The 116645-nt window shown below is 40.1% G+C and overlaps 2 protein-coding genes, 1 non-coding gene and 2 pseudogenes across 6 annotated transcripts in view; 1 reads left to right on the top strand and 4 right to left on the bottom strand.

Moving 5' to 3' along the window:
* Positions 1–7047: 7047 nt before the first annotated feature.
* Positions 7048–85341, bottom strand: LOC101001645 (tropomodulin-3). Of its 2 annotated transcripts, XM_017960622.3 has the most exons (11): positions 85140–85330; positions 67883–67978; positions 53344–53543; positions 47023–47179; positions 30662–30784; positions 29242–29331; positions 22564–22694; positions 19674–19781; positions 16210–16353; positions 14500–14644; positions 7048–8285 (listed from the first exon to the last, which is right to left on the bottom strand). In XM_017960622.3, the coding sequence occupies exons 3-11, from the start codon at positions 53467–53469 to the stop codon at positions 8251–8253; spliced, it is 1059 nt and encodes a 352-aa protein (XP_017816111.1). In that variant the 5' UTR covers positions 53470–53543; positions 67883–67978; positions 85140–85330; the 3' UTR covers positions 7048–8250. The 2 variants fall into 2 exon arrangements, with proteins under 2 accessions (XP_017816111.1, XP_003900992.1); XM_003900943.5 differs by lacking the exon at positions 67883–67978 and having other exon boundaries at positions 85140–85341.
* LOC116275992 lies at positions 9751–9852 on the bottom strand. Its single transcript, XR_004185458.1, has one exon. It is a non-coding gene; the product is annotated as a U6 spliceosomal RNA (small nuclear RNA).
* LOC108586627 lies at positions 27812–29168 on the bottom strand (annotated as a pseudogene). The gene has a single exon (XR_002523057.2). The product of XR_002523057.2 is annotated as a ribosomal RNA processing protein 36 homolog pseudogene (transcript).
* Positions 54224–57140, top strand: LOC103885825 (annotated as a pseudogene).
* A 10491-nt stretch (positions 85342–95832) lies between the features above and the next one.
* LOC116275841 (tropomodulin-2) overlaps positions 95833–116645 on the bottom strand; it is a 64966-nt gene continuing 44153 nt past the window's right edge. For both annotated transcript variants that reach the window (XM_031668679.1, XM_031668680.1), the window contains exons 8-10: positions 114059–114202; positions 105630–105774; positions 95833–103777 (exon numbers count right to left, since the gene is read on the bottom strand). In XM_031668679.1, the coding sequence (XP_031524539.1) occupies positions 103743–103777; positions 105630–105774; positions 114059–114202 (324 nt within the window). In that variant the 3' untranslated portion in view covers positions 95833–103742. The remainder of the gene's footprint in view (positions 103778–105629; positions 105775–114058; positions 114203–116645) is intronic.

Here is a 116645-nt window from a genome sequence, read left to right as displayed (position 1 = left end):
ATGGGCACTCGCCACTGCACCTAGCTGATTTTTGTATTTTTAGTAGAGAGGGGGTTTTGCCATGTTGGCCAGGCCGGTCTTGAACTCCTGACCTCAGGTGATCAGCCCGCCTTGGCCTCCCAAAGTGTTGGGATTACAGGCGTGAGCCTCTACGCCCAGCCTTTTTTTTTTTTTTTTGAGACGGAGTCTTGCTCTGTCACGCAGACTGGAGTGCAGTGGTGCGATTTTGGCTCACTGCAACCTTCACCTCCTGGGTTCAAGCTATTCTCCTGCCTCAACCTCTTGAGTAGCTGGGACTACAGGCATGTGCCACCATGCCTGGCTAATTTTTGTATTTTTAGTAGAGACGGGGTTTCACTATGTTGGCCAGGCTGGTCTTGAACTCCTCACCTCAGGTGATCCACCTGCCTCGGCCTCCCAAAGTGCTGGGATTACAGGTGTGAGCCACTGCACTTGTCCGACCCTGCTCTTTCATATTTGTCAACTCAATTCAATTTTATGAACAGACAGGGCCTAGTACTGATGATATTAGGTTGAACCTTATGAAATTACTATTTTTATGAGTAAAAGTGTTCAACTATTATAACTAATTTTACATGATTCATAGACTGAGTGGCTTAAATAACAGAAATTTATTGCTCACGTTCCTAGAGGCTGGGAAGTCCGAGATCATGGTTTGGTTCCTGATGAGGGTTCCCTTCCTGGCTTGCAGGCAGCTGCTGTTTTGCTGTATCTTCACGTGATGGAGAGAGTCTCCTGTCTCTTTGTATAAGAATACAAATGCCATCATAAGGGGACCAACCTTGTGACCCTATCTAGCCTTAATTACCTTCCAAAGGCCCCATCGGCAAATACCATCACATTGGGGGTTAGGGCTTCAACATGTGAATTTGGGGTGGGGGGCAGGTGTGGATACAAATATTCAGTCCATAACAGGTAGGACTGAATAACTCAGGGAAATTGATAAACTTGTTCTTGAAGAAGGATGTAAGGAATGAATTTTAGAACTTAGGAATGAAAGGGATTACATGCTTTTTCAAAAAGTCCAAGTTTACAGAATATTTGAAAAACTTTATTGAAACGATTTATCCCAGTATATATTGGTTAAGTTCTAAATGCTTCTAGTACAGTCTTCAAAAGAAACTTCACTGTGCTGTTATGAATTTGGATAATATTTTGTATTACTTAAATATCAGTGTTAAAATTCATTGCTTTTATACGTATAAAAATGGAAAAATAAGGCAATTACAATGTTGGATATTTTAGCATTAGAAAAAAATGTAAATACCTGATTTCATTTGACAATGAATGATACTCAAGTGATTGTTACAAAGGTAATTTTCAAGCTTTTAAATGTAACTAAAACCAAATATAATAATTCATCCAAAAAACACATTTGAAATTATAAAAATTTTTATGTTATACATGTATATACATTTGAAAAAACAATTCTTAAATGGATTGATCTAAAAATTTAAAACCACTAAATCAAAAGCTTATCTTTCTGAGTACAGGTGAAATTTAAACTTCTAAAAACTGCTATATACACCTATCAAGAAGCACCAATAATTCATTCTTAAACCTTACTCTCTGAATGCATAGACTATAATATTTGAAACATTTTAGGCCAATTAATTGCTTTGCATCAATTAAGACATACTGAGTGTAGAAAAGGGAGTAAAACTTCATATATGTAGACTCTAAGAGGTGTCTGATTGTCTTAAGAATGTAATAACTTGGGCTGGGCACGGTGGCTCACACCTGTAATGCCAGCACTTTGGGAGGCTGAGGTGGGTGGATTAAGAGGTCAGGAGTTCGAGACCAGCCTGGCCACGATGGTGAAACTCCATCTCTACTGAAAATACAAAAATTAGCTGGGCATGGTGGTGGGCGCCTGTAGTCCCAGCTACCCAGGAGGCTGAGGCAGGAGAATCGCTTGAACCAAGGAAGCGGAGGTTGCAGTGATCCGAGATTGCACCACTGCACTCCAGCCTGGGCGACAAGAGTAAAACTCCATCTTAAAAAAAAAAAAAAGAATGTAATAACTTGTTACAGCTATATTAACAAAACACTGCTGGTGGTGTTTCTTAATACATATATTTTTTGGAGATGGAGTCTCACTCTGTCACCCAGGCTGGAGTGCAATGGTGCAATCTCGGCTCACTGCAACCTCCACCTCCCGGGTTCAAGTGATTCTTCTGCCTCAGGCTCCCTAGTAGCTGGAATTACAGGTGCACACCACCATGCCCAACTAATTTTTTGTATTTTTAGTAGAGATGGGGTTTCGCCACGTTGGCCAGGCTGGTCTTGAACTCCTGACCTCAAGTGATCCTCCCACCTCGGCCTCCAAAGTGCTGGGATTACAGGTGTGAGCAACTGCACCCGGCCATTACAATCTATTTTTATCTAGCCTTTAGAGCAGGTGTCCTAAGTGAAAGACAAAAACAACAACAAAAAAACTGCTGGGTTTTTTTTTTTTTTTTTGGAGACAGAGTCTCACTCTATTACCCAGGCTGGAATGCCGTCACATGATCAAAGCTCACTGCAGCTTCAACCTCCCAGGCTCAAGCAGTTCTCCCACTTTAGACTCCTAAGTAGCTGGCAGTACAGGTGTCTGGCTAATTTTTAAATTTTTTGTAAAGATGAGGTCTTGCTATGTTATCCAGGATGGTCTCAAACTCCTGGGCTCAAGTAATCCTCCCTGCTTGGTCTCCCAAAGTACTAGGAGTACAGCTCTTTTTTTTTTTTTTCCTTGAGATAGAGTTTCACTCCCATTGCCCAGGCTGGAGTGCAGCGGCATGATCTCATCTTATTGCAACCTCCACCTCCCAGGCTCAAGCACTTCTGCCGCCTCAGTCTTCTAAGTAGATGTGACTACAGGCATGCACCACCACACCCAGATAATTTTTGTACTTTTTGTAGAGATGGGGTTTTGCCATGTTACCCAGGTTGGTCTCAAACTCCTGAGCTCAAGTGATCCGTCGGCCTCGGCTTTCCAAAGTGCTAGGATTACAGGCATAAGACAGTGCTTGGCCAAAATTCTTCATGTGTTAATGAAGGCTTTCCAAAATACTTAGTTATGGCTTACAATAGTTTACTTAGCCATGTCTTTTTTTCTAGGTTGACCTTTCTGAACAATCAGACTGCAAGACAGGGCTTAAAATTAATAAAATATATTATGTTTTATTATAAAATTTCTAATTCATTCATTTTTTATAGGGAAGAACTTATAGAACTGAATTATAGTGGAGAAAAATCAATACAGGTTGAGTATCCCTTATCCAAAATGCTGGGACCATAAGTGTTTCAGATTTCAAATTATTTTGGATTTTGAAATACAGGGCATTACACCAGTTCAGCATCCCTAATCTGAAAATCTGAAATTCTAAATGCTCCAATAAGCATTTCCTTTGAGCACTATGTTAGTACTCAAACAGTTTTCAATTAGGGATGTTCAATCTGTAGATCTAAGAAAGAATGACCAAATTAAAATATAAGCATAAAGGCCGGGCACGGGTGGCTCACGAGGCCTGTAGATCCCAGCACCATCCTGGCTAACACAGTGAAACCCCGTCTCTACTAAAAAAAATACAAAAAACTAGCCGGGTGTGGTGGTGGGTGCCTGTAGTCCCAGCTACTCGGGAGGCTGAGGCAGGAGAATGGCGTAAACCCGGGAGGCGGAGCTTCCAGTGGGCTGAGATTCGGCCGCTGCACTCCAGCCTGGGCGACAGAGCAAGACTCCATCTCAAAAAAAAAAAAAAAAAAAAAGAGTAAGTCTGGGTGTGGTGGCTCAAGCCTGTAATCCCAGCACTTTGGGAGGCTGAGGTGGGCGGATAACCTGAGGTCAGTTTGAGACCAGCCCCACCAACATGGTGAAACCCCGTCTCTACTAAAAATACAAAAAATTATCCAGGCGTGGTGACGGACGCCTGTAATCCCAGCTACTTGGGAGGCTGAGGCAGGAGAATCACTTGAACCTGGGAGGTGGAAGTTGCAGTGAGCTGAGATTGCACCACTGCACTCCAGCCTGGGCAACAGAGTGAGACTCAGTCTCAAAAAAGAATATAGAAGTCTTTGCCTCTGAGTACTATTTTCTCAATTTAAAAATAATGAGTGAAGAGTTTCTTTGCTTTGTTGGTAAGCAAGTCTTAGGGCAAGAAATATCCAGAAACATTAATGATCAGTGAAGGAAAGGGTAATTTTACAGATACTTAGACCCCAAGAACTCACGGCCCTTAACTGAGAGCAGCAACCCGAGTTGTCTCTAGTGCATCCATATGTTTGCTTCTCTTGGGTGCCATGGGTCAATACATTCGAAGTGCAGTAGCACTGTAGAATGAGTGAAGTTGGGCAGTACTAAACTTGCAAAGAATGGAAGTGACTAAGGACTCCAGAGAAAGCATGATCCTTGCATCTGCTGAGAGGTTAACAACGGTTCCTGGTTTTATAGGGAAAAAGTGAGGCAACCCTGGGAACACAGACCCTAAATAAGATTTTATAAAACTCCATAAAGGCTGTCATCTTATTTTAAAGACAGCAAAAGTTAGATATAATGTACAACATGATATGAGTAACATTTTATCAAAACTTTTTTTTTTTTTTGAGATGGAGTTTCACTCCTGTTGCCCAGGCTGGAGTGCAATGGTGTGACCTTGGCTCACCGCAACCTCCGCCTTCCAGGTTCAAGGAATTCTCCTGCCTCAGCCTCCCGAGTAGCTGAGATAACAGGCGTGTGCCACCACGCCTGGCTAATTTTGTATTTTTAGTAGAGACAGGGTTTCTCCATGTTGGTCAAGCTGGTCTCGAACTCCCGACCTCAGGTGATCCGCCCGCCTCGGCCTCCCAAAGTCTAGGATTACAGGCATGAGCCACCGCGCCCAGCCCCAAACATTTTTAAAAATAATTCTTATTATGTCATGGAATCCTCTTTTTAAATGAAAACACAACGGATACTTGGTCAACTGGAAAACAATTTATAAAGGTCTATTTACATGTAACTTCTCCAGAGTGCATCTCTTATACAAAGCAAGGATGTGGGTTATTTCATTCAAATAACATGAAGTCGCAATTAAATGACCAAACTAACTCTCCTCGAAGTCTCTAACCATCTGCTAATTTATTTAATACAAAAATGCTTATTTGGTCTTTTAATGACAGGCAACCTTTGAAAGTGTATTTCACCTATTCTTGAGACTTCTACTAGGCTTTAGCTATAAGAATATAGCACCAAAATCCATTTTAATAGTATTAATATTTGCCACTAATATTGAGTTTTTAATACATACAATTTCATGTAGGAATATTGGGAAAATTCAGACAAATATGAGTATAACATTTTATAAAATGGGTAATAAAAAGCTTTTTTAAAAATAGCAATTTAAAAACACAAAGAATATTCTTTTACAGAACCAGATAAGCTGGTTAGACTACAAAACCTAAGGTCTCAGAAAACCTTTGGCTTAAAAATTAAGATTACTGCAAAACCCTAATCTATTTATTATAAAATTTTAGAGCAATTTAGAAATACTGAAAGTTACTAAGAGGTGCCAGATTTTTAAAGATTGAAGTAAACACGATTTTTCTCCCTTATGCTTTTGGAAAGATTTTCTATATTCAATTGGATGAATGTTCATATTTAATGTTACTTATGAAGAAATACTTTTTTTCAGTTATACAATGAACTATTATAATGCAGAATTGAAATGGTACAAGCAAAATACTCAACTTCATGCTTCGATAAACAATAAAGGAAAAAGATATTACCCATAGGTATGAGGCAAAATTATAGGTAGAGTCCCACTTACCTATATTAAAAAAAAAACCAAAAAACTTAAGGGATGAAGGGGGTACTAGTTATCAACTGATTGACTTACAGGACAATGCAAACGAGGATGCCTGACTGAAAGTCTAGGTGACCAATTCTTTCTGGTAGCCTGAGATGCCTGCTCCATGCCTGACTCTCAATCTTGCTGGAACTGTGCAGTCTCTACAAAACCAAATACAATCAAAAAGCTGCATATGGGCGCGGGGAGGGGAAGAGGGGTGAAGAAGAGAGGGAGGGAGAGAAATAGGGAAACAGAGAAAGTCGGAAGGGAGAGGGATGGAGGAAGGGAGGCAACAAAGCAAGCAGGTGAGCCTTGCTAACTTAGAAAAATATCAGTGGCCTTTAACTGACAGGGAATAGTGCAAGTTAATCTTTGGCCCCTATAAAACACTGGATACTGATATAACAAAACAAAACAAGACAAAACCAAAAAAAGAAACCAAAACAAAACAAAACAAAAAAACCAAAGACACATACCACAGTTCTTATGAGGGAAGCTTAGTCTATTAAGAAGGCTTATTAGCAGAGCACACAAGAAGCTGCCTTGCTTGTTAGATAAACTGTCCAGCCCAAGCCAAAGTAGCAGACGTATTGCAATTCAATTTCAAAAAGTTTTTTTTTTTTTTTTTTTTTTTGAGACAGAGTCTTGTTCTGTTGCCCAGACAGCAGTGCAGTGGTACGATCTCGGCTCACTCCAACCTCTATCTCCCAGGTTCAAGTGATTCTCCTGCCTCAGCCTCCCGAGTAGCTGGGATTACAGGTGTGTACGACCACACCCAGCTAATTTTTTGATTTTTAGTAGAGACAGGGTTTCACCATGTTGGCCAGGCTGGTCTTGAACTCCTGACCTTAACTGATCCACCCACTTTGGCTTCCCAAAGTGCTGGGATTCCAGGCATGAGCCACTGCGCCCAGCCCAAAAAGGTAAAAAAAAAATTAATAATGATTAGCTACCTTGCCTCCCTCAGAAATGAGATTTTTTCCCTTCAGAAACATCTCTGTAAATGATACAGCCAGGCCTGAATTTTGAGGCCAGGGTTACCTCAGGTTCCATTCCTCCCTGTTTTCTGCAGCTGTAAATGCCTCTGCCATCTCCTGCTCCAGGGGCTGCCCTGAGACAGAACATGAACACAAGTCCAGATCCTCTTCCCACCAGCATCAGCTCTGCAGTCTCCAATCAGTCTCCCAATCACAGTACTCTAGTTCAATTGTTCACTTTAATACTTTGAGCAAGAAAGACTGCTTTTATTATAGAAATGACTTTTATAAATATGGACAAAAGTATAAGATGAAAGGAAGCATATACTAAAAATTAGATTTATGAAGAATAGCAGTTTTCCTTCTTGGCTGGAAGATCTGTAGCAGTGATTAAATACTGTATGCAACTCTGCACTGCAAATAGGAACTTCTTGATACTGTGTAACACCAAGTAATTTACATACATGCTAGCTTCCAGTTGACTTACAGTAACCATTAGTTTAAACAACTGTTTTGCAAGTGCCTCATACTGGAACTCTATCATATTTATTCTCTTTGATTTCATTGTTTAACAGTTTTCTTTTTTCTCTTACCCTAAATAATTAAGAGTTGGCTGTATACCTTTTTTTTGGGGGGGGGGGGCGGTGAAAACAGCTTTTATTTTTTACTATTAGCTTTCACAAAAATTTAATAATGCTCACTTTATTAAAATGAAACACTGGAATGAACTTAGACCTCACTATACTTTTAAACAAAGTATGTAACCTAGCAAAGCTGATGACTTTGTTTTAAGAAAACCTGGGTGTTGCTGTGTCTCATCAGACAAGTGCAGTAACCTGGAATGCACAGATGACCACCTCTCTCCCTGGAGACCTGCTTTAGCTCCAACACAGATGACCAGATTTTGAGTCAACTGTTTTAAAATTCTGGCATTTTGTTCTCTTCATAGAGAAAAATCACACCCTTGCAAAGTTCATGTATTTAAAAAATTTTTTTTAAATTTAGAAAAGTCTCCAGGTCATGGAGTGAAGAAAATACTGAAGTGTTTTATGTCTAAATGAAGCAATAACAATTCTGATACCAGCAATATCCCTTTTGATTTAAAAAAGATTGGTCCTCACAATGTTCAAATTATTCTACACAAATGACCTGTGAAATTTTTTACAATTGTATTTTTTTGCTCAAGAGTCATCATAAATCATTTGATTAAACTAAATTAAAATTGATTTCAGCAGAAAGTAGAAATGTTTCAGAATATAAAATATCACATTACTGATTTTACAATTTGAAACTGATAACAACTTAAACTATAAAAAAAAAAAATGCATATCACTAAAAAAATTTTTCCAGTCTTTTCCCTTCTACCCAGGAAAATTTTACATCTGGTGTCACCAACATGAACCTTTGGTGATCTTCTGAAGTCTTCCAAAGATTACACCTTGGCAGACTTACGGGTGATCTCCTTCAACTCGTCTCTTGCGCACTATGAGAAAAATAAAAGAAACTATGTTAGAAATCCCTATTAGTTTTTACAATGGTAACTTGCTTATAACAAGCAAGTTTCTGCGTAAGTTATAAGTTCTACAAAATTGAAACGTCCATTTCCAGTTCACATGACCATTAATTAAAAAAAACAAAAACAAAAACCAAACCTACTTCCCATCATTCACCACTGTCATTTACTTGTTGAGAACCGACGGGCTTCAAAACAAGAACTACATGCCCTAAGCTCAATGACTCATAGCTGTGCTTACATAGCAGCAGCACTAGAAATCTAAATGGTCAGCAATCATCTACAAGTCATTTGTTTTTATTTTTAACTTTGTAATTTATTTTATTAATAAAATAGAGATTAGGTCTCACTATTTTGCCCAGGCTGGTCTCAGACTCCTGGGTTCAAGTATCTGCCCGCCTCAGCATCCCAAAGTGCTGGGATTACAGGTGTGAGCCACTGCGCCTAGCCCAAGTCATTTGTTTATTGAAAAAGTACATACTCAGGTTTAAAAAAACAGCTAGTAAATTAGTGTGTTAAATTTTGAAGTGACATTTGGGCAGCTGGGGTTAGAACATATTAAAAGTAGCTATTTGCATGCTCTCCTGATTAGACACTACAATGTATTTCCTTAGGCTGTAAAAGAATATACCAAAAACATTTTTGTCATTTTTATAGGTAAGTGATTTGCTACTGCTTTCTGAATTTTCCTTCTCTTGCTTCCTGTAAAATAAACCAGTTCAGGGTCTGATAAAACAACAAATGCAAAGTAATGAAAATCTCAGACCCTGGTAATATGGCGCGGTCACTTCTGACTACCATAAACTTTGGCTGCCTAAGTGGCCAACTTGCTCAGCTTATGCAGCAAAGAACGGTACATGTATGTATCTGAGACTACCAGCCTCTTCCTGGACTGGTGATGCCAAACTACTCAGGAGTGTTCTCTAGTAGCAGAACAAGGTCTTCAACTTCAAATCTTGCTACCTGCACTCTCACCTATCAGCCACTAGACAGCATTCACTGACTGCCACCAATTCAGGACTCTCAGCACTGTGGCCAGCTCCTAGAGAGGACAAAAACCACAGGTTCCAGAGTTGGTGACAAATAGAGTGAATCATGGCTCTGTCACTTCTGTAGTATGTATTTTGGCCTAAATTGGCTGTTTGACAGAGGAACTAGAAGCCAACAGGTGTACCTGGTGTCCTGGCCAGGCCATAGACACTCCACTCTTGTGCTACTCTGACTGCTGGCTTCTGTTTGTCAGCCTTTAATAGATAAGACCACACGTTCAGATGACGTATATAAAATCTTGTTCAGCCATAGGCTGGATGCTCGCTTGAAAATAAAACCAGAAGGACTAAAGTATCAGGTTCCCACAAACATTTTTATACTTATCTAATTAAGTTTGCCCGACTCTAAGTTTATTTTATTTATTTATTTTTTGCCAGAACTCAATAAAAATAGGGATTGCTTCATGAATGTGTGTGTCATCCTTGCAAGGGGCCATGCTCATCTTCTCTGTATCATTCCAATTTTAGTGTATGTGCTGTCAAAGCAAGCAACTGACTCTAATTTTAATCCATGCTAACAAGGACAAGTTTCATGTGTTCACTGAAGTATTAAAAAAAAATTAAATGGAGACTTGAGCTCTCAAATATCAAATCATGTATATAGATCTCTGAAAAATATAGGAATGTCTGAAAGGCAAACTTCAGATAATTCTTTAGGGTAGAACATTTCAAAGAAAATTTTGAATTGCAGCAGGGTTTGGATGTTATTGGCATATCACTTCAGATGCTAAAATGCATGCTATAAAAAAGGACAGAGTGCAGCAAACAAAAAAGGTCTACAAAATGGAATATGTAGTTAGCTAGTGCAAAGATAGTAATGTGAGACTCAAAAGTAAATAGAATATTGCATGTATACCATAGAACCTCTTTGCTGTTACAGCTGTGACACTTCTTAGCTGGAGAGATGGAGAGTAGGTAGAATTATTTCAATGAATAGCTGAGACTAAGAAAACAATGAGAGAGGGAACGATGTTATCAAAATCAGAACTCAAAGATCTGATAAAGCCCCCTCTACAAGGTGAAAAAGAACTATATGCCCAGGAGATTCTGCACAAGTTTCAAGTATTGTTCTTTGATTATCTCTTTTGTGTTAGCACATATCAGGCTGCTGAGACCAGTATGTCAGAAAACATGGTCTTCAGACTTTCCATCTTTATCTTCTAGGCAGAGGTCAGAGTATACAGCTGAAAAAAAGTTAAGCTGAGCGGAAGAATGAGAAACTGCTGCCACTGTGTGTACAACAGAGGACAGTGGGGCAACGGGCCATTTCTGCCTCCTCTTTCTCACCTGGTGCTCACCTGTTACCTTCCAGCAATTCCTCAGCTCATCCTCTAGATGGCAGGCTTATAAATGTTGCCCTGTTAACAATTTTTTGGATCTGGTCCAATTTCTTTCCAAAACACACTCCACTGATAAAAGTTGTCAATACGTCATCATTAGTTAATTGTGAATGTCCTAACTAACCTCATTTTCTAACTCTAAAAGAGCAATAAGGGCAGTTTTTTTTTTTTAAGTATCTTAATCATGTATTCAGTGTTCTCTAATGGCTCTCAAACGCTTCCTGCATAAAATCCAAATAAATCCAAGTTCTTTAACCATGTAATTTTAGTGTATTCTACCAACACTGCCTCTTAAATCTGCTGATATCACATTTTTTTTTTTTTTTTTTTTTTAAGACAAAAGTCTCACCCTGTCGTCCAGGCTGGAGTGCAGTGGTGCAATCTCGGCTCACTGCAACCTCTGCCTCCTGGATTCAAGCAATTCTCATGCCTCAGCCCCCTGAGTAGCTAGGATTACAGGCACCTGCCACCACACCTGGCTAATTTTTTATTTTTAGTTTCACCACATTGGCCAGGGTGGTCTCAAACTCCTGACCTCAGGTGATCTACCCATCTGGGTCTCTCAAAGTGCTTGGATTACAGGCGTGAGCCACCGCACCCAGCCTTGATCTGCTGATATCACTTTGTAAATACTAGCTTTAAACAACAAGTACTTATTGGAAGTTTATTCTGGAGCCAGCCTCATGATAGTCAGTTCTTAAAATCCACAGGCTGTCATCAGCACATAAATAACTTGCTTGCTCTCAAATTTGAACTTTTATCTATAATTGCCCTGTCCAGGAATGTGTTTATTGTCATTTCATGCCTGAGACCCACGTCTGAAAATGTAGTTTGGATCAGAATGAAACAGTGTAAGTGGGAGTCTACAGAGTTCCCAGCACAAAGCTGCTTGCTTTCTCTCGATTCTGCTTTGGGTCAGAACACAGCTTCTTCAACATGGCCTTCAATTCCTCTATAACACCCCACTGTGCACAGCTATTCAATTGCTCAGTGCCAACATAAAGCAGTCTAGGAAGTGGTTTTCATTTGCCCCCCCATCTTGCATTTGCCCAAATCTCCCTCACTCTAACACTGGACATTTCTTTTCTTACAGAAATGCAGGCAAAGTGCCTACCAAAACAGGCTTCACAAAAAAGCACAACTGCGGAAGCCTTGCAAAGGTCAGCACCCCTGCCATGACATTTATGGGCATTCACTGTACTGCCCCTGGAGGGCCAGTTGCTGGAATCACCTGCCTCCTGGAGGGAGGTAAGTAACAGAGCTGGTTGGGGCTTGTTAAGTTGGTTTCCAAGGAGAGGAAAAATGGAGGATACTTCTGGCTTAGTTTATGGCCATTTAGGTACCAGAAAATTGTAACTTTGAGAGAGTTCAAATTCTACCACTTATTTATTCACTTAATCCAGTTTTCTTAAGTACCTATTGTGTGTCAGGCATGGTTTTAAGAGAGTTGGGATTCAATAGTTGGACATGGCCCTGCCAACAACATAGTCCCTGCCCTCAAAAAGCATATAGTCTTTGGAAATAAGACTATTACATATAATTAATTTTCTGAGTAAAAGGCAATTTAAAAAATAGGACAAATGCTGCGTTAAGTAGAAGACATATGGGGCACACCTGCTTAAGATGTGTAACAATGATGAACTCAGAAACTCAAATATCCACTCAACACTGGAGAAACAAGCCAGGGTTTCTGAGTGTGAAATGACTTCAACCCAAATCCCATCACAGACTAAATCAGAACCTCTAAGGAAATTCGCTCTGTCACTTTTCTGTAGTGTGTTTTTTGGCAAGTCAGTTAACTTCTTTGAGCCTCAACTTATCCTGCATAACAGGAGAACAACAGTATCAGTACCTCGTGGCTGTGTAGTGCACTAATGAGAACATAGTAAACATTCAACAGAGCACTTGGCTTCACTATCCATCAAAGTAGGGTTATGTGATGGTCGTGAGGCCCTGGTCAACCAACTTTTTGGGGTGAAGAAAGTCATTTTAAGCCAATAATGTATGTGTTTTTAAACCTCTCCAATTATTTATGAAGTCCAGCTAGAACTTTATGAAGTTCTCTTAAAACATTGCTCTAAGAAGCAAAATTAAATGCCTGAAGGAAAAAATAGAAGCTAACTAGTGAACCAATACTAAAACAATTAGCATGACTTTGCAAACTACATTTGGAATCAACAATACACCAAAACACACCAATTTTCTATTTTCAAAAGCAAGCAGCTAACATCTCCTCTGGGAAACCATAGTGATACAAAGGACAGAAAGAGTTTGAGCTAATATTTTCCACAGTGATCTGGAATAAAGAAATGAAGTGCTATTTTTTTCCTGCTCCAGAAACTTTTACAGAATGCAAACTCAAATATGGCTGAAGCTTAAGAGAATGGCAACACTTTGAAATGTCACTCCTTTTGAGAAGTCTTGTTTTACTTCTTTTCTAAAAGGCATCTTTAAAAATACTTCAATGGCAAACATCCTAGTTTAAAAGAATCAACTTTTGGAAACATGTAGAAATAAAATTCTAAGCACCATATTCTTTAATTCAGCCTTGGCTGGAAAGTCTATTTCAAACAGAAGCCACAAGCCTCAAGCAATTAAATAGGAACCACAGGAGAATGAGAGATTACTGACCTAGATGTATGCAGTGAGAAGAGAGTTCCACAACAGTCCTGTTAGAAAGATGAGCAAACACCTACATACCAGACTGTAAAACCTGGGTGAGGGCCCAGGTGCGGTGGCTCACGCCTGTAATCCTAGCACTTTGGGAGGCCAAGGTGGGCGGATGGTGAGGTCAAGAGATCGAGACCATCCTGGCCAACACAGTGAAACCCCATCTCTACTAAAAATACAAAAACTGGCTGGGCATAGTGGCTCACGCCTGTAATTCCAGCACTTTGGGAGGCCGAGGTGGGTGAATCACAAGGTCAGGAGATCGAGACCATCCTGGTTAACATGATTAACCCCGTCTCTACCAAAAATACAAAAAAAAATGAGCTGGGCGTGGTGGCAGGCGCCTGTAGTCCCAGCTACTTGGGAGGCTAAGGCAGGAGAATGGCGTGAACCCGGGAGGTGGAGCTTGCAGTGAGCCGAGATCATGCCACTGCACTCCAGCCTGAGCAACTGAGCAAGATTCTGTCTCAAAAAAAAACCAAAAAAAAAAACAAAAAACAAAAAAAAAACACCCAAAAATTAGCTGGGCATGGTGGTGCACACCTGTAGTCTCAGCTACTTGGGAGGCTGAGGGAGGAGAACCACTTGAACCCCAGAGGCGGAGGTTGCAGTGAGCCGAGATGGCACCACTGCACTCCAGCCTGGCAACAGAGTGAGGCTCCGTCTCACAACAACAACGACAAAAAACCTGGGTGAGAAATATAATTATTCTCTATTTTATATATTTCTATATTCCATATTCTATCATATAAAACTGAATTTCTACCGGGTCTATTTGATTAAAAGGGCAAAAAACTTTCCTTTAATGTTGAAATCTTTGTTTCAATAGTTCCAAGGACTGATTTGTAACTGAGAACAAATTGTTTGTTGTAGAAAACTGGTTACTTACAACTACGAAATATGCTTGTCACAGGAAGCTGACTTTACCCATTGACCCAATCATCACAACACCCTCTCTTTAATTGAACTAGAATTCAATCGGTATAAAAAGGACCATGTAGATTTTAGAAACAAAGGCCAAATAACTTCTTTGTTAGAATTTATTCTTAAGAGGGAAAGAAGTTTCCTCAATACATTAGCTTATGATAGAACCCAGAAACTCGATCGATACTGTCTATGTCTTACCTAAGTCATTGTTTTTTGTTATAGCATTAGCTGCCCTGGTTCGTGGTCCCTGCTGTGTAAACTGATATCCAAATTTAAGGATATTTGTATTTTCCTCAAGCATCTTGGCCATTTCCAATTCTACAGCTGTCCCCAACTGCTGCCTCTGGAATAATTAGAAAAAAAAGAACAATATTAATAAACTAGATCAAAATACTTTTCTAGGTATATTAAGACATTCAGGCACATGCTGATTCTTTGATCTCTTTAAAAAATGTTCCCAATTCCTACAACATATACATAGTTCAGTAGTTCCAAGGACTGATTTGTAACTGAGAACAAACTGCTTGTTGTAGAAAACTGGTCACTTAAAGCTACAAAATGTTTGTCACAGGAAGCTGATTTCACCCACTGACCCCATCATCACCACAGCCTCACTGGAACTTTACACGCACACACACAAAATAAACTTTTTAAAGTTCAGTAATATGATCATACAGACATCAAAAAAGTGTGAATTACTACAATGAGATATACTTCATACCCACTAGGATAAGTATAATAAAAAAGATAGATAATAACAAGTGTTGGCAAGAATGTGGAAAAATGAGGACATTGCTGGGAGGAATGTAAAATAGTACAGCTACTGTGGAAAACTGTTTGGCTGCTGCTCAAAAAGTTAAACATAGAGTTACCATGTGACCCAGCAATTACAATCCTAGCTATATAGAGAAATGAAAATCTATGTCCATGTAAGAGTTTGTAATGAATGTTCATAGCAGTATTATTTCCAGTGGCCCATATGTGGACACACCCCAAATGGAATAGAATATTATTCAGTCATAAAAGAATGAGGTACTGATGTATGCTACAATACAGATGAACCTCCAGAACGTTATGCTAGGTGAAACAAGCCAGTCACAAAAAGATCACATATTGTTTGATACCCCAGATACAAGCTGTCCAGAATAGGCAAATCCTAAGAAACAGAAAGTGGATGAGTGATTGCCAGAGCCTGGTGAGAGGGGTGAATGGGGAGCGACTGCTAAAGGGTATGGGGTTTCTTTGTGGGGTAATGAAAATGTTCTGGAATTAGTGGTAATGGCTGTAAAACTCCACAAATATACTAAAAACCATTTAACTGTATATTTTTAAAAAGTGAATTTTACTGTATGTAATTATATCTCAATAAAAAATTAAAAACATGGATTAAGAAGCACTGGGTTAAATTTTAAGACATAATCCTCTTTTCTACCTTCATAGTTTACAAAAGTTGTTTGAAGGACTGAAGGAGACATTTACCAAATATTTTTTCAAATAACTGGAGTTATTTTTTCAAATAAAAAAATTAATAGCTAATCTGGATGGAAACATTGCTAACATGTATCTCTCTGCCTCTTACTTACAAAGACCCTACAATGTGGACCTTGCCAGCACAGAGCTGAAAAATTGGAAGGTGGACTAGGTCACAGGTAAAAGTCCTCTCAGTTCAAACTAGATAGCCATCTAAATTCTCTTAAAATGATCTAGGGAGAGTATACACCTTTACATTGTATACACTGTTATATACACTAATATTCTAGATACCCCAAATGTCCGCTCTCCATTCAGCCCAGAATCTTTCAACAGGGATCCCTGACAGCCCACCTCCCATCCCCATCCTGAGTCGCCAAGCCCTACATAGCAGTGTGGGCTGTAGCTTCCTCGACGTTATTGTTGTAGAACATTGACCTGATTGTCAATCTTGAGCTCTGCCAGGGTTTCATTATCTCTTAACGCATCAATCAGTGCCAGAATCCCAACTCCTGTGATAAAGTTGGACTCCACATTTAAGCTCTTCAAAGTTTTGTTCACTTTCAGCATTTCTGCAAAAGCCTAGAAATTAAAGAAAATATTAAGAGATGAAAATTTGATATAGTACCTACTACATATTGTACATGTCATAAACAAATATATTAATTAACATAACTGCCTTAATGTTTGTCATTAGTTGTTTCAGTTTGACACAGTAGCCCATAGCTCTCACAGGTACAGTTGTCCCTCAGTATTCATTGGGGATTCGTTCCAGGACCACCTGCAGATACCAACATCTTCAGATGCTCAACTGCCTTATATAAAATGGCATAGTATTTGCATACAACCTGCACACATCCTCCTTTATACTTTTCATTATCTCTAGGTTACTTAATATACCTAATACAATGCCTACACATCATTTCATTTTTGTGGATTCAACACAGTATCTGGCATACAGCAAATTCAGATTTTGCTTTTAGAAATCCATAGAATTTTTTTTCCCAAATATTTTTGATCTGAAGTTGGTTGAACCCATGGATGACTGTATCTACTTTTCTTTTTTTTTTTTTTTTTTTTTTTTTGAGGCAGGGTCTTGCCCTGTCACCCAGGCTGGAGTGCAGTGGCACGATCACAGCTCACTGCAACCTCTGCCTCCTGGGCTCAACTGATCCTCCCACGTCTGCCTCCTGAGTAGCTGAGACTACAGTTGTGCACCACCATGCCCGGCTAATTTTTGTATTTTTTTGTAGAGATGGGGTTTCACCATGTTGCCCAGGCTGGTCTCAAACTCCTGGGTTCAAGCAATCCACCCACCTCGACTTCCCAAAGTGCTGGGATTACAGTTGTGAGCTACTGCACCTGGCCTGTACCTATTTTTCATATGCACCCTGTCATAATCTTTAGATTTTTTGGTCACGTGTAATTCCCTGTTGGTGACATTCTCTACTCCTCATTCCCTACTTCATGCTTCTTTCTTCTGTCTCTCTCACTCTTTCAGTTTCTGTGTCAGACCAACTTCATCAATGTCCCTGGAACATCTTTTCTTATTTGGGTCTTGCCATAGCTGGACCATGTGAAGCCAAAATGAGGGTAAATTATGTACTAATTTCCAAGGCAGGGGCCAAAAAAGTGGTCAAGGCAGAAGGCCAGAAAAGAACACAGATAACCAGAACCAGAAGAGCACAAAGGCCATTGAGAAGAAGGGGCTAATGACGTATTAAATTCCTCAAGTAATGGTATGTCTTCAATCTGCTTCTGTTTCACTTCTCATAGGATACGGCACAGTATTAGACATTTGACTCAGTGCTTAATAAATACCATATTGATTAATTAACAGAAGCCTACAAGTGAAAAAAGAAAGAGGAGGGAGACTGGGAAGGAAAGAGAAAGAGACAGAGAGGTAGGAGAGAGAAGAAGGGAAGGAAGGAGGGGAAGGAAAGAGAAAGAAAAAAGAACGATCATGAGTTTATATAAAACAGCCCCGTAGGGGGATTAAAAGCAAGCTTAAACTACAGAAAATATGGGTAAGACCAAGCTTAAAGTTAAAGGAAAGGCAATAAGGGGTAGAGATACTACAAAAAACTGTGGCTGATACCTACATACTTGTCCTTTCTATTAGCAACAACTAGCTATGTGAGCTGGAACAAATCCCTTATCCATACATTTATTCAAATATTACTGATGGTCTATTATTTGATTAGCACTGTTCTAGAGATTCAGAAATAAAACATATTGGTCCTTGCCTGGCAGAATGTTCCTTCTAGTTGGGGAGGGACGCAGATAATAAAAGTAAGCAAAGTGCAATGTTAGAAGGTAAAAAGAAAAAAGGCACAATAGGGTAGAGGGGGAGTACTGGGGGTGGAAGTGGGGTTGGTATTTTATATAGCATGGTCAGGAAAAGCCTCACCTAGAAGGTGACTTTTGAGCAAAGAGTCAAAGTGATAAGGTGAAGTTATGTGGATTATTTTAGGAAGAAAGTTCAAAGCAGAAGGAACAAAGGTACGGGCCCTGATTTGGGAGTCAACATGCCATGTTGAAGAAGGCTGTATGGCTAGAGTAGAATGAAAGAAAGGGCAAGTAAAGGAGATGAGATTGACTTATGTGAAGCCTTATAAGGCCACTGAAAGATTTTGATTTTTACTCTTAATGAGATGGGAAGCTGCTAGAGGGTTCTCCGAATAGGAATGAGATAATTTAACTTAAGTTTAAAAGAATCACTCTTAGTGCTATGTAAAGAATTGATTTTGGGGTAGGTAAAATAGATGAAGGTAACTCAATTAGGAGGCTGTTGCAACAATCCAGGTGGGAAAAGATGGTGGCTTGGGTCTAGGTGGTAGTTGTGAAAATGGTGAGAAGTGGTTGGATTCTGAAATATTTTGAAGATAGGGCTAAAGGTATGTTTAAGGTTGCAAGAAAGGGATGTCAAGAATTATTCCATTATAATTTTTTTTTTGCCTGAGCAATTAAAGATTGAAATTGCATTTAGTAAGATAGAAAAGAGCAGAGAAAAGCAGGCACAGGATGGAAGTCAGGAGTTTGGTTAAGGACTTACATGTAAGATGTAAATTAGACATCCAAGTAAAGCTGCTGAGGAGGTAGCTGAACATGAATACAGAATTCCGGAGAGAGATACAAACTGTAGATAACAACACCGGGAGGCATCAGCAAGTATATGGAGATAATATATATATTTCTGAGATTACCCAGGAAGTCAATATAGACTGAGAAAAGAAGGACCAAGTTCTGGGCCGTTCCAATATTTAGAAGTTGAAGAGATGTGGAGAAACCAGTTCAGGGCTTTGAGAAGGACTGTCCACTGAGGTAAGGGGAGCCCTCAATGGAGTGAGTGATATTCTCAAAGCCAAGTGAAACAAAAGGTTTATACCATGATCAAGTGGGATTTATCTCAGGAATGAAAGGTTGGTTCAACATATAAAAGTCAATCAATATACCATATTGACAGAATAAAGGACAAAAACCATATGATCATCTCAAGAGACACAGCAAAAGCATTTAACAAAAATCCACCACTAAGGATCCATAAATGGAATCCTCTGAAGATGTTAAAATAATGTGGTAGATCCCTAAGTATTGATACAACAAAACTTTAAAGATAAAACGTAGAGTAAAAAATCAAGTTGCAGAACAGCATACACTATATGATTCCATTTATGTTTTAAAAAATTCATAGGAAGGAGGGGGAAGCTGGGAGGGGGAAAAATTCATAGGAAGGAAATACAGGAAAAAATAAACACAAAAAGGTGGTAAGTAATATACTGCCTCATAGTGAGCTAAAAGATTAACTATAAAATAAAGGGGTAAATCTCGTTCATAAAAATCACCACTGTAACACACCCTGGGTATGTCATAATTTTGATATTCTCAAGTAGCTTACTTACAGTAGCAACAGGGTCATTGCTCCGGGTGGCTGCAAGACTGAAACATTTCACATGTGTGTTGGTTTCCAAAGCCTTTGCAAAATCTTTTAGGGTTGGAATTGGGATATTCTTGAAAGACAATAATATAAAACATCATTACATTTCAATTTTCATTATATTTAGTTTCCATTAATCAAATTTTTTTTTTTTGCTTTAAAATTCAGAAGTTACACAAACTCGTAAGAATTAGTCTACAAATGAAAACAAATAATGCAGTTTTCTCCACATTTATCTGACTTATTTATGATGGAGCATTTGCATAAACTACTGACTCAGAGCAGTGCACATAACACCATTTCTCTAGCACTTAGATTTAAAAAAATTCTCACTATTCTCACCTTTCATTATTCTTTGTATGTATGTATGTATTTATTTATTTATTTTGAGACGGAGTTTCACTCTTGTTGCCCAGGCTGGAGTGCAATGGCGCAATCTCAGCTCACTGCAACCTCCATCTCCGGGGTTTAAGCAATTCTCCCGCCTCAGCCTCCCAAGTAGCTGAGATTACAGGCATGCGCCACCAGGTCTGGCTAATTTTGTATTTTTAGTAGAGATGGGGTTTCATTATGCTAGTCAGGCTGGTCCCGAACTCCTGACCTTGGGTGATCCACACTCCTTGGCCTCCCAGTGTGCTGGGATCACAGGCGTGAGTCACCGCTCCCGGCCTTCATTATTCTTTTTATATGAAAATAAAAGTGGATTTACTTTTCTACAAGGAGAGAGATGAAGGAGCCCATCTCTGATGGAGTATGATTCCTGAGGCAGACAGACTGTTCTCAGTCACTTAGTTTAAGCTACAAAGTACTAAGAGAGATTAACCCTACACTACTTGAAGGAGAGAAAATAAAGTATCGAAGATGCTGGTTTTTCTCAGTAGTATCTGAGACTTCAATTCCCCTTAGCCTGGTTATTTTCAGATCATTACTGTTTATTTAGAGAAAGGGATACACAGGGACCAAATTAAAAAAATTAAAATAGGCCGGGTGCAGTGGCTCACACCTGTAATCCCAGCACATAGGGAGGCCAGGGTGGTCAAATCACTTGAGGTCAGGAGTTCAAAACCAGCCTGGCCAACGATGAAACCCCATCTCTACTAAAAATACAAAAATTAGCCAGGTGTGATGGTGGGTGCCTGTAATCCCAGGTATTCAGAAGGCTGAGACACAAGAATCGCTTGAACGTGGGGCGGGGCAGAGGGTGCAGTGAGTCAAGATTGCAGCCTGGGCAACAGAGCGAGACTCTGTCTCAAAAAAAACAAAAAAACAAACAAACAGGCCGGGCGCGGTGGCTCAAGCCTGTAATCCCAGCACTTTGGGAGGCTGAGACGGGCGGATCACGAGGTCAGGAGATCGAGACCATCCTGGCTAACACGGTGAAACCCCGTCTCCACTAAAAACTACAAAAAAACTAGTGGGGCGACGTGGCAGGCGCCTGTAGTCCCAGCTACTCGGGAGGCTGAGGCAGGAGAATGGCGTAAACCCGGTAGGCGGAGCTTGCCATGAGCTGAGATTCAGCCACTGCACTCCAGCCTGGGCGGCAAAGCGAGACTCCGTCTCAAAAAACAAACAAACAAACAAACAAAAAAGTGAGTAATCAATTATGAATATAAGCTTTCTCTGAGGCTTTCCTTCCTCCACTCACAGGAAGGATTACTCCCTAGAGGAGCACAGAGGCTTTCTTCCCTAGGCTCGTGATTTCCAGATGCTCTCCTCCCCTTGTCCCCCAGTTCAAAAAAATCAAGTTTTAAAATAAGGAATTTATAATGAAGCTTTTACACAATGGCTAATATCTAGATAATCTGAGTTTACTCTTCGGTGATTAATTACCCCTATGCCCTCCTAATTTCTTCTTTCCTTACTCCAGGGAACAGTTGCATTGTTTAAAACTCAAAGTAAGATCCCAGAAAGCCTATTCCTAGGTGATTACTCAAGAGAATTTAAAGCATGTTCACACAAAAACCTGTGTGTGAAAGTATATCGTGGCTGTATTAATAACCATCCCAAACTGGAAGGAACCCATATGTCTACCAACTGATGAACAGATAAACAAACTGCAGCGTATCTGACACACTCACCAGGAATGAATCTCAAATGCATTATGCTAAGAAGTCACACCCCAAAGGCTACATACTATAGGATTCCATTTATATGACATTCTGGAGAAGGCAAAATGATAGGGAAAGAAAATAGGTCAGTGGTTGTCAGGGGCTAGAGCTGGGGGGCAGAGAATGACTACAAAGGGGTATGAGAGAACTTTTGCAGTGACAGATACATTCTACATCTTGAGTGTAATGGTGGTTGTACAAAATTGTATGCACCTGTCAAAATTCATAGACCTGTACATTAAAAGGGAGATTTTTACCATATTTAAATTTTACCTCAAAAAAAACCAGGTTTTATTTTTTAAGATGGGGCGGTGGCAGGTCTCACTACGTTGCCCAGGCTGGTCTCAAACTTTTGGGTTCAGGCCATCCTCCAGCCTCAGTCTCCCAGATAGCTGGGATAACAAGTATGCACCACCATACCTAGCTAAGGAACCAAATTTTACAAAAGCAAGACCCAAGAGGCTAAATGTTCTTAGAAGCGGTATTTAGAAAACCCGAGAGATTTATTCTGACAGTTTGTAGGGTTTACATTTTTAGATGATAAATTTCTCAAAAAGCAAGTGAGAAAATACTATACCATAACACTTCAGTATCTAAAATATGAAGAAACCTGTGTCAGCATACTGGTAAGAGCAAAAACTTTACCTTAAAGTAGAAAGAATTAGACTATTTTATCAACTGCCCAGCTCTCATCCTAGGTTCAGCCGACTCAAAGCAATACAAAACCACTCTGACTAGCACACTTACCTTTATATTATTCAAATTAACTTCAACAAGATAAGCATCATTTTCTTTAATTCTCTTCAAACTCTCTTCTACGTTGGTTGGATTTGGTGGCTCATCAAATACTGGAAGAATCTTTTCACCTTTGACCACATCTGCAGTGATAAATGAAAAGAGCAGCAGTTGATACTTTTTTTTTTTGAGATGGAGTCTCGCACTTTCACCCAGGCTGGAGTGCAGTGGCACGATCTCGGCTCACTGCAAGCTCCGCCTCCCGGGTTCACGCTATTCTCCTGTCTCAGCCTCCCGAGTAGCTGGGACTACAGGCGCCCACTACCACGCCCAGATAATTTTTTTTTTTTTTTTTTTTTTGAGACGGAGTCTCGCTCTGTCGCCCAGGCTGGAGTGCAGTGGCGCGATCTCGGCTCACTACAAGCTCCGCCTTCCGGGTTCACGCCATTCTCCTGCCTCAGCCTGCCTGGTAGCTGGGACTACAGGCGCCCGACACCACACCCCGCTAATTTTTTGTATTTTTAGTACAGATGGGGTTTCACATTGTTAGCCAGGATGGTCTCGATTTCCTGACCTCGTGATCCGCCCGCCTTGGCCTCCCAAAGTGCTGGGATTACACGCGTGAGACACCGCGCCCGGCCCCGGATAATTTTTTGTATTTTTAGTGGGTTTCACCATGTTGGCCAGCATGGTCTCAATCTCCTGACCTCCTGATCCGCCCGCCTCAGCCTCCCAAAGTGGCGTGGGCCACCGCGCCCGGCCTGGAGTTGATACTATTACAGTGGATGCAGATATTCACTTGGTAACATCTCTTTCTCTCTCTCTCATACACACATATTTATTCAAGGGGACAGATTTAAAAGTTTCAGCCCCACAATTCCGAAAAGATCCTTTATGTGTTGACACATATTTATTTATTTTTTTTAAATGGTTTTTTTTTTTGGTTTTTTTTTTGAGATGGAGTCTCACTCTGTTGCCCAGGCTAGACTGCAGTGGCGTGATCTTGGCTCACTGCAACCTCCTCCTGCCACGTTCAACTGACTCTCCTGCCTCAGCCTCCCGAGTACCTGGGACTACAGGTGTGTGCCACCATGCCTGGCTAATTTTTGTATTTTTAGTAGAGATGGGTTTCATCATGTTGGCCAGGGTGGTCTCGAACTTCTGGCCTCAAGTGACCTGCCTGCCTTGGCCTCCCAAAGTGCTGGGATTACAGGCGTGAGCCACTGCGCCTGGCCTTGACACACATTTAAGGCATCCAAATAAAATTTTACTGAATATAAATACCAAACATATTCAATATTTAATTTATTTGCCATGTATCAGTCTTCAAAAATGAATATTTTCATTGTCTTAGTATATTACAAGATATTTTTACCACTCAAATATATTTGATAGCACAAGTTGATGATGCCATTTGTTTTTAGCAATATTTAAGATAAAGTACTAGTATGATAAAATCTAGCATCTCATCATTTCTCTGAGATTTAACTGATAATTGGCATAAAGGCAGTAAGAATCACAGACTTAAAGAAATATAGCCTAAATGAGAAGAATAAGGTGATGGGAGGGCACATTACCTCTTCCTCCCATGGGGAGTACTCTGCAGTGGGAGAGTAGGGAGAACTTTCTGTGAGCAAGAAGGAATAGGAAGGAGGGTGGGAATAAGGAGCAGAGAGGGAGAGGAGGTAAAGGTACACGGAAGAGCTACTGAGACAGAGTCTCCAAAATTTACTGCCCTCCCTCACTCTCACTCCCTAATCTTTACCTCAGCTACCCACACGATAGGAATATGATGCTTCAGATGTGAACAACAGAGGCCCTGAAATCCTTGAGCCCTTTCAAGAGATCACTGTGCTCTGCTGCCTGTGTGTGGGGGTCCATGAACAACTATAACAGGTAAACTTTTATGGATACATTTTCTGGGGAAAGCATTACTTTTTTGTGGTCATTCAAGTCAAAGACCACAAAAGGCTCACAAACTAGTGAATGACCACAAAAGAGTAAGAGCAATTGACATGGAAAGACTGACCGGGTTCAAAATGGACTACTATCTGGCTTTTTTCCTTCCTGCCTTCCTCTAGATTTTAGAAGCAAAACTCATCTTGAGACAGGGTGCACTGATTATCCAATAAATTCCATTAAGGATATCTTGTTACTTTCAAATATCACACACACACACAAAGCATCTTGAAGAGATCAACTTAGATAAAGGTTTGAAAATTACTTTCCTGAGGTAGGGTGAAAAATCTGAATATATTTAGTCTGGAGAAGTACATATTAAAAGAAGTTATGCTAGCTGTTTTCAGATTTATCCTGTAGAAGCTGAGAAGAGACAAATTTAGTGCTGTTCTGAAAGGCTGGGTTAGAACAAGTATAGATTGCCAAGAAGCAGAACTTGGTTCAAGACAAGGAAAAGCTTCCTAATGGAGCTCTGCTCAACAACAGAGAGTGGGCTCCCTCTCACTTGAGTTCAGCAAGGTAGTCTTCAAGACAGCTAGGGAAGAACTTCCTCATTGAATGGAAAATTGAGTAGTTCTAATTTTATAAAACCACAGGATGTGTGGAATGGGGAAAGAAATCTCGAGAGTCTTGCACCTTAATGAAATAATGAATCCAGTCAATGGGATGCAGGAATTATTAAGCAAAAGGTTCATGGGAAACTTAAAAAGGATGGATCAGGCTGCCTACATTTGAACCCTGTGATCAATCTCATTCCCCCAAAGAGGAAGGATTAGATTTGATAAGCTAAGTTCTTAATATGATTCAATCACCACCCATGAAGCATTCTTGCCAAAAGGGAACTGCACCTGCACCTCATCAAGCCGCTAGAACTAAAAGTTTATGGAAACACAGGTGATAGAAAAACATAAAATGATACCATAAGGTTGAAATCAGCCAAATCCAGAATGTGGAAAATTCTATGAAAAATAACCCAGTTTCTTAAAAAATAAATGGCATGAAAAAAAAGAAAAAAGAAAAAAAAAAAAAAAGGAAAGAGGTTGGGGAGGAGAACTGTTAAGAAATTAAGGGAGACTAAAAAGACAAACAACCAAATGCAGTGTGTAACCTTTTTTGAGTCAATAATGAAATGACATTTTGGAGAGAATAGAGGAAATCTGGACACAGACTGGGTATTACATGATATGAAGAAAATACTGTAAATTTTAAACTTTGATGATGGCATCATGATTACATTAAAAGAAAAGCCTTTATTTGTGAGACACACATATGGAAATATTTATAGGTGATGTAATACAAATGAACAGGGTTTGCTTTAAAATACTTCAGGAAAAAAAGTAGAAGGGCTAGGGAGGGAGACAGAAGATAAATAAAACAAGGCTGGCAAATGTTAAAAAACAGCTGAAGCTGGGTAATAATATATTATTCTCTCTTCTTTTATGTATGTTTGAACACTTCTACAATAAAAACTGAAAAATGAGAAGCGGGATGGTCAAATTGCAAAACATCGTAAAAAGGAATGTTATACACATGTCTGAATGAGGTAGATGTATACATATTGACTAGAAAACATGGTCCACTGCTAAGTGATACACTATATAACACGGGTTAAAATCCTTACCACTGACTTTGTGTAAAATATTGAGGTTACTTAATTATTTTAAAATCTCAGCTTTCTCACATGCAAATTAAAGATAATAATATCTATTTCATAGAACTGTTTTGAGGGCTGAGAGTACTCCACGTCCAAGAGCTGTGCATGCAACATGGCCCACAGTAAGCATTCAAAAACATTTAGTTGGCCAGGGATTGTTGGCTCACGCCTGTAATCCCAGCACTTTGGGAGGCTGAGGTGGGCAGATCGCCAGAGGTCAGGAGTTTGAGACCAGCCTGGCCAACATGGCAAAACCCCGTCTCTACTAAAAATACAAAAAAAAAAAAAAAAAAGTTAACAAAACATGGTGGCGAATTCCTACTGAAAAATTAAGTTGCAATAAATACTTACAGTATAATCTTTTTTTGTAAAAAACAAGAGACTATGTATAACATGTATACATTAGTACAAACAGTGAAAAGTCTGGTAGGGTATATACAAAACAGGGTGCTGTTTGGGTAAGCAGAGGGCATGACAGCTGCAGACAGAGACACTTTTACTTCTTCCCATAAATACTTATGTATTGTTTAAATGCGCTACAAAGGCATGTATCACCTTGCTAATTTAAGAACACCCTATACATGAATTTTTTATCTGTTTTTTGAGATAGGGTCTTGCTCTATTGCCCAGGCTTGAGTGCAGTAGTGTGATCACGGCTCACTGAAGGCTCAATCTCCTGGGCTCAAGCCATCCTCCCCTCAGTCTCCCAAGTAGCTGAGACTAGAGACATGTGCCACCATGCCCAGCTAATTTTTAAAATTTTGTAGAGATGGAGGTCTACATTTCCAAAGCTGGTCTTGAAGTCTTGGACTCAAGCGATCCTCCTGCCTCAGCCTCAGAAAATGAAATTACAGGCATGATCCACCACACCTGGCCCCTATAAGTGAATTTCTGAAAAGCTTTGCTTTAGGCTATATAATACTTCACAGCAGACTGAAAGGTTTAGGGGTTGAATAGTTTTGTGGTATCGCCTGAATCTGATTTTATAATGTAATTTCTTTGTTTAAGTATTATTATCTATTTCTTGAAAATTAGTAGTAGTGATAATAAAATGTCAACAAAACCAAGTTTGACTAGCTTTTTTTTTCTTTAAACATGACATTTTTTATTTTTTATTTTATATTTCTCACATTTTAATTTTTGCCAGTTTGATCCTGTTGCCCTTTGTTCCTAATGACTCTTGCTCATGGTGGTTTCTTTCCTTGTGTGCTTTAACTGTAAGCTCATATTCCTTGAAATTTTAACTGAAAGAATTCCTTGAGGCCTGGGTTTAAAGAACAATCCTCAAGAAAGGATTACATTTGCTTCTGCCAGGTCCCTGGAGACACTATCTACTTGAGACTTTTTTTTTGGGGGGGGGGGGTTTCACTTTTTTTGCCCAGGCTGGAGTGTAGTGGCACGATCTTGGCTCGCTGCAACCTCCGCCTCCCAGGTTCAAGTGATTCTCCTGCCTCAGCCTCCGGAGTAGCTGGGATTACAGGCACATACCACCAGGGAGGCTGAGGCACAACAATCACCTGAACCTGGGAGGCGGAGGCTGCAGTAAGCCAAGACTGCACCACTGCACTCCAGCCTGGGTGACAGAGCAGACTCTGTTTCGGGGGGGAAAAAACACACACACAAAAAGGCCACAAAAAAACAATAAAAAGATGAGTAAAGAGAATGTTTATGAAGTGGCTCCTACATAATGTCCCAGCCCTGGGAGTCATGAACAGACTCCATGGTCTTCATTGACCCCTCTTCTTCGGTATCAGAATCCCTGGTTTAAGGCAAGGATGAGAAAAGAACACAAGGACACAATGAACCAGATCCAAGCTGAGGCTGTGTGGCATGACAGAAGGCTGAACTATTCTTCTTGTGTAGCCCTAGGGATAGTCCAAGAGCCCTCTAGTCTTCTCTGAGGCAATGAGATTCAAGGGCAGCTATGATCCTTGCCCTTGAATGGAAACCAGCCGTGGCCAAATCTGTCCTCACAGATTCATGTCTCCCTGGGGCAGTGGCAGAGCAGAGGATAGTTCCTTCTTACTCTTTGCTCAAAGGGAGATGCCTCCTGTCCTTGCCTGCATTTCGTCGCCTCTTTCGACTCAAGAAGTTCTCCAATTTCTTGCTGCGTTTCAGCTCCTTGAACTTCTCAGCTAGTGCCAACTGGCGCTGCTCAGATTTCTTCAGGAAGTATGGCCGATGGCCCTGCTGGGCCTGAGCCCGACGTTCTTGCTTCAGGGCCAGGTGCAGCTCCTGCTGTTGCTTTCGCTCCTGCTGTGCCATTTCTTGCTGCTCCATTCGCTGAAGCAGTTGCTGCAGTTTCTCATGCTCCTTTCCTGAACGGTGCTTCTTCAACTGTTTTTTCACAAGCTCTTTCTCTTTTGCTCGGATGTCATTCAAGAATTGATATGTTTTGTCAAACACCTCAGGATTATATTCCCCTGACAGATCATCAAAGCGAGGGTCCCGGGCTACCTTTTTACTGATGGGAACAACCTGACGTAAAAATGGTACTCGGATCTTGGCTGACATTTCCAGAGGCCTGTGCTTATCTGCAACACATGCATTTTGGATAGGTGGTCTAGAACCTTGTTTCTTAGGGCTGTTTCCAGCTACCAATTGTTTGTACGTCTTAGTCCCCACTTGGCTCTGCAATTCCAACAGTTCCTCAAATGACATGTTAGATGTGCCCCTCAATAGGTCGCGGGCCGCGGCCCCAGGCTCCAGGCCCTCGCCGTCCTCCTCGCGGTCCCGGGCCCCGCGGGGATGTCGAGCCCCGGCGCCGGCCCCGGTGCGGCGGTTAGCTCCCGGCATCAGCGTGGAGTAGCGCTCGGAAGACCTTGACTAGCTTTTATACTGTTTAGTTATTATTTAGTGAGGTAGAGTGGTTCTTACTACATTTGCTGACCCATTAAGCACAAAATATTTAATACTCTATTTTCAATGTCTTTCTTGGTTAATACCACCAAATTGAAATATCAGGTTTCAAGTACATATATATAACATCTAGTATGTGAATACTTAAGCTGACACAAGGCGAAAACAAAATATATTTAATAAACGATTAGAATTCACAAAGCATTTTAAGTACTCACCTGAAAAATGTTCTTGGTCAACACCATTACTACTTCCCATCATATTACAGAACTGTGTATTCGTTATCAAATTGTGCATCCCAAGAATTGCTATATAGAAAAAGAAAGTTTTTATTGTTTTAAACATGAAGAGTTTTACAACTAAAAATTTCTATCAATAATTTTAATATTCTCTGGACCTTTTCCTATAAATTATAGATCACACACACACAGAAGAACAAAATGATTAAAAATCACCTACAATCTCATTCTCATCAATACTTATTATTTTTCCCCACATTTCTAAATTTACATTTCCCCGCATTTCCAAAATCAGAGTTGGAGGCAGCCTAATCCTGAACGTAAATCTATGCTTAGCTCCATCTGGTGGCTGAGAGAGAAAATGGAAAGGATCTATTTTTGCCGTTAATTTCACAAGGTTTCTAGGAACATCATGTGACAAAAAGCAGATTTTCAACTTTTAACCTTCATATTTTAATGTATGTTAATCTCATGTCATTAATTTGCATTTGGACTCCAGTTAAGAGTAAAATACTAAAGTATTAGGTTCTTGTATGTAAGAATATGAGCACCCTTCAAATATGACAGGAGGAAAAATAAATTTGGTTTTAGTTTTTGATGCCCTTGTGTACAAATAAGGCAGAAGTCAGAGGATGTCCTTGGCTCATTCCACTCTGATGAATGTACTATTTACAGATCTGTCAGTCCTCAGTCCCTCAACACAAAGACTCCTGCTCTGGCTGTGGCATCACACCTTGACCTGTCCCTTTCCAAGGTCCTTCCCAAAGGACCATCAGTGCTACATTCAAACTTTATAGTTCTTGGGGTTATTTGGTATGAAGAACTCCCCATGCATCACACTTTTCTATCTAGGAAAGTAGGTCGTACATGGGTACGGAGGGGAAGATACTGGTCTAGATAAGAAATTGGCAATAATGAAAATAATAGAGAGGTTTGGAGTGTTTCATATACACTTCAGAAAAGTTGGGAAGGTGGTGAGTATAGCTCAGAACTGACTGCTTCAATCTACTTTCTAGTTACTCATCTCTCAGTCTTCTGATAAAGTAGGTCAGCAGTTGACCCTGAAGACTCTTTTTCAGTGTTCAGATGGGACAGCTTCTAGCTGAGCACCAGCTGATGAAAGATTTTTAGAAAGACTTTCAAATATGACAACATGGGAAAAGGTGTCGAACAACACAATACATTCTCTTAACATAAACATTTCACTATTGAGAGTATTTAGAGAAATGAAACTCTTTATGTCAGCTTTATCGTGTAAAATATAAAGCCAAATATGTGGTTACTGATTCAACAGCACTTGCTAGGTAAAGAAAACATCTGTATCATGTATATAGGTATGTGCTGGTATTTCCCACTCCACCCCACGTTTATTCACAAATTAAATTGTTTTAGGTGATACCTGCGAGGTCACACAATTCTGTATCAGAAGCACTTGTCAAAGCTTCTTCTAATTCTGGATCAAGAGACACTTTTTCTTCTGTAAAAGTCTGTACAGGTTTTTGTTTGGGGATAAATATTTTCCCTGTAAAATAAAGCACTTTGTTAATTCCACTATTACTGCTATTAACTCATTACCATTTTATCCTTGTAACCAAAGTATGTATAATTGAACCTGAAGGAAAAGATTAACATTAACAGTAATTTTGTTTTATCTCTGACATAGATTTTTAAGTTTCCAGTGTAATATTTTGGCTGTAAAAGTTGGAAAGAAAAGGTCAACTGAGAAACTTTTCATCTGTGGAAATAAAAATGGGCTCTTTTTAGAGTAATTGCGAGTTGCTTTACAAATAATCAATCAATAAATGAAGGAATAAACAAAAAAACCTATAAAACTTTAAAGAGATTGAAAAAAAAAACCCCCCAAAAAACCAGATTCCAATTTCCTTTTTTTTGAGATGGAGTCTCACTCTGTCACCCAGGCTGGAGTGTTGTGGCGTGATCTTGGCTCACTGCAACCTCTGCCTCCTGGGTTCAAGTCATTCTCCTGCCTCAGCCTCCTGAGTAGCTGGGACTACAGGCGTGCACCACCACACCCAGCTAATTTTTGTATTTTTAGTAAAGACGGGGTTTTGCCATGTTGGCCAGGCTGGTCTTGAACTCCTGACCTGAGGTGATCCACCCGCCTTGGCCTCCCAAAGTGCTAGGATTACAGGTGTGAGCCACCGCGCCCGGCCCCAATTTCTTATTATTAAGCAACAAACTGTTACTGTCACATGGGGGATGGCAGAGACAATTATGATTCTAGAAATTCAAATTCTGATTGCAAATAAATTTCTACGTCCTGAGTGGCACTCTGAAATTTTTAGTCATTATTCCTCCAAGCCTCAATGTACATGAACAAGAAACTAGTTACTTTAGAAACCTAAAGACTTTATCATATGAAAATCATGTTTATGACCATATGTTCTATGCAAGATTGAAAATACGAAGGGAATGGAAAAATGCTAATAATTATAACTGCAGCACTAGCTGACCAAACAAGATGTACTCACACAACTTGGGTTACTAAGCTTGCATAGAACAGAATACCCAATTAAAGTTGGTTTAAACTGGTGCTTCAAAAGCTCTGATGTTCATGTTAGTCACCAGGGATCTTACTAAAGTACAGATGCTGATGCAGCAGGTCTGAGTAGGGCCTGAGATTCTGCATTTCTAACCAGACTTCCAGATGATGCTGATCCACAGACCACTCTTAAAGCAATAAGGGTTCAAACAACATGAAGTTTTATTATCTCACTTAATAAGCCCACAGGAAGGTGGTTCTAGGGTTGGTTTAGTAGCTCACTGTTGACATCAAGGATCCAGGTTCCTTTGTTTTTCTCTTTGGCTATTGTGTGGAGGCCTTTGTTCTTAGGCCTTCACAGTCTCAAGATGACCTTTGTAGCACCAAGTATTATGTCCCCACACAATAAAGCCAGAACAGGAAGGAGTTCTTTTTCAATTGCCAACTTTTTTTAAGGCTAGTCAAGTGAAGCAGCGGGAGTAGAAATGGAACAAATAAATCTGTAACTGGTTGTGATCAATTAGCTGTAACCACCACTGCACTTGGACCACCCTCAACTGCCAACTTTTACAAGAAATCCTGCACTGCAGATTTTTCCTTTGGTCTATGCCCCAGCTGCAAGGGTGGCTAGGAAAGCAAGCATCTGTGAATGGTTGTTAAATGGGCAACTATAGTGTCTGTCCCAAACTGAAACCAACTAAAGTACTTTTATATTCCCTCAATTCCCTGAACATTTCACCATAGCTACACTTAGACATTGTGCAATGTGTTTGTCTTTTGCATGCTTTTCAAGGGGATGCTGTATGTTCTGTTCATCCCTGCATCCTTGCCTAGAACACAATAGGCAATCCAATTTGCTGAATAAACAATTTGGTGATCACCTTCAGTCCAATGATCCCATTTTATAAAGTATAATTTAAATACATGGGCTCAAAGTCACACAGCAGAGCTAATACTAGAACACAGGTTGTCAAACTCTTAAGGCCAGGGCTTCAGTGCTTTTTCCAATTAACTGGCGGCTTACAAACTTGATTTTTTTAGCAACAGACTTTCCCCCCGCAAACAAATGCCCACCTATATGGTGGTATGTATAACTGATCTTAGTACCAAATTTTGGAATTCTGATGACTGGATAATCTTTTATTATTGGTTCACAGGTAAAGAGAAATCCAAATCATTAGGTCCTGATAATTCCATACTTTTCATAGTGGTTGAGATTACAACTAAAGTGACATACATTTCAGGGGGGCATAATTTTAATTGCCATTTCAGGATAATTACATTTTCCTTAGCTCAATCTACCAGTATTTTCAACTGTGTATGGCAGTAGTTCTAAATGTTATATGCACAGTGGCTTCACTGTGAGAGCTTTAAAAAATTCTCATGTCCAAGCCCCACTCCAGAGATGCTGGTTTAGTTAATCTTGTATGCTGCATGGGCAGCTGAATTTTTTAAAGCTCTCTAGGGATTTTGATGCATAGCAGCCAAGGTTGAGAGCAACTGGATTATGGTATTCACTGACTAAACAAAACTACTCAAGCTACTTGCCACAAAAAATGATCAGTATGTGAGGTAATATGTATGTCAAATTTAATTTAGCTATCCCACAATGTGTACATGTAAAAAAAGTTATACACCATAAACAACACAATTTTTACTTGCTAATTAAAAAAAAAACTACACAAACTATCAAATAGCTGCCCATGTCTTATTTGAGGGACTGATGGAATCTAAAGCACTATAAAAATCTAAGATGCTTATTTTTTATAATCCTTATACACATTCCTTAAGAGGCATTATTCGTATCTAATTTCCCCCATACATAAATTTTTGCTAATGCTTACAAATACAAAATGAATCTCGGCAGAAAAATCAGTAAGGCAAAACAAAACTCCCAACGACCTAGAAAAATTTTTCTGTCATACAGAATTTTGCTCGATTTCATAGAGTTCTGACATAGCTTGGCACCTCTTCTGGCACTCCTCTTTGGCACTTTGGGAGGTCAAGGTGGGTGGATCACCTCAGGTCAGGAGTTTAAGACCAGCCTGGCCAACATGGCAAAACCCCGTCTCCACTAAAAATACAAAAATTAGCCTAGTGTGGTGGTGCACGCCTGTAGTCCCAGCTACTCAGGAGACTGAGGCAGGAGAATCACTTGAACCCAGGAGGCAGAGGGTGCAGTGAGCCGAGATCACGCCACGACACTCCAGCCTGGGTGACAGAGTAAGACTCCATCTCAAAAAAAGGAAATTGGATTCTGGTTTTTTTTTTTTTTTTTTTTTAAATCTCTTTACATAATTTTTGCTATAGAGCGATTTAGCTTGTACAATATTGTTTTTTAAAATACAAAAAGTAATTACTTCATACTTTCTTCTAGGTTAGTTGAACACTAATACACTGTAATAAGTTATCTTTTAATGCATATATATGAAGTTTAGTTATAGAAAAGTAGAAGTAAAGAAATTAATTTTGTAAGAAAGGATAAACTAGGAAGGACCTAAGTTAGTATTATGAATACAAAACCTAAGGGGCTCTCAGCAAATTAATTTACAGATTTATACAATCTCTTTCAAAATCTCAGTTGGTTTTTTTTTATAGAAAGTGACAAACTGATCCTAAAATTCATATGGAAACCCAGAATAGCCAAGAACACAGTTGTAAGTAAGACTTAAACTTCCCAGTGTCAAAATTTAATGCAAAGCTACTATAATCAAAACGGTGTTGGTGCACTAGGAAAGACATTTAGATCAACAGAATATAACCAAAAATCCAGAAATAAACCCTTATACTTATGGTTGATTTTCTACAGGAATACCAAAACAATTCAATGGAGAAAGAACAGTGTTTCAACAAATGGTACTAAGACAACTGCACAGTCACATGCAAAGTTTTTTGTTTTTGTTTTTTTTCTTTTGAGAGAGTCTCTCACTTGGTCACCCAGGTTGGAGCGCAGTGGTGCAATCTCAGTCCAATGCAACCTCCGCCTCCTGGGTTCAAGCGATTCTCATACCTCAGCCTCCCAAGTAGCTGGGACTACTAGTAGATGGGGTTTTGCCATGTTGGTCTTGGTCAGGCAGGTCTTAAACTCCTGACCTCAAATGATCCACCTGCCTCGGTCTCCCAAAGTGCTGGGATTACAGATGTGAGCCACCACTCTTGGCCTCATATGCAAAGTTGAATCCTTACCTCACACCATACTCAAAATAGATTATAAACCTAAATGGGACGGACATGGTGGCTCACGCCTATAATCCCAGCACTTTGGGAGGCAGAGGCGGGCGGATAACCTGAGGTTAGGAGATCGAGACCAGCCTGGCCAACAAGGTGACACCCCGCCTCTACTAAAAATACAAAAACTAGCCACGTGTGGTAGCACACGCCTGTAATCCCAGCTACTCAGGAGGCTGAGGCAGGAGAATCGCCTGAACTTGGGAGGCGGAGGTTGCAGTGAGCCGAGATCGTGCCATTCTACTCCAGCCTGGGCGACAGAGCAAGACTCCGACTCAAAATAAATAAGTAAAATAAAAACAAAAACCTAAAGGTAAGGGCTAAACTATAAAACTCTTAGGAAAAAAGATAAGATTATATCTCCTTGGCAGGCTGAGGCAGGCGGATCACCTAAGGTCAGGAGTTGAAGACCAGACTGACCAACATGGAGAAACTCCATCTCTGCTAGAAATACAAAAGAATTAGCTGGGCATGGTGGCGCATGCCTATAATACTAGCTACTCAGGAGGCTGAGGCAGGAGAATCGCTTGAACCCAGGGGGCAGAGGTTGCGGTGAGCAAAGATAGTGCCACTGCACTCCAGCCTGGGCAACAAGAGCGAAACTCTGTTTCAAAAAAAAAAAATTTATATCTCCGTGACCTTGAGTTAGGCAATGGTTTTTAGATATGACACCCAAAGTATAAGTAACAAAAGAAACATAGATAAATTGTACTACATCAAAATTAAAAACTTTTATGGGGCAAATTATACCATCAAGAAAGTGAAAAGACAATCTGCTGAATAGGAGAAACATTTTTTGAACCATGTATCTGGCAAGAAATTTTTATCCAGAATATATAAGGAATGCTTGCCAATCAACAATAAAAGGACAACCCAGTTTAAAAGTAAGCGAGGATTTGAAGAGACATTTCTACAAAGAATATGTACAGCTGGGCATGGTGGTGCACATTTGTAATCTCAGCTACTCGGTCGGTTGAGGTAGGAGGATTGTTGAGCCCAGAAGTTCGAGTCCAGCCTGGGATGCATAGCAAGACCCCATTTCCAAAAAGCAAACAAATATACAGTAGTCTAACAGTACATGAAAAAATACTCAGTATCATTGGTTATTAGGGAAATGCAAATCAAAACCACAATGTGATATTACTTCACACCCACTAAGATGGCTATAATAAAACAAACAAGTATTGAAGCATGTGGAGAAATTTCAACCCTGGTACATTACTGGTGAGAAGGTAAAATACTGCAGCCACTTTGGAAAACAGTTTGGCAGCTTCTCAATTTGTTAAAAAATCGTTACCTTATGATCCAGCAATTCTATTCCTAGGCACATACCCAAGAAAAATAAAGACATATGTTTATACAACAACTTGTATAAAAATGTTCATAGCAGCATATTCACAAAGCTAAAAAGTGGCAACAACCTGTATGTCCATTAACTGAGAAACAGATAAACAAAATGTGGTATCCATACAATAAAATATTACTCAGCCATAAAAAAGAATGAAGTACTGACACACACTGTAATAAGATGAAACTCCAAAACCTTATGCTAAGTGAAAGACGCCACAAATACATATTGTATGATTCTGTTTATAGCCGGGCGTGGTGGCTCACGCCTGTAATCCCAGCACTTTGGGAGGCAGAGGCAGGCAGATCACGAGGTCAGGAGATCGAGACCATGCTGGTTAACACAGTGAAACCCCATCTCTACTAAAAATACAGGCACCTGTAGTCCCAGCTACTCTGGAGGCTGAGGCAGGAGAATGGCGTCACCCTGGGAGATGGAGCTTGCAGTGAGTTGAGATCACATCACTGCGCTCCAGCCTGGGCGACAGAGCGAGACTCTGTCTCAAAAAAATAAATACATAAACAATGATTAGATCAGATTAAAAAACTCTCGGATAAGTATGAAATGATACATTCCCCGCCACCAAGTTAAACAAAACAAAAATAAAGCTGACCCTTAGTTGCTAAGAGTGTTAAAACAGTTTAGTAATGTTTTTGCAACTACAATACAGCAGCTAAGGAAATGGAAGACACTGAGATAAGAATTCATATAATAGTAACTTAAATGTATGGCATTTATCCAAACCCATGTTTGTGCCAAGAAAAAAAAAGAAAAAGAAATATCCTGTGCCAAGATCCTTGTTATTGTCACAAAATCAGTGAGAAATACTGTGATCCATGTTAGCAATTCCATTGCCAGGACCTTTCTTTACTAGTCTTCATCTCTTTTGCTCTGATAGCAAGTTACAGCTGCAACAAATGTTAAGAATTATCTTAGTCATAGCTCCCACCCTTGTTGAGTATATAAAAAATATAGTAACAAGAAACAGAGATGGCTCTTGGTTACTTCATTCCTACAGAGTTGAAAGGCCCTAGCTAACTTTACTGTTTGTTTATAAACTGCCTTGTTCCAGAAAAGACTGAAGGACCCTATGCCACTATAATCTCCAGGAGGCTTTGCGATATATTGTTTGACAAGCAGCACACAAACCTCAAACCAATCAAACTAAAGGATGAGGGGACAGAGCCTAGAAAGACGTTTTTGTTTTGATACAGTGACACACACCACACCTGCTTGATGCTGCAATATGGTCACCAATAAATGCTTAGTCAACAAATGTTTAGTGAGTGAGTTTGTGTATACTAGACAATTAACTAGAAAGACACCACAAGGAAAACAAAACAAGAGATCCTTCACTTTGGGGAGCTAATACTCTAACAGGGAAATAGAATAGCAACTGAATCCTAATCTGGAGGATCTTATGTCAAGATGGGGTAATAAGGACAGAATTTACCTACATGCCTGAAACAACTAAAATGGATAAAATATATGAAATAAGTTTTACACACACACACACACACACTTTTAAAGAGATGGGTCTTGTTATGTCGGCCAGGTTGGTCTTGAACTCTTTGGCCTCAAGCAATCCTCCTGCTTCAGCCTCCCAAAGGGCTAGGATTACAGGCATGAGGCACCATACCTGGCCAGAAACAACAGTTTTCAAGACACTGGCCATCAGGCAACAAAGGACAGTGATACCTATGAAATGGGGAAAAAAGAGGTGAGCCCTATGATTACCTAGCTTATTGCCTGGAGAAAGGTTCCAGGCTGCAGATCAGCGAGCAGAAATTCAGGAAGAGCCTGGTGAACTCTGAGCTGAGGAGACACAGCTGAGGTCCAGAAAAACCAAGGCAGCCAGTGTTTGAAGGATAGGGAACCAGAGAGGAGGGAGCTGCACACAGAGGGAGCCCAGGAGTTGTGCAGAGGGTTGCACTGAGTGTTCAGCAGAGCACCAATTGGTACGTGTATGTGAGGAGCTACCTTGAGCCAAGGAAGAAAAAAAAAAATCTGAAAGCTTAGAGGTAATAATGCCCGTGTTCATGCAGAGCTGGGAAAAGAACCTGTTCCTACCAGCCAGACTGGAAAAGCTGACAATTAACAAGGCTCATAATTGGGTAGGGAACTCAGAAGGGTCTTGCCTCAGTATTGGGGAAACAATTAGTCCTAGACTGAACACTGCTCTAGTCTCACCTAACAAATCTTAAAAGCAAGACTCTAAGGAATCAAACTGTTTCCAAGTAACTTAATTGCATCCCAGAATGAAACTCAAGAATATATATAGGGATATCAATACATCCAGCACCGGAAAGTTAATGTTTGATACCCAACAAACAATTACAAACATGCAAAGAAACGGGAAAATCTGATCTAGAAGAAGAAGAAAAAAAATCGGTCTATCAAAATTGACTTAATGATAGATGATAAAATTGGCAAGTTAAGGACATTAAAAGTTACTGTAATTATATTACATATGTTCAAAAAGTGAAGTAAAGGCATGAAAGATTTTTTAATTTTTTTTGAGACAGAGTCTCACTCTTTTGCCCAGGGTGGAGTGCAGTGGCATGAGCATGGATCACTGCAGCACTAAACTCCTGGGCTCAAGCCATCCTCCCACCTCAGCCTCCAGAGTAACTGGAACTACAGGCGCACACCAACACATCCAGCTAATTTATTTTCATTTTTAGTAGAGACAAGGTCTCACTGTGTTGCCCAAGCTGGTCTGAACTCCTGACCTCAAGTGATCCTCCCGCAGTGCTGGAATTACAGGTGTGAGCCATCATGCCTGGCCGAAAGATTTTTTGTTTTTTAAAAGTGCTGGGTGCAGTGTCTCACATGCGTAATCCCAGCTACTCAGGAGGCTGAGGTGGGTGGGAGGATTGTGTGAGGCCAAGCATTTGAGAACAACATAGCAAGACCCACCTCTAAAACGAATTTCAAAAATTAGCCAGATATGGTAGCACATGCCTGTAGTCCCAACTACTTAGGAGGGTGAGGCAGGAGGATTGCTTGAACCCAAGAGTTTGAGGCTGCAGTGAGCTGTGATCACGCCACTGCACTCCAGGCTGGAGTACAAACAACAACAACAACAACAATAACAACAAAGAACAGATAGGACAAACAGAAAAGATATACCATGCCAACTAATCAAAAGAAAGAAAGATAGGCTCTAGTAACATCAGGCAAAGTAGGTTTTATAGCAAAGAATATTACCAGAGACAAAGGTCATTTCATAACAACAAAAAGGACAATTCATCAAGGGGATATAACAATCCTAAAAACAAATAAACAAAGCCTCATAGTACAAGATTCTGAAACGATCAAAAGCAGTATTTTAGCCTGGGCATGGTGGCTCACATCTGTAATCCCAGCACTTTGGGAGGCTGAGGTGGACAGATCACGAGGTCAGGAGACCGAGACCATCCTGGCTAACATGGTGAAACCCTGTCTCTCCTAAAAATAGAAAAAAAATTAGCCGGGCGTGGTTGTGAGCGTCTGTAGTCCTAGCTACTCAGGAGGCTGAGGCAGGAGAATGTTGTGAACCCGGGAGGTGGAGCTTGCAGTGAGCCAAGATAGTGCCACTGCACTCCAGCCCGGGCAAGACTCTGTCTCAAAATAAATAAATAAATAAAAAGCAGTACTTTATGGTATGTAAATCATATGAAGAAATATTGGAGGAAAGGAACTATCCAGAGTGGGTGTAGTTATCCAGGAAAGGTTCCCCATAAAACCGGGTGTTAACATGAGTAACAAGCCATCCATCTGGCTAACTCCTTACCCTAAAGGAGTTAACAGTGAATCATTCAAATGATATTGCATGACCCGTCTGAAAAGGAGATGCCAGCATCTGCATGACTAATGTAAATAGCCCATTTCAAACATCAGCTTCAGTGCCTGGGAAGACCACTTTTCAGGTCTACAAGGGACGTTTAGGATTCATAAAATATGATTACAAAAATAAGAGCCAGTTTTTATCTTTGGACTTAGCGGAAACCAATTGCCCAGTGGTGGTTATGTAATCCTGTAGATGTAGGCAGGTTTGTAACCATGATCTTTCTGGTTTACTAAGGGATCACATCTGTCTTTCCTCCAAAGAAATCACATATTCAGAAAGGTGAGAAAGAGTAGGTTTTCTGGAAAGCTAACATAACTGTGAATAAATAACTTGGACAGTATATGGGAAGTCCTTAGTTTAAGGCAACTGGGTGAAATTTACCTTTAGAAGAGCAGGGAGGGGCATGTGGAATTCTTGGGAAAGAACACAAGGGCGTTCCATTCTCGGGATAGGAAAAGAGAAAACAACCACCAAAAGGCATAAACGGCTGTACCCCAAGGCCCAGCAGGAAGAAAAGGAGTGTGGTGCAAGGAAGGGAGGAGCCCACAGCGGGTGAGTCAGCAGCTCAAACAGAATTAGAATGCACATCTCTGTATGGGATATAAGGTGCAGCCATGGCTCTGGTCCATCCGTGAAGTAACACAGGGAAAAAAAAAATCTTAGTCTAGGTAAGGGTGGAGCATGATACTAGCAACAGAGAGGAGGAGTCCCCAGCAAAACAAAACAAAATGACAGGCAGTAAAAAAATACTGAAGACTGGGACACAGTATTTCTGTAAGTGATAAATTCATGGCAAGGTTCTATGCCTCATCTATCTTTGAGACAGAATACACATGCTACGTAAAAATATCATGGGAACTAATAATCAGCACTGAGAATTTTCACCATTCTCTGAATGAGAACAAGCTGGATGAATACTCTCTTTCACCCTTGTGCTGGCCTATGTCTCAGTTATATACTTTGCAAAATTTTAAGGAGGAAGAGGTAAAAAGCTACATGTACCTTTCCAACATTTTAACATGATATTTTTAAGCAAAAGGAACATATATTGAAAATATGGACCAGGACGCAGTAGCTCACACCTGTAATCCCAGCAATTTGGGGGCTGAGGCAGATGGAAGTGCTTGAGCCCAAGAGTTCGAGACCAGCCTGGGCAACATGGCGAAACCCTGTCTCTATTTTTTTTTATTAAAAGAAAAAGGAAATATGTTATTAATTTTGTTAATTTTTTTTTTTTTTTTGAGATGGAGATTCACTTTTGTCGCCCAGGCTGGAGTGCAGTGGTACGATCTTAGCTCACTGCAACCTCTGCCTCCTGGGTTCAAGCGATTCTCCTGCCTCAGCCTCCCAAGTAGCTGGGATTACAGGCATACGCCACCGTGTCCAGCTAATTTTTGTATTTTTAGTAGGGACAGGGTTTCCCCATGTTGGCCAGGCTGGTCTTGAACTCCTGACCTCAGATGATCCACCTGCCTTGGCCTCCCAAAGTGCTGGGATTACAGGCATGAGCCACCACACCCAGCTGTTTTAATTTTTTTTAACAGACAGTAAGAAGAGGTAGATTGTTTTAATTTTCTTAAACATTCAGTTTCTCAACATTTTGAACATAGTAGACTCATAAGAAAGACATTTCCATTCATCTTTGTCAAGATTATTTGATATCATGATACCATTCCTACCGAGCTTATTAGATTTAGGCGAATTTAACATGTGTATATTGTGGGTTCTATGGTAAATAATGCACTTAAAAACAATCCGTGACACACCTTTTGTCAGCTTACCTTTACTAGCTAATGTCTTTTTGCTGTTAATAAAACTATAGTATTAAACGTAAAACATTCACCAGTATAGGACAAAATATTCCCCCAAATGCATGTAAGACATAAGGCCTTGAGCTTCACTTAATTAGGATTACTTTCTTCTTCTCATATATTGACATATGCTTTCAATTCTGTAAAACATATAAACAATCATTTCACAAATCATGAGGTGAAATTATTAATGGTTTTACATATAATAACTCTTAAGTGTCCTTAGTCTATCAGGCTTCTAAAAAACATTTTTTAGCAATCTAGAAAATAAAATTTGGCATGGATATATACTTTTTTATTGGTCAAAAGGAAAAACCCTACCATGTGCAATTTTTAGTTTTATAAGGATTCCCTCCTGTCCTGGGCAGTTATGTCTAATTTTGGCTCCAGAAACAGAGTGTGCCTTTAAGTGAAAAAATAACAAGTATAATTAATTGTGAGTCTCAGAATATGAGAAAATAGTCTAATGACTAGGTAAGTAATCCTTTTAGTGGTTCCCAAGTTTTTGCTCTTAAAAAAGCAGTCGGCCAGGTGCAGTGGCTCATGCCTGTAATCTCAGCACTTTGGGAGGCTAAGGCAGCAGATCGCCTGAGGTCAGGAGTTCGAGAGCAGCCTGACCAACATGGCGAAACTCCGTCTCTACTAAAAATATAAAAATTAGCCAGGCGTGGTGGCAGGCCACTGCACTCCAGCCTCGGTGACAGAGTGAGATTCCATCTCCAAAAAAAAAAATTAGGCAGTCATCTGATAGACCCTTTAAAATAATTAATTTATAAGTTTGGCATATAACTTGGAAAGAGTTCAAGGAACTGAATGACACTGCTATAACATTCCCTGGTCAGAAGGCTAATATTGCCATTAGGTACTGCACCCTGAGGCCAGTCATGTTTGAATGAAAAAATCATTTAGAGAACAAGAGAACATCTTATGGATTCTAACTAATCTAAATGTACCAAGAAAGTAAAATGCCTTTGTTTCTCAATAGAGGTAGGTTTGCAAACTTTTATGAAGAACGAGGAAGACCTCTATTGTAGGGGAAAGCATCCTCAATCTGAAAGTCCATCTCCACTAAAATAAGCTATTAAGTAAAAAATCTGAGACTCAACCCAGGTGTTCAGGGCAGAGTCATAGGAGAGGCATCTTTAAAAAACAAGCTTCTGGATTTTTGGAGCTACAGAGGAGATTAACATTTAGCTTGATGGGAAGTATTCTAATAAGACACAGATGAATTACTCTGAGGACCTTCTGGAATGTTATCAGGATCTTGGAGATTAGATGAAGAGAAAGGATGGCATATTCGTGACTAAGGAAAACTAAGGCTAACTGCTTTAAAGATGAGAGTCTAGGGTGGATTTCAGAACACTAGAGGTGGCTTTTTGCTATATTTCAAAGCAGAGCTTTACAGCCAAAGTTGCTTGATTATTGAAGAGGAATCTGCCCTCCTTCAGGTCCGTGGTACTGTGACATGGCTTATAAGGCTTGATTCTACCACATCTGATAGTATGTGTTTCCATCTGATAGATTGATGAAACTCACAAATTCACCCCATGGTTGTTCTGGACCACTCCTCCATGACAGAATGAAAATCTCTTGTTTGGTAATCATCTCCCATATGATCCTTTACAGTGATTTCAGTGTACCCATTAACAAATTTGGTCCTCAGCTGGGTGTGGTGGCATGTGCCTGTAGTCCTAGCTACTCTAGAGGCTAAGACGGAAGGATTGCTTGAGCCCAGGAGTCCCAAGTTGCAGTGCCACTACATTCCAGCCTGGGCAACAAGAGAGTGAGTCCTGATCTCTAAAAACCAAACCAAAACAAATTTGGTCCTCACAAAAACTGTATGACATAGGCATGCCAGATGCCCGGAATGTATGTTTCCATCAATATAAAGTTCAAAACAAGCAGAACTAATCATTTTATTAGACACTATGTTGGTTATTACTTTTCAGAAGACAAAAGGGAAAAGTGACTGGGAAGGAGCATGATAGGGCCTTCAGTGGGTGCTGATGTTATCTTTTTTTTTTTTTTTGAGACAGGGTCTCGGCTCTGTCGCCCAGGCTGGAGTGCAGTAGAGCAATCTTGGCTCACTGCAACCTCTGCCTCCGGGGTTCAAGCGGTTCCACTACCTCAGCCTCCCAAGTAGCTGGGACTATAGGCACGTGCCACCACGTTCGGCTATTTTGTATTTTTAGTAGAGACGGGGTTTCACCATGTTGGCCAGGCTGGTCTCGAGCTCCTGACCTCAAGAGATCCGCCCGCCTCGGCCTCCCAAAGTGCTGGGATTACAGGCGTGAGCCACCGCATTTGGCTGCTGATGTTATCTTTACCTGAGTGTTTAGATAAACCATGGTGTTTATTTTATAATTCACTGAGCTACATACAGATGATCTGTGCATTTTCTCTACGTAACAAAAAGTTCATTATTTTAAAAAAAAGCTATCATTTTAATCACTGCATCAGAACTACCCATAAACAATATTTAATAGACATATGTAGCTAAAAGATGCAGTAAAAATACTGAATGTACTATAAAGAGAAACCACTGATTGTGAATGTAAAATTACTTGTTCAACTACTTCCATTTATTCTTACCCATCTAAAACCTAAAGTAAGAAGTAAAAATTTAAAAAGATACATAGGAGGACAAAGATATTCTACAATAGTTGAGGATACAGCACTTTTTCCTAATGTCACCCATATTCCTCACCTCTATCCTTTTCCCCCTCTTGTATTTTCTTATTTTCCATAATTCTTCTCTACTTTCTTTCCTATTTCCTCTAATCCTCCAAGGTATTTTCCTAGGTAACTGGAGATTATGAAACAAGGGCATATTAGGAAGCTTCCTGGGTTAGCCTGGGACAAATGCAGCTTTCTTTCAGGTCTCTTATTTTTTCTCCTTGTCCTCAAATTCCATAGTTTTTTTCTGACATCTCTTTTTCTCACATCTCTCCCTTTGTTTCTACCTCCATTCCTTTCCAAATTATACCCCCAGAGTCCACCTAAAACACACAGAATAGAAGGTGATCAACCAGTATTTTTTCCCATAAAATTATGTTCTCCAATTTAAGCAGGATTAAAGCCATAAACACTGACATCTGTATGGCTGTACAGAGAAAATATAACCAGTAGTTTTCTTGGACAAATAAAAAGGAAGGGATGCCTCTGCCTGTCTTTATGATTCTCCACATTTCAAAATTCTGCATTGGTTTTGAACTCTTTTTCTGGCCCCAAACACCTGAGGGACAGGACATTCCCACCTGTAACAGTGGTGTGATGGTTAGTTTTATGTGTCAATTTCGCTGGGTTGTGGTGCTTAGATATTTTCTCAAACATTCTTCTAAAAGTTTTCATGAAGGTTTTTTTTGTTTGTTTGTTTTTGTTGTTTTGGATGAGATTAAAATTTAAATCAGTGGACTCTAAGTAAAGCCAATTAACCTCCATAATGTGGCTGGGCCTCGTTTAATCAGTTGAAAGCCTTAAAAGAACAAAGATTCATATCCCCAAAGTAAGAAGAAATTCTGCCACTAGACTGCCTTTCGACAAGAACAGTAAATCCTCCCTGCGTCTCCAGCCTGCTAGATTTTGAATTTTAAAAGCCTCCTTAAAATAAACTTTTCTCTCCCCTCACATCCCATTGGTTCTGTCTGTCTGGAGAACCCTAACTCAAGTAACAAAGATAGTGATCCTTAACAAGAGATGAAGGGGAGGAGGACTCTAAAGAAAAAGCACAGGGGCTGAGGTGATGGATAATTTTGGAAAAGTCAAGTGCTGAGTTTACGGCTTACCTACTATTACCATTCACTAGCCTTCCTCTACTATAGAAGCTGGAGTGCTAAAATGAACTTTCTTGCTTCCCTTGCAGCTAAGGGGTAGTCATGTGACACAGTTCTGGCCAAAATTATTGAGAAGGGCCTCTTTCTCAAATAAAAAGCCCAAGTACCATTCTTCCTGCCCAGACTAGAAAGAATTCAGACATAAAAACGGTGCCTGCAAGAGCTGATATGCAGCTCTGCCACTGCTGTCACCATTCCCCAGTATTCTATACACAATATTCCAAATAAGAGTGAATGTAGAATTTGCGTTTTTAGGTTAACCTATATTCTAACCTGTTTGGAAAGCTGAAAAACTTATCCTGTTTCATTTAAGTATATATATAGAACTTTTAAGAACACAGCTGTGGCCAGGAGCAGTGGCTCACGCCTGTAATCCCAGCACTTTAGGAGGCTAAGGTGGGTGGATTACTTGAGGTCAGGAGTTCGAGACCAGCCTGGCCAACATGGTGAAACCCCATGTCTACTAAAAATACAAAAATTAGCCAGACGTGGTGGCGCGCACCTGTAATCCCAGCTACTCAGGAGGCTGAGGCAGGAGAATCGCTTGAACCCGGGAGGTGGAGGTTGCAGTGAGGTGAGATGACACAACTGCACTTCAGCCTGGGTGACAGAGCAAGACTCTGTCAAAAAAAAAATCAAAAAAAAAAAAAAGCCACAGCTGTACTTAAGCTCCACTGAGGATACATAAGCACAAACACTTAAATGAGGGAGACTTGGACTAGAAAAATTTCCTAAAAGTACTGACTACGAAGCATTAGCAATCATAACCATGAATTAATAAGGATGGCTATAGAACAGCTTTTAAAAAGGGTCTTTGAAAATATGGCATGAATTGTTTTATGGCATTCCACTTTAAAGAATGCAGTTAGAATAGATGCCTTAACATCATTTGTACTCTGTAATCTACCACTGGATTTAAAAGTTTCCTTCAATACACTTTTAGATCTGTTACAGTAGAGAATTAAAGAATGTTATACAAAATCATTGTGTAATAAAACTTCACTAACATCATTAAGAAGAAACTTATTGGCCAAGTTGATGAAAAATGTAAATAAAGTGTCTAAACTAATAAATATTTAAGTCAACAGTATCCTATATTTAAGGCTACCAATGATGTACCTCTAAAAATATGATTTTCTCCATACCCACCTATAAAAAGAAAAATCAAGTGTTACCACATAATAACTTCAAAATTCTGGGCTTACCTTTTTTTTCTCCAGTGTAGGGCACATAGTCTTCCCTGTCTTTATGCTCCAATGCTTCCTTCTCCAGATATGAAAGGAGATGCTCTCTATCAAATGGCCCTGTGGCGGACTTTGATGTCTGGTTCTTCTGCCGGAACCCTGCAGGCAGAAGGGCATTCTGCCAGAGAGAATGAATCAGCCAGTATGACCAAAAAGAATGCTAATGCTATATGCTTCCGAAGATTACCCATATAAAAAAGAATTACAGACCGGAATGTGATACAGGCACTAAACACTTCATTGCAGGATTTTAGGACAGCAATATACAACTGCTCCAAACATGAAACTTCTTTTTTATTAGGTAGAATTCACTTACATTATTATTAAAATAGGCACATACATTAGTACAGTTTCTTTTCTTTTTGGAGACAGAGTCTCCTTCTATCCCCAAAGCTGGAGTGCAGCGGCACAATCTTGGCTCACTGCAACCTCCGCCTCCTGGGTTCAAGCCATTCTCATGCCTCAGACTCCCAAGTAGCTGGGATTATAGGCGCCTGCCACCACACCTGGCTAATTTTTGCATTTTTGGTAGAGATAGGGTTTTGTCATGTTGGCCAGGCTATTCTACAACTCCTGACCTCAGATGATCTGCCCTCCTCAGCCTCCCGAAGTATTGGGATTACAGGCATGAGCCACCGCGCCCGGCATATGTTTTCTAATAGAACATTTTCTTCAGAGAGGATTCTACTAGCAGGAAACAATCTTTAGTTTTTAAGTGTTCTGGGATACTAATAAAAAGGTTTTATTAACCACATACCGCATCTTCTCACTTACCTAAGTGGGAACTAAATGATGAGAACACACAGACATATAGAGCACACACACTGGAGCATAGAGGAGGGAGGGTGGGAGGAGGTAGAGGATCAGGAAAAATAACTAACAGGTATTAGGATACCTGGGTGATGAAATAATCTGTACAACAAACCCCCATGACACAAGTTTACCTACGTAACGAACCTGCACATGTATGTCTGAACTTAAAATAAAAGTTTTTTTAAAAAGTTTTATTAATCCTTAATTGCTCAGTGTATATGTACAGAGAATAATTCTATTACAAGAGTGTTAAATGACTCCGTACATGATATTCCTTCATGACTTCCATTTCATTGTACAGACTTTTTCATGATTAAAACATGTATACCACACAGTAGAATATCAGATTGTTTACTTCAGTTTAAACACAATGTGAGATGTTCCACTTATGTGTGTATGCATACATATATACATGAGCACTAGGATGTACTTGCAACAATCACTATCATTGTTTCACATGCCCCAAGGGACCCCTGAAATACTCATAGCAAGAGCTATGTTCCTGGGTTTCCACATGGGTAAAGCTTTTGAGTGCATGGACTGACTTAGAGTTGAGGGAGGTGGAGTAGAAGGTGATAGATTAAAGTTTTCTCCTGTAGTCCCTTAATTTTCACTAAGCGCAGTAAACACAAGGGCTGACTAGACAAAGAGAGCACCGTCCTTTTGCTTGTCAAAAGCCAAAGAGGTGATACTGCCTTGTCTCCTATTTCTGGGTATATCTTTGCTTTGAAACTGGGAGGCAGCCAGAGAAATCACACAGAAGGGCCAGCCCTCTTTTGCAAAACCTCCCAATTGAATTTCATGGGTGGTATAAGACAATTTTTCATTATAAAGGGTAATCTTATAAGGGTAATGTTAATAGAAAATATTCAATTTGTAACTAGGAAATACAGCACTTCAACTGTGGTCATTTGTTGAGATACATAATAATTTTCATAAAATTCACCTGTGTTACCCTTTATGTAATGGTACCTACTACACAGAAAGCTGAACTATAAAGATGAAACACACAGGACGTCCATTCCTAACTCTGTACCAAGTATATTTCTGTAATACAAAATTGTTTATGGAACCATAAAAAAGAAACATAAGATTTCTACCTTTAGACTTAGAAATCAAGAGAGGAACTACACATGAAGAATCCATTTCCAATTGACCTGCAAACCCTACTCTTTTACTTCCTGAAGAACTCATTCATCTTTTTCCCATCTCCAACATTATTACTTTGGTCCAAACTATGATCCAAGCTTGCTGAGACTGTTACACTAGCTTCCCAACTGTATCAGTTGCCTGATATTTTTTATCCTTCACCACCAGCCCCTCAGTCTGTCACCCTAGGCTCATCTCATACATCCTCTCCATTCCAGTCACACTGGACTTTTTTTTCTCTCTTGTACTTGCTACATACTTCCTTCTACCACCAGGCCTCTATGTGTGTGGTCTCCCTTCCCTGGAATGCTCTGCCTATCCCTTTTTGCAACTCATTTTTCAGATTGTAGCTCCATTCCCCCAGGGAAGCTTTTCTTAACCTCTCATCACAAGCTCTTACAGTGTGTAGCATTTACCATTCTTTTAATATGGTATGATTATTTGATTAATGTCAAACTGCTCCTATTCCTACCAGCCTGCGTCATGAGGGCAAATACCACATTTGTTTTGCTCATTCTTGTATTCCTAAGCCTAGCATAGTACCTGAAATCTACAAGTTGTCCCCAAATATTTACTGAATAAAGTAAATGGTAGAATGCTTTTAAAGATTCTCATTAAGGCAAATTAATAAAAAGTTACTTTACTTCTCCATCAATAATAAAAAGTTACTTTACTTCTCCATCAATAATGCATAGATGTATATATTGCTATTTCATGGCGGTGGTAATGGAAGTTGCACTACTCTACCTGCCTGCTCAAGCCCATGCGACACACAGTCCTAAATATGATAGCTGAAATCCTGGCTCCTTAGAAAGCCTTTTTTTCTTTCTTTCTTTTTTTTGGAGGGGAGACAGGGTCTTGCTCTATTGCTCAGGCTGGAGTGCAGTGATGTGATCATAGCTTGCTGAAACCTTGAACTCCTGGGCTCAAGCAATCTTCCTGCCTAGGCCTCTGGAGTAACTGGAACTACAGGTGTGCACCACCATGCCCCCAGCTAATTTTTATAATTTTTTGTAGAGGCAAGGTCTTGCTATGTTGTCCAGGATGGTCTGGAACTCCTGCTCTTAAGCTAATCTCCCTTCTAGGATTACAGGTATGAGCCACTATACCTGGCCAAAAACAGTCTAACCACAAACTAAATGACAGCTAGCTGGTTTTAGAGGCTATAAACTCATGAACCAAGCTTCATTAGAAATATACTCTAATCAAGTAAGCTAATAGATCATAATTACTTTTCAGATAAAAATTTTCTTTAATATGATTGTCACTAAAAATGACATGTTTCTCTCTTGTAGTGCAATTTTGCTGTAAAATATATTCCCAGCCTTCGGGGGTGGGGCAGGGGAAAGCTTTTGCTAGGCTGGCTGTCTTCTGGGGATAGATTTTTTTTTTTTTTTTTTGGCAAAAATGCAGTGAGTTAGCAAACACGTACACTGAATACAGCAGAAGGACAGTAAAACAGTCCTCCAAAATATAAGGTACCACACATACCTTCAACCTACTTCCTGAGACTTTGTAAGTTACAGTGGTGTTCCGCTGCTACTATCCTTGACCTCTTTCTTACCTGGTTCTTTACCAGAATGCTTTCCAAAAACATGTCACCCAACAAACAGATGCTGTCATAAACATCATTGTTCTCCTAGTCTCAACTAACAGTATTGAGGTTAGGGGAGTTATGACTGGGGTTGGGGGGTTTGCAAAAGACATTTAGAGGCTAATCAAGCCTCCCCACACAAGAAGCAGGCCATGGATTTACAAATGAAAAATAAGCCATCAGATTTCAGACTGATACCATAGTGCATGAGTTGGGAGGAGACTCAGTGTGGTTTAACAGAAAGACTGCTAGACCGCCAGGTATCAATGAGGCAGTGAGGGACCTAGTCCCAGCTCTTTGCCTAATTGTAATAACTGATGTAATTTCTGTTTTCCATCTGTAAAACAGAGGGCATGAACTAGATCAATGTTTCTGAACCAGTAGTGTTTTTGTCCCCTATGGGACATTTGGCAATGTCTGGAGACATTTTTGGTTGTCAGCTCAGGGGGAGGAGTATTAATCACGGTTTTCAGTCTGGGTAACATAACGAGACCTTGCCTCTACAAAAAATTTTACAAAGAAATTAGCTGGGTATAGTGGTGCTTGCCTGTAGTCCTAGCGACATAGGAGGCTGAGGTGGGAGGATCGCTTGAGCCAGAAGTTCAAGGCTGCAGTGAGCTATCATTGCACCACTTCACTCTTGCCTGAGGAACAGAGTGACAACTGGGCTCTAAAAAAAGTCATGTTTTTTATTTTCTGAGTTTTCTGATGCTTTGACATCTTGGGGCCCTGCTAATCCTGGAGATCACTCCTTCCAGGGCTAGCTAGAGAGCACTACTCCCTACCAACCTCACCCTGAGCACACCTTTCATATGCAAACCAACCAATTCTCCTAACCACCTCTTTTTTATCTAATTCTCACTTACCAAGCCAGTATTTCCCCTCCCCCTAAATCACCCAGAGCCAGATATTGGACAACTAGAGACTACTTACATAGCCCTGAGCCTGTTAAAATTATTCAAACTATCTAGTCCTAAACTTGTTAAAATTTGCCTATCCTGACTCACCCATTCATTCCTATTGAACCACAATAAAGGCTCTTGGCCATGCTTGTTCCTTGATCCTTTTGCCGCCTGACCAACCTGGGTGCTTCCCCATGTGCCTCTGTGTGGCATGGTGTGCCTCCTGCTCTTGGAACTGTAAGTAGTAAACCCTTCTTTCAAGGCAGTAGTTTCAGTGTCTGTCATCCATTACCAAACCTGATTAAAACAACATCCTAGGAATATTTTAAAACAGGAGGAGTGTGCTACTGGCCAGGGATGTTGTTAAACATCCCTCCAATGCACAGGACAGCCCCCCTACAACAAATTATGCAACCTCAAAAGTAAATAGTGTCAAGATTGAGAAACCTGGACTAGGGACTAGATAAAGGCTTATGCTTTTTCCAGTTCTTTTATTTATTTATTTATAAATTTATTTATTTATTTATTTATTTATTTATTTATTTATTTATTTATTTTTGAGATAGTCTTGCTCTGTCACCCAAGCTGGAGTGCAGTGGTGCAATTTTGGCTCACTGCAACCTCCACCTCTCTGGTTCAAGCAATTCTCATGCCTCCGCTTCCCAAGTAGCCTGGGATAGCCTGAAACTACATGCATGCACCACCACGCCCAGCTAATTTTTGTATATTTAGCAGAGACGGGGTTCACTATGTTGGCCAGGCCGGTCTCGAACTCCTGGCCTCAAGTGATCCACTCACCTCGGCCTCCCAAAGTGCTGCGATTATAGGTGTGAGCACTCGTCCACTTTTTCCAGTTCTAAAACCATTTGATTCAAATAGGTCTAATAGATTGAACTGCCTATAGAAGATATTGCTGTGATGTGATAAAAACAGCACTGTTATCCTGAGTAATCCCCCTCCAATTAGGTGTACTGGGAACTTTTCCTTATAATAGTAATTATGGTTAAGGGACTTGATCTATGGTATAGACACATCATCCAGTAACAAGAACAATGTTATAAAATGAACTCCATCTCAGTCCTTAGAGGATACTTAAAATCAACATCTTGGCATAAAGAAATGTGGTAAAGAAAAGAAGCCTAGCAAACAACCATTACCTTCAGGACCTTCAGGTTCTTACCTCACTGCCCCTCCCCCGACATATCAGGGAATAACAATTCAAGGGTCATGGGTGTCTATCTAAGCCTTGTGTAATTTATAAGACAAACAACATCCACCTTGCAAGTTAAAGCTTACATACATATATTCAGGTCTGCTCCACAGTGGACTGCTGTATTGTCAAGAAATTACTTAGATCTATTCTTCCAATGACTGGAAACTTAATCGATTGGGTCAGCATCTTTCAGAAAAGGAACAATTAGATTTAGGGTCATGAAGAATCTTTTAGAGGCATCCTACACTGGAGCCACCTGGCATACAAACTCGGAAGAGACAGAGGTTGGCGTGTATCAAAAAGGTAATCATCTGCTGCATTGTACTAAAAATATCCCTGCCTGCACAGAGGAGAAAAATTTCTTAGAGGAGGAAGAAATTTCAGGAGATGTTTGAAAATAAGGATACTGGAGTAGTTTAGGACAGTCATGTTAGTAAACATATGGAGGCAGAAGTGGGGAACTGGAGAGGAAGCCAAAAGCAAATTGATTTGGAATAAAGAGGAGGGGGTAGAAGGTGCCAGAGAAAAGTCATGAAAAAGCTCAAAGGCAGCTACTGAGTTTCAAAGAATTTGAAAAGTTATTTCATTTCTCTTCATCAGCTAGCACCTACCTCTGGGTCAAGATCATCCAAAACAGTTTCCAGTTGTTTCAGTTCTGTTTCTGACAGATTCCCAAGGAGCTCATCTTCATCAAGGTCTTTGTACTTTTCTAAGTCCTTACGGAATGGCAGTGCCATGATTTACAGTGTAGCAAGTCACTTAATTTTTGCTGTTCAGTACAGTCAGAAGTGATCTCTACTTTTTCTTAAAGCTATGGAGAGAAGAAACAAAAACATTTTAAATAGTGAGTCATCTCCACCTACTTCGATCTAATTCTTAGGTTAAGTGAAATGTAATTTCCATATGTCATATATTCTTTGATCATATATCACATGCTATTCTTCTTTATGAATCATTCAATGTCCTTTGCCTTGTGTTGAAAAAAAAAACCAGGAAAAAAGAGGGAAAAGATAAAACAAAATTCAAATCCATTAAGGCAGTCACTTGACAGAATTTAGAATTTCTAATAATTAAATTTTAGGGGGAAAGAAATTATGTGCCAAAATAAAAGTTTTTCCATCAATGGTTTTCAAATTATTTTACCAGAGTACTTTGCTTCAGCACAATGTGTTTAAGGCACATTTGTTTTACTATATATTATTCAGGAGCACAATATGACTCAATATTAATATGGGGGGATATCAATACATTCCACATGACAGGAGTGGTCTCTTGCCACTAGGAAAAATTTTCTTTTGAAAAGATGCATTTGAAAATATTTTTCTGAGGTGTTTTTAAAGGAAAAAATATAGCATTCTGAAGATGTTTGAGTAAAATACTCAAAATCATGCTGGGATATGTCACCCACTGATTGACAAGGTTGGTCGGAGGGTCTGACTATGGGAAGGGACCATCATCGTTTCCTTATTGTGTGATCTCTCCTGGACAGCTATGAGGTTAATCAACAAGCAGGTTAATAGAAGCTCTAGAGACACAGAAGTTGGCATATATCAAAGAGCTAATCATCTGTTGATTTGGCAGGATTGTTCTATAGGAAAGGCGAAAAACCAAGGATTTCTCTATATTCCAGTCATATGTATGAACCATCTGTCTCATAAAATATACCTAGTACTGGGCCAGATGCAGTGGCTCACATCTGTAATCCCAGAACGTTGGGAGGCTGGGGCAGGTGAATCGCTTGAGCTCAGGAGTTTAAGAGCAGCCTCAGCAACATGGTGAAAAATATGAAACATCAGCCAGGTGTGGTGGTATACACCTGTGGTCCCAGCTACTCAAGAGGCTGTGATGGGAGGATGGCTTCAGCCCAGGAGACAGAGGTTGCAGTGAGCCGAGATCATGCCATTAGACTCTAGCCTGGGTGACATAGCAAGACCTTGTCTCAAAAAAAAAAAAAAAAAAAAAGTACTTACTACCTATGGAAATACACTTTAGACTTAGTGATTTGGTTTTTTCTTGACTGCAAAATGCTCAGTACTTCAGTTTGACATATTTACTACTCCTTCCCTCAAGTTTTCTCAACTTAATATTTTAGTATGTTTTTCCTGCCAAACCAGTAACATTTTAAGGCTCCTTTGATGTGTTTCCATCTCCCATGAATGGAACTGTTCAAAGTGTTTAGAAAGGCAGGCTCACCGCAAGAGTCTGACAGCAACTTGACTAGCAACCACCTTAGGTCCAACAACAAGCAAATGGGGGAGCTTCCTGCATGTGTTTGTGGTTAAGAACCTCCCCATGGGGTTGTAGAGTTTGGACCTCATTGTAGAGATAATTCAGGAACACAAAGATCAGCTCCCCAAATTGCAACAGCTGGAGCACATTGGACTGTTCAGTCATGCAGAGATTAAGGCTATCATTAAGAAGGCTTCTGATCTAGAGTAGAGAATCCAGGGAAGAGCCCTTTTCAAGGACGACTTTACCAATTATGTTCAATATGAAATTAATCCTTTGGAACAGATCCAGAGAAGAACATGCATTGGATATTCATTTAGAAAGGATGAGATTGAGAATTCTGTTGTACACGGGGTACAAGGTGTTTTCCGATGTGCCTCAGCAAAGAGGAAAGATGATATTCAACTTTGGCTCTCCTATGTAGTTTTTTGTTTGTTTTTTGAGGCGGAGTCTTGCTCCGTTGCCTAGGCTGGAGTGCAGTGGCATGACGTCGATTCACTGCAACCTCTGCCTCCCAGGTTCAAGCAATTCTCCTGTCTCAGTCTCCCGAGTGGCTGGGACTACAGGTGCCCGCCACCATGCCCGGCTAATTTTTGTATTTTTAGTAGTGATGGGGCTTCACCTTGTTGGTCAGGCTGGTCTCAAACTCCTGACCTCAGGTGATCCACCCGCCTCGGCCTCCCAAAGTGCTGGGATTATAGGCGTGAGCCGCCGCGCCCGGCCTCCTATGTAGTTTTTTGTAAGAAATGGGCTACTAAAACTCAACTTAGCAAGGTATTTTCTGCCATGTTGGCCATTCATTCCAACAAGCCAGCTTTGTGGATTATGGCAGCCAAATGGGAAATGGAAGACTGATTGTCTTCAGAAAGCACAAGGCAACTATTTCTTTGGGCACTGCACTTTCATCCAGAGGGCCCTAAACTTTATCAAGACTATTTTAGAATGAGGCTGATGCATGCTGAAAAACTGAGGAAGGAAAAGCAAGAATTTGAAAAAGCCAACATGGATGTGGAGAATCCTGATTATTCTGAAGAAATCCTTAAGGGCGAGTTGGCACGGATCATCTACGAAAATTCTGTAAGCATAATTTGAGGTGCAGAATTTCATGTGTCACTGCTTTCAACTGCACGGCGATTTGACTTTGCCAAAGGTCTACAAAAAGAAATTTATGATGACCCTCAGGCTCTACACACAGATGATCTTCTCACTTGGGATTATGCGGCAAGATGAGAATTAGAGATCGAGCCACAGACGGGAGAAGAGCAGCCTACAACGAAGTAAGACAAAGCAGAGGAGGGCCAGAAGGAGGAGAGATGTTGCGCCGTATATGAAGAGGCAGTGAAGACTCTGCCAACGGAGGCCATGTGGAAGTGTTACATCACCTTTTGCTTGGAAAGATTTACTAAGAAGACAAATAGTGGGTTCCTCAGAGGGAAGAGGTTGGAAAGAACCATGACTGCATTCAGAAAGGCACAAGAACAAGCTTCTGCCAGAATTCCAATATAAGCAGTTAACTTGAGTTGTTGCTGTGCCATAACTTCCTGAGGGAAGCTCTGGAGGTGGCAGTAGCTGGGACTGAATTATTTAGAGACTCTGGGACAATGTGGCAGATGAATGTGCATGTGGTGATCGACTCAAAGAGCCCTGACATAGCCATGCTTTTTGAAGAAGACTCTGTGCACCTGGAACCCCAGGTTTGTCTGCCATTGCAGACTTCTTGACAGAGTGGAGTGAAGATGCCAAAAGCCAAGAAGACACTGAGGCAATCTTTAAGAAAGTTCTCTTAGCTGTCACAGGTGCCAACTCAGTAACCCTGAAGGGTAAGTACCTGGATTGGGCTTATCAACATGGTGGCTACAAAAAAGCCAGAGCTGTGTATACAAGTTTACAGGACAGTCATCCATTTTCAGTTGACTTTTTCAGGAAAATGATTCAGTTTGAAAAGAAGCAACAATCCTGCAAGATGGTGAACATAAGAGAATATTATGAGAGGGCTTTGAGAGAGTTTGGATCTGTAGATTCTCATCTTTAGATGGATTATATCAAGGAACCACTGAACCACCCCCTTGGTAGACCTGAGAACTGCAGACAGATCTACTGGCGAGCAATGAAAATGTTGCAGGGAGAGTCAGCAGAGGCGTCTGTAGCTAAACATGCTATGGAGACTGGCTGTTTGTGAAGAGGAAGAATACAGCCAGCTTTGTGAAACAGTATTGCAAGCCCTGTGGGCAAATATGTATTATGAGTCCATTTTTGTAATTTGTTCAGAGATGGCAGACAAGATGGCTGTCTGATTTCAAGACACATCTTAATTTTATGTTAACTTGTTAATTTTTTAAAAAATTAAAAACTTTAATTTTTTGATTGAAAAAACTAATCATGATTGAAGACAGGGTCGTGTCCTGGCTGGTCTTGACCTCCTGGATTCAAGTGACCCTCCTGCCTCAGACTCCCGAGTAGCTAGAATTATAGGCACAGGACACCATGCTCATGATGCACTAATCTCTAATTCCAGGAAAGAGAACTACTGATTTAATGTTGAGATGTTGAGGTCAGATCTACCATAGGTCCTAAATGTTTTCCAGAATACATGGAAAGCATACGACTGGGTTTTACCTATCCCAGTTCAAGCATGAGTATCTCTAGCTAGGAGTCAGTTAAAATGAAGGAGAAAGTACAGTTTTGTTGGTTTATTCTCATTATAAAAGATACATTTATGCATTTGTTCTGGAAAATATGGAGGAAATAGAATAGTGTGTCAAAAAAATTTAAAAATCCTGTAATCATAGGAAAAAAAAAAACCAAGCAAATTAACAGAATTTGTTTATGCAGATATTACATTGCAGGCAACTTGTGTAACTGCCCAAGACAGGTCTGGTTTACACCTGTTTTATTGGCACCTCTTCTGGTTTACTGATTATCTTGAAATTTTTTTCTTTTTTTCTTTTTTTTTAGCAAATTATTATCATTGTCATTACTGTTTGTTAAGCCTCCATTTTGTACTTCCAACTTTAAGATAGCAAGCTTGGCCAGGCACAGTGGCTCACGCCTGTAATCCCAATACTTTGGGAGGCTGAGGTAGGAGGATCACTTGAGCCCAGGAGTTTGAAACTAGCCTGGGCAACATAGTGAGACCTCATCTCTATGCAAACTTTAAAAAAATAGCTGGGCATGGGGGCACACACCTGGATTCCTAGCTACTTGGGAGGGTGAGGTAGGAGGATTGCTTGAGCCCAGGGGTTTGAGGCTGCAGTGAGCTATAGTTGCATCACTGCACTCCAGCCTGGGCAACAAGGTGAGACCCTCTCTCTAAAAATAAATAAATAAATAAATAAGCAAGCTTACAAGTATATTTACAGTGTATTTTCTCCATTAAAAAGAATACAGTCTGCAGAGAAGATTCAATGGAAGATATCGGCACTTTCCAATATAATAGCCATAAAATGTAATTTTGAAGAAGGTAAACTTTTTAAGGGACAAAAATAAAAAATAAGACCACTCAAAAAATTTTTCCCTTTATAAAAATACCAATGACATAGTATTTCAGACAGATAAGGGTAAGAAACTGATAAAAGTATATAAATATGTACCAAGAATAATTTAGTTCATGCTATTTTTTAAATGTTTGAATAATTACTATTTTAAAAGTTTTTAATGTGCTTTAATATATTTTTGAAAATTTCAGTATATAAGCCAATTTTCTCAATGAATATTTTAAAATAGACATAGATATAAGTTTAATTATTTTATGCATCCCTAACTTTACTTTTTTTTTTTTTTTGAGACGGAGTCTCGCTCTGTCGCCCAGGCTGAAGTGCAGTAGTCGGATCTCAGCTCACTGCAAGCTCCGCCTCCCGGGTTCACGCCATTCTCCTGCCTCAGCCTCCCGAGTAGCTGGGACTACAGGCACCCACCACCTCGCCCAGCTAGTTTTTTGTATTTTTTAGTAGAGACGGGGTTTCACCGTGTTAGCCAGGATGGTCTCGATCTCCTGACCTCGTGATCCACCCATCTCGGCCTCCCAAAGTGCTGGGATTACAGGCTTGAGCCACCGCACCCGGCCCCTAACTTTACTTTCAAGAATGTCCTAGTATGGGTCATACATTCAATGGTCATTCTAACAGGGCACTCTAACAGGCAATATGATAGGAATGAGGTATCAGGAGCAAAGGCAAGCAATGCTGTATGCCACCCAGGTTCTGTAAAGTTGGAACATGACATTCTACATTCCACGGAGAGACTAAATAGCTTACTCCAATACATTGCTTCTCCTAATCCCAAAGTAAAATCTACTACACAAAGCTTGTTTACAATATTGCTTAAAGAATAAAATGAACACCCTGCCCAGCATAAAAAAGAAAACATTACTAATACCCTCATGTTCATTTCTCTAGTTGCATCTCCCCCTCCAAAAGCAGCCACTCTACCAGATTTTGAATTAATCATTCTCTTGCTTTCCTTCAGAGTTTTGCCTTATTTGTACATATCCTCAAGTTTTAGATCTGCCCCTTTTCTTGCATGTTATGTAAACAGACTCGCAGAGTATGCACCCTTCTGTGACTTGCTTTTTTCATTTAATGTTGTTCATTGTTTTGAGTTGATGCTTAGAGCTATACTACTTTCTTTTCATTTCTATAGAGTATTCTATTGTATAAATGAACATTTAAGTTGCTTATAGTCTCTCCCCTCTATTTCTTTGCTATAAACAATCTTGTTACCTAGTTCCTGGTACACATGTGTGAGAGTTTCTCTGACGTTCACATCTAGGAATGGAATTGCTGGGAAAAGGGTATGCTTATACTCAACTTGATTAGGTAATGCCAAACTACTTTCAAAGTGATTGCATGAATTAATGTTCCCAGCAGATTCGGCACATGACAATTCACATTGCTCCTCATCCTTGCTCATTGTTGGTATTATCAGAGTATTTATTTTTGGCCATTCTGGTGGTATTTCACTGTGGTTTTAATTTGTATTTTGCTGAATTATGAGAAGGTTGAGCATCTTTTCATATGTTCATTGGCCAATGTGTTCCTTATTGTGTGAAGAATCTTTTGCCCATTAAAAAAAAATGCCCTTAATATATTCTTTGTTGGTTATATGTAACAAATCTCTTCCTTTTTTTTTTCTTTTTCCAAGTCTTATCAAGTTTATCATGGCATATCCTAGGGGAAAACGTTTCTAAGTGTTTCTCATTTTAAAAAAGTTTACTTCTTTAGCTAGGTTTTCCTTTCCAAAGCAGTGGAAAATGAATTTCCTTCAGATTCAGATTATAGAATTTTGCCATGAGGCAAGAACTTCTGGGTAATACACCAAAGTTCAAAGTTTCAGTTCTGCTTCAATAAAAAGCAAATAACTGTTGCTCATCCTATCTAATGATGCTCAAAACTTATCACTTTTTGTTTGGTTTGTTTTTGTTTTTTAAGACAAGGTCTCATTCTGTTACCCAGGCTGGAGTACAGTGGTGCAATCACGGCTCACTGCAGCCTCTGCCTCCTGGGCTCAAGCTATCTTCCCACCTCAGCCTACCAGGTAGCTGGGACTGCAGGCATGTGCCACCACACCCAACTAATTTTTGTATTTTTTGTAGAGATAGTGTTTTATCATGTTGCCCAGGCTGGTCTTAAACTCCTAGAATCAAGTGATCTGCCTGCCTCAGCCTCCTAAAGTGCTGGGATTACAGGTGTGAGCTACCCACTGCACCTGGCCACTACTAGCATTCTTTCCTCAGATGTTCCCATTCTCAGATTCTCTTAACTTGATTTTACCTTCCCTCTCAACTCTCATCCTTGATTGAGGAATATGTGTATTCTGACAACATTCCAAGTGCCAGCAGGAGCTCAGAAACTGCTTAGGAAGGGAAGTTCTGGAAGGAGTGCTTTGCTTTTCTTTCTGTCCTGGGATGACATGTCTCTCTTGTTTGTCTTTTGACATCTGTCTTCTAGAAGAGGAACAAATTCTGAGTGATGAAGAGGTGAAACCAGTGTGCTAGAAAAGTACTTTAAATCTACACTTTGTCTACAGAAACTTTTAATCTCTAAGCTAATGTATACTGTATTTCATATAAAAGTAAAAAAACAATTTATATTGCACAAGAATATGGGAATTGGTTTTCAAAGCATAACATTCTCATGATCATTTAAGAAAAACAAAACTTTTTGTAAATAAGCAAGTTCTGCCAGCTAAGTTAGGCAAAGCTTAAGAATTTTTAATCTGGAATTCTGGTATGTTCAGACTATTTTTCTTCTTAACTCACTTTTTACAGCAGTGTTTCTCCTGCTTTTGACGGCATCATAATCTCCTGGTGGGCTTGTTAAAACACAGATTCCTGGGCCCGCCCCCAGCGTTTCTTGATTGGGTAGGTCTGGGGTGGGCAGATAATGTGCATTTCTAATAAGCTCCCAGGTGGTGCTGATGCTGCTGGTCAGGAACTACACCTTGAGATGTACTGCTCTAGAGGTACTCCCCTCATCAGTTCTGACAACTACATCTCATACTGTGTGGCAGAGTATATTTTGTTTAACTCAAAATTCTTCGAAGGCTGAAGAACTTTGTTTAAATATTCCACAAAGTCTATGGGTGCTGTTGCTTTTCTTCTTTCCACTCACCCACTGCTTCACTGAACTTCAGCTAGTGGAGGCTATACTTAAGGACATCAAGAAACTCCTGGAATATTTTCAGCCAAAAGTCTTCATCCATTTACCATCTTCCTTTTCATTTATCACTTATTTCTAGAATCCCTGTTTTTCACACTGGACTTCCAGGACCATGCTAATTTTTTAATGGAATCTCAGCAATCTCATTTTGCTAAGAGTTTTAAATTTTAGCTTTCTATAAGAATAATTTCTAAAAATTAATAGCCATATTCTAGATCCTTTGGATCACTTAAAAAGAAGCAATGTTGTAGAATTTCAGTTGCCACATTTACATTTATATTTATCATTGCACCAGCACCTGGTAGAACTGCTTTAATTGTTTTGATTGTCAGTTAACACTAGGGGCCCGACAGCTTTTTTCCTTTAAAAGGGATCTATATATAAGTTTGAGAAGCAATGTTCTACTCTATTCAACCAATCTCCACTTATTTTCTTCAAGCTTTATATTTGTATAGGGAGTAAGGTGTCAACATTGACTATATTTTTAAAAATATGGAATCATATGATTCAGAGAGATACTCTATGAGTTGTTAACCTCCATTTCACCACCATTTCCATAGGGCGGGCTCAGAGTTTTCAGATTCTTATCTGTTCTCTCTTTAATGTATACATGTGATCATATTGTTCTCTGGTCCAAAAGCCTTATATAATTCATATTACCCACAACAGGGTTAGGCAAACTACAGCGGGCCAAATTCGGCCTGCTGCCTGTCTTTGTAAATGTTTTATTTGGACACATTCACGTTCATTCATTTCTGTACTACCTATGGCTGCTTTTGTGCTACAATGGCAGAGTTGAGTAATTGCAACAGAGACCCAATGGCTTGCAAAGCTAAAATATTTACTATTTGGCCCTTTACAGAAAAAGTTTGCCCATCCCTGACCTACAAGAGAAAGTCCAATCTTCTCAGCATAAGATACACAGTTCAGAAGCTGGTCCTGACTAGCTAGCTTTCCTATATTATCTCGGGCTGCTCCCCATCACATAGCCTATACTCCAAACAGGCCACAAACTTTAGGCCTCTCTATTCCTTTGCTTATTATGTTCCCTCTCTCTAGAAAAAATGCATTCATTCCCATCTACCTCTATCCTCAACTGAACCTCACATATTCTTCAAGACCTGGCTGAAAATGTCGTATCTTCCCTGAAAATTTCCCTGGTCTCCATTCTCACATACAGGCAAAATTAATGATTTCTTTAAGGATGTTGGCATTATCTTTTTTTTTTTTTTTTTTTAAGAGACAGAGACTTGCTCTGTCAGGCCAGAGTGCAGTGGCGCAGCCTCAAACTCTTAGGTTCAAGTGATCCCTCCTCCTCAGCCTCCTGAGTAGGTAGGACTATACGCATAAGACATCATGCCCAAACTGTTGTTGCTATTATCTTTCTATATACATCCATTAAAACCACAGGTTGTATTGTACATTGGTAACTTCAAAACTTAAGGGTGTAACTGAAAATACTGACATAAAATGATAAGAGGGTTTCCTAGAAAATCAGATAGAACAAATTACTATAAAATGACAGTACCATAACTAAAGAAAGTCCAGGTGCAGTGGCTCACACCTGTAATCCCAGCACTTCGGGAAGCCAAGTCGCGAGGATTGCTTAAGTCCAGGAGTTTGAGACGAGCCTGGGCAACATATTGAGACCCCCAATCTCTACAAAAAATAAAAAATTAGCCAGGCTTGATGGCTCACGTCTGTAGGCCCAGCTAGTAGGAGGCTGAGGTGGGAGGATCACTTGAACCCAAGAGGTCCAGGCTGCAGTTAGCCATGATTGCACCACTGCACTCCAGCCTGGGTGACAGAGTGAGACTCTGTCTTAAAAATAAATAAACAATAAAGAGGGCAATATTTCATCATCCAGTTATTTCCTCTTATTCTTCTCAATGTTCAAGATATCTTCTAATTAAAATTTGGCTATTCATGTAACTTTCCTCACTAGATATTAATAAACTGATATTTTGGCTCATGTATAAGTCTTTTATGACTATGGTTGCTACGGGCCAGTTTTTAAGAGATTAGACACCTACCAGTTGACTGAAATTGTGTCTCGGTAAAGATAAAGCTGTGGGCCATCACCTGAAATCCTATCCAGAGCTACTCCATAAAGATACCCCTCAAACTTACTTCAAACCAACATATGATACTGATTGGAGTTAAGTCTTACACCTGTTTCTCTCACTAGACACTAAAGTTCTTGAAGGGCAGAGGCTCTCTCCCAGATCTCATTCCTCACTGGATTGCCATCGCGAGGTACAGTACCTGGTAGTACACAGCTAACACAAATTTGATATACTTGAATCATACATCAATCTCTGCTTTCCCCTCTTTGGTAGTTCCCTCTTTCTCCTCCAGCCATGTAATGTCCTCTTGCTCCCAAACTCTAATCCCCTTATCACAACTAAAGGGGGACTGAAAAAGAGTTTTTGACACTTGTGTTGATCCTTTGTAGCCCCTTCTTCACCTTTTCTTCCCTATCAACTCATCTGAGCATAGGATTCAGAGTTCTCTGCTATCTAATCTCCCCCAGTTGAAAACGAAACAAAAATATCTGATCGTCAGTCATCTGATCTCTGAAATTAAATGAAAATCTGATTTTTTTTAGGTAACCAAATGAGTTTGGTTAGGAGATACCAGGCCTGAGGTTAACTCCACTTCAGGTGCTGGAGGCCTTCTCTTCAATTGCGCTAGGCTTAAGACTGTGTTATGTTGTCTTTTCCCCATTGGCTTCTCCTAGGATTCCTGGGTGCTGAATCTCCACAACCCACCAGATCAGAGAATTTTTTTGCTCTCAAGATTCCCAGATGAATATTTGTTTTTCAATATACTTACTGTTCTTTTGACATATATTTTTGAACATTTCCTACGCCATGAATTATTTGTTCTAGACAACAGGCATAAGCAGTATACAAGACAGACAAGTTCCCTGCCCTATTTTAAAGGTGGCATACAGACAAAAACCAATGAATAAAGGAAGAAGGTAATATGAGACAGCAATAAGTACTATAAGGAAGAAAACTTAAAGCAATGGAGGTGGGGAGGATCAGGAAGGCTAACTTAAGTGGCTCAGAAAGACTGTTCTGAAAGATGACTTTTGAGCTAGGACCTAAGGTCTCTAAGAAGCTCTCTCAGCCTAGGACTATGCTAATAGCTGCAATCTAGGTGAGAAATGATGGCAGCTTTGCCTAGAGTTGTGGCTGTGGAGATGGAGAGAAGTAGATAAACGTGGTATGTTTTGGAAACACAGCGGTTGGCTGTAGGGGATAAACACATGAGAGGCTCAAAGGATGACTTCTAGGTCCATTTCAGTTAGTATTTAATAATATTTCTTATTCCACACCTATTTTTTTTTCCTGAGGAGCTGAACATTGTCCTATGCCACCTATATTTCTAAGCCTGCTTTAAAGAGTTTCTTGGTTGATATTTTCATCATAGTCTGTTTTGAGATCCACATTGTGAATGGTCCTAATATAACAGTTTATGAACAAACCCATAATAATGATAATCAACTAACTAAACAAAATCAATCAATCAGAAGTTACTAAATAAAACATTTGCTGGCTGTCCTTAAACATACAGTCTAAACCAAAGAACATGTCTTTTTGTTAATGCCATTTCTGGTATCATTTTTTGCAAAAGATTGAGTCTAAAAAGTAAAACAAGCAAATAACTTGTCATGCCTTAAAAAAAATTTTTACACAATTGCTGCTTCTTATTTTCTTTCCAAAATCTTCAATGCTTACTGGTCAAACTGCTGAAGAAGAATCATGAATCTGACACCCAGGAACCATAGTGATGTTTCCGTTACTCTGAGTTCCCTGACCGTCTTTCTTCTAGCAGTCCAGTCCTCAGCTTACCTCAGCTGAACACACAGTTATCACCCCCCAACAGTCCTTATCCTTACCAATAAGCATGCCCCTCCATAACTCTCAACATCTTTGACCCTGTCTCTCTGGAACTCCTCTGGCAAAACTCCACATCTGATTAAAACTAACTCTTCTGGCTGGGTGCGGTGGCTCACGCCTGTAATCCCAGCACTTTGGGAGGCCGAGGTTGGCAAATTACGAGGTCACGAGTTCAAGACCAGCTTTACCAACATGGTGAAACCCCTGTCTCTCCTATAAATACAAAAATTAGCTGAGCATGGTGACACATGCCTATAACTCCAGCTAAGGAGGCTGAGGCAGGAGAATCACTTGAACCCAGGAGGCGGAGGTTACAATGAGCCGAGATCGCACCATTGCACTCCAGCCTGGGCGACAGAGCCATACTCCATCTCAAACAAACAAACAAACAACCTAACTCTTCCTACTTCTCACCAGCACCAGGGTGGCAGATGAAGCTGGAGAAAAAACACAGGAACTGACTGGCTACATTTAAAATGTATCACCACTAATGTCAAAGAATACTGCCTAATAATTCTAATATTCTAGTATTTCAAATCCTAGTCCAGTCGCTCTCCTACTCTCTTAGATGACTTTTTTCTACTTCTTTCTTCTCAAACCTTCAATACTGCCTACCCCTCACTCTCTGATGACCTTACCTTAATATTTCACTAAGAATACAGAAGCAATCATAAAATAACATCTGAGTTCCCATCATATCTACAAACCCACCACACCTGTACCTACACACTCTACCTTCCCTCTTGCTGTTATGGATAAACTGTCCAGTCTCTTACCCAAGGCCAATCTGCCTCTTGGAACCAGATCCCATCCCTGCTCATTTATACAAGGGTTCCAGTATACATTTATACAAGAGCACAACTATCCAGTACTTGTGCTCTTTTTCTACTGGACCATGCCCATTAGCACACAGACTGTAATACATACCTCAAATAAAAAACATACAAACTCTCCTTCTACTTCACATCCCTCTCCAGACACTACCCTACTTCTTGGCTCCGCTTTACAGCCAAACTTAAAAGAATTGTCTATATTTGGTACCTCGAGTCCTCTCCCTCTTATTGTCTCAAATATTCTCCCATCTGACTTTCATCCCCACCACTCACTCCACCCAAAGTGATCTTGCCAGCACAGTGCTAAATCCAATTGTCAATTTTTAGTCCTCATCTTTTTCTCTTTTTGGAGACAGAGTCTCGTTCTGTCACCTAGGCTGACATGCAGTGGTGTGATCTCGGCTCACTGCAACCTCTGCCTCCTGAGTTCAAGCGATTTTCCTTCTTGAGCCTCCTGAGTAGCTGGGATTACAGGTGTGAGCCACCATGTCTGGCTAATTTTTTTTGTATTTTTAGTAGAGATAGTAGTCTTTACCATCTCCACAGATTCCTTCCACTCTGGTCCAAGCCATCATCTCCTTCTATCTGGGCTATTGCAATAGCCTTCCAACTTCTGAAAGCAGCTTATCGGGAACATACGCCAACAAACACTCCACTGAGTGCCAGTCAATCATTGTCATACTTCTACAGATTATGTTAACCTGCTATGGCCTCAGAAAGTTTGCCAATCCCTGAATTCCGCAATTCCCCAAAATAAGAAATTGGCCTGCTCTACTTAGAGAAACTGTCTAGCCAGCACTGCTCTCCCTTATTACAGTAAGCATTAAATTCAGCTTTGCCTTTGCTTCAGATATTGACTGGCAGTCTTATCGTTTCATGCTGAAGAAAACTTTTGGTCATTATATATGTTTACTTTTAAACAAAACTATTTCAGTGTTGACACATATTAGATAATAGTAGTTAGGATCAAAATATTCCCTTTGGATGAATATCCATGTAATCTTTTGAAGTACATACGGTTCACTAGCCAACAATTTCCCAAGTATCTGCTCCAATTTACCTCAATTAGAAAAATTCAAATTGACATTCCCTTTTCTTTTTTGTTTGGACATGGTTCAAAATTAATCTGGAAATAATGCAACAATAAGTTATCTCTGGCTGGAGATTTTAACATTCAAAACATCAAAATACTCTTCTATTTAATGTTAAGGTTGAGTTTCATCTCTGCTGGTTTAAGGAACATTCTCTTTGATAGAGAAGGCTGAGGTAAAGACAGTCATCTATGTATTCTTGGGATTGTTGAGGCTGAGTATGAATATCTGTCAGAGACAATGTGGCAGATTCCTCAAAGGCAAGGGAGTTTCAAGACCTCATAAGGTCATATCCTTTTTATAAGCTTATAATTATAAATAACACTAATTATAAACAAAGAATATATTCAGTGACTGTCTTAGCCCATTTGGGCTGCTATAACAAAATACCACAAATTGGGCAGCTTGTAAACCACAGCAATTTATTTCTCACAATTTCCAGAGGCTGAGAAGTCCAAGAAGACGCCAGCAGATTCAGTCAGGTGCGAGCCCACTTTCTGATTCACAGATGGAGCCTTCCAGCTGTGTCCTGAAATGATGGAAATGCAAGGTAGCTCTCTAGGGCCTCTTTTATAAAGGCACGAATCCCACTCATGAGGGCTCTATCCTCACAACCTACTCACCTCTCAAAGGCCCCACCTCCTAATACCATCATATTGGTGATTAGGTTTCAGCATATGAATTTTAGGAAGGTACAGACATTCAAACTGTAGCAGTGCCCACCACGCTCAAAGCACTGTATTGGCAAACATATTTACCTTCTAAAAAAAAATGCCCATTTTATTGTAGTTGTATATAATGTATATTACTTTGATAGTAAATGGAGGAGGATAGAGATGGGGTCTTGCTTTGCCCAGAATGGTCTCTCGGCTTCAAGTGATCCTCCTGCTTCAGACCCTCAAAGTGCTGGAATTATAAGCGTGAGCCACCATTCCTGGCTAAGACTTTTTTTAAAGAAAATACACTGGATGCTAAATTTATCCTTTTGTTCGGTTCACTGACTCTTCTATACAGTGAAGCCTAAAAGACAGTATTTTAATGATTTTTGTGGCGTTTTGGGGATGCTATCGCTTGTTGTCTCAGATATTAGCACAGCTCAGTGAGATAGCTGCTTTGCACACAGTCGTTTGAAAAAAATAGTGGTTGATTATTCTGTGTAAAAGTCCCACGGAAAATAATCAACCTAAGTATGGGATAAACTATGTAGCCCTGTTTTTCCTGCCATTGCTACTAATGCCATCTTACATTTTAAAAAATGAAATCTATAGATCGCAGAGAAAACAGTTAGAAATCTGAAGGCAGTGCAGAAAAATTTGTTAGGGCTAGAATAAGGGAGATGTAATTAGACACAGGTCACGGAGGACTACCTTAAAGTAGAAAGTAGCCAGATCAGTTCTGTGATTACTACAAGAAAATACTTAACAGGTTATTCATATCACCTTTTTCAAAAACAATCTTTCAACAAGACCCTGCTGAGAGACTTTGTGGCTCTCTTGTAGGTGCCCCACTTCCTTTTCTGATGAATAGTAGCAAACCAGCTCCCAGTCCTATCCCACCTCCCCTTTTTCTTCTTAGTGGAGCTGCAGCATCAGAGACACAGGGCAAGGTCAAAGAGGAACCAAACCCACTCTGTGCATACCAAACATGGATGCCAAAAGAGCCACACCCTTAGCATATCCAGTTTCTCGGCACCAAATGTTTTTCAGTTTTTAATTTTTTGGTTTGTTTGTTTAATAGACTGGGTAGACTGGGAAATGTTTTTTCCCAGTTGTTGCAAACTCAAAATATCTTTAAAAAGAAATGACATCATACGAACAAGTCTCTGACAGTAATAAGGTTACAGAGGCTGGTTAACTGAAAAAGAGACTTCTACCAGTCCTACTGTGAACAAAACTAAATATGATATGAAGTGGCTTACAGGGAAAGATTTATCAGAGCTCAGCCATCAATCAAAATGCTGAATCCATGCCAAGTGCATAATGGTGAGATTAATCTGAGGGTTTTCTTTCTCTCCCCCAAAGGGAAGTATCACCATGACTCATTCTTCCTCTTGCAAGAATTTTCTTAATCCACCAAGTTAGTAAGCATTGAAGAACACATAAAACCTAAAATAAACTAGGCCAGGTCTACAAGAAATCATGCTGAGAGCAAGTTGAACGTTATGCAGTGAACAAAAGGTATTATTTTTCCTCAGTTTCAATCCTTCCAAATTTCCTGGGCTTCAAACTAGATTTGGTTTTTGTTTGCTTTTTTTTTTTGAGACAGGGTCTCACTTTGTTAACCAGGCCAGAGTCTAGTGGCATGATCATGGCTCACTGCAGCCTCGAACTCCCGGGCTCAAGCAATCCTCCCACTTCAGCCTCTCAAGTAACTGGGACAATAGGTGCGTGCCACTATGTCTGGCTAATTTTTATTTTTTAATTTTTTAATTTTTTTTTTGTAGAAATGGGGTTTTACCATGTTGCCCAGACTGGTCTCAAACTCCTGGGCTCAAGTAATCCATCTGCCTTGGCCTCCCAAAGTGCTGGGATTATAGGTATGAGCCACTGAGCTCAGCAAGTAGTGCATTTTTAAATTTTAATGGAAAAATCTTCAGTCTTAAAAATAGATTAAAAGTTTTTAATTTTAGCTAGATTATATAACTCAAGCTCCCTTTCTTTGCTAGAATAAGGAGAACTTTCTGTACCTTCTGACTCCTTGACTGACTACTCTGAAATTCTGTAACAAACTGTGACAAACCTATGTAATTAATAGGATTCAATTATCACCAGAGGAGGAAAAACAAACAAAACCCAGATGAAACCAAAATTCTTCTCTTGTTTTATTTTTTGAGACAGGGTCTCCCACTGTCACCCAGGCTGGAGTGACCACAGCTCAATGCAGCCTCGACCTTCCGAACTCAACCGATTCTCCCACCTCAGCTTACTGAATAACTGGGACTACAAGTGTGTGCCAACCATGTCCAGCTATTTTTTAATTTTTTGTAGAGATGAGGCCTCACTATGTTGCCCAGGCTGGTCTCAACTCCTGAGCTCAAGCGATGCTCCCACCTCAGCCTCCCAAAACACAGAATTACACATGTGAGCCACTGTGCCTGGCTGGAACCAAAATTCTTCAGGAGAGAAAGTCTAGCACTTAGTTAGCTCCCAGCATCAAACTGAGGGTGAGCAGCTCTATGGATTTAGGGGTTCTGACTTTAATCTCTTCTTAGTTTCCTGGGCTAGATGAAGAATAGCTAAAATACAGTCCTGGTTCTGACAGGTGAATCTTCCACGTCCATGACAAACACAGCAAATCAAACAGCCTTTTTTTCACTGAGCACAGATCCTCCCTCAGTCCTTAGGCAGCTACTACCAGTAGATGAGATTTGGCAAAGGTTGAAACCTATTCATTTTATCCCTGAGCCTGATGGACTCAGGTCCCTGCTAATTCTAATTGTCTATGATTTTAAGGAAACACCATTTAACCCAATCTTGGGGGAAAAAAATACTGATGTGCCTTCATCACTGCCAAGGTGAACAATGTATAAGTAAAAAGGAAAAATATGAAAGCTGAATCATGCTAGATATGCACATACAAAAGCTGAAATACTTCAGGAAAGTGACTTGAAAAACCAGAACCAGATAGACTTAAAAAGTGAACAAAGTAAACAATGAAGTCAAGCATGAGCCAATGTTATTAAGTAGTAGAGGGAAAAAAAGTTACAGTAGTATGACCATATTAATACTTTCCCGAAAACTCACCAAATAAAGCAAATTTATACAGCTGATTTTCTATTTTCACATTGATTTCCATAATAAAGTTAGACATGTTTCCACAAAAACATGAATTCCCTACATATCAGAAATCATAGGAATGAATGCAAAAAGTTTCAATCACAAAATTAAATATAAATTCTGTCAATGTAGTATGAATACTAAAGTAGCACATTCATTTCTGCCTTGGTCTTTATTTCCTTTTCTTTTATTAAAATAAATTTAAAAGTATTTAACTACTGCCTCTCTTTATTTTGATTAAATTTTATAACCAAGACTCTCAAGAGGAGAAGAGTACTGAAAGATATTAGAAAAAAGACTTCAGAATAAGAAAAAACAGGTTAGAAAAATGGACTTGGAATTTGGAAAGAGGCCTTTGGGAAACAGGTTTCATAAAGGCTTTAACCACAGAAGGTGATATTTTACGGAGTTTCAGAGGGTTCTCCTCACCCCATCATTCATTGACATCTATTCCTCAAATGTGGCCCACTTTTTTTGGCCCACTTTTTTCTAGTACCTCAAGAAAGTCTACTGGTTAACAAAAGACCTCCAAGGTCCTTCGAAATCTAAATAATCAACTTTTAAAAACCAGTACTTGAGAATAACTCTGGAAGGATCCACAAGAACCAGAGACAAACTAGTTAGCTGAGGATACAAGTGAGAGGGTTCACTCAGCATTTGCTATATATCCAGGAGGACCCCAGGAGTTTTGTACCATGTGCATTTATTAATTTTATTTTTAATTTAAAGGACAATTCAATCATTTGTTGCATTTTGATGCTGTGTATGAAAAAACAACAAATATTATCTCTGACTTTAGAATTATGCATGCCACACTCAGGTAATAGCAAGAAATGCTTTGGTAGAAAAAACAAAACGATTAGCCATCAAACAGTCCTATTAGAATTTCAGAACGTTATTTAAAAAACAAACAAAAAACTAGCAATCTGTGAAACGAATAGCAAAGCTCATTTTAAAAAATATGTAATTATATATTCTCCCAAGTTCCACAGCTTTGGACCAAAGGCCCTATTTAAGTGAAATCCTGAAACTGGGATTGAGGCCAGTTTTGGGGTATGTTTTCTCAAAACCTTTTCCCTAAGGAAACATCAAGAGAAAGAACTTTCTAAAGTCCTATGCAGGCTCTTCAAAGCCCTATGTCTCTAAGCCCTGCCCCTTCCCAGGAAAGGTTTTAGGATCTAGAGAAATTTCTGGAACCTCATAAAGAGAAGTAAAAAAATACTGCTTTACTAAGACCTCTGTCACACCAGGCTCTAGACAAGCAAACTGACTCTAAGCTCTTGTTTTCCTGCTCTAACATCTGCATCTTTCCTATAGTCACCTAAAACACTGCTTTTAAGATTTTACTCCTTTACTTAGAAACGTTTCTTGTTAGGTGTTTGTAGTTTGACAGCTTCTTGGGTGATTTTGATAAAACACCCCTTCCTACTTGCTCTAAGAATCCTCTGCTTTAACCAGGCTAGATTCCTCAGGGCCTCACAGATACCCAAACTTCATTTTCACCTGGCTGCCTCATTGGTTTCCCACAATGGTGTCACTCTTCTTAAACAATCCTTTTTACCCCAGGCCCAAATTTCACTTCTCTATCTTATCCGCACACTGCACAATTCAAAGACTACCTGAAGTCTGTCCTCTCCAAAGCCCTTCCTAGCTCTTCCAACTCTGACTACTCTTTTTCCTCCTCTCAAGGTCAGCAGTGCTCCAGGTGTGGCACACCATCTAGCCCCATTGCTCACCACTGAGTCCTGAGTACGGTGCCCCAGCTGGTATGAATGAATGCTCCTCAATGGACCATGCCTCACTCCTACATGGTGAAGGCATTCATACGCACCTTCAGAGACACGGCACACTTCTGACTTAGAGATACCACTAGAATTACTCTAATCAACTTCAGGGGCCTGGAGATATAGCAAGTTTTATTATCACAATTAATTTTCAGATTGAAAGAGTAGTAGTAGTTACAATAGGTTTTTCAAGAGATACAAGCCTAAAATTTGCATAATGTATTTTGTACTTCATGAGGGAGGTGGGGAATATAATACTACTCAAAAAGAGATTTGGTAACTCCTGGAGTTAGGGTATAATTCTCATGAGGTGGGATAAAAGCATGAACTCAGCCAACAGTAGGGCAAAACAGAGTCAATTCTTCAAGAAAATGACACTGCCCCACTACCTTGACCCTAGGCCCTAAATGCAGAAAACCTCATGCCTAATGAGGTTCTATGATATCCAGAATGAACAGCTGAAAAATAACCAACAGGGCACTTGTAAGTAACCACACAGCAGCCACAATCGGCATCCACACAACCCCCCATAAGCAATTTTTGGAACACAAAGAGAAAGGGCAAGATGACTTACACACCACAGACAGCTCGGAAGAGGGCTTGCTAGGAAAAGTAATTTGTTATCATCAAGCTGTATACTTAAAGTTGATGGTATATAAATTATGCCTTGATAAAAGCATGTTTTGTTTTTTTGGTTTTTTTTTTGAGATGGAGGCTTGTTCTGTCGTCCAGGCTGGAGTGCGGTGGCACGATCTCGGCTCACTGCAAGCTCTGCCTCCCAGGTTCACGCCATTCTCCTGCCTCAGCCTCCCGAGTAGCTGGGACTACAGGTGCCCACCACCATGCCCAGCTAATTTTTTTGTATTTTTAGTAGAGATGGGGTTTCACCGTGTTAGCCAGGATGGTCTTGATCTCCTGACCTCGTGATCCGCCTGCCTCGGCCTCCTAAAGTGCTGGGATTACAGGCGTGAGCCACCGCGCCCGGCCGATAAAATTGTTTTTTAAAAAAGTAATCTGGTGACATGAGCTAGGGTATTCACCTATGGAGAAACAGCATGCAGTCCAGTAAAGTGAGGGGAAAGGGGTATTCACTAGGTTTTCATTGGCAGTTTCAAGATAGCAGGCACAAAGCCTCTGGCACAGAAGTAGAAATGCCTCATGATGTTAAGATAGACAGTTCACTATAAATGATAAGAACTACCACAATATAGCCTTTGGAAAGTACACACAAACATATAATAAAAAGCCAAACCAGGCCGGGCACAGTGGCTCACACCTGTAATCCCAGCACTTTGGGAGGCCAAGGTGGGTGGATCACTTGAGGTCAGGAGTTCGAGACCAGCCTGGCCAACATGGTGAAACTCCGTCTCTACTACAAGTATATACAAAAAAATTAGCCAGGCAAGGTGGCCCATGTCTGTAGTCCCAGCAACTTGGGAGGCTGGGTTAGGAGAATTGTTTGAACACGGGAGGCAGAGGTTGCAGTGAGCCAAGATCGTGCCACTGCACTCCAGCCTGTGTGACAGAATGAGGCTCCATCTCAAAATAATAATTTAAAAAACCCCAAACCATATAAAACTACTGAAATAATGAGAACCATACAGCTAAGTGGGGATTGGGGATAGTTTCAGAGAAAGGAGAAATGGGAGGGGGTGGAGGCAGAAAGAAAAACAAATTAATACTTAAGACTGGTGATAGCTAAAGAAAGCAGAACTGATGAAAGAAGGGAAGTCTTAGAAATCATTGCTATTGGCCAAAAAGCTTGGTTCACAGTCTCCAAGACATAAGGTCTGCTTTGGGATAGGTTTTTTAAATGGGGGCTAAAGGACATTTTTCCTTTAATATCAAATGAGGGAAATCAAGGGAGCCACACACAAGTAAAAGACAATAATGCAGGCAAACAGAGGAGGTTGCTGAGAGCTTAGTAGAAGGACTCAAAACAGGAGTTCAGGATAATATTTCTAAAATTAACACTTATGACAACAACTATCAATTATCTTTAGTGATAGAATAAAACTCGTTATATCTTAATTACATCATAGGAAAACATTTATTTCATTTTTTACTTTAGTCTCTCAGAATAAAGGGATCATGTCCCATATCATATTATAATGAAGTGAAAAAGAAAGGCATCAATTTTTGTTTATATACGTGTTAAAATGCCAGGCACTTTATCGTACACATCTCCTCATAATAACCTTGCAAAACAGTTCTATCTCCAATTTACAAATGAAGACACTGAGGCTCAGAAAGGCTAAGAGCCTGCTCAAGGATATATACGTTTCAATAGCGGATGTGAGATTTGAACCTGACCCTAAAAGCCATACATTTTTACACAATATCACACGTCCTCTAAAACATACTCAATTTTTGCCATGTTTTTAGTTTTATGATACTAGACACTACACATTAATAGAAGCAAATTAAGTGATATTAGGTGACAGCAACAAGCCACAGCTGGATATAAAAGAGAAGGAAAAGCTACCAACTAACCAAAACACAAAAGTGTGGGACAATTTAATGCAGTTTCTAAGAGCCTATAAACTTCAACGATCTCAGAAGGGAATTCAATAGCACAGTACAATAAACTGTGCAAAGAAAATGAATTCTAAAGTCGATATTTCCCACATCATTTTGGCTAAATTAAGCAGGGACTCCATTTAAGAAGGGCAGGAGAAATTATTATAATACATTTTATTTTTAAAATGACATTTAAAATAACTTACAAAAAAGATTTTGACTTCTTGCTAACTTTATAACCTTGGGCAAGATACTGAACTATTGTTTTGTCCCTCTGTTTTCTCATCTGTAAAATAAGAATAATATTCAGAGTAACTATCTCATGGGATTGATATGTTAATTTGTTAAATGAGGATAACATATATACATCACTTAGAATAGTACCTAACACAGAGCACGTGATCAATAGTCAATATTATCTTCATTTTTAAGGAACACTTCATTAGTTCATGTTAAGTAAATGAGATATTATTCATACTATACTCTGATCCACATAATATAAGCAATTAATTGCAGAGATTGAGAGAGTTGGAAACTAAAGAGAATATAGAAGAGTGAGAGATCGATGTACACAAAGAAAACAATAGAAGAGAGGTGCTAGCCACCACTTTGCCCACACTTCTATCAACATTTATCTCACCAGACCGTAATCAGTTGCGTAAATATCTACCTCCACCATAGATTGTGAGCACTTTGAGGGCAAGGACCTACTTTTACATTATCAGCCCCTAACATAGTGCCTGCAACGTGACAGACACTAAATTAACATAAAATAAAGTAATATAAGGGGACTCAGTAAGCATTGAGATCAATGATGTGAGTACTTAGTTTTATCATATCCTAATGGGGCTGGCAGCAGAGTCAGTAAAGTTGTACTGTATTGTCACTCTTTGATTATCAATATTCTACTCCCCTATTCTTTCTGAACTGGGAAACAAATTTCAAAAAGTAATGTTTAAAAAATATTTAATCTGCTATAAAATTAGAAAATTTCCAAATGATAATACAAAATTTAGTAATTCATTTTAAGTATTACAAATATTGCTCACTAGAAAAATTAGCCAGGTGTGGTGGTGTACAAATCCCAGCTACTTGGGAGCCTGAGGCAGGAGGATCGTTTGAACTCAGGAGTTCAAGGCTGCAGTGAGCTATGATCACACCTGCACTCTAGCCTGGATGACAGAGCAAATGCCTGTCTCGAAAAAAAAAAAAATTGTTCTGAATTGACTATTATACCTAAAAGTTAATCCTAATGATCAAATGGTCAGTCATAGGAATAAACAGACACTAAATAAGAGAAGACTGAGTGCGGTGGCTCACATTGGTAATCCCAGCAATTTGGGAGGCTGAGGCGGGAGGATTGCTTGAGCCCAAGAGTTTGAGACCAGCCTAGGCAACATAAAGAGACCCCATCTCTATAAAAAATACAAAAAAAATTAGCCAGGCATGGTGGCACTTACCTATAGTTCCAGCTACTTGGGGAGGCTAAGGCGGGAGGATTGTTTGAGCCTGGGAGGCGGAGGTTGCAGGGAGCTATGATCACACCTGCACTCCAGCCTAGGCAATAGAGTGAGACCCAGTCTCAAAAACAAAACAAAATGGAAAAAAAAAAAAGAGAGAGAGAATTACATCTATTTCTTAGCTGTCAATCTGCCAGATGCAGGGAACATACCAAAAAAGAGAAGGTATGGTCACTTCCTTCTGACATCAAAATAAGCATGTTTTGAGATGAAGAACCCCAAACCTCCTTGTGTGTGGGAACCCACTCCTTACTCCAGTCCCTGTGAAATATACAGCCAAAGCAACAACATAACAATGTCCCATTTTTCACAGCTGTTTGGTACAGGGGTCACCACCCTCAATCTAACCAGGATGGACCAAATTCAATTCTTCTCCAGGAATCGGGAAAGCTGGGAGACAAAACTCAAGTTGAGACATAAGGTTATCACCAAGTCTGGAGACACTACCATAACAAGCCAGTCACCTTGAAGCTGAAGCTAAGAGGAAAGCACAGGTCAGTCTGTAGGGAAGAGAATGAAGCAGGGCTGGGGCTAGAGGGAAGAAAGAAAGGAGAGGCACCTGCCTCAGGCACAAGACTTAATAGGGTGCAAAAGCTCAGCAATCAAGATAAATTACATAGTAATGCATACTACTTTTTTAAAATCAAAATTAATGTCCTAAAATGGAGCAGAGGCACAGAAAGAAGCCCAAGAGAGCCCCACAAGCAGAGAGAGGACAGAGACTTTCAAAGTGTCTGCCCTGGGTTCCAGCTGTAGGTCATTTCAGGAACCTCAGCGGCCTTACTATAGTAACGCACTACAACTCCCAGCTCTGCCACCATACCATCTAGCAAGCTAGCTAAAGTCGGTTTGTGTTCCCTGAGACCTAAACACCTTGACTAATATACTCTATTTGGGAAAATGAGACATGCACATAAAGTGCTTTTTTTTTTTTTTCCAAGAAAATATATAATTAACTGCCAAAAGGATGGTACTAGCTATTAGTGTACAGAAATTCAGAGATCACTGTGGGTGGTCAGGGAGGGACAGAATTAGCTAGACAGAGAGGGGTGGAGAAGTATATACTAAGCAAAGAGATCAAAGCACAGGCTGAAAAAGCTTGGGGCTGGGAGGGAAGCCAGGGCAAGAAGTAAAGGGAAAGGGGCAATCTTCACACACCCTGTGTCACACAGAAGTAAGTACGCCTCCATGCTCTTCCGCCTGCAGCCCTTACATCACACGGTTCATTACACAGGAAATGTCCTTTTGCACTCTTTCTCATGTTCAAATCCTTTCACATCTTTCAGGGACCAGTTCAAATAACATTTCTGCAGAGGATCCCCTTGTGTGCTAGACCAGATTCAGGCAGTGAGAGAAAAAAAGAGGAAACAGTTTCTTCTGAGGTAGGAGGGAAGGTTAAGGGGCTTAAAGCAGTGGCAGCTATTCTCTGGTGGAGGGCACACTATATCACTTGGAATGTTGGCCAATGTCTAAGGAAAGCAGAAAGTGAGATGACTTGACAAGCAATAATAATGGGGGTTCAAGAAAAGTGGCAGAGGAAAGGCAAGCATAGAGGGTGTGCTGAAGACTAACAGAAGAGCCCACCTGCACCAAAAGCCTTGCAGAGGTGAAATCCTACACATCTCCCTTGGTCCATTTCTGTGTAGGGTTCTGTAATTTTTCTCCAAGAAACTAAATTTTGGGGACAACAGCAGAAAAACAAAACGGGAGGGAAATATATGGTAACTAGCCCTGGATCAATCTCAGTCAAGTCCCAATCTGGAAGAGGAGCATAAAAATTTTATTTTTAAGATCAGGGTCCATGCTTAAGAAACTGACAATATAAGCACAACTAAAATGCAAAGTAGCTCAGCTGATGAGCTAAGATGCCAAGTCAATCTAATGGAGAAAAACAAACAAACAAAAAAGAGGTTTGTTTTGTTTTGTCTTGAGACAGGGTCTTACTCTGTCACTCAGGCTGGAGTGCAGTGGCACGATAACAGCTCACTGCAGGCTCCACCTCCCTCAGATGATCTGCCTGCCTCAGCCCCCCAAGGCAGCTGGGACTATAGGTGCATGCCAGTACTCCTGGCTAATTTTTGTATTTTTAGTAGAAATGGGGTTTTGTCATGTTGCCCAGGCTGGTCTCAAACTCCTAGGCTCAAATGATCTGCCTGCCTTGGTCTCCCAAAGTGCTGGGATTACAGGTGTGAGCCACCACTCCTGGCCGAGAAAGGAACGTTTTTCTTAAACCTATCTTTAAAGTTTTCTTTTTTTTTTTTTTTTTGAGATGGAGTCTCGCTCTGTCGCCCGGGCTGGAGTGCAGTGGCCGGATCTCAGCTCACTGCAAACTCCGCCTCCTGGGTTTACGCCATTCTCCTGCCTCTCAGCCTCCCGAGTAGCTGGGACTACAGGCGCCCGCCACCTCGCCCTAGTTTTTTGTATTTTTTAGTAGAGACGGGGTTTCACCGTGTTAGCCAGGATGGTCTCGATCTCCTGACCTTGTGATCCGCCCTTCTCGGCCTCCCAAAGTGCTGGGATTACAGGTTTCAGCCACCGCGCCTGGCCTAAAGTTTTCTTAAACCTATGTCGCTGGAACAACTGGATATCCAGGGAGAAAATGAACCCAAACCCCTATCTTAATTATAACACAATAATAATTAGTTTGAGATCAATCACAGACCCAAATGAAAAACTTAGAAAAATAAAGCTTCTAGAAGAAAAAGCTTTCTTCGCAATCCTGGGCACAGGTAAAAATTTATTGGTCAGGACAAAAAACACTAGCCATAATACAAAAAATTGATAAAACAGACTATAAAAATTAAAAATTTCTGCTCATCACAATATCATTGAGGAAGTAGACAAGGGACAGACTGTGTAAAAAAAAAATGCCAACACATCTATCTACATACATGACAAAGAACTTGTACCTTGAATATATAAAGAGCTCCTACAAACAATAAAAAGATGAATGACCCAATGAAAGACTAGGTAAGACTTGAACAAACAATTCACAAAAAAAGATGCTGCATAGCCAATTAACGTATGATAAAGCACTCAACATTCTTAATCAGAAAAATGTAAATTAAAACCATAATGAGGTAGAACCATACATCCTGTACTATGACTAACATTGAAAAGGCTGACAACACTAAACATTGGCAACACTAAAAATATGGAGCAAGTAGAACTCCTGTGTATAAATCACTTTGGAGAACTGTTTGGCAGATTTTTTTTTTTTTTTTTTCTGAGACAGAGTCTCGCTTTGTCGCCCAGACTGGAGTGCAGTGGCCAGATCTCAGCTCACTGCAAACTCCGCCTCCCGGGTTCACGCCATTCTCCTGCCTCAGCCTCCCGAGTAGCTGGGACTACAGACACCCGCCACCTCGCCTGGCTAGGTTTTGTATTTTTTAGTAGAGACGGGATTTCACCGTGTTAGCCAGGATGGTCTCGATCTCCTGACCTCGTGATCCGCCCGTCTCGGCCTCCCAAAGTGCTGGGATTACAGGCTTGAGCCACCGCGCCCGGCCGCAGATTTTTAATAAAGTTAAACATACACATACCATATGACTCAATAACTCCACTCCTAGGTATTTATCAAGAAACTTGTAGGCCGGGTGCAGTGGCTCACGCCTGTAATCCCAGCACTTTGGGAGGCCAAGGCGGGTGGATCATGAGGTCAGGAGATCGAGACCATCCTGGCTAACACAGTGAAACCCCGTCTCTACTAAAAAAATAGAAAAAATTAGCCGGGTGTGGTGGCGGGTGCCTGTGGTCCCAGCTACTTGAGGCAGAAGAATGGCCTCAACCTGGGAGGCTGAGGTTGCAGTGAGCCGAGATCGCGCCACTGCACTCCAGCCTGGGCGACAGAGAAAGACTCCGTCTCCAAAAAAAAAAAAAAAGAAAAAGAAACTTGTAAAAGAATGTTCATAACAACTTTATTCCAAATATCCATCAAGGAGAAAACATAAATTGGCGTATATTCATACAATGGAATACTATTCAACAACTTAAAAGGACAAACCACTGATACTTGCCAACAACATAGATGAATCTTTCTTACATGAAAGAAACCAAACACAAAAAGGCACATGCTGTATGACTCCATTTATGTGAAGTCCAAGACCAGTCAAAAAAACTCTGTAGTGTGAGAAATCTATGGAGTCAGGAAGTGATTGCCTTTGGAGGAAGGTGGGTGAGGGAACTTTCTGGGGTGACTTAAAAAAAATGTTTTCTGGCCGGGCGCAGTGGCTCACGCCTGTAATCCTAGCACTTTGGGAGGCCGAGGCAGGTGGATCACGAGGTCAGGAGATCGAGACCATCCTGGCTAACAGCGTGAAACCCCGTCTCTACTAAAAATACAAAAAAAATTAGCCAGGTGTGGTAGCGTGCGCCTGTAGTCCCAGCTACTCGGGAGGTTGAGGTAGGTAATGTATGAACCTGAGGCAGAGCTTGCAGCAGCCGCAGATCATGCCACTGCACTCCAGCCTGGGGCATGCAGAGACTGTCTCAAAAAAGCTTATCTTATTTTAAGTAGAAGTTACATGTGAGAAAAATTGTCAGGAACCTTTGAACTAGAATTATGTGATTCTATTGAATGTCAATTACATCAATAAAATACAAAGTAGCATCTCTGCCTCAAGATACACACTAACAATTCTGAGCCACCAACCCCAACACTACACAAATGCATTTCAGTTACTGCATTTTCTAATCATGAGACATTCTGATTTATTCTACACTTCTATTCTTTCATCGCTGTAAATAAGCTTAATGATTACATGGCAGATGTACAAGAATTGCAAGTTCACATATAAATTTCGGCAATGAATTCAAATTAAATTGATTGTTGCACGTGAAATAAGAACTTAAATGGACCCAGTTATAGGCCCAGTAGAATTTTCTATTGTTCATACCCATTTTTCTCCATATTTGTGATTTTAAAGGATCTGACATAAAATGTATAACCAAAATGTCAGCAAGGGACTGACAATGACCAAGGGATGATAGTTCTGGGCCATACAGCCTAGAGAATAATGCCCTCCTTATCTATTCTAATCGAGAGAGCTCACGCATATTAAATTTAAGAGCAACTGAAAAGCGTGAAGAATAGTTTGCCAGCTATAACACAGCCTAAATATCAGTATACATCAGACTGACACCAGAAAACCTTACTAAAAGTCTTTTTTCCCTCTACTGTTTACTGGATCCTCCTCTTTATCTTTCTCTCTCCCTCTATCCAGGTATATTTTTATCCCCACAGCCTCTCATCCTCCCTATGATATTGCTCAGATCTAACTGATTTTCTCTTTTGTTTTAGTTTTTGAGACAGGGTCTTGCTATGTTGCTCAGGCTGTCCTGGAACTCTTGGACTCAAGTGATACTCCTGCCTCAACCTCCCAATTGGCTGGCACTACAGAAGTGTGCCACCACATCCGGTTCTAATTATGTTCATGTTTCTGGCTCATCTAAGGTTCCAAATAAAATAAATTTACAGAATTGCACTATATGTAGATATATGTCACATACACTCAAACAGTATAGACAGTATCGCCTGGAGAAAGAGATGACCAGTGAATGGAAAAAAATATTGACTTTATTTGTTCCCCACTCCTACAACTGGAAAAGATCTCTCCTAAATATCTACTACCTTTTTACTCCCTACAGGTGGCTCTTACAAGTGCTGTGGACTACACATAAGTATATCTGCCTAATCCCAAAGAGAATAAGGTCCTAGACAGGAACCATGTCATTCATATTTTTATATACATATAATTTTTTTTCTTTTTTTAGAGAGACAGGGTCTTACTCTGTCACGCAGGCTGGAGTGCAGTGGCACAATCATTGTCTCTCACTGTAATCTCAAACTCCTGGGCTCAAGCAATCCTCCTGCCTCAGCCTCCTGAGTAGCCAGGACTACAAGCATCACCACTACACCCAGCTAATTTATTTTATTTTGTAGAGACAGGGTCTTGCTATGTTGCCCAGACTGGTTTCAAACACCTGGGTTCAAGCAATCCTCCCACCTTGGCCTCCCAAAGTGCTAGGATTACAGGTGTGAGCCACCAAGCCCGGCCCTGGCCTCATGTCTTACACATAGTCACCAAGAGCCTAAAACACTACTTTGTACAGAATGGGGCAAGACACATACTTGAATTCATGAACTGCCAAATTAATGTGAGTGAAAACAAGGAAGGAAGAGGAGGAGAGAAAAAAAAAAGCAAAGAGAAAAAAGACAAACTAGCAAAGGAAAGGAAAAGGAAAGAAAAAAACTTATGAAGACAATTGTTCTTGTTAGAGTTAATAGGATTACAGTATTTTAAAAAACCGAGAGTTGAAAAAGCCATCAATTATGTATCTAATATCAGTTATCAGTATCAGTATTTAAATTGCCATTAAAAACACCTTAAAATATCTCTAAAATTACCTCCCCACACTTGACATTCAAAGTGTGGTCTCTGACAGCATTACCTATCAGACATACAGACTTTGGGCTCTACTTCAAGCTTACAATATCCTGAGTGAATTACGCATGTTAAAGTTTGAAAAGACTGCCCTCCACCATTCAGGGCCTTTCTGTCATACCAAACCTGTTTTGTTTCAATGGGCCAGTAATTACGAACGAAAAATCTTTGCATGGGATTTGACCTGTACGTATTTAACTTCAGATGAAGTTATTAATTACAGTGTAGGTTAGCATATTGGATATACCACAAAATTTAGGAATTAGTCATAAAAAATACATGATTAAATAAAATTGAGCAGTAGGTCTACAGCATTCTCAAGAACTCATGTTTGCTCTTTCTCATGGCTAGCATAGGGCTTGGAATTCATATGGCCAGTGTTTCCTGAATGAGTAAAATAAATGAACTTTTAAAAACCAGAGATATTTAGGGGCAGAATAATCTTGGGGGTCATCTGGTCCAACAACCTAATTTTAAAGATTAGCAAACTAGAATTTCTGCGAGTTGCAAAAGCAAAGAAAGCTCAAAGAGCTAAAATATATTTGGACATTTTAATTAGTTTTGTTCCTTTCGTAGGAATGTGTAAGAAAGGGGACTGTAATATTATAACTGCTGACTCTTACAGGTGAAATGGTGCCTAGGAAGAAGAAACTAGCAAGAGTAAATGAGCCTTGGTAAAGCTGTTTTTCCAAGCCTAATATATTTTTGACGGGCCAATTAATTAATCAATTTAATCTGCCAAAAAAATTAATCTGAAGGTTTCTCAGAAAAGGACACATGAGCTGCATGAAAATGTTACAAACCAAGGAAGACTGCACATAACTAACTTAAATCTCCACAGGCTTATTTCCTGTTGAAGTATGGCCTCCTGGGGTAAGTTTTACTGCAGTGTTCATTGCCAGATGACTTTTGGTTTTAACAGAGGCCAAGGGCAAGTTGGAAATGCGATTCTTAACTAAACATTAAAAAGAAAGAAAGAAACTGGCTGTTTCCCATTTCTGTTTGCAATCAGAATGCAGGCTTGCGGAGGAAACACACCACCCGCTGCAAGCAAAAATATAACGACCCAGTCACGTCCTCAAAACAAACTAACACACAAACTTCCCAGCCGGATCCAGCTGTGCTGCCTGGGAGCTAGGAACTTAATTCTAAGAGCAGACAGATCAAATCGGTGAATGCAAGGGCAGCCACATTTCAATCACAAAAAGGGTGTGCCCTAAGTTTTGGCTCCCCTACTCCGCCGCCCCAACTTTTAAAAAGCTGAAGCCTTTGAAGGAGGCTTGGTGCTATCGTGTCCCGGCGATGCTGGGTGGGGTGCAGGGAGCCAGCTTGGCCGCGGCTCCGCGGGAGGGAAGGGGGCCGGTCCTGAACCCGGGCGCCCGGGCCGCGGGTGATTCACCGGGAACGCCGGGTTCGCGCGCCTAGACCGGCGGGCGACGCCCAGCGCGCCCCACGCCCCCGGCCCGGGCCGTTCGCAGAGAAGCAGCCCCCGTGTGCCCCCGCTCCCCTAGACGGACCCGTCGGGAAGGAACCGGGAGTCGGGCGGCGGGCGGGCAGCAAGCTCTCCCTCCTCAGCCACCATGGCCGGTGCGACTCCCAGCCCGCGCCCGCAGACGGACTTCCTGGAAAGCACCGGGCTGGGCTTACCTGACTGGCGCCCGCAGGGGCCGCCGACTTCTTCACAGATCCACGGAAACTGCCGGCCGCAAGCCTAGGCTCGGTTCCCAGCACCCGCCCGTCCGCCTGCGTCGGCCTCCCAAGGAGTTGCCTGACCCACCCGCCAGCAGCTCCCTCACTCGACCGCCCTGTCGGTGCGGCGGGTTCCTCCTCCGCCTCCGACGCGCGTGCGCACTCCCATGCCGCAGGGTATCCTGGGAGTTGTAGTTCCAGCGAGGAGGGCGAGGCTCAGCGCGGACTCCGGTCTTTACAATGGACAGAACGTAGGAAGGGAACTGCGAATACCAACCCTTATCCCAGTCTAAGACAATGTTCTCTACCCGTGGAAGTACCTACTGTGGACTCCCCCGAAGCTGGAAATAGTATCTAGAGGCTCTTCGGTATAGATTTCCTTTTTACTTTGACCTTTTGTAAAGAAGCACACACGGCACGGCTTGCACTGTACTCTTGGTTGTTAATGGGAGGACATGACATTGAGCCCTTTAAACTGGCCATGACAGGGTTATAGAAAAGTAAAGGAATAAAATCTAAACCCCAAGAGAGGCATAAATCATGCGAATGTCACCTCCAGGGTGTGGTGACCCTAGTGGTTTTCTTAGGTATGCAACCAGGGATGATGTAGCTATTGCAGGGCAGTTTCTGCCCATCCTATCGTCCCGTTCTATCTTCAAGCTCTACACCAGGCGGTGGGGCTGGCTGCTGTAGTAGGAGAAAAAACAGAAGTGGCTGCTCAAGGGAGGGATTGGGGCAGATGGGTAGTCTAGAGGGAAGAGGAAGAGTATGGGAATCTCTCAGAGGACTGTTTGACAGTGGCCTATGTAATGACTACCTTTTGTGCGAGGCTCTGTGGAGAGAGAACTGCGACATTTTACCATTTATTCATTTAGTTACTTACTGGGAATTTTCCTGGCCTGCTCTTCGGGAGCAGACCATCCCCAGGAGTAATGCTAAACTTTGACACAACCTTTCAAAAATGTAGCCAAAGAAGTGGACTGACGTGCCTGCTTGAGGTACATTCCAGCTACACCCAGTATGCAAGCCACTTAATGGTTTAAACCTCTCCTGGCATCTACTTCTTCCCCTCAGAGAAGGGAGCACCCTAGGTTAGATAAACATCCTGGAATTTCATGCAACTGGCACCCACTAATGTCAGCAATGGAGATCACTGATGGTTTGGGTTTTTAAGGAAAAAAAAACTTCTTTTTTTTTTTTCTTCTAAGACAGTCTTGTTCTGTCGCCCAGGCTAAAGTGTAGTGGCGCGATCTTGGCTCACTGCAACCTTTGCCTCCTGGGTTTAAGTGATTCTCTTGCCTCAGCCTCCCGAGTAGCTGGGATTACAGGCATGCACCACCATGCCCGGCTAATTTTTGTACGCTTAGTAGAGATGAGGTTTCACCATGTTGGCCATTCTGGTCTCGAACTCTTGACCTTGTGATCTGCCCACATTGGCCTTCCAAAGTGCTGGGATTACAGATGTGAGCCACCGTGACTGACCAGGAAAAAACCCTTCTCAATTGCAAATATTTAGAGGACAGTCAATACTCAATATTGTGGCCATTGCGTTTTATTTTCTATACTATCTTTAGGTCAATCTCTTGGAGATAACAGCTTTCTGAGTGCAATTTCCTACATAATTCAGGTTGATATGAATGTTTATACTTATAATACATACCAATCACTGGGCCAGCACTTCATTTGTAATATCTCATCTAATCCTCAAAACTCTATAAAGAATAAACTGGCATCCTCTATTTCTATAGATAAGAAAATGAATACTCAGAAAAGCTAAGTAATTTGTATAAGGTCCCACAGCCAGTAATTGGAGATCCAGAGATGAGACACAGTTCTCTTGAGTCAAGTTCTAATGTGCTTTCCACTGCTGATCAGACTGATGTGTCTCCTAAATCTCATCAGTTTTTTTTTTTTTTTTTTTTTTTTTTGGAGACAGTCTCATTCTGTCACCCAGGCTGTAGTGCAGTGGTGCTATCATGGCTTGCTGCAGCCTTGACCTCCTGGGCTCAAGCAATCCTCCAACCTCAGCCTCCTGAGTAGCCTAAGCAGCTGGGACTACAGGCATATGCCACCACACCCAGCTAATTTTTTTTTTTCATTTATTTTTTGTAGAGACAGGGTCTCCCTATGTTGCCCAGGCTGGTCTTGAACTCCTGGGCTCAAGGGATCCTTCCACCATGGCCTCCCAAAATATTGAAATTATAGACATTGAACATCATACCCAGCTGATATGGTTTATTTTAAGAAGGACTTTCCTCTGCAATATGGCTTCTTTTGCTTTGGTCAGAGAGGTTTTTAAATTCAGTGTCTGACTGACTTAATCTATTACACTTTTCCTCTCTCACCTTCCTATATGGGCTGCTAGGCAAATATTAAATATATTTTCTTTTAGCTATTCATTTCAAATTTTTCCTATCAAATGTATACATCTTATTTTACTTCCTTTTTCTAAAATAATGCAAAATTTAATGGTGGATTTTTTCCTTTTTTCAGGCATACATTATCATATTTTAATCACAAAACTTATAAACATGAATCTCTTAAATCTGTGTACATTAAAAACCACATATGGGGCCAGAGATGTTAAGAATAGTACCTTAGTATTGGATATCACTAAAGAGGTAGAACCTTCCACACTTCTTCCACTCCTTTGCTCTAACACATTTTCTATATTAGCAGTCAGAATGACTTTTTTTTTTTTTTTTTTTTTTTGAGACAGAGTCTCTCTCTGTCGCCCAGGCTAAAGTGCAGTGGCGTGATCTCTGCTCACTGCAACCTCTGCCTCCCGGGTTCAAGCAATTCTGCCTGCCTCAGCCTCCCTAGCAGTTGAGATTACAGCACCCCCACTCCCGCCGCCACCACACCTGGCTAATTTTTTCTATTTTTTAGTAGAGATGGGGTTTCGCTGTGTTGGCTAGGTTGGTCTTGAACACCTGACCTCAGGTGATCTGCCCACTTTGGTCTCCCAAAGTACTGAGATTACACGCGTTAGCCACCACTCCCAGCCCAGAATGATCTTTTAAAAACAAATCAGATCATATTGCCGTCTTGCTCCAAACCATTCATGGCTTCCATCACATTTAGAATAAAATCCAGAATTAACACCTCTACAAATCTGTGTATGATTATTTTGTTTCCTACCACATATTCTCTCTGACTCTGCTGTAGTCATACTGGCCTCCCTGAGGTTTCTTAATCCTGCCCAGTTTCTCCCCATCTCAGAGTCTTTATGCTACGCAGGAGAATGATTTTCCTCCCAGATGCTTCTAGCTCATACCCTCATTTTAATGAAGGTTCTGCTCAAATGTCACCTCTGAAAGGTTTCCTCTTATCACCTTACCCAGTCATTCTCTCCTTTCTTTACTTGTCACCATAGCACTTTTACCACGTAACATCATATTGCTTGTTTTCTTAGTGGAAGCCCCAAGAAGCTTTGCTTTGTTTACTCCTCCATCCCTAGCATCTACAATACTGCTGGCACCCAGAAAGTATTCAATAAATATTTGTAAATAAATGAATGTTGCATTCTTCCCCCTCTCTCCTGCTCTTCTCTTGGGACACAGAACCAGAAGATTCACCTGTGAATGCCAGCCAGTGACCTGGTTTGGATTTAAACACTAGCTGCAAGAGGGTTGACTACACAGGAGAATAAGATCCTGTGAAAGTCCTGAAATAGAGACAGAGTTCTCTTTTAAAAAGACATAATTTAGGGTTGCCACTATTCGCTTATAGTTGGAAACATAATTTTTGGAGGAAAGCAAACAGGAAAAGCCTGGAAATTATATTTACATAAATAAGTGAAAAGGTAAGTCCACTAAATGCCTGTGGTAGATTGAAATACTGTTACCAAATATTTGCTTTCCTTTAGAGGAATAGACAGGCTTGCCCACTACTATGTGACTTCCAGTGCTGCCCCGTAGGCATTCCAGGCTTGGCTATGATCCCATGATGGGATTTTCCTCCTCTCCTCAGATAAATGTCATATTGTAATCACAAAGTTTAGAAACATGAATCTTGCTTTGGTCAATAAAATACAAGTGGAGGTGACAATCAGACAGTTCTGGGTGGAAGCTTTAAGAGTCACTGCCTTTCTCTACTAGTGTGCCTGCTCTTTCCCTCCACCAAGAGAAAGCCATGTTCTGAATAGAGGCTGGTCCTTCTGCCTGGGTTCTAGAATAAGAAATTACGTGGGTCAGAGCCTCAGCCACTAGCTGACATAATATAATGTAAGCAAAGAGGAAACTGAAGTTTAGGTTCGTTTATTACTAAAGACTTACTTAGCAAAAATTGACTACTACAGTGCCTAATCAAAGAAACATGATGATCTGAAGTAGAAGTGGTATGGCACCCCCAACCTTCTGCATTTAACCCACTTCAAGTAATGGAAAACAGTTGAAGTTCAACATCCTAACACACTAAAGAGAACAAATCTGAGGACTTCAGGTAAAATATTTGAACAAGTGACAGAGTATGGTTCCCATTAGTGTTCAGGGTTTGGTTAGAGTGAAAGTGATAGATAAAATGACACTCCGACTCTACTTAATGTGTTAACATTACAAGCTCTAATTAGTGTTATCTCTAAACTTCCAGCCAGAGTAACTCAGAAAGCGTGTCATACTGAATCATCATATGCTAATTAATAACAGCAGCACTTTTCTTGTTATCAAAGAGTTCCTATAGGAAATAGTTACTTCGGTATACATAAGCATATTCTATGTGTATGTAAAAACATGTATTTATAGGAGAGTTGAGAAAAACTAAAGACATAAATTTGAAACGAAAAGGTAAGGATTTCATTATGGAAGCTTGGAGGTAGGAATCCTATGGAAGCAGTGGGAGGCAGGAATCACAGAAGACAAGCATCATGGCTGGGTGCATACAGTTTTTTTTTGAGATGGAGTCTCACTCTGTCACCCGGGCTGGAGTGCAGTGGTGTGAGCTTGGCTCACTGCAACCTCAGCCTCCCAAGTAGCTGGGATTCCAGGTGTGCACAACCATGCCTGGCTAATTTTTGTTTTTTTTAATAGAGATGGGGTTTCATCATGTTGGCCAGGCTGGTCTCAAGCTCCTGACCTCAGGTGATGTGCCTACCTTGACCTCCCAAAGTGCTGGGATTACAGGCATGAGCCACCACGCCTGTGTGCATACAGTTTTATAGGAAAGATTCAAGCATGCTTTTTGGCCTGAAATGCCCTTTTTCTATCACCCATCTCTGCCTGTTAGAAGCCTCCTCATGTTTCATTGTCCATCTCAAATGTCTGCCCCACTCAACCTTCACTAATGCCATCATCTGGAATTAATTTTGCCTTTCCCATATTTTCATACCCCATTATGCCTCCATTAGAGGTGCACTGAATACATATTTCAGCCAAATGCCAAAAGGGACAAAAAATGAGTCACTCTTCAGCTGAAGCCGAAGTTGATGACAAACATCACTATTAAAGAATAAACTTCTGGGATATACACATAAACCTAAAATATTATCCCCAAATTTTAATATTATTTTAATAATATTAAACAGTTTAACATTTAGTATAGAAGTGATAATTTTCCAGTGCTGTCCATTGTTAGACTCTCCTACAGTCATTACAGAAAGCCAAATTTCAGCTCAGGTGAGTGAATGAATATGATCCCTGTCATAAATGGAAGTAAATAACAATTAAATTCAGGTCTTTAAATGATAAATGCTAGATACCCCAAACCCTTCTACCAAGACCAGAGTTGTGATATGATATAACTTCTGCTTACCTTTCCTTGTTTTTATTTATTATCATTATTTGTTTTTGTGATGGAGTCTCGCTCTGTTGCCCAGGCTGGAATGCAATGGCATGATCTCGGCTCACTGCAACCTCCACCTCCCAGGTTCAAGCGATTCTTCTGCCTCAGCCTCCCGAGTAGCTGAGACTACAGATGTGCACCACCATACCTAGCTTATTTTTGTATTTTTAGTAGAGACAGGGTTTCGCCATGTTGGCCAGGCTGATCTCAAACTCCTGATCTCAAGTGATCCTCCAGCCTCAGCCTCCCAAAGTGCTGGGATCACAGGAGTGAGTCACCGTGCCTGGCCTCCTTGTATTATTTAAATGTTTTATAAACATTTATTGGCTCAAAAACAATATTTTTTCTAAATTATCTAGCCAATGGATTCTTTCTTGATATTTATAGTAATTGTCCCTATTTGCTTGAAAGTTTTAAATAATTGTTTCTTTTTGTCTTTTACTAAATACTTATTGATACATTATAATTGTACATATGCATGGGAGTACATGTGATATTTTGATACATGATACAATGTGTAATAATCAAATCAGGGTAATTGGTCATCACCTCAAACATTGATTATTTCTTTGTGTTGAGAACATTTCAAATCTCTTCCAGCTATTTTGAAATATGCAATACATGATTGACAACTACAGTCACCCTACTGTGCTGTTGAACCACTAAAACTTATTCTGAGTGTATTTTTGTACCCATTAATCAAACTCTCTTCATTTTTACCCTCCTTAATTTTTAAATTTTTGTTTGTTTGTTTTTTTGAGATGAAATCTCGCTCTGTTGCCCAGGCTGGAGTGCAGTGGCATGATCCTGGTTCACCGCAACCTCCACCTCCTGGGTTCAAGTGATTCTCCTGCCTCAGTCTCCCGAGTAGCTGGGACTACAGGCATGCACCACCATGCCTAGCTAATTTTTTTGTATTTTTAGTAGACACAGGGTTTCACCAAGTTGGTCAGGTTGATCTCAAACTACTGATTTCAAGTGATCCACCCACCATGACCTCTCAAAGTGCTAGGATTATATGTTTGAGCCATTGCACCCAACCAGTTCTTTAGAGAAGTTTTACAAGTGTTTACCCTTCAAAAAGCTTAAAGTTCTATAAAAATGTTATGAACCTTTCCTAAATTCCCGGCTTTTAAAAGTGATGCATCCATAAGTGAGCCTAAGTACATAAAAGAAACTTGTGGTATCAGGAGCCAGGGCCAAAATGTGTGCATTGCTAGAACATGAAAAGCACCATCAGGGGATTACTTTTTAAATTTCTTTTTCAGGTTGTTCATTGTTGGTATATAGAAATGCTACTGATTTGTATATGTTGACTTTGTTTACTGTAACTTTATGGAATTTGTTTATCAGTTCTAATAGTTGTTTGATGGCATCTTTAGGTGTTTCCAAATGTAAGATTATGTCATCTGCAAACAAGGATAATTTGATTTCTTCGATTCTAATTTGGATGCTCTTTATTTATTACTCTTGTCTGATTGCTCTAGCTAGGACTTCCAGTACTATGTTGAGTAACAGTGGTGAAAGTGGGCATCCTTGTCTTTTCCAGATCTCAGAGGAAAGAGTTAATTTTTTCCCATTCAGTATGAAACTATCTGTGGGTCTTTCACATATGGTTTTTATTATGTTGAGGCATGTTCCTTTTATTCCCAGTTTTTTTTTTCTTTGAGACAGAGTCTCACTCTTTTGCCCAGGCTGGAGTGCAGTGGTGCGATCTCAGCTCACTGCAAGCTCTGCCTTCCAGGTTCACACCATTCTCCTGCCTCAGCCTCCCGAGTAGCTGGGACTACAGGCACCCGCCACCACACCTGGCTAATTTTTTTGTATTTTTTAGTAGAGATGGGTTTTCACCCTGTTAGCCAGGATGGTCTCAATCTCCTGACCTCGTGATCCGCCCGCCTTGGCCTCCCAAAGTATACCCAGTTTTTTGAGGGTTTTTATCATGGAGGGACATTGAATTTTATCTTTTTTTTTTTTTTTTTTAGCATCAATTGAAATGATAATATGGTTTATATCCTTCACTCTGTTGATATGATGTGTCACATTGATTGATTTCTGGTGGGGGTTTTTTTTGGTTGTTTTTTTGTTTGAGCGAGGTTCTTGCTCAGTCACCAAGGTTGGAATGCAGTAGCACAATCTTGGCTCTTTGGAACTTCTACCTCCTAGGCTCAAGTGATTCTTTCACCTCAGCCTCCTGAATAGCTGAGACCACAGGCGCACACCACCATGCCTGGCTAATTTTTTGTTTTTGTTTTTTGGTGGAGACAGGGTTTCACCTTGTTGCCCAGGCTCCCAAAGTGCTGGGATTATAGGTGTGAGTCACCATTCCTGGCCTGATTTATGTATGTTGAACCATCCTTGCATTCCAGGGATAAATTTTACTTGGTCATGAAGAATGATCTTTTAAATGTCTTGTTGAATGCAGTTTGCTAGTATTTTGTTGAAGATTTTTGCATCAATATTCATCGGGGACATTGGTCTGTAATTTTCTTTTTTTGATCTGTCTTTGTCTAGTTTTGATCTCAGGGTAATACTGGCCTTGTAGAATGAGTTTGTATTCCCTTCTCCTCTATTTTCTGGAACAGTTTGAGTAGAATTGGTATTGGTTCTTCTTTAAATGTTTGGTGGAATTCAGCAGTGAAGCCATCAGGTCTTGGGCTTTTCCTTACTGGCAGACTTTTTATTATGACTTCAATCTCGTTACTTGTTATTGGTCTGGTCACACTTTGGAGTTCTTCATGGTAATATCTTGATAGGTTTATGTGTCTAGGAATTTATTCATTTTCTCTAGGTTCCCAATTTATTTGCATATAGTTGCTCACAGTAGCCACTAATGATCCTTTGAATTTTTGTAGTATAAGTTGTAGTGTCTCCCTTTCCATTTCTGATTTTATTTATTTGGGTCTTCTTTTTTTTTCTTAGTCTAGGTAATGGTTTGTCAATTTTCCTTTTCAAAACACCAACTTTTTGTTTCATTGATCTTTTATGTTACTTTCTTCATTTCAATTTCATTTATTTGTGCTCTATCTTTATTATTTCTTTTCTTCTACTAATTTTGGGTTTGGCTTGCTCTTGCTTTTCTAGTCCTTTAAGATGCCTCATTATTTATTTGAAGTTTTTCTTCTTTTTTTGATGTAGACACTATTAACTTCCTTCTTGGTACTGCTTTCACTGTTTCCCATAGGTTTTGATATGTTCCGTTTCCATCATCATTTGTTTCAAGAAATTTTTCAATTTTTCTGATTTCTTCATTTACCCACTGGTCATTCAGGAGCATATTGTTTAATTTCCGTATATCTGTATAGTTTCTAAAATTCCTCTTGCTATTGATTTTTAGTTTTATTCCATTGTGGTCAGAGAAGATGCCTGATATTATCACAATTTTTAAAAATATATCAAGACTTGTTTTGTGACCTAACATCTATACCTGAAAATGATCCATATGCTGAGAAGAATGTGTATTCTGCAGCTTAGATAAAATGTTCTGTAAATATCTCTTAGGTCCATTTGGCCTATAGAGCAGATTAAGTCCAATGTTTCTTTGTTGATTTTCTCCCTAGAAGATGGGTCCAATGCTGAAAGTGGGGTGTTGAAGTCCCCAGCTATTATTGTATTGAGGTCTCTCTCTCTCTTTCTCTTTAGTTCTAATAATATTTGGTTTATGTATCTGGGTGCTCCAGTATTGGGGGCACATGTATTTAAAATTGTTATATCCTCTTGCTGAATTGACCCCTTTATCATTATATAATGACCTTCTTTGTCTCTTCTTACAGTTTTCTGATGAACTCTATTTTGTCTGATATAAGTATAGTGACTTCTGTTCTTTTTTGGTTTCCATTAGCATGAAATATCTTTTTCCATCCCTTCATTTTCAGCCTGTGTATCTTTAAAGGAAAAGTGTTACCTGTATGCAACAGATCAGTCAGCCTTTTAAAAAAATGTTATTCAGCCCAATGAAAAGATAGTATGTCTTTTTACTGGGGAGTTTAGTTCATTTATATTCAATGTTATTACTGCTAAGTAAGGACTTACTCCTGCCATTTTGTTGTTTTCTAGTTACTTTATGGTTTTCTCTTCCTTCTTTCCTTCATTCCTGTCTTCCTTTTAGTGAAGATTATTTTCTCTGGTGGCATGATTTAATTTATTGCTCTGTGTGTGTGTTTTTGTGTGTAACCACATTAAGCTTTTAATAAACTAAAACATCAAAGTCTTTCTCCACACAGGTAGCAGTTAAGTTATATTCTCCTCATGCTATTTTTAAGTTGATTTTAAAAATTAACTGCTCTATTCATTATAACCCAATAGGCTGAAAGGGAGAATCTTTTAAACAAAATAATTACTATACTTCTTTGTCCAAGAGAAGGTGTGAAACAGCAAATACAGAAATTAGACACTGGCTCTTTATGTTTCTCAGTTGAACCTTACCAGCCTAAACTGAAATCCAAGAGTTGGGACAGAGTTCAGCAGAAGGGCAGGAAGAACAGCTTTTCCTGTTTTTCCAGGGTCAAACCTTTACAACATAACTTCATCATTTTTAGTGTTCAGTATTACAAATTACCAGAAGGGCTTTAAAAATAAGAATAATGTAAATCCAAAGTTAGTGTAAAAAATTCAGGGTAAAATAGTCAACCTGTTTGGGCTTTCTGTATTCCTGTTCCCATTCATTCTAGTAAATTTTTAACTATTTAGCCAAATGTGTACATTTTTGTTTGATAACGAGTTATTTCTCTCTGTTATGGCTACTTGTAGTTGTCTTGTTTCTTCATAATAAAGGCATTTTATAGTTTTCTGCAGATGTGCTCATCTAATACCATGATGCCAACCATTTGTTTTAAAGAAACACTGTCTAAAAATTAGCCATATAAAACCAGTCTTTACTTTTACTTCGAAAGGAAAGTTTATTAATTCCCAATGTTCTTTACATTTTCATTTGGAAATATCATTCCTGACAGAAATAGATACATTATATCTTTGAAAGCTAATTAATTAAAACAGTTTACATTTACCTTAGCATTAAGTCTGGCTGGCTAATTTCAAAGTATTAAAAATTGCACCTATTTGGGCCAACTGGGGTCCTGAATAATTATCCAGGGTAAAAGTATAATATTTCAAACTTTATACATTTTGCTTTATCACACATTTACTTTCCACACAATGTTCAACTTCACATTTAAAAGGCAAATTAGTCTTTAATTCCCTAATGAATATAATAGTCTTGATTTGATTGAAGTTTCAAATGGAAAATAAAACTATATGGAGTTTTCAGTAACTGCTTAGCCCAATAAATGTTGCCAATAGAAGTTTAAACACTTGTTTAAACAGTTTACAAAGTATTACTTCCTTTGTTATCTTCAAAACAACACAGACACACATAAAGTCACACATTACAGGCATCTGAACTGGTAAAATGTTACAGATTAGTGGCATGCAGATATTTTACATTTTTAAGTACAATGAAAAATGCTGCTTATTCATTTTCCTTGAAGAGATGAAAACAACTAAGCTAAAGGCTTAATTAAAATATAATTATTTCATGTATATAAGAGCTTTTGTTTTTAAACCAAAGTGGCAGAGATAAGAATTTTAGGTTAGAATAACTTATTTCTTAACTGAAGATTGTCACTGGCAACATTTGGTACTAAAATAAAATTTCCTCAAAAAGCACATTTCCTATTGATCTCATTTCACCATATGGCCGATTCCTATCTACTCACAGTTAGATTACCCAAAGGAAGTTTTAAATCCTGGGTCAGCCTCTCTCAATTGCACAGTATACTTTTGATTGGCTTCTCTGTTTCCTAGTCAATACTTACACACACACACACACACATACACACATACACTTTAAATAAGAGCCTACAAAAAATGCTGTGTTTACTGTGCTCAGTTTCTTTCTTTGCCTCCCCTCCTCTCCTTTCCCACTGGTTGAGGAGCAAGATAGTATATATTTTATTTATTTTTTTGAGATGGAGTTTCGCTCTTGTCACCCAGGCTGGAGTGCAGTGGTATGATCTCGGCACACTACAACCTCCACCTCCTGGGTTCAAGCGATTTTCCTGCCTCAGCTTCCCCAGTAGCTGGAATTACACGCTCTTGCCACCAGGCCCAGCTAATTTTTTGTATTTTTAGTAGAGACGGGGTTTCACCATATTGGCCAGGCTGGTCTTGAACTCCTGATCTCAGGTGATCCACCTGCCTTGGCCTCCCAAAGTGCTGGGATTACAGGCATGAGCCACTATGCCCAGCCTAAATAGTATATATTTTTAAGTATCCTTTCAGAAAAGGCCGCTCATCCACAACTATTCTGAAGACAGTAAAGAACTATTGAAGAGGAAGAAAAAACTGGCTGTGCAATAGTCAGACCTCCTCTGAACAAAGCCTCCTGGAGGAAAACAGAGCTGCAGTGGAGGCATTACTCACCCATGTTCAGAGGCAATGGAAACGATTTAGAATCATAGGCTTGTCAAGTATTGGAGCTGGAAGGGACCTTAGGGAGCACTGAATCCACTCACTTCATTTTACAGATGAAATGAAGACAAGATAGATGGGAGAGTCTTGCCCAAAGTCACATACAGCTGGCATCCAAATCAGTATTGTTTCCCAAAAATATCACATGGTGGCAAATGGAGCATAACTCTGTGGGGCTGGACAACAGCTAAATTCAAGCAATATTTGTTCATTAAGCACCTACTATGTACAAGGCACCTTATGAGATGGTACTTAAGATACAAAGATGGATGAGACACAGTCCTGACTCCAAGGGCTTATGAAAGTCCTTGGAGGCCATGCTTCAAAACCTTTCTTAGCAGAAATATTACTGACTAGGGCTAAGGTTGCTGGTGATAACAAGGCAGCTGCTGCCCTGCAGAGCTGATCCCACAACAGGTGGCATTTTCTCCCCTTCACTATCTATCAGAACTGGTGCTTGTTACTCAGCTGCTAGGCATGAAAATTCTTGAAACCCTAGGGACACTCTTCTCTCCTAGGCCTCCAGTCATACCTGAAGTCTTAGCCTCTCCCACCTGCAGCAATGACAGGAGGGCAGTCGTGCTCCAGACCCTCCTCTCAATTCTCAACTGTTTGCTTTCTCCCTTGTGCCCAGCCTCGGCCCTCTGCAAGGATTCTGACAATTTCCCAAGGTACTGTCAAAGTGACCCAGGAAAATGTCCTACCATATACATCACTGGTATCTAACTTCCACCGCCCCATCAACCACCTCTCCCACCTCTATGTGGGAGCTGAAATAACTCCAGTCCCTGATGACACACCCAAGCCTCAATTGCCCACACTCCAAAAGATGAGGAAGATGTAATGGTTGGTTAGAATAAAACCGATTCAAGAGGCAGTGGAAAATAGTGATTTGATAATAAAACTGATCTCTCACATTTGTATGGCGCTTTCCAGTTTATATAGTGTTTGTATCCAGTTATCTGATTATATTCTTACCACAACTCTGTGAGGTAGTTAGTGAAGATATTATTCCCATTTTATAGCTGAAGAACCTTAGGCTCGAGAGACCAAGTGGTTTGCCCAAAGTTACTCAGCTAAGGAAGTGTGGAGCCAAGTGTCCACGTTTCTTGACTCCAAATCCAGTGCTCTTCCCCCTATATAGTCTATAATTGGCAGGCAATTGAATGAATTGCCCATGATCATATACCTGCTAAGTGTTGGTGATGGGATTAGGATTCAGTCTCCAAATCTGTTAGTACGGTGCCCCTTCACCATACCAACTAGCTGGGCCAATGTGCTCAGAATCACTACCATGGAAGAGATCAGAAGAAAATCTAGTTAGTTAATTACTCTTTTCTGTGTCTAGGTTGTCAGCTCTCTCCTTCAGCCTCCCCCAAGTCAACAATGTATCCCAACTGGCAAAGCCTCTAAAACATGTACTGTTTCTAGAACAGAACCCAGAGTCAGGTTATAAATTTAAACTTGCAACTCCACTTCCATTGGTCTACTGATTATTCAGTCATTGCTATTACAGACATATGGGAAAGAGGTAAGCAGAGCAAATCTCAGTTCTGCCATTAAACAAATGTAAACCTTTAATTTCCATCCTCCTTCCCCACCTCGGTCAGCAATTTGACTTCTTAACTTCTGAACTACAAAGTAAAATCCAATCTGATCTAGTGCTGGGGAGTAGGAAAGCAGTGAATAACATCCCTGAAGTTCTTGGCACTTTTCTCTGGCCAGTATATCACAACAGGAGGCCCTATCGTGTGATTTTCCTCCAGTGGGCTCAGCTGGATGCTTCCAAGCACTCTTACACCTTTCCTTTGTGTGCGTCTCAGTACGTTAGCTACGAGTAGCAGGGATATTTGAGATGAAAGCAATAAGGGGAGGTAAAGGGAAGTTGCGAGTGGAAGGTAGAGCTAGGACCTTTCCTCTTAGTTCTCTGCTAATTAAAACGAAAACAGCTATTATTGCATCATTAGTGGAAGAGGGGAAGGAAGCTTCAGGATCATGACTTAAAACCTGACTCCAGAAACAGTTCTACCGAATACAGGTAACATAGCACAGAACCTAGTGTTCTCAACTTCCTGCCCTCTGCCCTTTTTTGCTGATGCTATAAATACTTGAATTAAATATGGGATCTTCTTTGTAAAAAAGGCACTCAATCTACTCCCCAATCCCAGAAAGACATATAAAATTATATTAGTCCAGAATTTTTATGCTTCCTCTGTCTCCTTCATAGTGCCTAGGGGAGGGCTGAGTACATCATATCTGTGAACAAGGAAATAGCTGCACATGTGTTTGTAAATTCCAGAGGGCTATCTTACACTTAAAGCATGCTGATGCTTAACATTGGTTTTAAGAGTTTTCAGTTTGAGCATCTGAAATATTCTCATGGCAGCTATACGGAAGACATTGGTTTCCCTAATGCTGGTGCCCTGTCAGGGGCCATGTTTCTGTTGGAAGAGAAGCACCTGTTCTTTGGGCTGGTGTGCCAGTCTCCCCTTAGGGAAATTGGTTTGAGGAGTACAGGCACTGGGATGATTTCTGAGTTTTTAAATGAATGGACTTTTATTGTAAGATGAACTGCATGCCCCTCCAGGTTGGTAATCTTCTAACCTGGGCCTGCAGCAACTTGGACAGGGACAAGGGAAGCAGGGCTGAGAGACTGCGTCTCCCTCCAATCAATTTTCCAGATGAAGCCAAATACCTCATTACAGTATTTGATGATCTTTATGTACAAAATATTTATATACAATGAGCCCTACAAAGATGGAAGAAAGGGGCTTAATCATGTTGATGAGGATGGAATGTTAAATACATTAGGCAAACGGATAGATTTGGTGCTAGAACAGCTAAATGATTTCTAGGCTTCTAATATTTATTTCCTAAGAGTCATCCTCTACATAGCTATAAAATGTGGTGGTTGGTAACATAAACTGCAAACTCTAGGGAGTAATTTCATATTTAACCTGGGCCTGCAGCAATTCTAAAAAGGACAAGGGAAGAGGACTGGGGAGAGAGCATCTCCCTTCAATCAGTTGTCCAGATGTAGCCAAATACCTAGTTAGATATCTGACAGTACACATGCACATACACACACGACACTTATTTACATTATACCCTCCAAAGATGAAAGAAACTAAGTCATTTAATCACGCTGATGAGGATGAAAACAGCTTCCAGTTATACACAATAAGCAGATGGGGAGCTGCAGTGCTGAACTAATCATATGATTTCTAGACTTCTAAGGTTTATCTCCTAAACATCATCTACATATGCCGTAATAGATGTTGGTGATATGAGCCCACAAGTCCAGGTGAATGATTTTATACTTAAAGTGGACCTGCACAACTCTAAAAGGGGGCGGGGGGAGATAGGCCTGGGGAGAAGTTATCTCCCTTCAATCAGTTATCCAAATATTGTCAAATATCTCAACACAGTATCTGGCAAAACAAATACATAGAAAAAAATTTATATACATTATGCCCCATTACAATGGATAGCAAAGGATTAACTGTGCCCATGATGATGAAAGACCTACCATTTCCACATACTTTGGGCAGAGAGAGGGATGAAGTCCTAGGCTAATTAAATGGTGGATAGGCTCCTCAAGTGTATATTTTTCTAAGGATTATCGTCAATATGTGCATACTCATGGAAATGCCACCTTTCAAGCCACTTTAAAAACACAGGTAATAATAAAACAAACTGATTAGTAATCAACATTTCATTTCATAGACTCTGTTGCATGCGACCCAACTATTTTATAAGCTAAAAACAGTGCTATATTTTTGATAATTTTCCATTATCTTGCTTTAATACTATCAATAACTGCTTGTACAAAAGAAACAGCCATGGTTGAACTCTGATTTTTTTTTTTTCTTGCTTTCTGCCAGAGTTTGCCAACAACTGCTTTAGCCCCCAGTTCACAGCACTGTGGGGCTGCAAGGAATGCTCTATAAGGTCCGGGATTTTAAGAGGCAAGGCAAGAAAGAGAGTGAGAAAAAAAAAAAGGAAAAAGGCTTACTTGGAGAGGCAGGTCAGGGACTGAGCACTTAAATAGGTTTGTAACAAATCCAAAGAGGAGAAAAGACATCTAAGAGAAATGTTCTTCCCTTTGGCAACATGGTAAGCAAAACATATGTATAAAAACATTTGTAATTTCACCCAGTGGTGTGCTGATGAATGCTTATCAACCAGCAATCTAGAGGGGGAGAAAGCCCCAGTTTCTTACATATTGCTAATTTCTGTGATGTAAATATTTCTACCACGGCCAATTTCAAGCCATTGTAGTAACAAGAAGTAGTGAACATGGAGTTGAGAGGATATGTTCAGTAGCATACTATTAAGTAGTATTTCTACATACATACCTACTAGATGTAAATAATCTTAAGAGGTTAGAAAATAGTAAAATGTAAGATTTTTGAGTATAGTATTTGTTACTTTTGTCCTTAATATAATTCATTCAATTGTAAGTACACATCATTTCATTTTAAATAATGGCTGTATTGAACAACCAGTTTGCAAAATTCTTGAAAATATAACAATTGGCAAGCCTGTACAAGTTGACTCCAACACATCACACCTAAATGGGTGAAAAGGAAGGAAAAATCAGACTGAAAACCATGAAACAGTATTTACTGTGTTTTTAAAATAGATAAGGAGATGAAGCCATAAACTAATTAAAGGATTTTTAGGGCCAAAGGTGTTAGAATATTCTGCTTATTGTGTTCTCAAAAATTAAAAAAATTTCAAGAAAATGAGATATTTCAAAGGACTTCAGAGACACAGCTGTGGGTACTTATAATACAGGTAAATGTCCAACTTTACAAGGGCTATCTTAAACAGATTCCATGTGTTTTACAAGCTAAATAGAATAACAGAATAATATATTAATCATTTTCCTATTCACTTGTTTTATTGCTACCAGGCAACTAAGGAACACTCACTCGGTTACGAAACAAACTCTGGAATTTGTTTAGTAACAAATTAGAGAAAAGAAGAGAAAAACGACAATGAATTGGAAGAAAGGGAGGGGAGAAAGGAGGAATACAGGGTGAGTTGCCTTGGGCAGTGTCAGAATGTCACCAATCACAACCTCAGGCACTGACAGTTATCAGAGTAGTGCACTTGAGCCAAAGGCTGCAGTCACCTGCTTCCTTAGTTTAGCATTGCATTTTTACACCACTACATCAAAAGATTAATGCACACTACAATGCAACCATTTCAGCTGTACTTTCACAGGCTTTGTCCTTGAGATGACATGCATCTGGATAAATGATAATTCACATTTTTCTCCTGACATTCGCAAATGTCTGGATGGATCATGTACTGCGGACAAAAGTCTAGATAATTAACCTGAATGTTCATCTTTCATCCTGTGATCTTGTTACACTAAAGACAAAGCCATAAATGCTTCTAAAATTTGCCCAAAAAATGCAATCATGTGCATCAGACAGCCTTAAGATACAATATTATTGTTTTATTCAGGAATGTACTGTTTTAAAAGCTTCTCTCTTACTAACATTTAGAAAATTTCTATCATGTTTGAAAAACTTTAAAACAGCTTTGTAAATAGTTATCCTTTAAAGTCATGTTAAAGATTCAATTTATGTTGAATAGTCAGTAAAAGTAGGTGTGCTAATTCATTTTGCTACCTGTGAGTCTGGCTTGAAGCTACATTTGTGGGTTAACAAATAGACTTCTTTGCTAATACTGTTTTAAAGTGTCATAATGTTGTCTTGCTTTATGAAGATGACACTACTGATCTCCAATCAACAGGGCATGTGCATTTACTGATTTTTCTGAAACGAAGACAGAATTTGCGCTAAATTGGTCACATTTTCACATGCAGTGAAAGATTGGCAATACTAACTTCTTATGTGGTCAGCAGAACACTTCTGATGTATTTAGCCTAACTCAAAGCTATGCATGTAAACAGAGATAGGCCTCTATCATAATCACAATTACAAACACATAGTATACACTAAATTCCTTTCAATGATTAAAAAAAAAAGTTCATGTAAGAAAGCAAGACAACCCAATAAGAAAGTGGTTAAATTCATTTTCCATGTCGTCACTCTCTAAAATCTGCATCAGTCCATTTGTCAAGTTGCCAGAAGTGCCCATGAGCAAATAAAACAATTGTATATATTACAAAATCCAAGATAAATAAGTAGTGCTAAAAAAGAATAACAATTAAATTATTAGTTATGTGGTTAACGGAAATGAACAAACTTTGATAAAATGGTCCCGATGGGGAAGAAGAAGAGTATTTGTTTTTCAATGGCCACACCATGGTGAAACTTCACTCCTCCCTGAGGAAGTTTACCTTCTGTCTGCTTCAACTCTCTTCTTACGAACTAGGTAAGAAAGAAAGGAATAAAAAGACAAATTGAAGGGATACTTCTTAAATTCCAGATAAACAGCATTAATTACGTAAGATGACAATCTCACACGCTTGAGGATATAGTTATCTTAAATTTTAATACTCAACCATGACAATCAATGGAAATGATAAAATAATCCAGTGTCTGGGGAATTTACATTTAAATACAGGTATGTCTGATAGTTGGGTACTCGAGTGTTAGAACGTTCGCATTTCTATGGGGTAGAAATTCCAGAAGAGACCTGTGAAACTATGCAGTTTGACTATTTTCATGGCCGTTTATCCATGGCACTAGCAACTCTGTCACCAACTGGCTTTAACTAACTCTTCACAATCTTTTAATGCTGATTATGGGTTGAAGTCTGGAAGAAGCTGCAAATAATTCAAAGATTCTAAAACTCTTCTAAATAAAAACTCTTAAATATCAACCTACAGGAAGGTATGATTCAGTTAGCAAGCAAACTCAGAGATTAATTTCTATTAACCTGATGTTTAGGATCGAAGAAGTTGCCCAGACTGCCTGTTTCCCAGTTCCTGCAACCCTCTTCTTCCACCTTTCACTTTCCCAGCTGCAGGCTCTCCTAGTCACTGGGAAGAGGGCTATTGAACCTTCTTGGATTTGGTAAAAATGTGCCCTGGCTGTAGTCTTGCTCTAACTCTCCACTTTAAATAGCCTAGCTCCAGCCTAGGCTCTTGCCCACAGATGCTGCTGCTTGGACGTAGGCTGCCCTATTTTCTTTAGACCTCTCGTTTTGCCTGTTTTCCTTTGGTCTCCATGTTGTTTGGTTGTGGACCCAATGTGCTTTTCCTAGGTGTCTTCTGACTGCTGCTTCCACTCTTCCCCAAATCCGTATTTGCCTGTCTGCCCCTTGGCCTCACCCTGTGTACCCCCCAGGTAAGTACCATCACATGTCCAGCCAGCTTCCTGATGCCACACACTACACCTTGCCTAGGCCTCAGGGTCTTGGCAAAGCCTGTCTGGACAAGGAATTGGACACTAACCTTTATTTGCCCCTTCTTGTTCTAACCTTTAGCTTCTATCTTGCTCACTATCTGAGTCCTCCTTGAGGCCAGCACTGTACCTGGTGGAACGCCTTGACCAGTTCCTCGACCCAAGATCTGGTATTCTGTCCCTGAACCTCAAACTGGGGATTGAAGCCTGCTGTTGACTGACTGACTGCTTGCCAAATGGATGTCTCCTCCTAGATGTCCTTTTGCCAGGCTGCTCCAGGTGGCTGGGATATCCTCAGACCAAGTTTTCCCAGTTCCATTCCTCTTTGCTATGGTTGATCAGGATATGCCCCACCTCTAACAGAAGAAATGCCAGGGATCCTCAGCAACAAGTGGCCACAGGAAAAGCTGAAGGGGCTAACTGAAAAGGCAACTTGTGAGTTTAAACTTCATAATGTAGCTCCATGTTTATATCACGTGTAAAGTGCCAAAGTATCAGACATATCCATATTTAGAACTAAGTACCAAAGCAGTCAGAAGTCAAACATAATTGGGTATCTGGTGCATGTAACAACACAAGGTGATTACATGTAAGTAAAAGAGAAGCAAATACACAAAAGAAATCAAGCAAAAATCAAAGGCTACCTGGAAAATAGAACAAACTTCTTTTTTGAGAAAATGCTATGATGTAACTTAAACACTGCGAGGACCACAAAGACTCCTATGACCATGTATTATAATAATGTGTCTTATATGAAGAAGTGAGTGACATCAGAGGCCAATGGAATGGTATCTGTAAGATGCTGCATCTGAAGTGGAGAAGTGAATGCTCATGCTCTTCTAATGGTTAACAGCACATATTATGGCTGAATTACCCAGGTCATTATTCTTTGTGATGGCAGCTGCCACCCTTGTTCGTGGCCCTTGCTTGGTAAACTGGTATCCAAACTTGAGGATCCTTGAATTCTCCTCCAGCATCTGGGCAATTTCCATCTCTACAGCTGTTCCCAACTGCTGCCTCTGGTTGCAGGTGCAGACACATGCGCAGGATGACCAAGAAGGAAGAGGAAACAGTTACTTGCACAGGAAAAAGACAAGGCTACTTGCTAGACAAAAAGGCAAAGAGGCAAAGGTCTCAAATTAAAAGGTACAGAGTCACTTGAGATGTTTTCTCTCATAATCATTTGAATCCTGCTCCTTGTCTAGAAGCAAAATCCAACAGAGAGCTGAGTTTGCTGGTGTCCTACAGCTGAAAAAACTAAGCAAATTGTTTATGAAGGAAAGGATAATTCCAGAATTAAAATGAAAGCAAAACTAATATTTGGTGTTTTGAATTCATCCCAGTATCTGTGATTTAAACAAAGTGTGTTTTAAAAATAATGAAACTATTTTGTAGCAGCCAATCCAATTACTAAATTTTTATTTTTATTTTTTACTTTTCACCTAGGAAATTCTTATTTACTTATTGTGGTAAAATATACATAAAATTTTGCCATTTTAAACTGCACAATTCAGTGGCATATAGTACAATCACAATATTGTGCAACCATTACCATTATTCATTTCCAATACTTTTTCTTCTTTTTTATAAAATGTTTTTATTTTTGACTTTTGTGGATACACAGGTATATTATATTTATGGGGTACATAAGATATTTTGACGCAGGCATATAATGCATAATAATCACAAGAGGGTAAATGGGGTATCCATCACTTCAAGCATTTATCCTTTCTTTGTGTTACAATCAATCTAATTCTACTTTTTAAATTTAAAATGCATAAGTTATTGTTGATTATAGTCACTCTGTTGTCACTGTGTTGTGCACAAATTATATTTGTGCTATCAAATATAATTTTTTAATTCTGGGATCCATATCCAAAAATAATTAAAGATCTCAACCTATGGGCTGTTGTCTCTCAGCAGAATCTCATTAGGTGATTCTGAGCAGCTTTATTGTGGTTTGAACCATGTACACTTTTGGATGAATCAGCAAACTCTGAAGGCGGGCTACAAAAAAATCTCCAACTTGTTTAAGTTTGTGGGAAAAGGTTTTTTTTTTTGAGACGGAGTCTCCCGTGTCGCCCAGGCTGGAGTGCAGTGGCGCAATCTCAGCTCACTGCAAGCTCCACCTCCCGGGTTCACACTATTCTCCTGCCTCAGCCTCTTGAGTAGCCGGGACCACAGGCGCCCGCCACTACGCCTGGCTAGTTTTTTTGTATTTTTAGTAGAGATGGGGTTTCACCGTGTTAGGATGGTCTCGATCTCCTGACCTCGTGATCCACCCGCCTCGGTCTCCCAAAGTGCTGGGATTACAGGTGTAAGCCACCGCACCCAGCAGGGAAAAGGCTTTTTTGTTTGAGACATAAACTAATAAAAAAATAAAAAAGAGGGTTTTTTTTTCCTTTTTTCTTTTTTTAATAGGGAGGTCACGCACTGTGGCTCCACCTGTAATCCCAGCACTTTGGGAGGTCGAGGCAGATGGATCACTTGAGGTCAGGAGTTCGAGACCAGCCAGGGCAACACGGTGAAAGCCCGTTTCTACTAAAAATACAAAAAATTTGCTGGGCATGGTGGCATGCACCTGTAGTCCCAGCTATTTGGAAGGCTGAGGTAAGAGAATCACTGGAATCTAGGAGGCGGAAGTTGCAGTGGGCCGAGATTGTGCCACTGCACTCCAGCCTGGGTGACAGAGTGAGACTTTGTCTCAAAAAAACAAAAACAAATAGGGGCATGTAAATATGGGAATTTAAAATTAAGGGACAAAGTATACTTTGTCCCTTAATTTTAAATATAACTGTACGAGTTATATTTTTTCATAACACAGTCATTACATTTCAAAAAATAAGGCTGGGCGCAGCGGCTCATACCTGTAATCCCAGCACTCTGGAAGGCTGATATGGGCAGATCATGAGGTCAGGTGTTTGAAACCAGCCTGGCCAACATGGCAAAACCTTGTCTCTACTAAAAGTACAAAAACTAGCTGGGTATGGTGGCAGGCGCCTATAGTCCCAGCTACTCAGAAGGCTGAGGCATGAGAATCGCTTGAACCCGGGAGGCACAGGTTGCAGTGAGCTGAGATTGTGCTACTGCATTCCAGCCTGGGTGACAGAGTAGACTCCATTTCAAAAAAAAAAAAAAAAAAAAAAAGTACAGGCTTGTTTGGAAAATGCAAATTAAAATGTATATAAAATATAAAAGTCCCCTTACTTCAACATTCCCATTCCCCACAGAGAAAGCCAGATTGGCGTGCACTATGTAGTGTTCTAAACATTTTCTATGCATTCACACATCTACACAATCACTTGTACATCTATGCTTTTTTCACACAAATGGATTATACTAGCATGTTGTTTTGAAGTGTGTTTTTATTTTTCATTTAACATTAAGGATATCTTTTCATGTTGGTAAATATACATTTACCTCATCCATATAAAGAACTGTGCCACATCCCATTGCAGTGATGGATCATAGTGTATTTAGCCAGGCCTTACTGACTTACTGTTACATTGCATTCTATTTCCACTATTCCAAACAAAACTGTAGTGAGCTTCCCTCCCCCCAGTGCACCTTGGGGCATTTCTGCAAGTATGCTTGTAGGACAAATTATAGCTGGGTCAGAGGGCAAGCATGTTTCCAGTTCTGGTATATTACTGACTTACTGTCAAAGGTTATGACAGCTTTTATTCTTGCTAACTGTACGAGTGTTACTGCTTTCCCTACCCTAGCCAAATAAGATACTACTTACCTTTTTAATCTTTGTCAATACACTTTGTGAAAATTTATATTTCTTTTATATTTATTTAACTCCCTTAATTTGCATTTGTCAAACGATGAATAAGAACAATGAATTTTCTTATGGATTTATATTTCTTTTTTCTCAGGAACTACCAATCCATGCCATTTGCCCATTTTTCTACCAGCTTACGGTTCCTGTATTTTGTGTTTTTTAACTTGATTTGTAGGTTTCTTGTATGTTAGGAAATTAGCCCTTTGTCAAATGCGCTGAAACCATTTTGCTCTGTTTGTCTTTTGACTCTCATTTTGTCACTATCAGAACTTGTTTTTCATTTTCATATGGTCAAATTTATCAATCTTCTAGATATCATGTTTAGGAAGCCTCTCTACTCTTCCTGATTTCTTCCATTTGGTTTATGATTTAATATATTTTAATGTTTAAATCTTTATTTCATCTGGAATGAATTTTAACGTAAGAGTGAAGATAGGGCCAGGCATGGTGGCTCATGCCTAAAATCCCAGCACTTTGGGAGGCTGAGGCTGGCGGATCACCTGAGGTCAGGAGTTTGAGACCAACCTGGCGAACATGGTGAAACTCCGTCTCTACTAAAAATACAAAAATTAGCAGGGGATGGTGGCATGTGCCTGTAATCCCAGCTGCTTGGGAGGCTGAGGCAGGAGCATCACTTGAACCTGGGAGGCAGAGGTTGCAGTGAGCCGAGATGGCGCCACTGCACTCCAGCCTGGGTGACAGGAGTGAAAGAAACTCCATCTTAAAACAAAAAAAGAAAAAAGAATGAAGATAGAGACCCAATTCAATTTTGTTCCAAAATGCTAGCAAATTATCCTACCATCTTTTGTTTCATTCTTCCCTGATTTGAATCTGCTTTATCGCTCTGCTAGTCTATTTTTGTGCCAGTACCATACAATCTTGATCACTTTGTAATAAGTTAAAAACATATACCTTTTAAATTTGGAAAATTTAAATATGGAGTAGATGAAGAAGAAAAGTTTATGGCTTGCATCCCAAGCAAGTTTTAAGGCTTATCTCTTTGCTTTTCTCTTTCTCGTCATCCAGCAACCCCTCAAATGAGTCTCTCCTTGAGAACTTAACACAATGTGATATTTCCAGTTAGACAATAATAATTATGGGCATCCACCATGTAGAGATTAACGCTTTAAGCATCATGAGTCAATGGGAGGGAGTGGCAGCAAAAAAGTAAGAGAAGCTGACCTCAGATTTTCATGAGCAACTTTAGCAAATGTCATAGTTTAGAATAGTGGGACTGTATCAAGGAATGAACCCTGAGCTAAGGTTAGGGCTGCCATTACTATGGCTTGTGCCCCTGGAGCATTTGAGTCCTGGACTTGGGTAACTTGCAGTGTTAATGCAATGGTCAAAAGTTACCCCAAATCACCTATATTCCCAAGTATCTGAGTCCCTCCTCTCCAAGTAGCTGGCTATTTCCCCAATAGTTTAAATTCTGCTCAGCATCCTTACAGCTGCTTTGTTGTGCAATAAAAGCAAATCCACACTTACTCGCCCTTGATTTGAATGTTCTATTTATATAGACATCAATTGTAATTTCTTTAGGGTTTTCTGTATTTGGTAATGAATCTTGGATGACATTCTGGCAAAGCAGTGAAACAGAAACACCATCTCTGCTTTTTTGTTAACTTAAACCATTAATATAATCTGGAATCAAAAATAGGAAATATTAATAATAGAATAATAGCTTTTAGTTTTGTTTTTTTGAGGGGGAGGGAGGAGATGCTAATAGCTACATAAAAGACTTAGAAGCTGAAGAAAATTATATTGGGGGCATATAAAAAAAAGGGGAGGAATTAACGTAACATACACTATGTTTCTTCCTCAGCCTGTATCTTTTTTTGGATTTGAGGTCTTTTTTTACACAAACCCAGGACAATAGATGGGCATCAACATTTCTTACAATTTGGATATATATTTTTTATATATACTTAAATTATGTAAGTATGTAGTATATTAAATTATATAACTTTTATTATGGTATATATTTTATATATATATATAAAGATGAGGTATTGCTATGTTGCCCAGGCTGGACTTCAACTCCTGGGCTCAAGGGATTCTCCTGCCTCAGCCTCCTAAGTAGGTAGCTGGGACTAGAGGCCCAGGCTCTTTTTCTATTTTAAGTCACCAAACACAAAGGGGGAAAAAATAGAAACAAATGTTTATGCATATCTTCAAATCACCTTCTGTTTTTTTCTAAGTGACCTCTTTTATCTACTCAAATTTATTTAGCAGTTCCCCATCTGTTTCTTTTATATGCATCACTGATTGTTCTTCCCGCAGGGGCACCTGATTAAATCACTGCATTTTGACCTGGAGCCTAGCCCAGCAGTCTGCCCCTGGTGGTGGATTCTCAGCAGGCCTTCATTTCGGTGCAGCTGCCTATTGCTGTGCTGTTAAATTGGTCTTGGCTTCTGGTTCTGCCTGAGGAAACTGTCTTACAGATTATTTTATTTCAAACCCCTCATTTGATAGCTAAGGAAACTGAGGTTACTTCTAACAGTCTATGAGTCAATGAACACAATTTGGATGTAAGACAAGTTTTGACGCCGAATTTCCTCATTTCTTAAGTAAAGCAAAATAATTTTTTCCAATTCCTCTAGGAAATCGAGAGAGAGAGAGAGAGAGAGAGAGAGAGAGAGAGAGAATAGACAGGGTCTAGCTCTGTTGTCCAAGCTGGAATGCAGCGACACATCCATAACTGACTGCAACCTGGAACTCCTGGGCTCAGGTGATCCTCCTGTCTCATCCTCGCAATGCATTGGGATTACAGGTGTGAGCCACCACACCCAGCCTCTCTAGAAAATCTTAATCCTTCTTGTCATATACAAATAAAGAGAAGCCAGGCTGGGCATGGCGGGGCTCATGCCTGTAATTCCAGCACTTTGGGAGGCTGAGACAGGAGGATGGCTTGAGCCCAGGAGTTGGAGACCAATCTAGGAAATATAATGAGACCCTGTCTCTACAAAAAATTTTAAAATTAGCTGGGCATGGTAGTGCGTGCCTGTAATCCCAGTTACTCAGAAGGCTGAAGCGGGAGGATCACTTGAGCCAGAAAGGTGGAGATTGCAGTGAGGCCAGATTGCATCATTGTACTCTAGCCTAGGCCACAGAGTGAGACTTTGTCTCAAAACAAACAAAAACAACCAAACAAAAAAAAGACGAAATAAAGAGAAGCCATTTCGGAAGCAAAATGAAAGATTACAGTTGAAAAACTACATAAATCCATTCCTAGATGGCTGAGGAAGGGTGATGAGGTTGATTTAGCGGGGATTTTAGGGAGCAAATTCTTTGTACTTCAGGGTTTTTTTTTTTTTTTTTTGAGACAGGGTCTCACTCTGTCGCCCAGGCTGGAGTGCAGTGGCATGATCTTGGCTGACTGCAACCTCTGCCTCCTGGGTTCAAGTGATTCTCGTGCCTCAGCCTCCTCAGTAGCTGGGATTATAGGCGTGAGTCACCACGCCTGGGTAATTTTTGGATTTTTGGGCAGAGATGGGATTTCATCATGTTGGCCAGGCTGGTCTCAAATTCCTGACCTCAGGTGATCTGCCCGCCTTGGCCTCCCAAAGTGCTGGGATTACAGGCTGTACTTCAGGGTCTTCTTTATATGCATTGCCAAAAGCTGCTCTATTCTAAATTTTCACAATTCTAGCTCATTCTAGCCTCATTCTAACTCAATACTAGGCACAGAGTTGCCAGGTTTAGCAAATAAAAATACAGGACACCCAGTTAAGTTTGACTTTCTGATTAACAACACATATTTTTTTAGTATAGTATAAGGTATCCCAAATATTTGATGACACATGCTAAATTTATATATCATTTATCTGAAAGCCAAATTTAACTGTATTTTATGTGGCAACCTTAGCTAGGTGGTATCTTGTAAGGAACTAGAGACAGAGTGTGTGATACTATTTCAGCTATGAGGTTTCACAATGGCCTAAATCCATAAAAAGAGTTAAATATACTTTCAAACAGGGTATTCACTTCTGTGTTAGTTCCCCTGGAAATACTTACTAAGTGCCCACTTAGCTTCTTTCTGATATGAGTCTATTCAACAAATATCCCTGAGTGATCACTTCTGTTCACTCCCTTCATATTTCTCTCTGGCTTGTTTCCTTACTCCCCCACACCCTGATGCCACTTTCTAATTTACTAGCAGCTGGACATATGCTAGGATACACAGCATCAAACTTCCTGAGTGTGCAGAGCCCTGTGTGGCACATCCCCTGGGGTGCTGCCTCCACATCTCTGTGTCTGAGAAAGCTGTTTTGGTGGCACATCCCTTCTGGCAGGATGAGAATGAAAAAGCTCCTGTCTCCTGGTGGGCCTTCCGTGTTCCTCTGGCAACAAACATCAGAAGTCCAAGGCCAGAGGGCCTGCACTGAAACAGTCTGCTTGTCCTGGTTAGCAAAGACAGAGAGTAGAGCCTCCATGGGAACTGTTGGGAGTTTCCAGGGTTAGGCAACAGTCCTGGGTGGCACTCTGCAGCTTTATCAGGTCTTGGAGGGTCTGGACCAGGAAATTTCCCAGAGATGGCCCCCAGACATGCAAAGGATGCTCTAAGCAGCAGTCACCTCCCCAACTGTCTCTCCCACCACCCCACAGGGGAACGAATGCTCATACCACAAGTCTCCTTGGTCTCTCCTTTCCAAGGCCCTTTCTTTTCAAGATACAGTGTCTGGAACCCGATCACAGACCCTCCCCCGTGGCCAGAGGAGCAGGGCTCAGCATCATGGCTGATCACTGAGAGTTGCTGTCTGTGGGCAGGACTCAGCTGAAGCCAACAGGGCAACTCGGAAGGCACTGCAGGCTGATGCTGGGAAAAAGAGGTTGCCAGGCAGGAAGAGTTGGCTCTAGGGGAAAGCACCTTCCTTTGGCTGCAGATGGGAACCTGAGAAATGCTGCAGTCATGATCAATGAGATTGTGATCAGACCACAGTCTCATGGGTGTGGCCTGCCACTCTAAGCCAGACCATCTTCTAGAACCCTGATTCCTTTAAATAGGCTCTCTGCAGCCAGCATCAGACTGCAGGAGCCTGCCTCTGCTCTTTTGGTTGTAGAAGTCTTCAGCCAAGGAAAAGAAATCTGAATCTTTGGCCATGGCCACCCTGCTTTCTCTGTTAGTGACAGTCCCACTGAGAAGCAAAAGGAAGGCTGGGATAGGACAGGGCAGAGATACATGCCAAAAGGCAACAATGATGAGACTGAGTAAAGCAGCTGTCAACACCTCTGCCACCACCTCCTTGCTTTCTTTTCTTGAGCCTGACTAACCTAGGGTTGTGGGTAGATGGCTCTTTATGTCCCAGGCTGCCCCACTGTACATTGTTTGATTAGTAACATGCTCTTCTGCACATCCTCCATGGGCCAGAAATGGTTATAAAACTTACAGGAAATCCAGTACATCAAATGGAGTCACACACAGAACTGTGTCTTTTAACTCATTTCTTGTGGCATTTCCCTTGCTCACTGCACACCCTGTGAGTTGGCTTTGCCTGTTCTCTGGCCTTCCTTACCTGGTTGTCAATCTTGATCTCTGTCAAGGTGTCATTTTCTTTCAGTGCCTCTACCAGGGCCAGGATTCCAGTTCCAGTGATAAAATTGGATTCTATGTTTAGACTTGTCAAAGTCTTGTTTACTTTCAGCATGTCTGCAAAAGCCTTATGATGCAAAAAGAAAAAAACTTAGAATTAAGTTAGAATTTCTAAAGATTAATTTACTAAACCCCTCACTCCGAAATTAAATACAGATGTTTTCTAGCACTTAAAGAAAACTTTCACCAAATCATACTTTCACTTCCAAGTAACAAAGATACAATTTAAAACCGCAATTAAAATATTTCAGTCCAGCAGTCTAGACATAAATTTCACATACTTGCAAAAACTTTTTTTAAAAAAGATACTGACATAGGATTACTGATTTTTTTTTTTTGTTAAGTAGAGACATTAAAAAAACACTATCTGTTTTCTTTTCTTTTCTTTTTTTTTTTTTTGAGAAAACACATTTTAACATTAGAAAAAAGGTAGAAAGGACATAATCCCAGAAAACCCAGTTTTTTTCCTTTTACTCTGAATTGATTAAAAAAAAAACTTTACCATTGACTAGTACTTGGACACTACTGATTTAGTTATATTATTTCAGATCATCTATAAATCAGAATTTTAAAAAGATAACTTTTGGAACAAAATCACCACTGAGGGTGGCAAACCCATGGGAGACTCCAGTTTGAGACAGCAGACTGCACATGTGCACCTGCCGGCTCTCTTTACTCCCAAAGTTTCCCACCACCAGGAAGAAATAATATAATTTTTAAGAGACTGAAATTCGCACCGTGCAAGAAAACAAAACAAAAGGCCATTATCTTGAGAAATTGCTGAAATACAGAAAATAGAAAGACTGACAGATAAATTAGCACAAGCAAGTTGTTGCCTGAGCTGCTAGAGATAGGTTCCATTTGGGGCAATTCCTTAAAGAACTGCCTTAGGAACAGATGGAACAGCTAGGGCAGATGGAGAGCATACTATCCCTCCCAGCACCTTCCAGGAAAAAGAGCAGCTGCCAGCACAGCTATCAATGAAGTCTCCCAGGAAGAGCCTCTGGTGAAGGTGCTGCGAACTGTGAGAGAAGCAGTGTGGAAACGGAGGCGCCTCCAGACCTTCATACCAGTACAGTGTGGGGGGGAAAGGGGAAAGGCAGCTCTGCCAGGAAGGAAGTACAGTATTCCCCGCAATCTGCGGTTTCAGTTACGTGCTGTCAACCGCAGTGGGAAAATGTTAAATGGACAACCTCAGAAATAAACAATTCTTAAGTTTTAAATCGCATGCTGTTCTGAGTGGTGTGATGAAATCTTGTGGTCTATGTCGCCCAGGAGGTGAATCACCTCTTTGTCCAGTATCTCCATGCTGTCCCTGCCTATGAACCAATGACATTGTCTGCTTTTGACATCCAACTATTGACATCGTCATGGCTGGATGAGCCAGGATCACTGGAGGCAGATGATCCTACTTCTGACAAATGGTCAGAAGGGCAACAGTAGCCTAACACAGTTCCCTTGCCTATGTCATTCACCTCACTTCATCTCATCACACAGACATTTTACCATCTCACGTCATCACAAGTGGGAGGAGGATAGTACAGTAAGATATTTGAGAGAGACCATATTCACACAACTTCTATAACAGCATATTGTTATTACAATTGTTCTATTAGTTATTGTTATTAATCTCTTACTGTGCCTAGTTAAAAATTAACATTATTATGGGTGTGTAGTATAGGAAAAGACATAGCACATATCGGGTTTGGTACTATCTGTGGATTCAGGTATCCACTGGGGGTCTTGGAACATATCCTCTGCAGATAAGGGGACTACTATATATTGAAAGGTGTCCCTCCCAGAATGAAGTCCTCCTAACTGTAGTGATTGCAGGGGACTCTCAGGCTGCCTGTGGGCTCCTTATACACATACTACAGAGAAGGTGGCAGGTCAGCACACCTGCTGCTGAAAAAAGGTCTCACTCATACATTCAAAAAAGACTATTTGTCAGGCTTCTACTGTGCTCTAGCAGTAGAAAAAACAAAAATCCTTGTCCTCAGAGAGGCTTATATTTGAGTAAGAGGGCAGAGTCAGTAAATTAATAAATAAAATATATAGCTTATCAGATGGTGACAAATGGAGAAAAATAAAGGGGCCTCCTTTTTAAGGGAGAGGTCTGTTGGTAAAATAGATAGATATAACTGCAGGAGAAATGATCCTGGTTTATACAAACCAACCTTGCTCTCCATTCAAAAATATAAACAGGCAACCAATAATTGTCAGACATTTTAGGAAAACCAACATCATGAAAGAATAAAGTTGACCAAGCAGGACAATATGCCATAGAAGAAACAGCACAAATGTAAAAATTCTAATTATGTATTATTTTCCTCCCTGCCCCACAAAAAAAAAGAACAGGAAAGAAAGAGAGAAAAAGTGGGGGGGAAAGAGAGAGAGAGAAAACATTTTGAAAATTTTAAAAAACTACATTGAAATAAAAGAAAATAATAGGCATCTAGAATTACAAAATAAACATGGCTGAAGACCAAGTTGGTGATCTAGAAGATAAC

This window comes from Papio anubis, chromosome 7 (assembly GCF_008728515.1).
Source record: "Papio anubis isolate 15944 chromosome 7, Panubis1.0, whole genome shotgun sequence".
NCBI classification, from domain to species: Eukaryota; Metazoa; Chordata; class Mammalia; order Primates; family Cercopithecidae; genus Papio; species Papio anubis.
The sequence above is the reverse complement of the archived record's forward strand: the minus strand, read 5'-3'. Positions and strand labels throughout refer to the sequence as shown.

What these genes read in the sequence shown, in the direction of transcription:
- LOC101001645 (XM_003900943.5), bottom strand. Translation starts at nt 53,469, where the DNA reads ATGGCACTGCCATTCCGTAAGGACTTAGAAAAGTACAAAGACCTTGAT. An exon ending in CTACACTGGAGAAAAAAAAG is followed by an intron (nt 30,785 to 47,022) that starts GTAAGCCCAGAA and finishes TTTATTTTACAG; the next exon opens with GGAAAATATTTATCCCCAAA. An exon ending in AACAAAAAACAATGACTTAG is followed by an intron (nt 8,286 to 14,499) that starts GTAAGACATAGA and finishes TTTTTCTCATAG; the next exon opens with TGCGCAAGAGACGAGTTGAA.